Source organism: Neofelis nebulosa, chromosome 1 (genome assembly GCF_028018385.1).
Source record: "Neofelis nebulosa isolate mNeoNeb1 chromosome 1, mNeoNeb1.pri, whole genome shotgun sequence".
Classification (NCBI taxonomy): domain Eukaryota; kingdom Metazoa; phylum Chordata; class Mammalia; order Carnivora; family Felidae; genus Neofelis; species Neofelis nebulosa.
This window is the reverse complement of record NC_080782.1, coordinates 82,686,419-82,830,597: the sequence shown is the minus strand read 5'-3', so window position 1 is coordinate 82,830,597 and position 144,179 is coordinate 82,686,419. Positions and strand designations below refer to the sequence as shown.

At 38.9% G+C, this 144,179-nt stretch overlaps 2 protein-coding genes and 1 long non-coding RNA gene across 24 annotated transcripts in view; 2 read left to right on the top strand and 1 right to left on the bottom strand.

Moving 5' to 3' along the window:
• The window catches only part of MCTP1 (multiple C2 and transmembrane domain containing 1), a 535,749-nt gene extending 532,708 nt beyond the window's left edge, over positions 1-3,041 (bottom strand). For 6 of the 20 annotated variants that reach the window (XM_058723142.1, XM_058715685.1, XM_058717209.1 and 3 more), the window contains exon 1: positions 2,245-3,036. In XM_058723142.1, coding sequence (XP_058579125.1) covers positions 2,245-2,967 — 723 coding nt within the window. In that variant the 5' untranslated portion in view covers positions 2,968-3,036. Of the gene's footprint in view, positions 1-2,244 lie in introns of all 20 variants that reach the window. The other 14 variants (XM_058698881.1, XM_058718884.1, XM_058721566.1 and 11 more) reach the window with 7 other exon arrangements.
• Positions 3,042-49,541: 46,500 nt separating this feature from the next.
• On the top strand, positions 49,542-79,817 carry LOC131510184 (uncharacterized). The gene is made up of 3 exons (XR_009260929.1): positions 49,542-49,770; positions 70,393-70,567; positions 78,057-79,817. It is a non-coding gene; the product is annotated as an uncharacterized LOC131510184 (long non-coding RNA).
• Positions 79,818-88,632: 8,815 nt separating this feature from the next.
• Positions 88,633-143,812, top strand: FAM81B (family with sequence similarity 81 member B). 3 transcript variants are annotated; one of them, XM_058726955.1, is made up of 10 exons: positions 88,633-88,762; positions 89,434-89,531; positions 93,124-93,188; positions 106,185-106,428; positions 112,369-112,487; positions 121,844-121,973; positions 130,801-130,907; positions 139,183-139,318; positions 141,609-141,804; positions 143,513-143,812. In XM_058726955.1, the coding sequence occupies exons 1-10, from the start codon at positions 88,753-88,755 to the stop codon at positions 143,644-143,646; spliced, it is 1,239 nt and encodes a 412-aa protein (XP_058582938.1). In that variant the 5' UTR covers positions 88,633-88,752; the 3' UTR covers positions 143,647-143,812. The 3 variants fall into 3 exon arrangements, with proteins under 3 accessions (XP_058582938.1, XP_058582959.1, XP_058582949.1); XM_058726966.1 differs by having other exon boundaries at positions 88,648-88,762; positions 89,440-89,531; XM_058726976.1 differs by lacking the exon at positions 89,434-89,531 and having other exon boundaries at positions 88,647-88,762.
• Positions 143,813-144,179: the final 367 nt, after the last annotated feature.

The following is a 144,179-nucleotide window of genomic DNA, read 5'->3' as shown; positions in this document are numbered from 1 at the left end:
GTGAAAGGTATTTTAGCTTTGTTATTCATTTTACATCTTCACTGAAATGCTGATTCCTTGTAACAAAAAAGCTTTAGAATCATAGATGGTATGATTAATAATGTCACTTGTAAATGTGATATAATAGTTATACAATAATGTATCACAGAAAAAAATTGACATAGCGAATACATCATAGAACTGATTCTAGGGAGGGGAAAGAAAATCCAGAATGTATGTAAACTTGCAAGCATTAATCTGAGGACTGAAGTCATCCCAGAAACACGACAAGCTCTAAAAGTTGTCAAAGGTAGCTGCAGTAATGTAAAAAATTCTGGAGAATTTCAGTACAACACCTCTGTCATTTATTGACCATGTGACTCTGGAAAGGTTATTAAATTTATCTGAGCACTGGTTTCCTATTCCATAAAATGGCAACAAGAACTTCGGTCATGCAGGACTGCTGGGAGCATTAAATCATGGAAGGCTATAAGTGCCCAGCATATGGTAAAGTTACAATAATGTTGTACATACAATATGTATGTAAAGGTACATACATATGGTAAAGGTACATACAATAATGTTAGTTTAGTACATTCTCCAAAATAGGCTTAGGACTTTCGTATACAAAATTCATGTTTACATAGCAGTTTTCTAAAAGATTGATAGCTTCAGAAAATTTTTTGGTAAAAACTAACAAAGATTAATTCAGAATTCTCTGCTTTTGCTTTGAAAATCTTGGTTCAGTGAACTGCAAAGTAATTTAGTAAGTTAACATTTGCAGTAATATATCTACCTTCAAAATAACTCAAATGTTTGTTGTTTGATTATTCCTGATCATAGAAGTCAACAAAAACAAATGTAAACAGTACCCCAACTCTAAAATTCTTATATGTTCGGATATGTACACATTCAAAAGTAAATTCTTTCAATATGTATATTATTCATCTACACTGAATTTAACACATTCTTTTAAAACCACATTTTGTTTTATTTTAGGAGCCAAAACCAGGAGTTCTATTCAATTCTCTTCCAAGATGAAAGGAAAAGTAGAGTTAGTGAGACTGTCAATGTTACCTTCTGAGAATGACTACAACCTTTTTCTAGAACACGAGATGTTTTCTACAACATCAATAACATCAGGTTACCCACCTATATATTCTGGTTTTCTGAAATTACACTAATTAGCTAATAAACCATAAAAATTTTCAACTGATATCCCATGTATTCCCACATCTTACCGTTCAAAACATGTCGTTATGTTCTTTGTAGTTCAAACTTGCAGCTAATTAAAGATTAACCTTTAAAGATTAACTAACCTAACAATCAGGTTCGAAATAATGAGAATTAAATAAACTATGATGTATTGAAAGAAAAGAGTCCTTTACGTCACTGATGGACTGTAACTTTCAAAATATTTGCTAACATTAACACAACTTCTAAGTATTTACCAAAGGTGCGCATCTCCTCTACAAAACCGAGGCAATGAAAGCAGCTGCTGGGGAAATGCCTTATGGATCCTACGTTCATTTTTACTTGACTCTGGTCGGACCACACTTAACTCTTGCCTAACCAAAGAGGCAACATACTTAAAACGCAACTGCTTCAGGTGAATATTGAAAGTTAGAAAAGGCCACAGGAATCTATTTGAGTAACTCGGATGAGGCGCTCACTCTGTCCACTTGTTGGTCAGCGATCTCTTGGCAGCGGGTACTTTTAAGAAGTGAGTGCAAAAATACGCCCAGACTTGCTTTAAGGGTTTCCCCAATAAAGGACCTCACGTTTGCCAATAATTCACCTCTCCTTATTGCTATTCCTTCCTGCAAGTCCTTATTGTTTCAAGTGCTGGCCCCTCCTTACCGTCATACAGGGTTGTAATTTTTTTTTAATTGCTGGATTTGTTTTTCTTTAGAGAAGGTGAGGCTTCGCTAGACAGCCCTTAGACCTCCAAAAAGTACCCACTTTACGTCTAACTTTATTCCTCTCCTATTTGGCTACTATTAATACTTCCACTTTCATAGCGATTCATAAAGCTACCCGGCTTCTGGCAGTGGGTGTTATTTCTTCCAAAAGTAATGTCAGGGTGCAAGTCAGAGCTGTATCTTTACAAAGCGGGAGCGGGAATGTTTCCTTTTCCCTGTGGATTTACTTGGTAGCACCCCCCCCCCCCCCCCCACGCCGCTGCAACACCAGGGGTAGCTACTGCCCCAAGCCGGAGGCGTGGCCAGGCGCACCTGTCTCGGGCCGCGCGCAACCTTCACTCACCTGGTTGCTGCCGAGCTCCTCGCCCTTCTCCGGGGTCCGCGGCTGCACTGGGCTCTCAGCTGGTTCTGCGGGAGGCGGCGGCGGTTCCAGCAGCTGCTCCAGGCAGGCGGTGCCGGGCAGGGAGGAACTCTTCTGATGGCACAAGTGCGCCTCGGGGCCCCGACGCCGTGCCCCCTCATCTCGGGCGCGGTCTCCCCTCGCGGGAGGCTGGGGCGAGGAGGACAGGGATGATGAAGCGGAGGATGAAGAGGGAGCTGAGTCCGGGGACCGTCCGCCAGGAGGCGTCACTCCCGCTGCTCCCGCGGCGGTTGTCGCCGGTCCCCTTCCCGCTGGGAGCAAATGCTCACGGATCCGGCGGCGCAAGGTGGACCCCTGCTCGGTTCTGACGGCGCCGCCGGGCTCGAGAGGCTCCGGCGAGGAGCAGCACAGGTTGGGCTGGGAGGAGGAGAAGACGCGGTCCAGCACTTGCTTCCGTTTCTTGAAGCCGCTCCACCTGCTGCCCGCGCCACCCACGCCGGCCAGTGCGTCCCGCCTGCCCCCCGGGGGTGGCGGGGAGGGCGACGGGGTGTCCGCAGTGCGGCGCTCTGGGACCCCTGCGCGCCCGCCCCCGCCGCCCTTGCTCTTGCCCACCCCCAGCTGCAGGTTCTTCCAGAGCCGGGCCTGGAAGGAGGAGGACGCCGCCGCAGGCTCGGGCGAGCCCGCCGCGGCTGCCCGGGGCTCCATCCTCCACCCCCTGCTCCTCCTTTCCACTCCTCCTCCACCTCCTCCTTCTTCTCCTCCGCCCTCTCCGGCTGCACCTCCTCCCGGAGCCCCGCGGTGGCGGCGGCGGCGGCGGGCGCAGCAGCAGAAGCCGGGAGTGCCCGGCGGCTTCAGGACAGCTCGGGGAAAAGACGCGGCCGCCGCCAAGGTTCTTTGGCCGCCAGACTCCGGCGCCGCCTCTTCCTCCCGCACCTGCCGGTGTGGGCTGGCGCTGTCACCGAATCCCGGCCGCCGAGCCTGCAAAGTTTCTGGCTCAGAGCTGCGCAGCTCCAGTCCCCTGGACTCCCCCAGGCCGCGCCCTGGCTTCCTCTCCTCGCCGGCTTTGGGCTGGGGAAGCTACACGCACCCGAGCGTGCGCGTCCAGCTGCGCCAGGGACCGCACCCTGCGCCCTCAGGGCAGCACCTGTCAGCGGCGGGGGCGGCTGCTTCCCAACTGGGCGCGCGCGCGACTCGCACAGCAGGGTGTATCGGGCTGAAGACAACTGCGACCAGCAGCCGCACAGGAGCACCCCGGACCATCCTCCAGTTCCTGGGTGGGAGGGTGGGCAGGCGAGAGCCGGGTGGAGCTGAGGAGGGACTGGCGCCAGGTTGCTCCCCAGAATCTGGCCACAGCTCCCCCGCGCAGCTCTCTTTGGGCCGGCGGCTGGACGCGCCCGCCGACTAGTGTCTGGGTCCAATGAAGTGAGCTGGAGAAAAGATTATGCGCCCTGGGTGGGTCGTGTGGGGCACAGAACGCCCTTATCGAGAGTGAACCTGACCGAATTCTGGGCTTGAAGACTGCTGCTTCCGCCCCGTATTGTGACCTGCATCCAACAAGAGTTTGATTTCTTCTGTCTTGACTTCATCCCTTCCATCCCCCTTGCTCTCTATTTGCGTGTACACCGGTAGTTCCTTTTGTGGTTCGGGTCTAGAGGTTTCCGGAGTCTGACCATAAATTAGCCAGCCCTAAAGTTGCAGGGAGTTGTTGGTGGACGAAATGAGAGGATGCCCACTGCCTCTGACACTATTCTAAACCCAGAATATCTTGCTTTCGTTCAAGTGCATTTACTTCACTTGCTTCGTTGCAAGGCAAATGGAAAAGGTTTTGTTTAGCTCATTCAGTCTGAATGAGTCAGTCTGAATCTACTGATCCAAGGGTCTTCTGATTCTGTTAAGTGAGCCTCTTGAAACGCAGGTGACACCTTGTCCCTTCCCTCCTCCATTGTCCTTTGCGCCACTAAACGTGGAAAACATGGAAGAGTTCTCTGAGCTTTGGCACTGTGCTGATTCCAGTCTCCTCTAGCTAGCAATATGCCCTCAAGGTCTTACCAACCCCTCTAAGCTTTTTAGTCTTCTTCTTTATTTTTTTCCCCTTTATAACAAGTACTTAACACATTTACCAAGCACCTACTCTGTTCCAAGCAATGCAGTAGGTTCTGGGGATGAAGCCACGAACAAGGCAGACAAGGCCCCGACCTCATGGAGCCCATCTTCCAGTAGGAGAGTCAAACAGTGAACAGAATTTCTAATAGTGAAAAGTATCACGGAGAAAATAAAACAGGTTACCATAACAGGGTGGCTATGGAGGAAGGGTTACCAAATAAACTGTAGGACATCCAGTTAAAGTTAAATTGCAGAAAATTTTTGAGTATAGATATGTCCCAAATATTGTACAAGACTTGCTAAAATACCTTTAGTTGTTTATCTGAAATTCAGGTTCAACTGGGTATTTTGTATTTTTTATTCCTGAAGCTGACTACCCCCTACAAAGGGTTGTGGGGCTTATTTGTTTTTTTTTAAACTAAAAGTCTATTGAGAAACTAAAATTTGAATTGAGACTTACTGAGGACAAAGAGATAGCCACTGAAAGATCTGACTACAGCAGCTGCAAGGGCCCCAGGCAGGAAGCAGCTTGGCTAGGCAAGTTCAAGGAAGGTGGAGACCAGTGCATATAGAAAGGAGCAAGGTGAGCAGAGTTGGTGAGAGATGGAGTGGAAGAAATGGACAGGATCCTGGTGGGTGGGTCCCATAGCCACAGGAAGAGTCTGAGGTTCCTGTAAGTGAAATGGGGAGCCATTAGAGAGTTTTTAAACAAGAGCCCCATAGGGAGTTTTAGGAATTAAGTGAAAAAGGACTTAGCTCAGTGCCTGAGGCTTTTCCACACATGATAGTGACGCTTAAAGTGCCACAACCACAAAATATTACCTCAGTATAGAGCTACCATAATAGTCCAAAAAGAACTGCAGTATATAGAAGTCTTCTCTATAACACAGGGACATTATTTTGTTACTAATTTTTCTAGGACGCGGTGAACAAAAGCATTCAGAAAGTAAGAAGTACAAAATCATTGGAGAGAATTAAGAAGAAATGACCACCACTTCTTACCAAAACTCTTTATAAATATGCCAACTTGTCATATTTATATGATGACATGGTGTTGTGGACCTATGGAGATAACTCCACACAATTCAACCTTACATAGTCTTTTAATGAGGCACCTAATTGACTTTTATAGTTTAATATTTTCATTTTTCTCCTCTATCTAATTTTCCCTGAAAATACTAACTCTCAGATTTTGGGTTCTGGGCTCTATGGTCCATCCCACATAACACTTATCTGTCAATGTGGATTCATTTATACAGCTTGAATATGTCTATATAATTCACATATGTAACTTTTCCTAATTATCTAGAGTGGATTATAAAATGAGAGGTTGTCCTACAAATTTTGCATTATATAAAGTTGCACTAGATATGTCCAATGAGTTTTTGTGTTTAAGAGAAGATACAAAAACTACAACACAAGGGGAAAGCGAATGGTACAAATTGATCACTGAGGGAATACGGAGGAGTGAAGAATCACTTCTGGCCTGACTGATCAAGGAAGATTTCTTGCTGGAGGCACCATCTGAGCTAAGATCTATTGCAGGCGACAGAGTATACCAGGAAGATAGATGGCCACCCACCAGGGAAAACCAAATTCATCGCACATAGCATAAGTTCAATAAATGTTAGCTGTTCTTTTTATTATAGTTTACTACCCATCTTAAACATTGATAGAGCATCTGTTGCTTGAATTAATATGAAATTAATAGATGCATCACGCATTGATATACAGGAGGTTGGGAAGGTGATGGATAAGGTAATATTTCACCACAAACCGAAAGGAGGGGAGGGAGTGAACCAAGTAGTGAATCTGAAGGAAAATTTTTCCAGGAAGAGGGAACATTAAATATGAAGAGGCAGAGGATGAAATTTGCTCAGCCTGAGATATGGCAAAGAAAACAAAATAGCTAGAACAGAGAAAGCAAGAGGTTAATGAGAGGGGAAGAATTGCCGAGACGGCTAAGGGCCAGATCGTGTACGATTCTGTGGGCAACAGCGAGGACTTTGGATTTGGGTGGGTGGGAAGCCACTAGGAGTCTTTGAGTAGAGTTTCTTTATAGTCCAGTTTGCATTTTAAAAGATTCAATGTGGTCATTTCATTTTGTGGACAGTAAAGTAGAGGAAGGGAATGGGTAGAAACAGAGTTTAGATCAGAGTTGTCACTCACTATAGTACTGGAGGGACGAGGGTGGCTTTGAGCTTTACCTGAGAAGTGATGAGAGTAATTAAATTCTAGATACAAGAAGTTTGGAGGACAGAAGCAACAGGACTAGCCATGGTCTAGACATGGAGTACCCCAGCATTATGCTTAACAGTTTTCATCATTTACTATATGTAATTCTCACAGCAACCCCATTTTGTAGACCAAGGAACCAAGTCTGAAGCATGTGATAGGATTGTGCAAGGTCAGTCACTGAGTAGTTAGCAGATTCCAGGTCTAGGGATTCCAAAGCCACATCCCTTCTTTAATTTCAAAATGTACGCATAAATAAAGAGAATCAAATAATTGAACAAGGCCTCAAAAGATGCACTGATCCATGTCCTTGCCTTGGGTGAGCAACAAGACTCTCTTGGACAGAACCACAACTTCCACTTGATGAGATCAAGGACATAAATGCAAGCATAAAAACAACATTTTGGGGATTAATTGAGTTAAAGACCAATTAAATGGCACTTAAGTAGTCCTCTTGTCAGTGGAGCCCTGGCTGCTGTCCCAGCTCCCAGCATTGGGCCAGATGCCTTCATGCCCTCATGTCTTCTATCAGTCTCTAAAATGGGGATAATAATATCTATTGGCCTGACCCACCACACAAGGACCCAATTGAAAGCCAATGCAGGCAGCATTTTTGATGAGTAAAACCTGTCTACGAGAGAGACGTTATCATCACTTTGTAATCAAAAACAAGAAAAGCTATGAGACTGACTTGTTCCAACTTACATGGAAAAACCCTGCCGGTGTGGAGAGAAGCATTTTAAACCTTTGAAAACCAAGAACCCAGTCATCACAGTTCCACCTATTGAGATGCCTTCTGACTATCCAGTCAGCTCAATGGACCAAACCCCTGTTCAGGTGTCAACTAGTTTTTGCCTTTTTCTTCCCTGAAAGTTTTCTGGACAGTTCTCAAATGCAGTTTAATGTTGAAGTACCTTCAGAGAAGCTATTTCTGTTAACTTTGTTTAACCTAAGTTGCTTCCAATTTCCTCCTAACCAGAGTGGTAAAAAATTCTAGGGTCCTAGACCAAGAGATGCTCTGGAATTTCTATGTTGGAAGAGTGTCATGTGGCTTGAATGGATGAGGGGGTTACTGAAGCTGCCTTTAACATAATTTTTTTTTACATCAATTGTCCTTATAAAAGAAGAGAAGAAGGGGTTAACTGGAGATTTGGAGAGAGAAAAGCCTTCCCTGCCCACTTCCCATTGCCAGTTCTATATGGCACAAAGTCAGAAGACGTGGGCATTTGCCTGGTGTTGCACCTAAGTGCTCTGTAACCACAGGCAGCCCATAGAGCCTCAGTGTTTTCATTAGCAAAAGAAGAAATAGAATTTGTTTCCCTTCAAGGTCCCTTTCAGCTTAAAAATTATGTAAGGTTCTGTAACAATTCTCCAGTGTAGGATATAATCCATCTACTCATTCCTGGTCTGATGTCCTACTTTCAGTGGTATACACAAAGGCAGATACTACTGGACAGGCATGTAAATACCCTCCTTTGAACATAAAGGATGTCACAGAAGCTTTTAGGGCCCTACTCCTATCTCTCGGGTCTCAGCACTTCAGAGTGGGCATCTGATCTCTCTGCCACACCGTCCCCTGGTGCCTGGAATAGCTCTTAACCAATGAATTCAAGGAGATGATGTATAGATATTTTGAGCTCCCTATCCTATCCTATCAGGTAGGATAACTCAGAGGCAGGGATTCTATCTTTTCCCCAGTTTCGGTGCCTTTGGTGCCATTTGGGTTGATAACATACCCTTTCTCAGCTGCCTTTCCTTCCTGTCTCACATGCCTCCTCTCCTAACACTGCTCCCTCCACCACACAAATAAACTGCTTGTATTTGAATCCTTGTCACTAAGTTGGCTTCTGGCGGAACCCAAACTAAAACACATTATGTGCACATTTCAGTCTTTCACTAACGAAATTCCCAATTTGACTACTCAATGAGAATAAAAGTAATGTTCTCTAGCAAGATTCCTTTGGGCCATACAATTAATTCTCTTATAGGGGGCTATAAAGACAAAGTTTATCCCCCAACCTACAATCAATCCTCTAAAAGTGAGATCCCTTGAGAATCAGAGTTTTCACCTATGATTTACCTTCTAGAGTATTCAATAGGGTGGGCTCCTCAGCATCCATTACATTCTAGAAGATTAGTCTCAGCTGGTCATGGTCATTTCATCCCTTTTGTCAGATCTGTAACCAATCCTGGAAACCCTAAGGGTATATTACCTGGGACTGGATTCCACTGCAAGTAACACACACACAAAAGAACTTCAACATGTTCAAGAAGGCTGTCTTAACTATAGAGAACCAACTAATGTTTACCCAAGAGGAGGTAGGCAGGGGGATGCATTAAATAGATGATGGGGGATTAAGAGGGCACTTGTGATGAGCACCTGGTGTTGTACATAAATGTTGAATCACTAAATTCTGTAACTGAAACTAATATTACACTGTATATTAACTAACTGGGTTTTAAATAAAAATTTGGGAAAAGAAAAAAGTCTGAAAGCCGCCACTCAGATTGAGTTTGGCATTCCTACCTCATTGTTCCACCACATATGCCTACATTCCCAAAGTCACTCACACTTCATCATAAGCAGTGGGGCTCCAGTCATTACATTCACCTGCAGGTAAATAGGAGAAAAGGGTAGAGTATGCCCCCACCTTTAAAGTTCCTGACCAACTCTTCTTATATCCCAGGGCTTAGAACTCAGGTATGTGGCCATGCTTCACCACAAAATCTTGATTCTAGGCAGTCATGTGTCCAGCTGAGAAATCTGGGGTTTCATTATTGAAGAAGAGGGGGAAGGTGGAAATTGGGGTGACAACAAGCAGAGTATGACATGGAGGAGTGGTCATTTGAGGGGCTTCTTCACTCATAAAGAGGAGGCACAAACTAACTGATCTCTTTTCTTTATCCACATGTTTTGGTGTTTGGTGAGATGTGTGGAAGTGCTGCCCCATCTCCCTAGGAACCCGAGGAAGAAGGGAACACCATTGTTGGCAGAGAAGAACCGACCTCAGTTCTGGATGTCATTGTGCTACAGAATCAGTCAGTCCTTGAGGCCTTCCTTATTCTGATCCTATTATTATGTAGTTATCCATCTATAATTATTAAGTAGTAAATTAATTTGTCTAGATTTTTAGCCAGTTTTAGCTGAGCTTTAGGTTTTTTGTTGCTGTCATAACAAATTTAACTGCTTAAAACAAATACCCATTTAGGGAGAAGATATTTACAAATGACATATCTGATGAAGGGTTAGTATCCCAAAACAAATAATCCAGTTGAGAAAAGGGCAGAAGACATGAGTAGACACTTTTCCAAAGAAGACATCCAGATGGCTAACAGACACATGAAAAGATGCTCAACATCACTCATCATCAGGAAAACACTAATCAAAACCACGATGAGAAACCACCTCACACCTGTCAGAATGGCTAAAATTAACAACACAAAAAACAACAGTTGTCGGCAAGGATGTGGAGAAAGGGAGCCCTCTTGCACTGCTGGTGGAAATGTAAACTGTTGCAGCCACTCTGGAAAACAGTATGGAGATTCCTCAAAAAGTTAAAAATAGAGCTGTCCTCTGATCCAGCAATTACACTACTAGATATTTATCCAAAAGATACAAAATACAGATTTGGAGGGGTACACGTACCCTGATGTTTATAGAAACATTATCAACAATAGCCAAGCTATGGAAAGAGCCTAAATGTCCATCAACTGATGACTGGATAAAAAAGATATGGTATCCACACATTGGAATATTACTCAGCCATTAAAAAAAAATGGAATCTTGCCATTTGCAATGATGTGGATGGAGCTAGAGGGTAGTATGCTAAGTGAAATAAGTCAGAGAAAGACAAATACCATATGATTTAATTCATATGTGGAGTTTAAGAAACAAAACAGATGAACATATGAGAGGGGGAAAGAGAGAGAAAAACAAACCATAAGAGACTCTTAATGATAGATAACAAACTGAGGGGTGATGGGGGGAGGTGGTGGAGGATGGGTTGGATGGGTGATGGGTATTAAGGAGAGTACTTGTTATGATGAGCGCTGGGTATTATACATGAGTGAGGAATTTTGAAATTCTACTCCTGAAACCACTATTAACTAACGAGAATTTAAATAAAAATTTGAAAAGAAAAACAAAACTAAACTAAAACAAGACAAATATCCATTTATGGTCTCACAGTGTTTGTCATTCGGATATCTGGTCAAAGCATCGCTTCACGGTTCCTCTGCTTCAGGTCTCACAAGACGGAAATCCAAGTGTTGACCAAAATACATAAAGCGCTCCTTTATGAAGGCCCTGGTAAAGAATTTGCTTTTAAGCTCATTCACATTGTTGACTGAATTAAGTTCTATGCCCTTGTAGGGCTGAGATCCCTGTTTTCTTGCTGGCTGTCCACAGGAACAGGGGCAAGGAGGCATACTTAGCTTCTAGAGACTATATGCATTCCTTGGCTCATGGCCCTTTTCTTCATCTTCAAAGCCAACAATGACAGACTAGGTCCTTCTCACATTTCAGATCTCAACCACCTCCACTTCTGCCTAATCTCTCTTATTGACTCTTCTGCTGGTTTGTTGTATCAAGAGCTCAGGTGATCACAGTGGAAAACTTAATTACACCTACAAAGTCCCTTTACACTTATACCAATACTGGCATCTGATTGAATAACAAAAGGACAAGAACCTCTGGGCAGACATCTTTAGAATTCTAGTTACCACAAGTTTCCTAGAACCCAGTGTGTCCTGATTGACACATCCTCATTGTAGACCAGAAGAACAAATACATCTCCCCAGAATGCCTCATTAACAGTAGGACATTAGACCCAGAGGAACTGGCTCAGTGTTACGAAGTAGCAGAATTAAGACACATTGATATTCACTAATAATAAGAACACTGAGGGGTGCCTAGGTGGCTCCCTCAGTTGAGCGTTCAACTTCAGCTCAGGCCATGATCTCCTGGTTTGTGAGTTCAAGCCCTGTTTTGAGCTCTGTGCTGACAGCTCAGAGCCTGGAGCCTGCTTCAGATTTCTGTGTCCCCCAGACTCTCTGCCCCTCCCCGACTCGTGCACGTGCTCTCTTTCTTTCTCTCTCTCTCTCTCTCAAAAATAAACAGTAAAAAAAATTTTTAAAAAATAAGAACACTGAGAGGATGCTAAACAGTGCAGATCTTTACTCTTTGCTGTGTTATTTCAAATCTGGCCATTTTGCTAATTACAATCACAATGCTCCCCTATTTTCCCCTAACATGATGCTTTCCCAGGTTGCAATCAGTTTTTGGTTTGTTTCAAATCCAATCCCCTAACTCACACATTTTTCTCTGAGATAAAGTGGTTATTTAAAAAATACACATTATTGATTTCACACCAGTGCCTAAAACTTCAGCAGCCTTTCTGGCAAGCTTTGTTTTAAAAATGCCTGCATTGGGAATACAAGAGAAAGAACTAGTTAGAAAAAACTTTTGTAGAGTTTTATTCTGAGGTGACCTTCTGTCTGAATCCCATGGGGAGGTAGGAAAACGGAAGGAAAGATGGAGTAGCTACATGTGTATAATCGTCCTTGGAATAATAAAATCAAGTATAATGTATTTTACGAAGAAAATCTTTCAGTGAAACTACCTTGGCTAAAATAGATTTCTCAGATCCTGATTTGTAGCCGTTAAGTCCATCCCCCAGGCTTATTTGTAATCTTTTTTTTTTAGGTTTATTTATTTATTTTGAGGGAGAGAGAGAGAGAGAGCAAGAGCAGGAGAGGGGCAGAGAGAAAGAGGGAGAGAGAGAGAGAATCCCGCATTGACAGTGCGGAGCCCAATGCAGGCCTCAAACCCACAAACCGTGAGATCATGACCTGAGCTGAAACCAAGAGTCAGACATTTAACCAACTGAGACACCCAGGTGCCCTCGTTTATTCTTAATCTTGATGTCTGCTACCATTCACAGTTAAACCTCTAAATTCTGGCCATGTAATTACACAGATAGTATAGGTATTATTTTCCCCCTTTGACAGAACCTAAGAAACTAAGGTATGAGGGGACTTGGCCCAGGTCTCATATAAAATCAGTGGTGGGATCAGTGAGATAATTACAAACGGCAACATCTTTTAGGGTTTGAACCACCCTTCCTCCCCACCATTCCCAGTGTACATGGAACTATTTCTCATTCCATTATATGATTCAGCAGATTGGATCCAAGCACAATTTAACCACTCCAAGATCAAGAAATATTTGTCTTTGTCAGGATACATCACACAATAGCCTCAACTCCAAAGACATCAAGTCTGGCATTGCAAAGCCTTGGCTCAGGCTGGATGGCAACACCTGGGAACTCTGCACATTTCCCCCAGCCTTGGGTTAAGAAATGAATTTGAGGCAGAGAAATTGCTGCCATAAATAAACAAAATGGCACTCACCATTTATGGACGCTGTCATCTATCTATAAATACAACTTCTGTGCTCTAATGAGATTGGATATATGGCAAGAGGGCTAGGGACTATAAGGAGAATTTGACATTGCAAATAGTGTATTGGAATAAAAAATCAGTCCTGTTAACTTCTGTGCAGATGGGCAGAAAAATATAGCTCCTTTAGGTTTCCTGTAACTAATCTGGTTTTCTTCTAGAGTAATGCTATCCAATCAAAAGTAAATGGTGAAAAAAATAATGAAATATCCAACCCAATTTTAACAATCACTAAGATTCCATCATTTAGACAGTCTCTTTAGGAAATGCCTACAGTCTTCTTGGGGAAAATGTTTGTCTCTTAGGTAGGTTTCTCTCCCCTTGTTACTCTTCCTAAGAAGGTATCTGGGTTACTGGGGAAAGGATGCATCTTTTACATATTCATCAAAGGTAGTGTCATCTACCTCTTTGGCTCTGGGAGAGATGTCCTTTGTCTACCTGCTTTGCCTGCTAAAATTGTGAGCAAGTATGCACTCATATCCTAATCAGAGCCCAAAGAAGCCCCCAGATGACTCAATGTCTCCTTGGCTCCTGGCTAGGGTCCCTAACATGTATCTGTCATTTCTCTTTCCAATCCTGGACCCAATTATTCATACTAAGCTTCTACTATGAGGCCACCTCAGCCTACTGGCATTTGACTCCATAACACAGGAAATGAGTCGGACTCAGAGCTGAATGTCAGGGCCACCTCTGGCCTACTATAGAGCGTTACCTAGTCTTTGTTAATGTGGCTGCATCTTAAATTGGTTTGCAACAGCTCTGGCCTCTGGGTGTAAATAGAACTTCTCTCTCTCTCTCTCTCTCTCTCTCTCTCTCTCTCTTTCCTCCCTTCCTTCCTACCTCCTATCTCTATCCCTGTCCCTATCCTCATCCTTCCTTCCCTATTCCTATCCCTAACTCCCCTGCCTTCCCTCCATACCCTCAGACTATCCTTTGGTATCCAGACAGGATAGGTTTATCGTTCAGGGTTACTGCAGGAAATAGCACATTCAAATAAGGAAATTTTGAGGGGTGCCTGTGTAGTTCAGTCAGTTAAGCATCAGACTTCGGCTCATGTCATGATCTCACAGTTTGTATGCTCGGGCCCTGCATTGGGCTCTCTGCTGTCAGCACAGAGCTGGCTTTGGATCCTCTGTCTCCCTCTCCCTGCCCCTCCCCTGCTTGCCATCTTAAAAAAATAAATATTTTTAAAAATAAGGAAATTTCTATATAGACTTAATATATGTAATTATTTTCAAAGCTGTGTCAAGGTTTAGAGCAGTGGTTCTCAGAATTTGATTTGGAGACCTGAGATCCTTTTAGGTCAAAGCTATTTTCCCAGTAATTCCAAGATGTCATGTGTCTTTCTCATAGTCAGTCTCCCACAAGTGTACAGCAGTTTCCCAAAGACTACACAGAATGTAATATTTATAAGAAAGGACATCATAAACAACATAAAAGGTAAAATACAAAATGGGGAAGGGGAAAGAACTGCAAAATATGTAACAGGAAAGAGATAAAAATACAGAAGTTATAAGGAACTCCTCAAACTGATACAAAAAAGACAAACAACCTAATACAAAAATGGGCAAAGAACATGAATGGGAAATTCACAACATAGCACAAAGAAAAAAATGCAGATATAAACCTCATGAAGATATTTTCCAAACAATTTTATTACAGAGATTAATAAAATATAAAATTGCTTGAGGGTATCAGCTTTGTTATGGGTGTGGGGAATGGATATCACAGTTATTACTAATGACTGTGTGAACTGTTATAGCCACTTAAGAAGTCAATTTGGCAATACCTATTTAAATGCACATAATTCATGACTCAGGAATTCTACTCCTAGGCATCATCCTCACCCACACCTCCAAACTCTGCACATAAATTAAAATATACATGTAAGGATTGTATTGGAGCATTGTTAGAAATAGCAATAATGGTTAGTAATAGCCAAATAAAAAAACCAAAAAGAAAATTTGAATGTCCTTCAACACAGGAATGATTATATCAGTGATGATTTATTTGTGCTATGAAATTTTAAGCAACAGACAAAGAGAAAGGGAAAGATCAATGTGTCTACATAAGAAAGATTACCAAAACATTGCTGAGTCAAAAAAAGCAAGTTATAAATAAATATTTATGTTATAATAGCATATTTGCATTTATAAGTAAATAAATAAGTTCACAAATAGAAATTAGTGGTACATTAAAAAAGAATACACCACAACATATTTAGATTAATCTCCACAGGGAAATAATAGTGTAATATTAGGGAATTTACAAAAATAGCACGTCCTATTAATTGGTCAAATGAGATCAAATAATACTTACAAAGCATAAAACAAAATTTGACATTCTTTACTAATTTAAAAATCCTAGGAAAATAGAAAGAGATGGATAATTTCCTAACATGATATTATAATATATGTGTAAATTCCAAAGCCAGCAATAATGTTCATGGCAAAGTAATAGTAAAGGCAATCCTGTATAAGAACCAGGCAAGGGTCCCAAATAATGGCCCAGCTACTGCTAAGCGTTCTGCAGCAGTGAGCCAATGCATTTAAGTAAGAAAATAAAATAAGACGTGTAAATATTTGAAGAATGAGGCAATATTTTCATTATTTAGAGATGATAATCATTGTGTACTTGAAAAACTAAAGAAAAAAAAACGAAGAAAAAACAGTGGAGTAAGTTACAAAATTAATCTCAAAAAACAATAGTTTTCCTTTCTGCAGAGATTATAAAATAAAAAAGAAAAAATAATATTGTTAAAATAGTAACCAAAATATAAAAACCAAGCGAACAAAACAATATAAACACAAGAGCTCTATGAGGAAAGCTTTAAAACGTTATTGTGGGACATGAAAGAAGACTTGAATAGTTAAAAAACACCTAGGAGAGGAGATTCACTACTGAATAGCGATCATTTATACTTAAATGAATCCATAAAGTCAATGTGATCTTAATCAAAACACTAAGAATTTTTAAAACATGACTAAATAGTTAATAATAAAGTTCATTTGGAAAACTATGTTTGTAATGAAGAGTCAGAAAAACAAATCTGTAAAAGAAGAGTTTCAAGGAAGAAATTAGTCCCTTCAGAAATCAAAATTCATTATAAACTACAGTAATTTTAAAATTATAATACTGGTTCAGAAACAGAAACAACTGATTAATGTTCAGAATGGAGTTTAGAAATAAACCTAAGTACCTACAGGTATTCAGTTTTTCATAAGGGTGCTGTTTGAAAATCAATAGTAAAAGATAAAACGTTTAGTTGAGATAAATAGCTAATCTTATAAAGAAAAATAAAACAAAATGTATTCCTACCTCATACCTCTTAGCAAAGTAAATTTCATATAGCTCAACTACTAATCCAATGCTAAGATAATTAATAATATCATAGTAGATTGAATTGAGTATATTAAAAGAATATCTAAGTGAATCGAACATCATTCATGAATGCAGATATTTTTGTCTGTTTTCTTCACTAATGGAAGATGCCTGACACACAGTTGTCATACAATAAATTTGTTTGATGAATGCATGAATTACAGGCCAAAAAATTAATAAAGATAATAACTACCAAAGAAAATATAAATGATTTTTAAAAAATCTTTGAATCTCATTGTAATAGGAAATCCAGAAACCACTGGGGGAAAAAAGATTGATAAGCCCAGTCAAATGAAAATTAAATTTGTCCACTCAACCAAATTCCCACATATAAAAACACATGAGTGGCAGGGTGCCTGAGTGGCTCAGTGGGTTAAGTGTCCAACTTCAGCTTAGGTCATGATCTCAAGGTTCATGGGTTCGAGCCCTGCGACAGGCTCTGTGCTGACAGCTCAGAGCCTGGAGCCTGCTTTAGATACTGTGTCTCCCTCTCTCTCTGCCCCTCCCCTGCTAGCTTTCTCTCTCTCTGTCTCTCTCAAAAATAAATTAACATTAAAAAAAATAAGAAACACATGAGTGGCAAAAGAGACCTTTTTAACATTCAAAAAGAATTTGCTAATTAATATTAAAACAACAACCCAATACAAAACTTAACAGAAATTAGTGGATAAATAAGCTATACACAGAGAAAGGAATATACGTGGTCATCAATAACTTCATCATTATGTAAATAAATGTAAATTTTTTAAATGCCACATTTTCTAACCAGTAATATTGGAAAAGATAAATTAAATGGATTATATCCATTATTCACATGTGTTGCTTTTTAAAAAAAAAAGGAACTCTCGTGCACTATTAGTGGAAATACAAAATGGAACACATTTGTTAAGGAAATTTAGCAATATATATCAAAATGCTGAAAATGTTTACCATTTGACCCGGTAAGTGCTGGTCAACTACTTTGGGGAGTTCCCCAGGTGAAACTCATTATTCAATTTTTTTGTTATTTATAGATAATATCAAATCTGGTCCCCCTACAAGGGTTTAATAAGCAAAGGAACTTATGAGGCTTGTCTTAGATGGCCATGAGACTAATCAATCTCCACACTCACTCACCAGAATCTTAAAAGTTTATATAGCGGCCTTAACTGGGTTCAGACCCATATTCAATCTACTTGGTCTCAACAACACCTTGCTCTCTCAAGGCTTCATCCTTGAAATGGCCGCTAGTATGGGAATCGTAGGCAGAACATACATTTTAGGGACAAGGGAGCAGTCATACAATAGTAGGCAAAACATACATTCTAAAGACAGACCAGATCTCTGGTCAACCAGCAGTCACATCCTCTCTATGGCCTTTTTCAACAGTAAGTTTTTCTAATAATTTACCTGACAGATACACTGTCACAAATGTTCAAAGATGTGTAATAATTACAGCATGTTTAAACAGTGAAATTTTAAAACAATCTTAATATTCATCGGTAGGGGTCTGGTTAAATAGCAATGCATAAAAACAAGGGAATACCACAAAGTCATTAAAGTAAACTGTAAGATATGAAAAATAACTATAATACATATTTAAATTTAAAGGAAACTCACAGAACAATGCGAGAATGCTTTTTTTTTTTTTTTTTTTTTTTTTTTACCTTTAAAAGTGTAGAGGTAATTTAATATATACCCCATGTGTGCACTTAGGGCATCTGGAAGGGAATACATCTCACATTTCTCACATTGCACAATTTTGAACTGTCAGATCTTTATAACCATATGTTGACTTTATAATAAAAACTTTCTAATAACTGGTTAAACTTGTAAGACATAGGAAAGCCTTAACATTTCTAAAATAAAGAATGAATTTAATATAGGACATATAATAAATTAACATTAATTAATATCACATTAATTAATATCAACTATATTATTATAGGACATAATGTAGTGGGCATTAGATGTCTTGGAATGAGAAAATCTGTGTTTGAATTCAGCTTTATCCCTTACTTACTATCAATAATTTATCAAACCCATATTTACTGAGATACTAGTACCTGTGTGCTAGCTATTAGAATTCTAGCAATTAGCAAAACAGAAGAGACCTTTCCTTTATGGAGCCCACAACTACTAGTTATATCATTTAACTTATCTGGAATGCAGTTTTCCCATCTGTAAAATGGGAGTAGCAATGTCTACTTCCCAGGTTACTGTGACAATCAAATGAGTTCATGCATTGAAAGTGTCTAGCTAGTGCCTGGAACATAATAAGCACTCAGAAAATATTTGCTGAATGTAAAGTTTATGCAGTCACAGTTGACTTCACTAGCCTGAGTTTTCAGAGAAAATAAAAAAGGCAACAAAAGTAACTTTGTTTAGAAGACAAATGATAGATGCTATCTTCAGGCTGCTCTAACAAAATATCATAAACTGGGTAGGTTAAATAACAGACATTTCTTTCTCATAGTACTGGAGGCTAGGAAGTCTGAGATCCAAGTGCCTGGGGATTCTGTTTCTTTTTCTTTCTTTCTTTCTTTTCTTTCTTTCTTTCTTTCTTTCTTTCTTTCTTTCTTTCTTTCTTTCTTTCTTTCTTTCTTTCTTTCTTTCTTTCTTTCTTTCTTTCTTTCAAGTTTATTTATTTATTTAGAGAGAGAACATGAGAGAGAGAGGGAGGGAGAAAATTCCAAGCTGGCTCTGCACTGACAGACGTGAGGGCCCGAACTCACAAACCATGAGATCAAGACCTGAGCCAAGATCAAGAGTTGGATGCTCACTCTGGGCTGATGGCTCCGAGCCTGGAGCCTGTTTCCGATTCTGTGTCTCCCTCTCTCTCTGCCCCTCCCCCGTTCATGCTCTGTCTCTCTCTGTCCAAAAATAAATAAAAAACGTTGAAAAAATTTTAAAAGAGTTGGATGCTCAACCGACTGAGCCACCCAGGCACCCAGGAGATTCTGTCTCTGACAAGAGCTCTCTTCCTGATTTGCAGATGATCACCTCTTTGCTGTTCCCCTCATGGTAGAGAAAGAGCTCTGGTCTTGCTTCCTCTTCTTATAAGGACACTAATCCCATCATGAGGGCTTCACAATGAAGACTTACCCAAACTTAATCACTGGCAAAGGCCCACCAGTAAGTACCATTGCAGATGTTACAGTTTCAAGGTATCAATGTGGGGAAGGGCACAAACATCCAATCCATACAGATACCAATATTTATATACTCATTGCATAAGGGGCTATTGCTCCCTCCTCAGAATAAGCCAAGATAGGTAAATATTTCATTTGAGCAAATTTGTCAGTGATCTTATGAACAAAGAATAGTTTTGATATGTCAGACTAATTAATGTCATCACAGAAAAAGTTCTTGGGATATGTTTGGATTTGCTAGTTATTGCCAAACTCACATCCTGACATTCCCAGCTTACATCTGTAAAGGAAAGATGATAGGATTGGTATTACATAATTTTTTTCAAATTATTGACTAATCTGACTTTGGAAATATTTATTTTAAATGTATTTTCAACAATTTTTGTTTATGATACAGTTGCAAACCATTTTGGAGCAACTTTTTTGTTTATTTGTTTGCTTAACTAAATTAAGTTGGCAGTGAAAAGGGATGAAACCAATAATAAGGAGGTAAAGGGTAAAAAGGAATAGATAATACTTATGTTAAACCCACTGAGAACAATAGAGATTAATTGCTTTCATACCAATATTATAATTTTATAAATAATGACTGAAAAGGCATTTCAACTTTGAAGTTACTTGGTTGATTTGAATTAGAATAAAATCTGCTATTTTACTATAGTAGGCAATTAGGGAGATTGCATTAGTTTCAGCAAAAGCATTTTTGTTTTTTATAGTTTGGGATTATTCTTGAGATTTATTCTCCCTGGTAGTAAAATAAACAACTAAGAAGATCGAGTGACGTAAGTAACTTTTAAGACAATAACTTCAATTTTAAAGCCAAAAATGCAATAAAAGGACCCAATAATTCAATTCAACATACACATTATGAGCACTTCCAAAATACAGAGTTTGTCCTAGGTGCTAACTTAACATAAAGATGAAGCATGCCCAATCTTTGTCCTTGCAGAGCATATATTCTAGAAAGGGAGCTATGACACATTCATAAATGATTATTAGACAGTAAAGAATGATTTGTGTTCTTTAAGAGAAATAAAAGATGGTTTAGTGATAGAGGAGAGAGATATTTTTTGGATGGCAGATGGGGTAGGTGATAGGGTCAGGAAGTTTCCATGAGCCAACATGGCATTTGAGCTAAGCCTTGAAAAATGGATAAGGTTTGTTTGACAGGTGGAGATGAGGAGCAGGAATGCCAAATGGAAGAGCATAAGCATAAGCACAGTGTAAGATCATGCACAAGAATGAGCAAATGTTCTGGTTTGCCCAGTTCACTCTGACAAATTCTAGGGTGGGATCTCTACATATTATGCAGGAGCAAAATATTGCCATCATTTATATAGTATGTTGGACTTTATTCTAAGTAAAGTCACTATTTTTTTTTTTTTTTTGTATAAAAGTGACATGGTTTAAGCTGTGGTTTGAAGGGATTACACTGACAATGTATTGGACAAGGGCACAAAAGGAAGCTGGAGGAACCATTATAGACTGCATTGACAAAAGGGTAAGTAATAATGGCCTTGGAGTTTGGGGCTAGGGTTGTGGCAAAAAGGAAGAAATCTTAAAACCCAATGAGTGACACATAGGAGGGAAACAACACATATTGAGCTCTTATTTCATTCTAGATGCTTTCTATATGAGCATATATATTTTTTATATATGAGCAGGGGTGGCTGGGTGGCTCAGTCAGTTAAGCATCTGACTTTCGATTTCAGCTCAGGTCTTGATCTCTTGGTTCGTGAGAGGGAGCCCCACATTGGGCTCTGTGCTGACAGCGTGGGAGCTCCTTGGGATTCTCTCTCTCCCTCTCTGCCACCGTCCTGCTCATGTGCTCTCGCTCTCCCTCAAATAAATAAATAAAATATTTATATATGACTGTGTGTGTGTATGTAATCACCACAAGAATCCTAAGTGTTAAGTAATATTATCCTCCTTCCTTAACTGAGGCTAAGAGATCAAATAACTTGCTAACTAGATGTGCCCAATTTGAAAAGGCAGGGTTTTTCTAGTATATTTTTCTATAAAATTTACTTGCTAGTTGATTAATGTGGGAATGTAAGAGAGAGAAATTAGTAAAAGATGACTCTTTGGCTTTGACCATGAGTGACTAAGAGTATGAAGTTGCCACCAATAAAAATAAAATATCCTAGAGAACGAATAGATTAGATTAGGAAGGAAGAGGATAATAGTCAAGTTTTAGATACTTTGAGTTTGAATCAATTTAAAGGTGCTATCAATAGGCACTGTTTCTAATTCCTGCCACCCTCCTCTCTCTTGTTCACTCACTCAGATCAGGCTTTCATCCCTACCGTTTCACCAAAACTGCTCATGTGAGGCACACCAACAACTGCCTCATTGTTAAATCCAATGGCCAATTCTCTACTGTCCTCATAAATTAACAACAGCATTTGATACAACTGTGCTCTCTCTTCTCCCTGATAACTTTTTTTCACTTTGTCTCTAACTCCTTGTGTTCTCTTGCTTTTCCTTCTACCTCTCAGATAAACCTATTAGTCTCCTTTCTTTGGCTCTTCTCTTCTCAAACTTATAATGTCATAGTGCCTTGGGGATCAGTTCTTGGTCCTTTTGTCTTTCCCATCCATGTTCATCCTTGTGGTGGTCTCATCCGGCCATGACTTTAAATACCATCTATCTGACACCAACAGTCACGTTCATATTTCCAGCCCAATGTCACTCCAGAATCCCAGAATCCTATAATCCAACATCCTGTCCAACATCTCCACGTGAACGTCAAATGGATGCCTCAAATTTATCATGTCCAAATGTGATCTCCTGATCCTCCCCATCAAACCTGTTTTACCTGCCAACTTTCCAATCTCAATTGATCGCAACTCCATTCTTCTAGTTTTTCAGGCTAAACAAATCTAATACATCAGGAAATTCTAATGGCTCTTAATTCAAAATATATCCACAAGCTTTCCGTCTCCCATCAACTCTACTTCCAATGTGGTACACTATAACACTGTGCCCAGATTAGAAAATAGCAGTATAATTGGTCTCTCAGAGCTACCCTTACTACCCTACACTTTGTTCTAAGCACAGTAGCTAGAATAATCCATTAAACCTGTAAAATACTTCATGTCATTCCTCTGATCAAAACTCTCCAATAGTTTCTCATTTCACAAAGGATAAAAGCCAAATTCCTTACAAGGCCTGCCAAGACCCTAAACCTTCTCATTTTCTCTCTGACCTTCCCTCCTACCACCACTATTCTTTGAATATACCAGACACATTTGTGCTTTGCAATGGCTATTCCTTTGCCTAAAATGCATTACCCTTGAATATTTTCAAACTTAACTCCCTCACTTTCTTTGAGACATTTACAAATGTTTTCATCTGAGCCAGGGCAGTGCTGACCACCCTATAGAAGAACACAACCAATACTCCTATCACCACCCCTGCTAACTACACTCCTGATTCTCTTTATCCTGTTTTTTTTCCTCTTCTTTTTCATAATGCTTCTCACATACAATCTACTTTTTATATTTTTTATGCTTAAGGTTTCTTGTCTGTCTTCTGCCACTAAAAAGTAAGCACCATGAGGGAGGGTAACTTTGTTTTATTCACTGATATGTCCCAAGCTTCTAGAATATTACTTGCTACCTAGTAGGCACCAGTAAATGTTTCTTGAATAAATGAGATGGTTAGCAAATGGAAATTTAATTCAAGTACTATTTAGTGAATCTTTACTGTGTTCAATATTCTGAAACTGATCTGGAGCTCAGGGGAAAAGTTAGAGACACATTTGAGAGACATCAGAACAATTCTAATAACTGAAATTGTGGAAGTGTATATATTTCCAACCAGAAATCCATGAAGCCAAAGGAAAGGCAATTACACACAAATCTTGAGTGTAGAAGGATAAAGAGCCAGTGAAGCATAGATGGAGAGCTCAGAATCACGCACATGCCACTTCATAGAAAGAAATTTTCCAGAAGAAAGGGGATGTTCAACAGTGTGAAGTGTTGTGAAGAGGAGAAGGGGACAAGGATAGGGAAATGGTAACTGGATTTAGTAACTATACTTCAAAAGTTACTATGAGCTTCAGGGGTGCCTGGTGGCTCAGTCAGTTGAGTGACCGGCTTTGGCTTAGGTAGTGATCTTGCATTCTGTGAGTTCGAGCCCTGCATCAGGCTCTGTGCTGACAGCTCAGAGCCTGGAGCCTGCTTTGGATTCTGTGTCTCCCTCTCCCTGCCCCTCCACCACTCATTCTCTCTCTCTCTCTCTCTCTCTCTCTCTGTCAAAAATAAATAAACTTTAAAAGTTACTATGAGCTTCAAAACAACAGTTATTAAAACAATTATTTCATAAGAAGTTTTATGATGCTCAGTTACAAAAATAGGACAGTGGAATCAAGAAAAGATTTTATTTGTTACACTAGTGAGAAAGCCAAACATATATAAGAAACATTTTATGATATAAGCATTAATTATTAAATGTTAAGCAATCAAAAACCAAAAATTATTCATACTTCATTGGCACTTCTCTATCTGTTGGTCACTTGAGTAGTAGTAAAACTTAGACAGCAGGCAGCACTTGGACTTGAAAAACCAGAGTTTGAGTCCTGGTTCTGCCACTTTCTAGCTTATGACTTTGGGCAAATTACTTCAACCCTCTGAGTCTCAGCTTGCTCCTCTGCCATTTGCCTTATCTACCTCACAGGTTGATGGGGAGAATAAATGAAATGATGTAAGAGAAGGAGTAAACTATAAATCTCACCATTCCAAGCCAATATTATTCACAGGCAGCATGCTGTGTTAAGAGTTTTTCAGCTCTGCTATGGTTTGACCAAGACATTGGGCATGACAAATATCCATTGTCCCCACTTGTAAAATTAAAATATCAATACCTGCCTTGTTTATCTCATTTGATTCTTTTAGGGATCGAATGAGTGACTGTATAAAAGTGCTTTGCAAACTTGAATGTACCATATGTTTGAAGAAAATATCTACAGGTTCTGTGTTTAAGACTCTTGAAACAGCGGTTCTCATACTTCAGTGTATATAGAATCACTTGGGGAGCTTAGTAAAATTGTAGAATCCAGGGACCCCACCCCAGAAATTCCCAGTCAGTGTTCTTACTGGGACCTGGGATCTACATTTGGTATAAGCCCCCTAGGTAATTCTGTTGTACAGTCTATCTGCAGAAAGTGGCAAGATTGGGAGTACTGAGGAGATATGAAAAGAAGGGTAGAGGGGCGCCTGGGTGGCTCAGTCAGTTAAGTGTCAGACTCAGGTCATGATCTCACGGCTCTTGAGTTCCATCCCCACATCGGGCTCTGTACTGACAGCTTAGAGCCTGGAGTCTGCTTCAGAGTCTGTGTGTGTCTCTCTCTCTGCTCCTACCCTGCTCTCTCTCTGTCTCTCTCTCTCTAAAAAAAGTAAACATTTAAGAAAAAAGAAAAAGAAAAAGAAGGGTAGAAAGGGTGGTAGAAAGAAGGTGAGGCCCCTTCTTCATTCCTCCTGACGGAGGCCTGGAGGTATAGGAAGGGGTGGGCTTATTCTGACATCTGGGTCTCACTCTTGATGCCTACTGAGGAGAGATGGTCTTTCCTCCAAACAGTCAAGAAAGTTCTAGAAGCTCTTTATCTAACTGCAAAGAATTTGATCAGAAAGTGAATAACACCACTGATCATTTTATTAGTTTGAAATTGGAATAGATGTTTGAACATTGAGAACACATTAATATAATGGGATATGGAATATTTTTATACCAAAATGTTAGACTTTGTCATCCTTGATACCAAAACCACTAGGCATGAAAACTGATGATCAGTATGGAAACAAGCACATAATTCTCTCCTACTGGTCACAAAGGTAATCCTCCCAAGTCACCCTGTGATTGCATCTCAGTGTTTTGATTCATAGGATGCCCAATACCTTACTTGAATAGGATCTTAGCCATCCTGGTCCTTCACTGATTTCACACAGCTGAGACTTGCCCTGGAAATAATTGCTATTTTCCCACAAAAATCCCCTTTTTACCATTAAGGGTTATCATTTGTTTAAGTGTGGGATAGTACATTTCCCACAATTAACCTGGAATAATGTTATAGTTCTCCATAGCAACACAAAGATACCATAGATGGTTGCTAAAATAAAAACAGTTAATGAAACAAATCCATGTGTAATTTAAAAAGTAAATCCATACTCCCTTGCGATGAAGTATTTCTCAATGATAAAAATAAAAAGCTTCTGCACAGCAAAGGAAACAATCAATAAAACTAAAAGGCAACCTATGAAATGAGAGAAAATATTTGCAAATAACATATCTAATAAGGGTTAGTATCTAAAACCCATAAAGAACTTGTCAAACTCAACACCTAAAAAATGAATAATCCATTTAAAAATTGGCAGAATACATGAATAGACATTTTTCCAAAAAAGACATATAGATGGCCAACAGACACATAAAATGCTCAGGATCACTCATCATAAGAGAAATACAAATCAAAACCATGATGAGATATCATCTCACACCTGTCAGAATGGCTAAAATTAACACAAAAAACAACAGGTGTTGGCAAGGATGAGAAGAAAGGGGAACCTTCTCACTGTTGGTGGAAATGCAAACTGGTGGGGCCACTCTGGAAAACAGTACAGAGGTTCCTCAAAAAGTTTAAAATAAAACTATATTACAATCTAGCAATTGCACAGCTAGATGTTTACCCAAAGGATACAAAAATACTAATTCAAAGAGATACATGCACCTCAATGTTTATAGCTACATTATAATAGCCAAATTATGGAAGCAGTGCAAGTGTCCATCAATAGGGAAACGGATAAAGAAGAGATGGTGTGTCTATATGTGTATACACACACACATACACACATATACACGATGTAATATTACTTAGCCATAAAAAAAAGATAATGAAATCTTGCCATTTGCAACGATGTGGATGGAGCTAGAGTATTATGCTAATCGAAATCAGCCAATTAGAGAACGACAAATACCATATGATTTCACTCGTAGAATTTAAGAAACAAAACAAATGAGCAAGAGGGGGAAAAGAGAGAGAAAGGAGGTAAACCAAGTCACAGACTCTTACACAGAACAAAGTCATGGTTACCTGAGGGGAGATGGGTGTGGGGATGGGTTAAATAAGTGGTGGGGATTGTTGCGATGAGCACTGGGTGTTGTATGGAGGTGTTGAGTTGTTATGCTGTACACTTGAAACTAATATTGCACTGTGTGTTAACTAGAATTTAAATAAAAAGTTAAAATTTTTTTTCAAATAATTTTCATCTCCTTTAAAACATTTCCTGTGTGTATTTACCATAGATCATCAAGACATTTGAAATAAATTCCAGGGAAGTTAAAAACAAAAATCGTCTGTCTCTGAAGGGTGTATACGTTCCACAAACACTAACTCAGAAACGTTCAGGTTCTCTGGTTCAATTTGACAAGTGTCTGTAGTTCCCCTTGGGAAACAGCCCCAAGAGTCTTATTTTACTTTTATCTTTCACTTTTTTTCCCTGCAATACTATTATGCCACTTCATGTCCAAGTTTTATCATTTGAAACAGTACCTACCCTACCTGAAGGAGCACATACAAGCATTTTATTTTCCCTTGCTGAAGATCTATACACGGTGACTTTGCTTCTAGGACATCATGAAGAAAGTCTTTTAGCACATGATTCGAGATTAAATGTGCCAGATAATATGTTTAACGGTGATGATCATTCTCTTCATTAAACGTGTGTACTACAGCCATGCTTTACAAGGAGATAAAGAAATATGGCTTAAACAAATTATGATATATCTACCAGTACAATATAGTATTTTCATTAAAATTACAAATAGGTAAACTATGTTAATATTACAAATATAAACATGTATGTAAAATGGTGTTCATTTAAATGTATTATAATATTTATAATATTATAAATACAAACATGTATGTAAAATGGTGTTCATTTTAAAAGTAACTACAAAATACAATGTGCATCCTGTTTAAAATTATTACAGTTTATTTATTTAAACTGCCTTATTCAAAAAATATTTGGTCACTTTGAAGGCTTATGGCACACAAGATGATAAAAATTGGAAGAAAATTTAAAAAAGTAAAAAGATATAAAGTACAACTATGTGAACATTTATATCAAAACGAATAAAGTCCTGAAGATAATTTAGTGAAATATAAAGTTTTATGTTCCATGAATTGTTTTTTCTGTAGAGTCAAGTGCATAATAAAATATTTTTCAGCCACAGATCATGGAAAATGCCCAAAACAGCTTCATGAAGGAAGTTGTCTCACTGAGACAGAAGACAGGTTCTGAGTATAAGACTAGTGTTCCTAGGGTATATTATCTGAACATTAGAAAATTAAGGACCTTGGTCTAATTCTTTGGCTTCTAGTTCCTTCTTTTGGAATGTAAATTCCACTAATCTAAATCAACAAACATGAGAGCCCATTATATATAAGACCCTGTTTCAGTCTCCTTCTCTGTAAAAAAAAGTCGTTAGTAATGATTAATGTCTGCTTCACACTTTGAGGGTAATTATTCCCCCTTTGCTGAAACAAGCTTTTCCTGATTCCAACAAAGCACAGCACATTTAGAGGTCAATTACAATCGCCTGAGCAAATCTCATTGCGTGCTACATTTATCTGAATAATATAAAACAACTAACGGGAAATAAACGTTTCTAGCTCTTAAGAACTAGGATTCACAATACCTCAGAAAAGTATTTTAACACAATGAAAGGGTTCCAAAGAAGGGAGACTAAAACACATCACCACAATCTTGGCATTTATTCTATACTAATTACATTTTCGTCAAATTAAGTATGAGAGGAAAATGACTCAAAGCTTCTAATATATTTAACTGTGTACAAGATCACTAAGTGCCCCTGGGTGTGTTTCTTGCCTTTAATAAATTAGCATCATTTTCCTTTGAAGAAGCCAGTTTGGCATGTGGGAAACCTGAGAGGACAAAGTCCTGTGAGAAAGTTCCGCATCTTCCCATATACCTCTGTCTGAATTCTGACGGCAGGGAAGCAACAGAAAAGGAGAGAAAGCAGTGGCTGAGGATCAAAACAAAGACTTCAGACAGGATTCCAGCAGGAGAGACAGGATAGGTTTGGTCCCATTCAGCCAGAGGTCAAGTGGCCTCACTCAAGGTGGTCCAATGTGCCTGATGACACAATCCCCAGGCAGCATCCCTTGTGATTCGTTTCTCGATCACGCACACACTGCAGGGGAACTCCAGGTAGGTCCCTGAATACACACATGTTCACTAGATATATCTGCTTGAATTCCCTGGCCTTTTTCAATTGCTGAATATCCTTTTTTATTTTTATTTTTCCTTGAATTTTGAGTGGTTTTGTTGGTCCTTTGACATCAGGGTTAACATACATCCTTCGAAATACAAAATATACAGCTCCACTATACTTAATATGAAAAATGCTTGCAAGAAATTCATGGTTTAATTTCTAGTCTGTCTTAAAGGGGAGGTCACATTCAATATTATTGCTCTGATTTTTACAGTTTAAAAAACAAACAAAAAAAACATAAAAAACTGTTAGACTTCAAGCTCTGGGAAAGAAGGGACCATGGTATAGACATCAGCATGGTCATAGAACAGTGGTTCCACATTTAGATTCTTGAGTAAGCCTGCCTGGTTCAAATACTAACTTTACGAGCTACACAATCTTTGGAGAAGCTAGATCAGGTCTCTTGGGCTTAGCTATCTCATCAATAAATTGGAATAATAATGATAATAATATCTATCTCAAAGATAGGTTGAATATATTGAATGCAATAATCTATACAAAACATTTATCACAATGCCTGTGACAAATATATAAAAAATGTTTAATAAATGTAATAAATACCCATGACATATTGGCTAGTAACTAAGCATTTTAAAGGATTTGAACAGAGCTACTTGATCTCCTTTGTTGCAAATAAACTAGGTTGATATTGCAGATATACCATAAATATTTTCAAGTCTGCTTCATATTGGGTTTTGGTACATATAGTTCAATTCTCTTTTCACTTATCTTTATTAAATTGAGGAAGTACAAAACATTGACCTGAGATATTCTTCCCTGGTTACTGTTTCACTATTTTCTATGGTTGCATAATGCATGATGTGTCAGAAAGATAAAGTTTATACTCAAGACACTGATTCATGAGTTCTTATTTTTACTTTGAGTAATTTTCTATTTCTTTGGGACTATTTTAAGTGTTTCCTCTGTTAAAGTTGAGTTTCTCCTCTTGAGTAAAATTGAATTCACATTTTAGAGTATTTTTACATCTTAAAATATTGCATCTTATGGTTTTCTTTTTCCTTTTTTTTTTTTTTAATTCACTTCTATGACAAATGATCTTATGGGTGATGGTGAGAAAATTCCTCGTTCTTTGGCCTTTTTCTTACTAGATTTGGTCAGGAGGGCTGGTTTCCTTGTCCTTGTGCTCACAGTGTCCTGGCCTCTTTCTAGCTATTTTCTGATTTTTTTTCTAATGTTTTCTGAGTCACTTCAACATATGTAGTAATAAGGAATAGTCGTCACTATCTCCTCTACATTTGAAAAATTAAAGTATTTTCATGACAGGAAGAACAAATTTGTTAATATTGTTGCCAGCACACTAGATCACAAGGCATTTGGTTCTTCTGGCTTTTCATGATCTTTCCTGTTGTTGTTAATCTTGTTTTTATATTCTTCTCTATATCATATTTTATGCAGAACTTAGAGAACATGCATTAAGTTTCAATAAATTCTTACTTTCAATTTTCTGGAGGAAATAATGATAGGATAAAAGGGACTCTAGCAATCGCACCTACACCAAAATCTAAGTATGTCTTATGTCTTATTTGGGTGTCACAGTCCTAGCACGGATCCCCATTCCGTCTTGATCTCTCCAAGGTTGAGCACATAAATCTCAACCTTCCTGGGCCTTGATTTTCTTTACTGTGTTCTGTTTTGTTTCTGTAAGAAGAGGTTGAATAAATGAGTTGTAAGTTTCCTTGCAGATACAAAATTTGTCCTCAGATGAACACATGCTAAAAAAAATACAACCATTGATACTACTGTGGCTCTTAAAAGGAATTAGAAGAAGCAGCACAGAGTAATACAACAAAATACACTTTAGTAAGTGATCATTCTTTTTTCTGGAAAAAAAAAAGCCAAGTGTAAAATGTACTTCCTTAAAAGAAACATTCCTGTCTCTTCAATATTAGATGGTATTTAAATATACTTTTTTCAGGGGCACCTGGGTGACTCAGTTGGTTAAGCATCTGGCTCTTGATTTCAGCTCAGGTCATGATCTCATGGTTTGTGAGCTCGAGCCCCATGTTAGGCTCTGTGTGGACAGCACGAAGCCTGCTTGGGATTTTCTCTCTCCCTCTCTCACTGCCCCAACCCCACTCGCACTCTAAATCTCTCTCAATATAAATAAATAAACATTTGAAAAAGTAAACTTTTTTTAGACTTGACATTTTAAAACTTAAAGATGTATGAGTGCTTTAATAATAACAACAGTTCTTGACCATTAATGAGGGTTCAGATGTTATAAAACATTAAACTTCAACCGCATATCTGTATCTGTAACAACTCAGAAAATTTTGCTATATAAAACTGCACCTTGGATATGTGTTTGTCGTCATCCTTGCTCCTGGTTCTCTTTTCCCTTTTAGTGCAGAATGATACCTCGTCCAGTACATCTTATTGGAAAGACAAGCACCCAAAGGGGTTGTCTCCAGGAAGAGTTGGCCTTCCCCCTAGCCCTGGGAGGAGGCGGAGGAACTAAAGAATAGAGCCATTTGGTATCACTATCCCAAGGACCAAATCATCCTGCTCACAGCAATGACTGTGAAATGGGCAGTCTCCCATTTCACCTGGAGTGGGAGGATGTCACTCATCTGGGGGGAAAAAAAAGCATTAGCAAGAATAGAATCTCTGTTATTACAGAGGGAGATGGAAATATGTGCATAAATAAACTGACTTTATTATTTCACTCGAACATGAAGGTCTACTGAACTACAGGGTGTGTTCAGCTGTTTTTTTATTTTAATGAGATTCTATACAATGGTTTCTACTTTTATCATCCCCAGAAGAGGCTTCAGAAAAACATTCTCAAATTTTCACTCTTAAAAGCAGTCCCACAGCTTTTGCTTTCAATATTTTACTCCTTATTTTAAGGTCTAAATCAAAATTGAAGTAATTGTGAAATGATCCCTACCCCCTCTTTGAGGATTCAAGTAAGAGCAAAAAGAGAGGAAATTCTATCAGAAAACCTGGGTCTTCACCTTAATCCTCAAAACAACCAACTGTGTGTTTATGGGCAAGTCGCTTGACTTCTCTGTGCCTCAGTTTCCACCTCTGCAAAATGAGAGCATTGGACTTGATCTTTAAGCGCCTCCCCTGTAGCTATAAAAATCCATAGCTCTGAAACAAAAATAATTTTTGAGAGGTGAAACAACCCCATTTGCAGATTCAGTCAAGTCATTCTCTGGTTTTGATGTTAGGAAGAATTTACCTGATCAGCGTTGGGGGAAACAGTATGAGACTGGAGACCTAAGAGAGAAGATGATTTCAGTGAATATGTTGACCTGTAAGCAAGTATGTTAATATTGGGCTCTAGAACTAGTCGAGATGGACAAGATGCACTGATTAGTAGTCCCTCTCTATCACTGATAGTGGGTTTGAATGCTGGGACACTGACCAAGTTTAGATACCATCACTGGCCTCATGATGCTTTAGATGCTTTAGGTTAGAAGGTTAGGCATAAAGCTTCAGTCTAGGAGGCCCCGGTCTTGTCCCCTCAGCCACTGCATCATTTCCTGAGTCTTGCCACTGTTACATTCACTGAACAATGGTTGCAGGTTGTTTCAATAACTTAATACAATCTTTCCTGTCCAAACGTAAACATCCCAATGTGAGACTATATTCAGTTTTTTCTTCACTGCACATAAATTTTTAGACTCTTTCCCCAGATAAGATTTTGATGAGAAAAGATAAAAAAGGAGAGAGTACTGCACCATCAGGGGTTAAAAAGTGAGTAACCAAGAATGTAGAATGCAAAGGCAAACTGGCTGGGAACCCAGACTTTCAGTTTACAACAAATCTGCAAGGGTGCCGTGGTGCTCCCTAGGTCCTGTTTAGCAAGGCTAAGAACAGTTTAAAACCCAGATTGGAGAATGGTGGGAATCTACATTTAAGCAAAGAAAGTTGGTAATGAGTCTGAGCAAGAAAAGTATTGACAAACGAAGATCTTATTATCTGCCATTATCAACGGAGAAGGGGTGGGAGTTTACCAAATAACTCAACTTTCATTTAAATTCCAATACATCTCATGATTTTAACATTTTTTTTAAGTTTATATTATTTATTTTGGGAGGGAGAGAGAGAGACAGAGCGCTTGTGCATGTAAGCAGGGGGAGGATAAAGAGAGAGGGAGAGAATCCCAAAAAGGCTCAGCACTGTCAGCACACAACCCAATAAGGGACTCCATCTCATGAACCATGGGATCATGACCTGAGCCGAAATCAAGAGTCAGACGCTTATCTCACTGAGCCACCCAGGAACCTCTTGATTTTCACAATTTTGGCTGTAATCTTTCCAAGCTATTAATAGAGTACTATATAATTTATCAACCAAATGGGGATACTTTCAAGAATAAAGGAAATACTATTTTTAACTCGATGATATATTTATACCAGGACTGTTCCAGGAAAACCAGATGTATGGTCACCCTTGGTAACTATCGTATCTTCTTGGGTGAGGTATTCTATATAAAAAAACTTTTCCACTATGATCCAAGTCATGAACACTCATGGAATGTTCATGCAGTGGTGCCCTCTGGATTTAGAGAGCTCTGTGCAGTGGACTTCACACCGTACTGGACACCAGAATTACTGGAGGATCTGTTAGATTGCTGAGCTCCACTCTCAAAGTTTCTGACTGGGTAGGTCTGAGGTGGGATTGGAGTATTTGCTTTCTAAACTTCTAAGTGATCCTGATGCTGGTCCAGAGACCACACTTTGAGAAACATGCATCATATACTTAGTGGTGATCTCACGTAGCTGTGCCTTTCTTTGTTCTTGTGTCTTCATTTTGTTGTCCTTCAGTATCGCTGTATCAAACCCACTGTCAGTGACAGAGAAGGACCACTTTCAGTATTCAGGGAACTCAGCTGTCATCCCTCCCCCCACCTTTTTTGTTGAGCTCTCCGTATACCTGTCCCAAACAATTCTAGTTTTCTAATTCTTTCAGTTCCTTCCAAAGTGTTTCTCATTTCCTTCTGACTAGGAAGATCAATATGCAAGCTTATTACAACTCTCTTTAAAATAAGTACACATATATCCTTATTCATGCATTTATTCACTCAGCCAACATGTATTTGTGTTTTCCTTTGGACCATCACTAAGATCTACTTGGAGAATATGTAATTTAAAAGATATCTATTCAATTTTGTTAATTTTGATTTGTTTTGAGAGAGAGAGAGTGAGCAGAGAGGAAGAGAGAGGGAGAGAGAGAGAATACCAAACAGGATCCTCACTGTCAGTGCAGAGCCTGATGGAGGACTTGATCTTGCGAATGATGAGATCACAACCTGAGCTAAAACAAGAGTTGGTTGCTTAACCAACTGAGCCACCCAGATTCCCCAAAATTTATTCGATTTTTGAAAGGACATTGCTATAGAGACATTGCTATATAATACTCCTTTATAGAGAGAATGACTAACATTTTTACCAAGATTTTTTTGTAAAATCTTATAAAAATATTCCACTAATTCATAATGTCCATCCCATATTTGTCGTCAACACTGCTCTTGCAAAATTATTTGTTTCCTTACAATACCATCAGCAGGTTATCCTTATCCTCTTGGCCCATCCATGCATATTGCCAGTGTCACTTCATATTTAACTGAGATATACAGATTCTGCTAGAAGTATAATGGAACAAACTCAGCTTTGAAGGAGGCCTTTCTGGAGCACCGGGGTGGCTCAGTCAGTGAAGCATCTGACTTCGGCTCAGGTCATGATCTCACGGTTTATGAGTTCAAGTCCCGTGTTGGGCTCTGTGCTGACAGCTCAGAGCCTACAGCCTGCTTCAGATTCTGTGTCTCCCTCTCTCTTCCCCTCCCATACTCATGCTCTGTCTCCCTCTGTCTCTAATAAATAAATGTTATAAATAAATAAGTAAATAAATAAAGGAGGCATTTCTCACAGACAGTAAACCCTCATTTAGCCAAGAAATCTACTTTAGCTAACCTCAGAACTTTGTGGCTTGTTAAGCTATGACTATTTCTTTGTTTTTCATTGCCGTCTAATAGATACTCCTTGACACCAGAAAGTTGTTCTAATTAAAATTGGCATTGGAGTGGTGGGTGAAAAAACAAGAACTCTCATGAGCTGAGAGGAAAAAGAGAAGCCCCAGTAGTAGGTCCAATCCAGCGTGGACTTCAGGAGAACGTACGACACTGTGCAACTGAATCGCCTGCATTTCATCCTGTGCTGATGCTGTCCACACAGGGCAGGACAGTGATCAACTAGGAAGGAACTGGGCTTTACCCTCAAGATTCTTCTCCATCATCTACTAATATGATCAAAGAGCCCCAAGACTCCTACTGTCTGGGATTCTCCTTCTTTTTATTATCTAAACAAAATGATTCACACTCTGAGACAGGTTCAGCCACCACCACCCCCCCCCAATATTTCTGAAGATTTTAGAAGGAGAGACCTTCATGTTTCCATTCCTTCTTGCTCCAAGTTTGACTCTCACCCCCACTCATATCTTCTCTCTTGTAAACTACTTTCCTTTCTCCTCCTCACTTCACCCTACATGTGAGCCACACAACCAAAATGCTATCAAAGCAAGACTCCAACGTGTAACAAAGTTTTACTAAGCTTTGACTAGAACTGAGAGTAATTGCACACAGTGTGGAGGTGGGGGGGGGGGGAGGGAAGCTTTGAATTCAATGCAGATCTCACTATCCCCCAAAATACATCCACCATTTCCAGTCAGATGGCCTTTTTCTTTCACAGTTATAGGTTGCTACTTACTAGATGACTGGCCATACTAGGTCTCCATGTACTCTCCATTCTGTTCACTCCTCTGTCTTCCAGAAATCCTGCCCTCCTCTCAGAGCACTAGTGTGTAGTCTAAAAACTTCTGTTACTTTACTATGCAGAGCCATTTCATTTCTCAAACTCCACTCTAGACTGATTGTTGGTTCCTTCACATAACCCAAACAAGCTCTTCTCCCCTGAAACTAACTTTATTGCTATCTTATAATGGTAATCAGTGTCTCTAGTCATCTTTTTGAATTGCATTTTTTCCTGTCCATGACCATGGCTGCATGAATGTGTGTGAGCCAATTAGTCCTTTACCTAAGCCTCAGTTTACTCATCCACTTCATACGGTTGTTACCAAGATTAAATGTAAAAGCCTAGCATAACACTTTCCAAAAGGTAACTGATAACCATGAGGAATTACCACTGGAAAGGATAATTAATAATGGCATCACTTGGGTAATATTAGCTAATACCCACAGCCAGTAGCTCATGTGCCAGGCTCAAGCTCAAGCTGAGGGTGTCACCCTCTGGCACCAGGGACGACATTTCCTGATGCCTTTCATCCTACATTTTTGGCAAATACATAGTTAGAAATATTAGGCAAATCATCCTACCCAAGTGCTAAATATATCACCACTACCCCCCAACAGCAAGGGATGGTGTTCTATCTTGCTTATGTTGTTTACGTCTTTCTCTCAGAGAGGAGAACAGAGCTGGACAGAGGCCCAGCTATGTGCTACACGCTTCTGTGATCCATTGCCTGCCATCATATATCTGCTCTGAGAATAAACTGCACTCACAGTTTTACAGGGATTTAATTTCCCAATGAGATCAAAGTTGGTCTATAGATAATCTGCAAATCATTTAAACTGACAGATGAGTTAATGTCAGTTAATGTCAATGAAATGAGTTAATGCCAATGAAAAAGGAGCCAAGTTTAAGGTGAATACCAGGGGGGAGACTTGAATCAGTCCCACCAGTCTGCATCTTGTTCCCAGGTTCCTTCAAATCAAAATGACCCAAGGCTTTCCCTGAGGAAAGAGACCCTCACCCCCTGTCTCTTATCCTTTTTACATTTCCAAGATGATGCTTCCTATTCCTACAGATCTTTCCCAGAGCTGTAACTCAAGCACTCGTCTAAAAAGGAGGTGCAGCCCGAGTATCTTTGGCTTTTTGTGGTACATGGCCTGTACAACAGCTGTGTGTCAGGCCTCTGCTATGTGGCTTCCATCAGATGATTTCTACTTAGACTCAAAGACTTCTAGAAGTCTTAGCTCAAAAGAACATTTAGGCTCATAGCCTAAAATATTTCCAAATATGTTTATCTCCACCCAACTGGTGACAGTGAGGCATTCCTGTGGGATTCAGGAATAGTCCACCATTTCTAGCTAATCTCATAAAGTACCAGGTGCTGTCTCATAATACATGGGTGATTAATATAGTTAGAGTCTTAGAACCACCTCGACAATGGAGTACTCATTCCCAGCCTTTGTTCTTCCCAGTAAAGCCTATGTCATGATACAATCTACTGTTCTGTTTCCCAGCTCCCATTAAGGCATTTCTTTCCTTAAAAACTACCTTTCACCTTCTGATGTGCCTCTATTTAGTGTTCAAGGCCCTGTTCTTCCTGACTCTAATGTAATGTTTCAGCTTCATCTTTCATTGGCTCTGACATTTAGATGTCCCTCCTGTCAAGTGAAACCACTCAAGGTCCCACTCATATGCCTTGACCCTTTGTTCTACAGTGCAAAATGCCCTAGTTCAGGGTAGAAGTTGAGAGTAAATTCCTCTGCAATAAGAAATAACAGAAACTTACCACAAAGAGATACCACTTCATACTTACTATGGGATTGGCTATGTAGGACAGCTATAATCAAAAAAGTAGAAAATAGCAAGTATTGATGATGATGTGGAAAAATTGGAACCCTCATGCATTGCTAGGGAATGTAAGATGGTACAGCTACTGTGGAAACAGTTTGGTGGTTTCTGAAACAGTTAAACATAGATCTGCCATATTGCCCAGTAATTCCGTGCCTAGGTATATATACCAAAAAATGAAAGAAAGGACTTGAACAGGTATGTGTGCACCAATGTTCATGGCAGCATTATTCACAATAGCCAAAAGGTAGAAACAATCTGAATGTCCATCAATAGATGTGTGCATAAGCAAAATGAGGTGTGTGTGTGTGTGTGTGTGTGTGTGTGTGTGTGTATGCAATGGAATATTACTCAGCTTTAACAAAGAATTAAAATTTGAAATATGTTACATCATAGATGGACTTCGAAATCATTATGTTCAGCAAAGTGGCCAGATATAAAGGCCACATATTGTATGATTTCATCTATATGAAATATCCAGAATAGGTAAATCCATAGAGACAATAGAGAAGTAGAGGTTGCCAAGGGCTGGGATGAGGGGAAATGGAGAGTGACTGCTTAATGGGGATGGAGTTTCTTTTTCGGGTGACAATAATGTTCTGGAACTAGATAGTGCTGATAGTTGCATACTGTAAATGTACTAAATACCACTGAATTTTAAACTTTAAAATAGTTAAAATAATCAATTTTGTTATGTGCATTTTATCAAAATAAAAAGTACAAAGTCTATAGAATTGGCATAAAAACTGTTCTATCATATTTATTCAATAACTCATATCCAAGGATGCTTGCCTTAAGGAGAAATGAGATTCCAATTCTAATGCAATAAATGTTTATTTGGAATTGTTAAAAACAAAAATGTACCTTAAATCAGAGGTCAAAGTGAAAGAACTGGGCCCCCTTTTTTGTTATTAAAGCTCTAGGCATGATGACTGACACAGTATGTGGATATGAACTGGATAGTATTAATATTTTGAAAAGTTTATCAAGTTGGTCAAGGCATACTGGATTCAAGTCAATTCTGAAAATTATCATCCCTGAGAAATAACAAAAAGGATTTTTAAATTTTTATATCTATATTCCTGAGACGCTCCCTGACAGAGAATCTGGAGCCCAATCTAACCACTAAAACTTGCATTTCAGGCATTCATCCATTGGCACCAATTATCTGTTAATCTATTAATCAGCGGTAAAGACTGAAAAACACTTTGCAATCTATGCAAACCCAAAGGGAAGGACAGCCTTGGTAAATCCTCACCTTTCAGGACTGGTAACCAACTAGAAAAATTGTTCAGTGTATCAAACCTAATATAGCAGTTAGGTTCTATAAAAATGCACCTTCCTTCCAGACAACTTAAATGGACAAATACCATTGAAGGAGAAAATGTGCATTCCTCCTACCATTTGGGGCAATGCTTTACATAAAATTTGCAGTAATTTCAACTTTAGCCATTTATTAGGAAATACGATATTATTCCTGGAGTCATTACAATCAGTTGGAACAGAGTTGCCAGGAAAAAACACTGTACAATTTAATATCTGGCACTCTTCCGCCTTTTCTTCTTACAGCTATTGCCTTTGAATAGCAGTTCTGACTCCAGGACCTTTCAAATTTATTGATTCATATATTATTATCTGACGTCCTGGGGCTAGTGAAGATAGAGCATATATTGCATGGGAGAGATAACAATGACTTTTGAAGCTTGAAGGTTTAAATTGAAACCTCTTCTCTGCTTCTTTCTAGTTGAAGGAGTCCCCTAAACTTGGTCTCTCTTGATCTCCGTCTGTAAAATGGGAATGATAATCTGTCCTACCTACTTCACCACGTTGCTCTGAAGATTACAATGGGTTGGTGATTGCGAAAGTCAATTGTAAGGGGCGATGTTGAAAACAGCGATTAGCAATCATAGCTCTTTATAACCTGGTCATTACTTACAACTCATCAACTGCCTGTCCTCTTCATACTCTCTTCTCTTATAGTTGTTGAACTGACCTGCCTGGAGATTGTGAAAGAAAAACTGCACAAGACGAGCAGATTTGTTTTTATTTTGATACTACAGCCAGCAATAGGGGAGAAAGCACAGACCAAGTCGAGATACCTAGCCCCACAGAGAAAAGGGCTGGAGAGACTTATTTAAGAGATAGCATGGTAGATCATAGGCCACGTATGTTTGCTAATTGGCCTCATCCATAGGAAAAGCAAACTTTCTCATATCTTCGGGACAAAAGTAGTTTTACAACTTGGAGCGAGGAGGCAGAGGAAGTGAGTCTCCTCCCTTTCCAAGAACTGGAAGACAGGAGCGCTATCTCCTTAAGTAATTGTATTTCAAAGGGTGGCTTTCAGGTCCTTGAGAAAGACATTTCTAGGTGGCAAAACTGGCAAGAGGTTGACTGAAGGATTTATATCTCGGAACGGCTGGGTGACTCAATCAGTTAAGTGTCTGACTTTGGCTCAGGTCATGATCTCGTGGCTCCTGAGTTTGAGCCCTGTGTTGGGCTCTGTGCTGACAGGTCAGAGCCTGGAGACTGCTTCAGATTCTGTGTCTCCCTCTCATTCTCTCGCTTGCTCGCTTTCACTTTCTCAAAAATAAATAAACGTTTTAAAAGATATTTACATCTCAAAGGAGCAGAGTAAAGGATATACAATAACAGATTTTAGTTTCTATTTTTTTTTTTTTTTACATTTTATTTATTTTTGATAGAGAGAGTCTGAGCACAAGTGAGGGAGAGGCAGAAAGAGACGGAGACACAGAATCTGAAGCAGGCTCCAGGCTCTGAGCTGTCAGCACAGAGCCCGATGCAGGGCTTGAACTCACAGACTGTGAGATCATGACCTGAGCCGAAGTCGGACGCTTAACCGATTGAGCCACCCAGGTGCCCCTAACAGTTTCTAAATGTTTTCTAACATTTTCTAAAAAATGCTCTAGGAAAAGGGAGGTCAGGGGCTTAGAGTCAGGAGAACCCTGTCTAAAGTTAGTCAATCTAAAGGGTACTTTAAAGCCGTTTTGGTTGGGGTGCCTGGGTGGCTCAGGTCATGATCTCAGGGCTTGTGAGCTTGTACTGTTTCAGATCCTCTGCCTCCCTCTGTCTCTGTCCCTTCCCCATTCCCTCTCTCTCTTTCTTTCTGTGTGTGTGTGTCTCTCTCTCAAAAATAATACACATCAAAAAAAAAAAAAAAGCCATCTTGTTCAAGAACTGTGAGATAATGGCAGCAAACTGATTTTTTTTTTACAATTCAGAAAACATGTGCCAAAGTGTTCTGGTTTCACTGGATTTCCTCATCAGAGTGGTCACAATTTTATTCATTCAGGAAAAAGATTGTGAATTAATGTCCAGCAGTAAAACTTGGGTTCCCCTGTGTGATGCCCCCTAGTGTTCTCAGGACACAGTGCGGTCAGTACTAGCAGAGCACAAAGCTTTATCCTACATGATCTGCCACAGAAATTACCCAAGAGTTCACACGCTGGCCACTATAACCTGAATACAATTTTGGGATGTTATCAACAAAGGGGCAAAGAGTCAGTAATGGAAGTCAAAGTCCCTTTACTGCAGCCTTTTAGAAACTTCAAAGGGGAAGGGAATGAAACATAAAAGCCATATCAAAAAGAAGTAGAGTTAAGTTAAAGAAAAATCTCATTCCTCTCAAGCTACCAAATCCCCTCCGGGTTTCCTTCCCTCCCTACCAGGCCCCTTGATCAATCAACTCAATAACATCTACCAGCTTCTTTCATTCACTTACCTCCTTGTCCTTATACCTTAATCCTAGTCTATCAATCCCTCAAAGTATCAATTCAACACTTTACTTTCTCTACCACTGCTGCTATGAAGTCGAGTACTATTGGAGAAATCTTGAAATTTATCTACTGGCAGTGTTACATATATAAAGTTTCTGTAGACAGAATAATGGCCTCCAGCAAAGATGCTCATGTCCCTTCCCCCAGATCTGGGAATATGTGACCTTAGGTGGAAAAAGGAACTTTGCAGATATGATTAAGATAAGGATCTTGATATTGGGAGATTATCCTGGATTATCCAAGTGAGCCCAAAGGTCCGGATCAAAGGCAAAGATGCTAACAACAGAGGTAGAGAGATGGAGCGATGGATGAGCTTTAAAGATGGAAGAAGGAGCGTGAAGTCAAACAATACAGGTGTCTTCTAAAAGCTGGAAATCCTCCCCTGGATCCTCCAGAAGAAGCACAGCTCTGCAGAAACCTTGAATCCAGTCCCACAGGACTCATTTTGGATGTCTGACACCAGAACTGTAAGACAATAAATATGTGGCTTTCCCAGGCGGTTGCCAATAATGATTGGGGGCGGGGGGAGGTGAAAGGCCTAGTGCTCAGTGGCCAATGACGTCTCCTGGTCACCTGCAGACATCATAACCAAGGAGGAACTGTTGGGCTGGAAGGTGGTATTCCTGCACTAAGAGAGCATCAACATTTCTGGCAATTTTTACAGAAACAAGGGCAGACCATTTGAGGTGTGCTGTCCCACAAGACCAATGGAAGCCAAGGCTTCCCTGGACCACCTCCAGGAGTTTGATGAGATCCTGTCACCTCATGACAAGTAAAAGTGGACAGTAGCTTCTGCTGCTCTTGAGGTTGTGTCCCTGAAGCTTATGTGAAAGTGTGCCTACCTATATGGGGCCACAAAGTTGGCTGGACATATCAGGTGGTGATGGCCACACTGGAAGAGGAAGGAGAAAGCCAAGATTCATTACTGGGAGGAAAAAACCCAGCTCATGAGCCTAGAGAAACAGGACAAAACACACACATGCACACACACACACACACACACACACACAGGGAGCACCTGGGTGGCTCAGTCAGTTAAGCACCCAACTCTTGATTTCGCCTTGGGTTGTGATCTCACAGTTTATGAGTTTTAGTCCCAAGTCAGGCTGTGTGCTGACAGTGCAGAGCCTGCTTGGGACTCTCTCTCTCTCTCTCTCTCTCTCTTTTTCTCTCTACTCCTCCCCTGCCCTCACACACTCTATCAAAATAAACAAATAAACTTAAAAAAAAAAAACATGAAGAAGAAAATTGATAAATACATGGAGGTATTTATCAAGACTCATGGACTCTTGGCCTGAGCACAATAAAGATGTTTATTCCCCATGCTTGGCCTGGCTTGCCCTTTCTCCATCACTTCCCTGGATGTGGGTGGATCCAGGGGCAGCCATCCAGGTGCAAGACAGCTTGGGGCCTAGAAAGCTAAAACACAGAAGCGGCTTTGGTCACCACTCCTATTTTAAAAAGAACTGTTTTCTGGGGCACCTGGGTGGCTCAGTCGGTTAAGTGTCTGACTTCGGCTCAGGTCATGATCTCACAGCTCATGCGTTCAAGCCCCACATCGGGATCTGTGCTGACAGCTCAGAGTCTGGAGCCAGCTTCTAATTCTGTGTCTCCCTCTCTCTCCTTGCCCCTCCCGGGCTTGCACTCTGTCTCTCTCTCAAAAAACAAAAAGTAAAAAGAATGTCTTCTAAAAATATGTTTTAAACAGCTCTAACAGTTACGTAACAAAATTTGTCTATAATTTACGAGTTCCTAGAGAATTTTAGAAAATTGACAGTAGGGACGACCAGTTACATATTTCTTTCGATATTTGCACAAGTAAGCTGGAAAACTAATCAGAACAAGGCATCATGAATGAGGCATCTGTTTAAATTTGCTGGGTGTCGTGTACTATACCCTGTAGCCATCAGCATCAGAGTGCTAGTGGGGCAGTGTGAGCCTGGGCTTGCACAAAGGCATTCATAGTTGCAGACCTGGAAGATGTGCAACCCACGTTATAGGCATTGCCCCTGCCGCTTTTCTGTATTTTGTGATCAGAAATGAATACATTATTTCAAAATAAATATACATTGTGTTATGTTAAGCCACCTAAGTTTGTATTCATAAGTCCCAGTGGCAGTAGAAAACTGCTACAGTTTGCAACCTCCCGATGAGTCTTCAAACTCTCAGAAATTCTAGGGGAGAGACTTCAAAGACGACTGTTTTCAGTTCCTCCCTTCCCTGCCTGCGCAGGCTGCACGTTACTTCAACAGGTGCCATCTATTTGCCTTCCTCTTAAATCTGGGCTGGCTTCATCACTTGCTTTGACCAATAGAGCCAGATAGAAGTGACTCTGTGCCAGCTGCTTTCAGCAGCTTCTTGCTTTCCCCCTCTGGGTGACCAGCCGCCATGGAGGAAGTCTGACCGTCCTGAGACCATTATGCAGTGGGGAAGCCCAAGCTGTTCCAAGCATCCCAGCTGAGACACGACATGTGAGTGCAGAAACCATCCTGGATAGTGCAGCTGACACCACGGAAAGAACTGCCCACCTATGCCTAACCCAGATTTCAGAATCATAAATAATAAATGGCTATTTAGTAAGCCACTAAGTTTTGGGTGGTTCATTACCAAGCAATAACTAACTGAAACAGAAATAATTTCTGCTTGCCATTAGTCAACTTCTTCCCCCTTTCCTTGACCTATCCCTCTCTACAGATGATCTTCCCCTTTATTTCAAAGAAATTCTGGTCCCTCCAGCATATTTTCCCTATTTTCAACCTTAATCTCCCCTACCATATCTGTAGCCATATCAATCTTCTGGTCTTTCTTAGAATTACCCTTCTGCTTTAAGCCCTTCCTGCATCTCTAAGTTTCAAACTTTCTGCATACTCCATCACTGTCATTCTCCACTGGCTCCTTTCTTCAGGTGGTACACACACCCAGGCTGACCCCAATCCCTTTAATTATAGCTTCAAGTGGTTGCCCTATCTCCTTTTTCAGTTCGATCTTTCTGAAAAGAGTCTGCACATGTCATGTCCACGTTCAATGTTTAGCCAGGTAGTGAGCTAAACCAGCTGAAGGACCTAAAAGGGTTTATTGGAAAACAAAATGTACCTGGGAGTGGGGCAGGAGATCTATTATTTAAACAGAATCTAGATGCCAAAACCACTAAGGGTAGATGGGTTGGTGGCAAGTAGTGGCAGAGTCAGGAAGAGGACCAGTCTGTGGGGTTAAATGCACCGTGCAGGCTGGGTGCAAGTCCCAGGGAAGATGTAGGGAGGGGACTCTGTCCAGCCAAACCAGGAGAAGGCGCAGGGTTGGAGCCTTTATTATCCAGCTGTGCATGGTTGCTCTCGCTGGGGAGGACAACCAGGCCCCTCCCTTACAGATGAACTTGCCTGCCCAGAGTTTTCTATTCAGTGGTGAGGGCTCCAACCCTATACTTAATGGACGATACTCAGAAAATAATTGGGGTGCCCCAGTAGCTCAGTAGGTTAAGCATCTAACTCTTGATTTTGGTTCCGGTCATGGTCTCACAGTCTGTGAGATCGAGCCCCGTGTTGGGCTCTATGCTGGCAGCACAGAGCCTGCTTGGGATTTTCTCTCCCTCTCCCTCTCTCTCTGCCCCTCTGCCACTTGTTTTCTCTGTTTCAAAATAAATAAACATTAAAATTTTTTTAAAAAAGAAAACAGTTAACACTTAGATGCCTACAATAAATCAACATTTCTTTTTTTTTTTTTAACAAATCAACATTTCTAAATAAAGTAACATTGGGGTGAAATAACCAAATTAATTCTTTCAAGTTATTTTTTCCCTGAAGATATATTCCCTTTGGACTATATATAACTAAAAATCTGCAAACCTACTTTCCAAAAATAATAAATGCCAACACTTTCGCATTCTACTAGGAGGGTGAAACTGTTAAGAGCATGCTCTTGGGAATCAGACTGTGATATACAGAAGAGTACACGCACACCCACAGACATACATCAAAACAAAAGTCTGCATCTTAATGCTGGAAACTGTGACGATCTTATCTTACGTAGGAAGGGGAAATTAAAGTTGCAGATAGAATTAAGATTGCTAATTGGATGGCCTTAAAATGGGGAGAGTATCCTGGTTTATGCAGGGAAGCAATGTTATCAAAGGCCCTTAAAGTATCTGAGAGAAGCAAAGGAGCAGGGGAGAGTGACGCAGTGTGACGACTCAACACCTTTACTGGCTTTGAAGTTGGAGAAAGGTGGCCAGGAGCCAAGAGGCTTCTAGGAAGCCTCTAGAAGCTGGAGAAGGCACAGGAAACATTCTCCCCTAGATCCTCTAGAAAGGAGCTCAGCCCCACTGACACCTTCATTTTAGTCCAGTGAGACCTTCATCAGACTCGCGACCTACAGAAATGTAAGGTAATAAACTTGTGCCGTTTAAGCTGCTAAATTTGTGACAATTTGTGAATGGCAGCAGTAGAAAATTAATAGTGACTACATGATTCGCATCCTGACTGTCATTTACCGCCTGTGGACTTAGGGAACATTCCTTAGTTTTTCTATTCCTGTTTATCTGTAAATAAGACTAATAATACTATCTGCTTGAGGATGAAATGAGATGAGATAATATATAAACTATTTTGAATAATGACAGACACACAGTAAGTGCTCAATGTTAAATGTGGCTATTGTTATTTCATTGTTGCTTTGAATTTACCCTTCTCTTTGATTTTTATCCCAAGATTTTACCCAAGAACCATACTTCAAATATCTTTATCCTATATCCACGTAAACAGCACAAGACAAATACCTACTAAAAGATTAATACCCTCGAAGTTATGAACTGCCTGAAAAACCTTCTTAGAGTGTTTTGTTTCTAACTTTGAACATATAACTCATCTTGCTTGTTCCTAACTTGCTGGAACAAGCCGTGGGAACACCATTTTTTAAAAAGAACTTTGCTACTTCTTGAGGACTTAATTACAGAGCTGCTGGTTGATGAGTTTGCATTTTAAACCAAGACCTTGAAATAAACACAGTCATTTCAGCTCTTGATAAAACCCAGTGAAAGTGCATTCACTGATTAGCCTGTCGCCCTAGGATTCCGCCATGACAGTGGGATAAAATTAGCCACACTTGCCAAAGACCTGATACCCATTACAGATTTTGGCAGTTTCTGAACTCTTAATTCTTTCTGAAGTATACTGCATTTGATATATTTACTGTGTTTACAGGACATCTAGGCATTTTATTTGAAAAGTGTAATAAGTGTTTGCAATATGTGACTTAAATAATTTATATTTTCACAAGACAGAAGTTTTGTTACACACCTAAAACATAAAGTCCTTTTATTTTTACTAAGTCCTGGGATCCACTAAGAGGTCACAATCCTAAACAACATCCTTCTTCATGCCTACAAATCATGAAAAAGATCTGGTCTTGCATTGGTCTGAAGAGTCCCACCCTCCTACTCTTTATGGTTAACAACAGGAGACCCTTTTATTACGATTGACAAAAATATACATAAAAAATATCAAATAACATTGTTCGGACAAAGATCTGATGTACCATACCTTTGGTAATTTCAATGGCTAGTGAAAGAGAATGGATTGAGCTTCCTTGTTTGCCATTAATTCATTCTTTCAACAAGTGTTTATTATGTTTATACAGTGTCTCAGGAATTCTGAAACTCTCTCAAAAGCTAAATCATGTATTGTTTAGGAATATACATATACATGTGATTAAATGGATTTTAAAACCCACAAAATTCAGAATAGTACCGCCTCCAGGGGAGATAAAGAGATGAGAAGGGTGAGGAATATACAGGTAGTCCCCAAGGGTATGGGTGTGTTGGAGTTCTGGAATAGGTGGTGGGTCCTCAGGTGTGCATATATATATATATATATATATATATATATATATATATATCCCAAGTACTTGGGATATATATATATATGTATGTATATGTATATGTATATATATATATATGCTTTACTTATGTTCTTTCGCTGCATCAAATACTCATTTTTAAAAAGAACAACCAATTCCTATTTTAAGGAGCTTATAGTCTTGTATAGTCTCCAGAGCTTGACTGTTTCTCATATCTTACACCATAACCATAGCTTCTCTCAACCCCGCCACCCCATATTTAAAAGTCTGTCACCATTTTTTAGGGGAAAAAAAGCTACACGAACCCACATTTTAAAAAATCCTTAATTAAAAAGCATCATAAATTCACATGTGCTTCCCTATCCTGAGTTCAAAGGCCCCAAATCATCACTGTCTAATGAGAAAAGCAATGGGTGCACTTTTTCCTTTCTTACCTGTTTCCTGCTACTGGAGCTCAAGGCAGGGTCAGCCCCTGACATACCTTGTGTTTAACATAGTGTTAAATAGTCGAAAGACAGGTTTGTAGACCAAGTTCTACCCTTAGCTCAGGGTGTGAACTTATGTAAGTAATTAAATATTCTGTGGGTTTTTAAAAAACTTTATCCCTGTCAAAATGCCCACATATATAACCTATCTCCCTGGGTCTATCCAATATAATTACAAATATGAAAGCATTTTGAAAAGTTAAGTGGTTTATTGAAGTTGAATACTATTATAAGTATTCTTATTACAAATATATGAACTTAATAAACATTTATAAAGAAATTTGTTGCCTGTAATTCAACACAAATAAAAAGATAAAAAGAGCATAGTGGGGCCAAAAGAAGGTAGATTTACAATCAGAGAAGCTTTGGTTCAAACCGTGGCTGTGTTTATTATTAGCTGTGCCATCTTTATCAAGTACATTTATTCTTTTGAACCTCTATTTCTCCACCTGTAAAGTGGGATAATAACACTAGCCTTATGGGGGGGGGGGGACCTTGGTGGCTCAGCCAGTTAAGCATCTGACTCTTGAATTCAGCTCAGGTCATGATCTCATGGTTCCTGAGACCGAGCACCAAGTTCGGCTCTGCATGGACAGCACGAGCCTGCTTGGGATTCTCTGTCTCCCTCTCTCTCTGCCCCTCCCCTTCTTGTGCTCACTCCTCTCTCTCAAAATAAATACATAAACTTAAAAAAAAGATAATAGCCTTAAGGGATTGTTGAAAAGATTATCTAAAATATAACAATAAGGGGCGCCTGGGTGGCTCAGTCGGTTAAGCGTCCGACTTCGGCTCAGGTCATGATCTCATGGTCCGTGAGTTCGAGCCCCACGTCGGGTTCTGTGCTGACAGCTCAGAGCCTGGAGCCTGTTTCAGATTCTGTGTCTCCCTCTCTCTGACCCTCCCCCGTTTATGCTCTGTCTCTCTCTGTCTCAAAAGTAAATAAACGTTAAAAAAATTTTTTTTTAAATAAAATAAAATATAACAGTAAATCCTACTACTCACCCAGTGGAAACGGAAACTGGTACAGCATCTGAAGAGAGATACATGGCAACATCCACCTCATCAAGTTGACATAGCCTTTGAACAAGCACTCCTAATTCAACAAACCTATCGCACAGTCTCACACAACTATGAAATGACAATACATGCAGGGGCGCTTATTATAGGATTATAACAGAGGTTTAGGAATCATCTAAATACACAAGAATAAAACCCATCCATACAATAGGAACTTATAAAACTATTAAAAAACCTGAGGAAGTTCTTTGTATATTTATATGGAATGACCTTCAGGAGAACTTGTTCAGGGAAAACCAAGTCACAAAGGGAAAAGTAGGTAATATACCACAATTTGTGCTTTTTTTAAAAAAAAATAGAAAAAATATAAGCTTAGTATGCATGAAATATTTCTCTGAGGACACACAAGGATGGTATCACTTTGAGGAGGGAGGAGAGAGGTTGGAGGCACCCTGTGTACCCTTCTTGACCTTTCAAATTTGGAACCAAGTTTACCACCTATATGATAAAGTTGAATGGATATATGGATGGATGGATGGATGGATGGATGGATGGATGAATCACAATATCTGGCATAAAGTAAGTGCTCAAAAACTCTTAGCTTTCACTCCCCACTCCTCTCCACCTAAATTATTTTAAAACTAAACGTATAAATTTTAACCCTTTACTAATTTTTGAATATTTTACAAATATTCAATTATTTAAATAAAACAGTAAATCTGTCAGTTTAAAAAAAAATCCATATTTGCCTATGGCATCAGTTGCAGAAAAGGAAATAGAACACTGTATCTTTCGGCAGATTCTGACTCTTTGGCAAAAAGAAAAAAAGCAAAACAAAAGCCCATTTCAAACCCAACGCAAACTCAAGGACTTTGGCAATGAGAGAACAAGCTCAAACATCTCTGTACCTCCCTCCCCAAAGGGAACAAGGCGAACTCTCTTCCTGCAGAGCCTGAGCCAAGTCATCATGTGAATTCAGCCTCCTTTCCCACCTGACCTTTACAGCCACTTTCCAGCAGCAAAATGAAATTTCCTGATTGAAGCGCCAATGAGGAAGGAAATGTTCCAGGAAAGGGAAGAGGCCAACAGAGCTACAAACTCAATAACGCAAGTAGTTGGGAGGACAGACAAAGTAATTTGACTTAATTAACTTTTCCATTCTTCTATGATTAAAGTGATCTCCCTTTACCTACAACCTACTATCCTTCTGCTCTCTATTTCTAGGACCATTTTTAGAATGCTTTTGGAGTCCTAAGATACTAAAACAGGCTGGAGTTCGGTTGGTATTTCCTATTTCAGTTCTCAGACTCCCTGCCTTTTCAGTACCTTCCCTTTCTTTTGATTTCATTTACTATATCCATCATGCTTTTGCAGCTCATTATGTGTTTAATCTTGAAAACATGCTTAAGGATATAGAACTGTACATGATATAGGACAATGAAAAGGTAAATAATAACCCCAGACAAGAACGTTGAAAGTAAAACAGTGCAGCCTGCCATAAAAGTCAAATGCATGAGAACAGTAGATGCTATGGGCCCCTAAAGGAGGAAGTTGCTGTGGTCATAGGGAACTGGAAAGGTTTTATGAAGGAAGAAATACTATTGGGCACCAGAGAACTTGGATAATGGAATGAAGAGGTGAGGACATCCCAGGTGGGAGAAACAGTGTGAGTGGAGGTATGGAGAATGGAAAACCTGAACCACATTAGGCCAGGAGTTTTCAGTTTGGGGTGGTATTTCCCAAAGTGTGTTTACAAAGAAGCACTTTGAAGATCAAAGGGAAAATGAATAATAATCAAGGAGACACAGATTTCAAAAAAAATGGGTTATTATCCATATGAAGATAGATGTAGATGCCAAATTCTTAGACTTAGGCAGGCTCATTAATTTAAAATGAGAGTTTTGTTTTTCATTTGGAGCATAAGAACAAATAAGATAAATTTGGGATAATTAAAAACTTGGTTTTTCCAGCTATCATAATATTTTTATATGCTATTAGTATCATTCCATCTGTGAGAAAAGACTAAAAATAAAGATATCCAGCAATTAGTATTATCAAGGCCACATAATTTCTTTCCTTCCACAATCTAGTGCCCTCCCTCCTTAAGTTGGTGATTCTTAGTATCATCAAATGTGCGTTTACTTTACCCAGATTAGTACAAAGTTTCAGGCTTTCAGTACAAGTCCTTTCTAATTTAATATCTCTCCAAATCCTTTGAAAGACCTGTGCTGTCATTTTGGTTTCTTTTCTTCTAATTATCCACGAATGCTGGATTTATGTTCCTATTTTTCAACAATCTAGAAGATTCTTATAAAATGTAGCCCAGCATATAGCTCCAGAAATAGTTAGACAATGAAGAATTTTCAAACCTAGGGCAGATAAAAACTACAATATTACTCTCCATTCCATGATTTTTTTTTCATCTCTGTTATCATCAATTTAGTCAAGAGTCCTTCAGTATGAATTCTCAACATAGCAGTAAATTTGTTTCTGTTCTTTCTATCCGTACTCATGTCTCTGGGGCAAATGTGAAGGCCAACTTTTGCCTTTATTACTTCAAGGGTGGTTCTGCCCTGAATCACCATGTACCACCGTACTTTCATTTTTTTCCCTCAACAAGAGGAAAAAAATCTATAGCCCCACATAGTTACTCGCTGTTTCTAAGGTATCATAACATGTGAGGTCAACTTCTGTTTTTGAAGTACTGGAAATTTTGGAAACATTCACAATTATAAAGATGAAAATCAAATGTATGGCTAAATTTTAGAGATTTTTTTTAAAGATATTTAATACTTTTAAAGTTTTGTCAAACATCAAGGTGTATCCAGTCGTTTATTCTTTTAACAAATATTTATTGATTCCTTGAATGTGTCAGTCAATATGGACTGGGAGCTGAGGACACAGCACTGAACCAAATACTAGCACCTGTCCTCATGGAAATTATATTCCAAAGAAGAAGCAGGTAATAAATACAAACAACACATGTCATATTGTAAGAAAAACTGAGTCAAAAGGTAGAGAGTGCCTGAGGAGAACACAAGGAAGTTCTCTCTCAGGACATAGCATCTGAGCTGAGACTGGGGGATGAGAAAAAGACATTCATGTTATGGGGTTGGATCAGGACAAACTTCCAGGCAAAAGGAACACAAATGCAAAAGCCTGGAGGCTGGAAAAAGTTCCTCAAAGTCAGGAGTTAGAAAGGAGGCCACTGGGGTTAGATTGCTATTTTCACTCATCTCTATAATCACACATAAGCCCAGTTCAGAGACATTATTTCTTGTTTTCACTTAATGCACCATTTTAGTTTCATGTTAAGTAACTGACTTCTTCACTGTAATTATGACTGTGTTTTTCTTATGCATTTGGGTCTTTGGAATTCTCTGAATGAATCTGTCTTTAACAGTAGAGAAGCCTTCTGAGAGCCAATATATTAAAAAGCATCAGCTACCATTCCAGTGGTCAGGAAGAGTTAATAGACCTCCCAAAATGTCCAGTTCACTGCCAAGAAATCCTGTATACCCTGAGAGAATCTGGCTGGGTATTTGCAGCCAGCTGGTATTGAAAACTAAAACCCATTGTGTAGAACTGGCCAGTATGTTTTAAATATAATACAACTAATCTAGGTTTTAAATGCATACACCCATTGAATTAGACTATGCTAATCTTTGCCTTTGAGTGCCCTGGTTTTAATCACATTTCAAACTAACAAAATGTCATGTAAAAATGGAAGGAGCAGGGCTTGATTGTCTCTTTTGAGCTCAGCAGGATCCTGGTGTCTGCTCCATCTGCTTCCTGTAAGCACTGGGCCAATCAGAAATCAGTCAGTCTGAAGATAACAAAATGCTGACTGCTTCCCCAGCCCCGCTCCAGTTCTCTGGCAAGTGGGAGAAGAGCTTCCTTGGCAAGGAATGGGGTAATCATGGAGAGGAAGGGCTTTGATGCCTGGAAGACTTACGTACAAATTCTAGGCTACCATTCACTGGCATTAAGACCTCAGTTCTAGGTAACTGACCTGACCTCTCCAAGCTTCACTTTTAGTAACTGTAAAAGAAGTATGATAACTATGCACTTGATTCATTGTGAGAATTAAGTATGAGAGTGTGCCACACATTCTTATGTGGCATAATAAAGTATACGTAGCACACAAATACTTGTACGTGGCGTAAGTAAACTATGTGGCACACAGTAGGTGTTCAACAGTAGCAGATATCATCTTTATTAGTCTTAACAATAAATTCCATTCTTCGGGTGAGTAGAGAAACACCTCCTAAGCAATTCCCAATCCATAGAGATGCGGCAGGTACTGAAGGCATATAAGATAAGCAACCTACCAAGGCCATCTTGTACCATCAAGATGGTACAAGATCCAATTTATTCCCCTTATCTATGTAGGGACCTCAGGAAGACCATTGACCTAGGGACCCTCATTCTTTTTTTTTTTAATTTTTTTTAATGTATATTTATTTTTGAGACAGAGAGAGACAGAGCATGAACGGGGGAGGGTCAGAGAGAGGGAGACACAAAATCTGAAACAGGCTCCAGGCTCTGAGCTGTCAGCACAGAGCCTGACGCTGGGCTCGAACTCACGGACCACGAGATCATGACCTGAGCCGAAGTCGGCCGCTTAACCGACTGAGCCACCCAGGTGCCCCCTAGGCACCCTCATTCTTAAGGGAGGTGATTCCAACATGATCTATCTACTGTCCTGTGCTTTCTTTCCAAAGGTATTTTGGTCTTTTTTGGATTCCCATGTGGGAAAAAGAGAAACTGGCAGCAACTTCACTTCCCCTACCAGTTCTAAGACAGCTCTGTTAAACCTCTGTCCCCTGGGTACTTGGTGACCTCAAAATTATAGAGAAACAAAAAAAAAAAATACCTGCTTCTAATACAATAAAAAAGCTTAGAATGTCCTGCCAAGAAACACTACAAACACTTGAAACTTACAAATGATTTCAGGTACTCATCACCTGATGGCGTTATTTGCTGTTTGTAACTTAGTAACAGTCAGCCAATTTTATAAATGCCTCTTACTCTTCCCATCAAAGTAGATTCTGTTAAAATGCCAGATTTTCTACAACAAAATAATACAGGACTTGAAATATTACCTTAAAGCAAGAACATAGAGAAAAACATTCCCTAGGCATTTTGAACATCCCTCTACTCGATGTACACACCTTCTTGAAGCCTTGATGATAGGCTTCTGAAGGCTAGATCTCAGCAGTGGCAACAGTGGGCTCTACCTCTGGATCCAGCTGCCTTAGGCCTGGACATGAGAACAGCAACGGGAAGCCTGGAATAGTTGGCTGTATTCCAACACCTTGTAACCCCTTGTTGGCCTCTGTCCCAAGGCTTTAGCCCCAGTTTGGTGATGGGTTATTTGAAAGTCACCCTCCAGGATAACTTCTCAACAGAGTGGTCCCTGGGCCAGTGGAAACACTTGAGTTTATGGCAGTGGTGGAGTCACTGCCAGAGATTCTGCCTCTCCTTGACCTCACTTCCGGCCATTCAGCTCCTTACTCCTTCTTGGCTTTCTTTCAGTTCTTCTCATACAACTTGCTCTTCCCTGACTTAATTCTTAGCACAGGCAGTCTTTTTCTAATTTGAATGCTTTTCCCCAGATCAGCTACACTCTTTGCAGGGCCCACAGCTAAGTTAAAAAAAAACAGGCATTCTTATTCAAATTTCATTAAGAATTTCAAGATGGTGACAGCAGAGCTTTACATTAAGTATGGACCCTTCTAAGCATGGGGACCTAAGTAAATGCATAGGACTTACGCTCACAAAAACTGGTCCCGTGTTTCTTCTGCTCTTTACATAGTTGGCTCATCATCACTGATGTCATTATCTCTAGTTATTCTTTCTCAGTTTTTTTTTTCTTTAGAGCACTTATCACAATTTTAGATGTTAAATAATTAGCTTACTTTTTTTGGGTTTAGCTCCTGCCCACCCAACCCATTTTAGGCTGTAAGCTGCATAAGGGCAGAGGTGCTATTCAGTCTTAGTCACATGGATCTCCAGTGCCTGGAATATGTCTGGCATAGTAGACACTTAATGAATATATGCTGCATAGATGGATTAATTTATGCGTTGTTGGGTTTTTGTTGTTGTTGTTTTGCTTTCAGCTTCAAATTCTTTTAATAATTGAAATCTTCAGTGCATGAAATAGCTTTAGACTTGTCAGAGAGAAAGCAAGAACCTGTAAAAGTAATCGTGCCTGAGTTGAGTTAGTGTCATAGAGTTCTCTTCTCATCTGAGAAATGGTCTCTTATTTCCCCAGAGATAGCTTGCTTTCTAGAATGACGTCATAGCTTTTATGATTTCTGATCTCCCCAAATTTCCAGATTTTTCTTGTATAAAGAAAACATCCCATTCTATGAGGTATATTTAGAAAAGTAAGAGATGGATATTATGATGTCTCTGTGGGAGAAGTGAATGAGGAATTATTCTGACACCAACTGGTGTGCTGTGGACTGGGGTACAATTCTGACACTAACCACCCAGAATTAGCACAGATCCCACAGATTAAAGAGCCCAGTACCCAAAAAGACACTTCAAATACCAGCTGTAAGTGGAGTCCCCAGGCCACCCACACTTTTGACCAAGTGAGATGGTCGTGAGTTCTCTGTGGGAGAGAAGGACAGGCCTCTCAAGCAGTGGCTTGAGAGAGTAAAGAAAGAAAATTGGCATGGGTTTTTATTGCAGTTAGGGGATTGAATCTCCTGCAAGTGTCAAAGGAGAAAACACAGGACTTTCTTCTCAACTAGTGCAGATGTGGGGCACAATGGGAAGGGGGAAGGTGACACTTAAAAGTGGTTGGCAGTCAAACATCAAAATATGGAGTCAGATTTGTCATTACACACACTAAAGTAGACAGAATGTTCTCTGCGTCCCCATTGACACATCACATAGTTTCAAAATTTGTCATGCAATTTTTTGTTTCTTCTAAACTTCTTCCCACTTCCCCACCCCCATCAGATTATTTTGAGGTAAATCCTGAGCATCAGACCATTTTATTTATAAATATTTCTCCATGAAGTAAAAAATACAGACTTTCCTTTAAAATTATACCTAGAATTCCATCATTAAACCCAAACAAATTGACAATAATTCCTTAACATTATCAAATATTCATTCTGTGTTCATATTTCTACAACTAGCCTATATTTTTTTTAAGTTTCTTTTATCAGAATTTGAATCCAAAGAACATAATTACATTTAGTTAATATGACTCTTAAGTCTTTAATTTAGATTCTTACTATATCTAATTATTTTTTTCCTTGCAATTTTGTTGCTAAAGAAACTAGGTTGTCTTATGGTCTTCTGTCTCTTTTAAACTGATAGTAATGTCTAGAAGCTTGATCACATTCAAGTTTAATTTTTTTTTCCTTTTTTGCAGACCACTTTTCTGAGGTTGCTATAAACTTCTATAAGGAAGTACATGATATCCAAATGTCTTTTTTAAGTGATGCTAAGAACCACTGATGGTTGGTTCACAGATCCATTAATTCATTAAGGGCTGTAAAATGATGAATTCTTAACTCTATCATTTATTTTGCTTACTTAAAATACTTATGTAAGAAGGAACTTCTCTTTGCCAACCACTTGGTTACTTGTGGTATGGTTCTATAGGAAAATTAGAAGAACTTCTTGAGTCTTTCCCTATATTTATCATTATTTATAATGAGTTGGTGACCTTGTGTCCTCAAAAGGCAATCTCTGAGTCTGTTGGAAGATTTATTAATTAATGGTTTTGAATACATGGGTTTAAATATGTTTGCTTTTATTATTCTCATTATCAAATTTTACAACCTTAAACTAGTGAGAATCAGTTCAAGTTGGTTTTTGAGTTCATTTGACATGATCCCAGTGGTCTTTGATAACTCTCTTATTTGTTGTGACAAAGCAAATCTTCAATGTTTCCTTGGACTGGGCATTTCTCTAAGACATTCTTGTGCCTTTAGTTGGAAATGGTACTTAGAGATCAGTATCTGAAAGCTAAAATTACTTGTAGCTATTGGGTTGATATTATAGAATTGTTTACGTTTCTATTTTTGTATTTCCATTCTTATTTCAGATTGATTTTTTAAATTCTGCTCCCACTCACTAATTTGGTAGTTTTACAGTATTTTAATGCTCTTAAAGTGGTTATACCAGAGGTTGCAACAATCACCTTTAACTTACATAAGTTTAACTTAAAAGAATATTTTATCTCCTTTCAGATAATGAAAGGTTTTGATCCCATTCACTTCTTCTGTAAAAATATATACTATTGTTGTCTTATATAACTTTAAAGTATATGTATTTTGATTATATGTTTATATAGTATTATTGTTTCATACTATCAATACTCATTTAGATTTACCTTTTTCAGTGCTTGTCATTTCTGCCTGCATCTTTAAGCTTTCATCTGGGATGTTTTTCTACCTGAAAACCTGGTATTTCCTTTAATGCAGATCTTCTGGTTATGAATTCTGCCAGTTTTTATTTGTCTGAAAAAGCATTTATTTTATCTTCATTTTCTTTAGGCTGGAAATTATTTTATTTCACTAATTTGGAAAATACTGCCCAACTGTGTTCTAGAGTCAATTGTTTTCCTAAACTTTGTCTTTTTACTCTGCTTATTTTATTTTGTTTTGTTTGCAGTTTCAAGTTTTTATTTAAATTCCAATTACTTAATATATAGTATAATATTAATTTCAGGAGTAGAATTTAGTGATTCATCACTTACATATAACACCCAGTGCTCATCACAACAAGTGCCCTCCTTAATCCTCGTCACCTATTTAACCCATCGCCCCAAGAACCACCACCCCCTTAGCAACTCTCAGTTTGTTCTCAGCTAAGGGTCTGTTTTATGGTTTGCCTCTTTTTTCCCCCATGTTCATCTGTTTTGTTTCTTAAATTCCAAATATGGATGAATATGCCATCATCTGTTGTTTCCTGTATTGTTAATTTTAACTATTCTGACAGATGTGAGGTGATATCTTATTGTAGTTTTGATTTGTATTTCCCTCCTGATGAGTGATGTTAAGCATATTCTCATGTACCTGTTAGCCATCTGTATGTCTTCTTTGAAAAAATGTCTATTCATGTCTTCTGCCATTTCTTGACTGGATTATTTGTTTTTTGGGTGTTGAGTTTGGCAAGATCTTTATAGATTTTGGATACTAACCTTTTCTCTGATATGTCATTTGCAAGTATCTTCTCCCATTCCATAAGTTGCCTTTTAGTTTTGCTGATTGTTTCCTTTGCTGTGCAGGAGGTTTTTATCTTGATGAGGTCACAGTAGTTCATTTTTGCTTTTGTTTCCCTTGCCTCTAGAGAGGTGTCTAGTAAGAAGTTGCTACAGCCAAAGTCAAAGAGGTTGCTGCCTGTGATCTCCTACAGAATTTTGATGGTTTCCTATCTCACAGTTAGGTCTTTCATCCATTTTGAGTTTATTTTTGTGTATGGTGTAGGAAAGTGATCCAGTTTCATTCTTCTGCATGTCACCATCCAGTTTTCCCAATACCATTTGTTGAAAAGACCATCTTTTTTCAATTGGATTTTCTATACAGCTTTGTAAAACATTAGTTGGCCATATACTTGTGGGTCCATTTCTGGGTTTTGCATTCTGTTACATTGATCTATGTGTCTATTTTTGTGCTAGTACCATACTGTCTTGACGGCTACAGCTTTGCAACATAGCTTGAAGTCTGAAGTCTGGAATTGTAATGCCTTCAGCCTTGCTTTTCTTTTGGAAGATTGCTTTGGCTATTCAGGGACTTTTGTGGAACCATAGAAATTTTAGGATTTTTTTGTTCTAGTTCTGTGAAAACTGCTGATGGTATTTCGATAGGGATTGTATTAAATCTGCAGATTGCTTTGGGTAGCACAAACATTTTAACAATATTTGTTCTTCCAATCCATGAGCATGGAAGATTTTTCCATTTCTTAGCATCATCTTCAATTTCTTCCATAAGTGTTCTATAGTTTTTCAGAGTACAGATTTTTACCTCTTTGGTTAGGTTTATTCCTAGCTTTGTTATGGATTTTGATGCAATTGTAAATGGGATCGATTCCCTGATTTCTCTTTCTGCTGCTTCATTATTAATGTATAGAAATGCAACAGACTTCTGCATGTTGATTTTTTATCCTGTGATTTTACTGAATTCATGTATCAGTTCCAGCAATTTTTTGGTGGAATCGTTCTGATTCTCTAGAGTGTCGTGTCCTCTGTGAATAGTGAAAGTGACTTCTTTCTTGCCAATTTGGATGTCTTTTATTTCATTTTGTTATCCAATTACTGAGGCTAGGACTTCCAGTACTATGTTAAATAACAATGGTGTAATTGGACACCCCTTTCTTGTTCCTGACTGTAGAGGAAAATCTCTCAGTTTTCCCCCATTAAGAATATTAGCTATGGGTCTTTCATATATGGCCTTTATGTAGTTGAGGTATGTTCCTTCTATCCCTACTTTGTTGAGAGTTTTTATCAAGAATAGGTGCTGTGCTTTGTCAAATGCTTTTTGTGCATCTATTGCAAGGATCATACAGTTCTAATCCTTTCTTTTTATTAATGTGGTGTATCATGTTGATTTGTAAATATTTAACCCCCCATGCAGCCCAAAAATAAATCCCACTTAATGGTGGCGAATGACTCTTTTAATGGACTGTTGGATTCAACTGGCTAGTATTTTGTTGAGAATTTTTGCATCCATGTTCATCAGGGATATTAGTCCCTGGGATATATTCTCTTTTTTAGTCAGGTCTTTGTCTGGTTTTGGAATCAAGGTAATGCTGGTCTTGTAGAATGAGTTTGGAAGTTTTCCTTTCATTTCTGTTTTCTGGAACAGTTTGAGAATAGGTATCAATTCTTTAAATGGCTGGTAGAATTCCTTTGGGAAGCCATCTGTTCCTGGAATTTTGTTTGTTGGAATATTTTTGATTAATGATTCAATTTCTTTGCTGGTTAAGGGTCTGTTCAAATTTTTGATTTCTTCCGATTTCCATTTTGGTAGTTTATGTTTCTAGAAATTAATCAATTTCTTCCATATACATGGAGGTTAAAGAATATCCTACTAAAGAATGAATGGTCAACTAACCATGAAATTAAAGAAGAAATTTTAAAAATACATAGAAACAAATGAAAATGAAAACATGATGGTCCAAAAACCTTTGGAATGCAGCAAAAGTGATCATAAGAGGGAAGTATATAGTAATACAGGTCTACCTCAAGAAGAAAGACAAATTTAAAAAACACAACCTAACCTTACACTGAAAGGAGCTAGAAAAGGAACCACGAATGAAACCTAAATGCGCGGCAGAAGAAGGGAAATAATAAGGATTAGAGCAGAAATAAATGATACAGAAACAAACAAAAACAGAACATAGCAATAAAACCAGGCGCTGGTTTAATAAAATTTATAAACCCCGAGCCAGACCTATCAAGAGAGAGAGAGAGAGAGAGAGAGAGAGAACCCAAATAAATAAAATCATGAATGAGAGAGATTACAACCAACATCTGAGAAATACAAAAAATTATAAGAGAATATTATGAAAAATTATATACCAACAAATTAGGCAATACTCTGCTTTGTAAGAGATTTTTATCTTTGACATTTCTTTTCAGCAGTTTTAGTATCATGTGTCTAGCTGTGATTTTCTTTGAATTTACCTTGCCTGAGGCTTGTATTGCTTGTCAAATCTATGGCTTGATGTCTTTCATCAGTTTGGGAAATTTTTTCAGCCATTATCTCTTCAAATATTTCTTCTGCCCCTTTCAATTTTTCTCCTTCTTCTGAGATTTCAATGAAACATATGTGACTTTTTTCTATATCTTTTTTTACATCTTTCTCTTGTTTTAGAATTCCCAACCTCTTGTCCCTTCATTCTAGATGTTTTCTCTTACCTGCTGCTCTGTTTATTAATTCTCTCCTGGGTAGCACATGATCTTCTAAGTCAAACCCTTGTGTCATTAATTTTAGATACTATATTTCTCATTTCTTTTCATTGAACTTCCCATTCTTTGCAAAAGTTATTGATCTTGCCTTTTATCTCTTTAATCAAATTATACACATAGTTTTGAATTCTATTATATAGATTCTCTGTGAATCTGTTTCTGTTTGTAGTTTTTAATTATACTGTCTAGTTTCCTGATACACCTTTTATTTTTTATTGAGTGCCAGATATTGCACATTAAAAATAATAGATGCAACTTGAGCCCTATAAGAATACAATCTTTTTCCCCAAGAGAATTCACTTTTACTTCTGGTAGGGACCATGAAAACTACAATTTTGGATTTGCTTAACACACAAAGGGATTAAAATTATTTGAATCACCTGGGCTTTAGTACCTGAGAACATTGGTCTAACTTCTATACACTCTTACTTGGGTAATGGATGCATCTACGGGGTGCCAACCCAGTGCCTAGGAGTTTGTCAGGGACCTTGTTTTCATTCTCCCCGCCACCCAGTCACATGATTTTGTTAAAATATTGCTCAGCTTTTCAGGTACTCAACCCATGTTTCTGAACATGGCAGGCAAAGCTGTGGCAAAACAGCTCAAAAATTCTGAGCTCATCCCTCTGGATTTACTATCTTGGATCTTAGTCCCATAATTCTTTGCAGCCTTGGTGGTTCTCTGATACTTTCAAAAAGGTTATTTTCATATTTTTGCACCCATTTTAGTTGTTCTTAATGGCAATATTAGTCCAAATTATCCTTTCAGTCTCTATTGGAAGCCAAGGCTGATGTCTATGCTTTTAGATTGCTAGTACAGCTATGGTAAAAGATAATTAAAGCTGTTCTGTAAACTAAAAGAGTACTCAAAAATCTTAAATCTGAAAAACTGATGGTACATTAAATGATTTGAGGTGATGGACTTTTGTATTTTCACAGTTATATATTAAGTGCTAAAAATTTCTTTGTGGTAAGTTAAAAAATGAGTTGATTTGAAGAAAAACATTAATGAGAGAGAAGTCGGTGCCTTAATGTGGCAAAAATCATTGACATCTTTCACATATAACTGCAGTTTGACAGCCTGAATTTTAAAAATTGATCACTGGCAAATAAAGAAATGGGAGAGAGACTCCTTTCCTGGCTTTATTCAAAATATAAATTAATTATTCATTTTAGTTCCTAGCTTCAAGCCAGCTACATTTTCAAACTACCTTAAATAAACGTTCCAAGACATACAGACAGCAAAAACTTTGCATAGGAAATGAATACTTTAGGAATAGCTAAATCTATAAGTTTATAGAGATTTGCCTTAGAAGTATAGTATAACTGACACTTTCTTGCAAGGGTATGTATTACTGATTCCTCCAAGAAGTCCACTAAAACAATGCAAACCATTCCAGAAGATCCTCCCTCTCAGAGGAAGACAGGAGAAAAATATGGACAAAGACTAGACAGAACAAGCTCTGCAGGAGCTTTAGAAATGCTTTCTATTAATTTTATTTGAAAAGGTCCCAGTTCCTTTTTCTTCTACCAACTATACTTCTGGAATTCTTTCTCCAACTTCCAGATTGCTCAGCATCAAATTTCGCTTGATTAATGTGATATACATGTTGTTTTTGCCCTCCAGTATCCCTCTGGAAAAGTCACCTCTCCCCCACCCTTCATGTGCTCCTAGTTGGGCTATCAATCATTGTGTTCCTGTAACCCTAGTGGGTTGGGCACACACTGGGTATATTAGTTTCCTATTGCTGCTATAACAAATGATTACAAATTTACTGGCTCAAACAATACACATTTATTCTCTTACAGTTCTAGAGAGCAGAAGTTCTAAAGTCAAGGTGTCACCAGGCTGCATTCCTTCCAGAGGCTTCGGGGGAAAAATCCATTTCCCTGCTTTTTCTAACTTCCAGATGCAGCCTGAACTCATTGCCCCATGGCCACATGCTCCACCTTCAAAGCCAGAAGCATAGCCTCTTCCAATCAGGCTCTCTCTGACCTTGGATTCCACTCTGCCATTTCCTTCTCTATGATTCTGCCCCTCTTACCTCCCCTTTATAAGGAACCCTGTGACTACACTGAGCCTATCAAAATAACACAGGGTAATTTCCCCAGCTCAAAATCCTTAATCACATCTGCAAAGTCCCTTTTGCTTAATATGGTAACACATTCATAAATTCCAGGAATTCAGCCTGCCACATTGGGTCAGTTTGGGTCAGTTTGAATACCAATAGCTCAGGCCACAGAGATTTTTGAAGAATGAGCTCACAGCCCAATCAGAAACAATGAGAGAATTTTCAAAGGTTGATATGTGGATGTTGAGAAATTCATCTCTTCCTACTACTGTTGTTTATCAAAACTGCTGTGAATGTCCATCTTGTCTGACACACGGAAAGAGATTAAAGCAGACTCCAGTCAGTCTGGAACAATCAGAAGCAAGGAATGGACAGGTGCAGGGGAGAGATTGGGGAAGGCCACACCCCTAGAAATGTCCTTAAACTTCCCTTACCAAGTAGATTCTGAAATAGTGTCTCCACCCACAAACATCTCAGTACCATGGTTCAATTCATTCTCTTATTGGTTAAGCAAGTTTGAATGTTTTTTTTTCCCCTTACTCATTTAATTGCCTATCTATAAACTGATCTCTAAATTCTAGGTCAAAAACCCCTGGTCAGTATATTACTCTGGCTTAAAAGATCAAACTAATCATGGGGAAGACCTTATTTTGTACTCAAGCTTTTTGTGGTTAGAATTTCTGCTGCTTTTCTCCACATGAGAAAGAAAGGAAGAGAAAAGGATACATGCAGCATCTTTTCAATGGAAATATAACAGCAACTCTCCTCCTATGCTAAAGTTCTCCTCAGTAGCAGACTTCTTTACCAATTACCTTTGTTTTTTTAGCTTTAATTTTCTTTGCAGAAGGACTCATTTGTTTAATTATCCACTAACACTCATTTCTGCATGAGTGGAGATACTGGCTATAAGGAGCCCTAAGTCATTTCCTAAAAGAGATGTATGTATTCTTTGTAGAAAACAGAATTCTAAACAACATTTAAGTATGGTTTTTTGGTGGGGTTTTTTTTTTGTAGAAACATTAAAATTGCTTTCATCATAAGGTGCAATACTGTTTTTCACCATGTAGGGATCTTCTTCATAGACTAGCTTACTCCATGGAGAAATAAATGTATTAAGTTTGGATCAATTATCAGCTACACAGATCTATGCGCCTCTCCCCACTCCAACACACACACACACACACACACACACACACACACACACCTGTAAATTTTCAGCATTCCATATTCTTAGTAACATTTCTAAGTCAAGATTACTTTCCACTTGTGATTTATAAGGTTTATTACATAACCAGCTTCATATATCTACTTCAAAATTTAAACAGCCTGGGACTGCCGAGAGGTCTAGTCTGCTTTCCATGGTGACCCTGGAAACCACTCAGACCAGACAACCAGTCACTGCCACCAATGAATCTGGCTCCATTGCCAGCATGTTTGCTGTTAGTTGACAACATTTTTATCTGACTTCTGCTAAAATTAACCTCACTTGGAATACAGTCTTTCTGTTTCATCAGTATAATTACTGGCCCTCGAGTGCCTTCCCAAAGCTGTTGTTTATAATGAATCATGTAGCAGAAAATATACAACTTTGTTCTTGAGAGCCAAGCAATGACAATTCAATCCTCTGGCAGAGAAAATGCAAAAGCAATCAGTATAAAAACCCAATGGTAAAGGCAATTTCTTCCTCTTTAAGTGAATCATTTTTTGGTGAAGGAAACACACGCACAACACACACACACGAGCCTGCACTTTAAAACATCTCTCATTCTAAAAATCAGTGACCAACATCTATTTGGTAGCTCATCGCATCCAGGTTAATTATAAACTGGGTATATGTCATGGCACCATGACCATGACCATGAAACCATCTGTCAGGGCAAAATGAGGAACTAGAGCTAATACTGTATCAGGAGTCATGAGAAGGGCTGATGCTTCTCCAAATGCTTTCTTTGTACTGGTAAATGACTGACATGTCGCCATTAGTGCTTCATTCTTTCAATATAACAGCTGGATGTGGTTAAAGTGCAACACCCTTGGGGCAGGTTAGCATTCAAACTTCTTCTTCTTCTGTGTGGAGGATGGACAGGTTCTTCCCAGCATCAAGTTTAGTTTGGAGCAGTAGCCTTCAACCGTGCCTGCACATTAAAATCACCTAGGAAGCTTTTACAAAACATGATTGAAAGGGTTCTACTTTAGACAAAGTGGATCAAAATCTCTGGGGGTGGGGCTTGGGCACCAGTACTTTTTAAAGTTAAAGTGCTCCATGTAACTTCCAATGTGGGGCTACGATTGTGAAGCTAGAGGGTTTTGATGAGAAAGGAATGGAGAAGATAGGGGCTAAGCATACAGTGTGAAGGCACAATGTGTGCACACTGACAAACCTCACCCAGGAAGAAAGGAATAAAAGAGGGAAAGACCTGAGAAGGCTGTCCACATGTGAAGGAGGGCTTGTCTGTACTCCAAACATGCCCTCTACCCCCAAATCTGCCCATTTGCACTTTAGGTCTATCTGTTGGTGGGGAAGGGAGATGTGACTTAGGCCTTACCAGCTGTAGCCGTGAAACCCTCTGAAAAAGCGATTGCTTTGAGGAACCCAAAATGGACCAATCTGAACCCAAAATCCTTTAGATACAGAACTTTTACTGGAACTGTTGGAAAAGAAGCTCTTTTTCCAGTGAGAATGCTAAACTGCCAAGATGTGAGTCTAGATCTGCTAAGGCTTGCTGCTATACTGAGGGGAGAAGCTGCCTGAGAAGGAAGCCAACGTGGAAGGCTTTCCGGAAGGAAGAGAACCAATCCTAATGGCATTCTGTGAACACTGGATCTTACCTCACATATTATATAGACCACAGTGGTGGGAACCAATGAACTCTTAATGCCTGAGTCATTTTGAGTTGAATTATCTATAAATTACAACAAAAAGAATTCTGAATAACAGACAAGTGGCAAAGCCCAAATGAGTCAATGAAATTGTCTAGGTTGCACTGTCAGATCTGTTACTGTCCCTACTCTTGGGGGAGACCTGGTTGAGTCAAAAGCAGTAAAGGTTACCATAAGCTATAGAAAAGAAATTGAGATTTTCAGTGTTTCAAAGTAACTATGTTAGACTTTTCCTTTTATTTGCAAATCAAAATATCAAAAAGAAGAATTGGTGCCTTTAACTAGGTTCCTAATTTTAAAAAAATCTAATCTTTTTTTGCTAATTGAGTTAAACTGAGCGAGATTAATTATAGCATCAGTTAATTTTTAGCAACACTTAACCTCCTATGGTGAATCAATCTCTGATAAAAACTTAGTTTACAACTTTAAGTGGAAAAAAAACCCATAGTTTTCTGCAACAAACATTACAATAAATTGGGTTTCTATGTACATTAGTAGTCTAGTCTGGAATTTACGAGTTAACAATCCTTGAACTACTCAAATCAGCATCACAATATTTTAGTAAAGCTGAATGTCCTTCATAGCAAACAGAGACAAATATACAATTTTATGGTAAGATATGGAATAAATTTATATTTAACTTACATTTTACAGTCACTGTTTTGAAAATATTTGTCACCTTCACCTTATCCATTTACCATGTACTGAATGGATGATTCAAGTCTGGTCATCTCAAATCTCATGGGTCAACAGACTCCCTTCTTTCCCAGCTCTTTATAAACAAATTCTAGTTGGAACTAGAAATCCATAACATTCAGTTATACTTTTTAACCAAAACTGATTTAAGTAAGCAATTATAACCATCTAATTTTACAGGTCTGTACTTGAAATGCCCCAATCTTGTGTTTCCCCGTGAAGCAAGTAGATGCTAGTAGACTTTGATAAAGTTTTAGGGACAAGACTCCACAAGGGTGAAGGAATACACTTAGGAACAAACCATGTGAGTCAACAGGTCTCAGGAACAAGGCTAAGCCACCACAGGTAGATGTGGGTGTGACAGGCCAAACAAATCATCTGGCCCCCCTCCTAATTGACACTCCTTACATTTGTTCAACAATTAATGATGTGTGATCTGGCAGCAGGCAGTTTTTGTTTATTTGTTGTTTGGTTCCATGTTGTGAATGCTGCTGTTTTAATTTCCACTTGAGGTCATTGCTTTCTGCAGCAGGAATGGGACTAAATAACGTGTCTGTCAGTAGGTAAGACATTGTATATGGAAACCCGAAGTAACTGGTGGCATAATTCTGACTTATCCCAACTGTATCTTAACATGCCTTAAAAACTAGTGACCTGACTAACCTGCTCTCTGATCCTACCTTTGGCCCATCATTCCCGGTTTGGAGTAGGCTACCGCTTAGACTAAATCCTAATACTGGGATAACTGTTGTCCTTGAGCCTCGAAATGTTTTCTCTGGCATTTCACTTCCTGAGGTATCATTCGGCCACTAATCCAAAGGAAGCTCCCAGAGCTGTACCTCCAGGTCATCTTCACTGCCTCTCATCCTGGCCTGTGCCTTTTATCCCATCCCATAGGCTCAGTAGGACCACAGCACATAGTCAGCGCATCTCTCACTCTGAACATTTCCCAGGTAGGAGTCACACACCTATTCACTGTGTGCTTCTCACTTAAGGGGACACATATCAAATTATCCAAGTGAAGCCCCTTTCTCCCTCTTTTTTTAAGAGTGAAGCAGTCTAGTTTATTAAGTTTTTTTCATGTTTATTTTTCAGAGAGACAGAGAGTGCAAGAGGGGGAGGGGCAGAGAGAGAAGGGGACAGAGGATCCAAAGCAGGCTCTGCAATGATAGCAGAGAGCCTGATGCAGGGCTCGAACCCACGAATGGTGAGATCATGACCCGAGCCAAAGGCAGAAGCTTAACTGACTGAGCCACCCAGGTGCCCCGAAGCCCCTTTCTCTTGAACCTAAGCACATATAACTTTTCTCCCCTTGGGGGGTAGGTCTCTAAGGATATTCTCACACATTCTCCTTGATCCCCCAAAACCTGACTTTTTTATCCTAGAGGTGGATGAGGTATAGAATCCTGTAACTGATATATGTAACTACATTTCAGACACTTAACTTGGAAATCTGTCTCACAGATCATATTGTTATCTATCACCTGAGGGTTCCTCCAAAACTTCCCTTTTAATCTCCTGTTTTGGCAAGGATTGCTCTAGCTGGCCCACAGCAGCTTTAGAAAACCTCGTAAAATCATCCAGATAAAAAATGAAAAGATTCTTTGCCGAGAATATTTAGAACACCTACCCTTCATCATGTCTCACGTGAAGAACAATTGGATGACGACCACCTTGTGCTCTATTTCTCATCTCTGAGGTTCCATGCCATTTTTAGGAAAACTTGGCAAACAGTGTTGCTTTAACTTATAGCGAAGGCAGAACCACCTCGACTGCCTGAAATAACACCCTCCTTGATCTACCTGTAACAGTGTCCGATTCATTCCCTGAAGAGTGTTCGGTGTACTGCAGACTGAAAAGACACACAATTCAGCTCAGCAAGATTTCAAGAGTCAAAACTGCTATAAATAAATACAAATCACCTATCTACTCTGGGGTGTGATAACTTGAGTCAACGAACCTTTACAATTGTGTCTTCTAAGTAACAAGACAGATAAATCCATGGTTGACATTAGAAGAGGCATAGGATCTTCTCAATACTTAGAGAGGCAGAACTTTTTGGGATAGCAATTGTAAAAATAATACATCCTCAGAGTTTTTTTGTTTTTTTCTTTATTTTTTTTAACGTGTATTTATTATTGAGAGACAGAGAGACACAGAGCATGAGCAGGGAAGGGGTAGAGAAAGAGAGGAAGACACAGAATCTGAAGCAGGTTCCAGGCCCTTAGCTGTTGGCACAGAGCCTGACATGGGGCTCGAACTCACGAACTGTGACATCATGACCTGAGCTGAAGTCGGTCACCCAACCAACTGAGCCACCCAGGTGCCCCAACACATCCTCATAGTTTTAAGAATCAGTACTGACCATCAGAGAAAAACAAATATGTGATTTCATTCACATGTGGAATTTAAGAAACAAAACACATGAACATAGGAGAAGGGAAAGAAAAATAAGATAAAAGCAGAGAGGGAGGTAAACCCTGCGAGACTCTTAAATACAGAAAACAAACTGAGGGTTGCTGGAGGGGTGGTGGGTGGGGGGATGGGCTAAATGGGTAATGGGCATTAGGGAGGGCACTTATTGGGACGAGCACTGGGTGTTATATGTAAGTGATGAATCACTGGGTTCTACTATTGAAACCAATACTACACTGAATGTAACTAAACTGAATTTAAGTAAATAATGTACCCCCTCCCCCCCAAAAAAAAATATTTAGTAATGACCAGAATAACGAACAGTGTTTTAAAAGTCACTTAAATTCTTCTATCTAAACTATCGGTGATTAACAACACATAAATACCATGTAAATACTTTTTAAAATAGTTTTCCATACATATATAGAAATATAAGGATAGCTTGCTAGCTTAAATAGCTAGATAGGTAAATGGAGAGTAAGACCTTTTCTTTTAAAAGGAAGCATAAAATCTAACATAGCATCAAATGCCTCCACATTTCTTTCAAAGCACCAAGTATTTTATCTTCCATTTTATTTGTGTGTGAAAATACTGGGGCTCTGTTTTATCGCTAAGAAGGGAGAAAAAACAAACCAAAACAGAAACCCCCTTCAGAGATTGCCAGGGAGAAAGCAGGAGGTAAATGTGGATTCCAAGGTGGATTCCTGGAGCAGACAGAGGCTATGACAGGCTGGGAGCTGAGAGTGCATGGAGAGCAAAGGAAGTGTGCTGGTTTGTTATGTTGAACATGAATAAAATTCAAAGGTATTTGATCTTTCACACTTTGTTTGCTTTCTTTTGAGTTCAGTCTTATTTTATTGATCCTTTTACTTATATTAAAGATAAAAATTTATCTGGGAATATCCATGGATCTATTTTCAACAGAAAACATTTGGCAAATGATCTGATCGGGGCTGGAGATACAGAGACGAACCCAAGGCCAACTGTGTACCCAAGATATTTCCAGTTCCATGGAGAAAGCAGCATTAATGCACGATGACAGTAAGATGTGGTAAATCCGAGAGTGGAGTCACTTACAGAGGGCTATTGGAACAACAACCCCCCCCCCCCTAAGAAGTAGCTGAGTCTAAAGCACTCTAGGCATAGAGAGTGGTGTGTGCAAAAGATACAAGAAGTGACAATACAGGATTTATTTCTGGAATGCAGACTAGTGCCACAGGCAGGGCAGCCTGCCCGGTCAGCGCCTCTGTCTGGTTTGCTGCAGTCTGATGTACACACCTACTGGCTCCCATGGATTTGATAAGCTAAGTAACAAGAAAGGGAAAATGTCTGTGAGGGCTTACCCACGTACCAAGCCAGTAACAGACATCCTGAGATCACCTTGGTATTTAAGTTAAATGTGCTCCACAGGGAAGCCATCTCACTACCTTGTCTAATTTATGAATGAAAATGCATGTGTGCTACGTGCAGTAGACTCTGGTCAACCGAAATAATACACTTTCTCTTCCCTGTCCCACCCTTAGACCCAAGCCTCCCGTTAATCTCCTCATTTGTTCCTACTCAGAGCATCTGGTGGAATAATGTTTTCATTGTTTTTAAATAAATGTATTTTAAAATTAAAAGTGACTTGAAGGTATCCTTCAGTGAGCTTCAGAACACTTTTCTAAGAATTTTGGAAAAGGGGGAAAAAGTAATTCAAAACACTTACAGGTATTGGAAATGCCTTCTCCTAACTGGGATATTTTCTTTAGGTAGGTTTCTTCCAGATGACCAGCAGCACCTGCAACTTGTTAGAAATGCAATTTCTCCAGCCCCAGCCCAGACGTACCCAATCGGAAACATGCTGGGGCCCAGCCGCCTATATTCTAACAAGGCTCCAGGTGATTCTGATGCAGGCTCAAGTTTGAGAACCGTTGTTCTAAAGTAGTAAGTAAGGGCCTGGAAAAGCCCACAAATATTCCTATACAAGGCTGCCAGTTATGTTATAAAAGTGTTTATCATTAAAATGTATTTCTTGCGATCAGTGAACAAACCCCTTAAAGTGATCATATCTTACTTGGGGAAGTCACAGCCACAGACTCACCAGAGGTACCTGAGGCATCTTTCTCCTCCAAACCCCTTCTTTTGTTGATGAAAACACTGAGGCTCAGAAAGGCCAAGGAACTTGTCCAAGATCACAGAGCTGATCAGTGGAGGGCAAGATCTAGTCTTTAGACTTCTTAACACAAATTCAAGATCTGGGCAACAAATACTAACCAACTACACAAATAAATTCAGTTCCTCTAGCGAAAAACAGGGATTAAAAAACATGGACTATAGTGAAAATAGTTGTGTTTCTAAACAGGTTTTTTTGTATTAGGAAACTAATACACATTCATGTAGGGAAACTGGAATTAATAAAACTCCTAAAAAAGACACAAAATACCAAGAAAAGTGTTTTTAAGCTTTAGTGTGTGTACATATATGTGCAAATATGTGCACAAAAAGTATTTTGTAGAATAATATATACATATATTCCACTACATATATATACATATACATATATATGTACATATACATATATGTATATTCCACTACATATATATGTATATATAGCAGAATAATGTTTTCATATACACATATATATGTACATATACATATACATATATACATATACTCAACTATATATATTGTGTGTGTGTGTGTGTGTATATATATATATATATATATATATATATATAGCAGAATAATGTTTTCATTGTTTTCAATGAAAGGGAAGGGAAACAAAAAAAAGGTAAGGGAGACAAGGGAAACAAAAGCAAAAATGAACTATTGGCACTTCATCAAGATAAAAAGCTTCTGCACAACAAAGGAAACAATCAACAGAACTAAAAAGCAACCTACAGAATGGGAGAAGATATTTGCAAATGACATATCCAACAAAGGGTTAGTATCCAAAATCTATAAAGAACTTATCAAACTCAACACGCAAAAAACAAATAATCCTGTTAAGAAATGGGCAGAAGACATGAATAGACATTTTTTTCAAAGAAAACATACAATACAAATGGGTAACAGACACATGAAAAGATGCTTAACATCACTCATCAGCAGGGAAATACGAACCAAAGCCATGATAAGATACCACCTCACACCTGTCAGAATGGGTAAAATTAACACAAGAAACAACAGATGTTGGTGAGAATGAGGAGAAAGGGAAAACTTCTTGCACTGTTGGTGGGAATGCAAACTGGTGCAGCCACTCTGGAGAACACTATGGAGGTTCCTCAAAAAGTTGAAAATAGATCTACCCTACAACCCCAAAATTACACTAATAGGTATTTACCCAAAGGATACAAAAGTACAGATTCAAAGGGGTACATGTACCTGATGTTTATAGCAGTATTATCAACAATAGCCTAACTATAGAAAGACCCCAAATGTCCATTAACTGATGAATGGATAAAGAAGAAGATGTGGTGTGTGATGTGGTGTGTGTGTGTGTGTGTGTGTGTGTGTGTGTGTGTGTAATATTACTCAGCCATCAAAAGGAATGAAATCTTGCCATTTGCAATGACATGGATGGAGATAGAGTGTATTATGCTAAGCAAAGTAGGTCAGGCAGAGAAAGACAATTATCGTGTGATGTCACCCATGTATGGAATTTAAGAAACAAAACAGATGAACATAAGGGATTGGGGGTGAAAAAGAGAGAGAGGGAAACAAACCATTTTAATGATTGATTTGTATTTCATTAGAATCTATTTTTTACATTTTCTTATTTTTTGCATTTACATTGTTTCCAACATTTTGCTCTAGGAATAGGAAAGAAAGTAAGATATGAAATGTCAGTAACATGCAGGAAAGGTGCATTACATAAGCAGGCCACAATTCAGTACCAAAGAAGGGACCCTTGCGAGCTGGAGAATTGAAAGACCAGGCCCCTATGGAGATATTAAGATGGGGATGAGGAATATTTCAGGAAACGTGGAAATCCCCAAGTAAAAATGACCAGTCACAATGTTCCCAGACATGGTACGTGTACAGATGTGGCAACCCCAGAAAGCGCACAAAGGTTCACCCAAGGCTAACACATCCACTCGCCTCTCTGTGTCCCATAACTCATAGAAGTTACTTTTCTAGAAAGACTTCAGTCAAGTGATAATAAACCTCTTCAGTGTTTCATTTATCATAGAAAGGACAATTCATCAAAACAAATCTTCAGAAGAATTCTTGAAAGCTAATATAATACACCTTTTTCTTTCTTAATCAATGCCTGTTGTTTCCTCCCATCAGAATAAAATTCCGTCTTTTTTTTTAAACTCAGTGCAAAAACAATGTTCTCTAATAATGATGGATGACCTATTTATATCATATGAAAGTGAGAGTATATTGCTTCTAACCTAAAAGGCTATGTTTAGGTTGCTCAGCTAAAATGTTCTCTAGTTATAAAATATTTATAAAGTAATTTTCCTATGTTTTGCCCTTTCAACAGGTTTGAGATTATAAGCATAGTGTTTGGGTAGGAACTACATTCATATCTTACCAGTTCAACAATTTTCCCAAACAAATAACAATCTTTTCCCAATTGGGTCCTTACTCAACATAGTCATAGTCTTTATTTTTATTTCTATCTAAATTTTAGAAAGAATTTCAACACCTGTGTTGAGTGATAAATTTTTTAATTGAAATATTCTGATCTTCAAATGGCCACTTACATTTTCACACTTTCCTTTTTAACTCTTTGGCAGCATTTCTAAAGGGCTGGTCTTTTTTGGATTTTAAATGTCTGTTCAAAGAGAAGATTCACAGAGATTTAATCATGCAGAGCTCCAAATGAAATAAAACAAAACTTCTTTTCTGAAAGGCCAGGTATTCCAATGTTGACCTTGAGTTTTAGTGGAAGAACCCATCTCCTGAGCAGTTGGTAGTGACACTGACTCTGTACCATTGTTGGGGGAGGGGACTCCACTATGGAAGTCCACCAAGGAAGATATCATTCACCTCTAAAAGAATTTCAAGGAAATTCCTTCCTGAGCTTTTTATGGGGACTATTCCCAAAAACAAACTTTCTGAGGCAGTATTTCTGAAAGTGTGTTCTGTGGTTCACAATTACCCTAGGATGATAACAACTGTTTCTCAGTTTAAAATAAAACAAGATTACCTAATTATACAGCTTTTGGAGATGGTTAAGCAAAGGTGAGCCGTTCAACATGCTAAAGTACCTGCTGAAGAAGGGAAGGGGTAGAGAGGCAAATGGTGGTTCCCAAAGCTTATCTGACCATGAACTCTTCCTAAAACAAACAAACAAACAAACAAACAAACAAAAACAAAAACAAAAAAAACCAAACTATTAAATGTCCCAGTGAAGAATTTGAAGCCACCAAGGCAGCATCAAAGGTCAATTGTCTCTTCTTTTATGTCCTGCCCTAACATCACCTCCACAGTTTTACTGACAATTCTGTAGATACTTCTACCCTTTCAGCTCTGTTCTTTATGAATTTGCATCAGCCTATATTTACCCCATGTGTTGGAAAGGCTTTTCTGTCATGAAAGCGTGTAATTGCCTTATTTTCTAATTCCTGCAAAGGGACAGGTAGCTGTTCCTAACGTGTGCCATGGCACTACTTTATCTCTTTAGACTTTTCCCCTGGTGTCTTTCCCTCGTGTACACATATTTTGAATTGAAATCAGTGGAATTTTTTTAAACATAATTCAATTGCCTCTCCCATATTTGTTTTCAAAAAGTGATGGCTTCTTCCATCAGGAAATAAGGAATGTGCTTTGCTTCCTGTTAGAAGAAAGTAAACAGCCAGCTTCCTACTGTGGCAGAGGTGGGGGGTAGAAGAAACCTACTCCATAGCCAGGCCTCTATTGCCAACCCCCTGCACCTCATATTTCTAATCCCTTTATCCTTGTCCCTTGAACAAGAATTCAGGTCTGTTGGCCTCCTGATATCTAAGTGTGATTGGGAACCTTAGTAGTAACAGTTCTGTCCTTTCTCTGGATCAAGGAATCCTGGAATCCAAATTGAAATGAGAAAAAAGTAAATCTCTTATATGAAACATGCTTTCCAAACTGGCTTCCACTGCTCTGACTTTGTCCTGCCCTGGTACTAATATTGAGTCCAAGAGAGCACGACTTCCTGCAAGGTCCCTAACCTGTAGCCCCACCTCAAATTCCACAGGATTCTAGGATGACCAACCACTGAGGGGTTTTCCAAAATTCGGGACTTTCAGGATAAAAGCTGGGAAAGTCCTGGACAAATTGGGATTGTTCACTCTGTTCTTTTTTTTTTTTTTTTTAATTTATTTATTTATTTTTGGGACAGAGAGAGACAGAGCATGAACAGGGGAGGGGCAGAGAGAGAGGGAGACACAGACTCGGAAACAGGCTCCAGGCTCCGAGCCGTCAGCCCAGAGCCTGACGCGGGGCTCGAACTCATGGACAGTGAGATCGTGACCTGGCTGAAGTCGGACGCTCAACCGACTGCGCCACCCAGGCGCCCCTGTTCACTCTGTTCTTAAAGCACCTTTGACAGCAGTCCTTCCTGATAGGAGCACAGAGTCAGGGTAGCAGAACCTTCTCTCTAGTGATTCCCACTCTTGTCTCTAGGAAGCTAGTAAGCAGCTGAAGCCAGGATAAGACACAGTGAGGAGTCTGGCTCCTCTCCTCTCCCCCTCCTCCCTTTTAGCACCTCCCAGCAGTTCCCAGAGCCTCCTCTTTCTATCCTTTTGTCCTTCAAGTCTTGGTCACAGAATGTCCTACTTTATTATTTCCTTACTAATAATATGCCTTTTAGTAAGTCATTCTAATAAGGGGAATCACCTGGAGACTTTATCTCCCTTGAGTCTGGGCATAAAGTCAGCACAATCAAATGGCCCCTGGGATGGATGGCAAGTTCATTAAAGGAATACTTATGTTCTTTCTACCTAGTTGTTATTTGTGACCAGTGGGGTTGATAAACTCTTCTGGTCTGATAGGGTTCCTTCTAGAACTATATGGCTGAGTCACAGCTTCCTGACCTAAGACCTAAAGAGTATGATCTACCCATAAGGTAGTAATACTCTTTTTATCACTTATTTTAGTTAGGATGTATCTACTTTAAGTAACAGAAAAACCTATTCCAGCTGATTTATAAAATAAAGGGATTGTATTGTTTCAAAAAACTTGAAAGTTTAAAATAGGGAAGTTTCAAAAGAGGCTTGACAGCACTCTGTGAAGTCATCCAGGATCTAATGTTTTCATTGTCTGCCCTACTTTTCATGGTTTTGCTTCATTGTAAGACTGGATTCATTACCCCCAACAAAGGTTTGTTTCTTGTCACAAATTAGATCAAGTGAAATCTGCAGGCCTTATTTCTCACTTCCAGCTCCAGTGTTAGTGCTTGGATTTCTGTTACACTAGTGTAAACCAGTCACAAATCCCTGACTGATCACTGGTTTCCAAAAACAAACAACCAAAAACACCATTCTCACCCAGCATTTAAAGAATCAGAAAGGGCTGAAGATTTGCAGACAAAGGAGAGGTCACCTCAAGCCCAAAATGGTCCACACCTGGATACTCTCTCAATCTCCCACACGTCCCAGCCATTCTCCTCCCTCAGGAGCAAACCAGCCCTCACTGGCTTTTCCTCTCCTGTCCAAAGCCAGGGCACTGGTAGGCATGCTCCCCAGGAGATGATGGAGGCATTTCCCTTTAAAAACTGGTTTGCTCCACCTAGAGGCATACTCACCACACTCAGCTAATAGGGGAAGGGCCCCCGTGCAGGGACTGAAACATAGTCTGGGGCCATATTGTCCCCTATTCCTCCCACCAAGTGTGGGAGCAGGCTCCAGGTCCTTCCACTTGCGTGTGCCACCTCGAGAGCTGTTAAGGACAAACTCCTATTGGGTATTTGGATGACTTTCTGCAGTTTTCATCATTTATTCAGTTCCATTATTACACATTTATTTATTTATTTACTTTTATTTTGAAAGAGCGCGCGTGCGCACACAAGTGGGGGAGTGGCAGAGAGAGAGAGAGAAAGAGAGAGATTGAATCCCAAGGGGGCTTCATGCTGTCAGCACAGAGCCTGACACAGAGCTCTAACTCATCAACCATGAGATCCTGACCAGAGCCAAAACCAAGAGTTGGATGCTTAACCACCCAAGCCACCCAGGCACTCCATTATTACACGTGTTAATGTTATAATGTGAACATCTTTTGTTCTCCTTCTTTCAATTCGAATACATTCAAACTACCTCATTGAATATGTAGGTTTATTCATAATTCAATACACTTGTATCTATGTATTATTTATTTATTACTTAAACAAACTAGACTAACAAAGAATTATTCAGTAGAATTCCCAAGGACTTTTTGAAGAGATTTTAAAATAAATAAGCAAATACATACATGTACATACATACATACATATATACCAGACATACTTACGTAAATCCATTCTTCTGACTTTCTTCAAAGTAGTGAGGTTTTCCCTCATAAGTATCTTCAATTTCCCTCTTCAACTTTATTTATACCATTAGCATTTAGACTCTTGAGCTTTTTAAAAAGAGTTTACTAAAAAAAGTTATCAAAAACTTCAACCCTCATAAGATATCCCAGATTCTATACAATAAATTTGAATTAGTCCAGTTATACTCAGTGTTATTTGCATAAGTTCACTTATTCAATGTCAGAAACCTAATATTAGATTACATTTGCATTGTTTCTTAAAAGTTGCATTTTTAAACTGAATTTGCAAATACAAAAAGTAAGTACGAAACATGGTTTAAAGGTAGAGACGGAGGTGACTGGAGACATTTTGGTAGATAGCGTGCTTTCGCATACAGGTCACAGGTTCACCCAGACACTTCCGTCCCACTGACTTACCCAGCTGGCTCCCCATCAGACCCTCTCACTGCCACACTTCCACTACCTTCTGCCTTTTCCAGCCCCATATGATCTCCGCGGTGAACACTACTCTGCGCCCGCCTCAGCTGTGGGTGAAGCCAGAATGAATAGACCCTCTGTGGGATTTAGTAATACAAATGAAGAGTGCACATGAACACCAGCTCTGTAGCGTATAATACGAAGCAAGATGCAGATGGAAGGCTGGGTCTCCCCAACAACAGACAACTTCAAGAACAGTGTCCATTATAAGGCCAAATGTTGCTGGGGGGGTGGTGGTGGTAAGGAAATAATCTGCTTTGCCCATTTCATAATCTAAATTTTACTCTTTCTAACCAAGGGTATTTTAGCCATTTCTTATAGTCGAGTTTAGTCATCACCATGATTAAAGTAAACAATAGGATAAAAAACATAATTAAGTTCAGCCCAAAACTGCCTTAAGAGATGCTCCAACAAGCAGTTGGAGAGATACTTTGCTCAGAAATAATACTGTTTGTCTTATTAACTTGTACCCATCACTCTTCCTGAACTGTGTTTGATGCAGTAATGAAAGAGAAAGAAGTACTGACACAGAGAGTTGGACTCTGTCTCCATGACACCAAATCAAGAACTGCCTCCTTCTCCGTCTTTCGCCACCACCTGGGAGACTCTGTTGGCAGAAGACAGAGCAGAACGGTTTCTGTGGCAGACTGAGGTTGTGATGCAAACAGCTCTGATGACATTTCCTTGAGTGGTGCCCTGTCACCTGAAAAGCCACTTCTGCTTCTCGATCACGCCCCAGTCCTAAAATGGTCACAGAGAATTAATCATCTGAAACCCACATGTCAGCACAGATGGGGGAGGGAGGAGGCCTGTAGTGATAAATGACAATGTCTTCAAAGCAAGTTCTAAAACCACAGTTTCAGTGAATGAAATGCTTTTGTCTAATAAACTTTATTTATGTGGAGTTTACCCATAATGGACATTTTAAACATATAGTTCAATAGAGTTTGACAAATGCTACACGCCTCTGTAATCACCACCACAGTCAAGATTATAGAACATTTCTATCACTCCAGAAAGTTCCCTTGTGCCCTTCCCCAGAAATGGCCACAGGAAATATTTTTTATTTTATAAGCCATAGAACATTTATTTGAACATTTTTAAAATTGGAGTAGCATAAAGAAGAATCCGTTCACTTGCCAGAAAAAAACATTTAGATCTTAAATCCTTAACATAAAATCAGATAACACTTCCCTCAGCATAGTTTTAGCATGAACTAACTACTAATGAGAAGACATTGCCATAGTACTTTCAAACATGGCTAACATTTGAAGTGTAACATTCACCCAAAAATCTGAGTGGGAAAGGAATGCTTTAGCTTACTTGATACATCCTGAAGTTATAAAGGTAGTACTAAGTCTACGTGGTAGGTAGCTCACATTGGCGAGAAGACTGGAAGAGGGAGGAAGCAAAAATGGAAAGAAAAAAGACCACGTAAAATACATATCATTCATGTACTTATGTAAAATTATACATATGTATGTACATATGTGGAAGTTGAATTTAAAATACAAAAAAAAAATTACAGAGACCTCAATTCTTGCAAAATTTTAAAAGTCTCCTAGTGAACTCCCTTCAAAACATGTCCAGTTTTATGTCACATCAAATAACTTTCTCGTCCATCTTAAAAAATAAAAACAAACTACAATCTAGAAGAGATTATTGACTGATGGAAATAGAGTCTGAGATTTGGAGTGAAAAGTGCTTTCTCAGCCTGCAGCTGAACATTCTGCTCCGAAAGTGCTTCCCTGCCTGCTTCTCCACAAATCAATAATAGATCAGACAAGAACTTTTGTTGTTGCTACTTTCTAAGAGATGCAGAAAACTGGGCAAGTCGGGAGCCCAACGAGAATTCTTGACTGTAAACCCCATATCCATCTCTGTCAAGTGCAGTCTGTGGAAGCATTTCGGAAGGAGAGCCACTTTCAGCCTGCTCTCTTCAAAGCAGTCTGCAGCTAGGAAGCTCCAGTGATTTCTAGTGTGACTTCTTAAGCAAACCTTAAAATTGGTTCATGCCATTAGAAAATGAAATTATAGCTGAAATTTTATCCAAAAACTGACATTGGTAAGGAAATCTAGGAGGAAAAAAACCCACAATTGCACAACAAAAGATTTACCTTACTTTTTAAAATATAAAAACAATTCACTAATAAAAATATGGTAAGGAAACAAAACAGATGAATGTTGGGGGGAAGGGAAGGAAACATAAGATAAAAACAGAGAGGGAGGCAATGCATAAGGGACTCTTAAATACAGAGAATAAGCTGAGGGTTGCTGGAGGGGAGGTGGGGCGGTGGGGGGAATGGCCTAATGGGTGATTGGTATTAAGGAGGACACTTGGGATGAGCCCTGGGTGTTATACACAAGTGATGAATTACTAAGTTCTACTCCTGAAACCAATACTGTACACTCTCTGTTAAGTAACTTGAATTTAAATAAATAAGTTTAAAGCTATGCCTGGGTGACTCAGTCAGTTGAACATCCGACTCCTCTGATTTCAGCTCAGGTCATAATCTCACTGTGAGTTCAAGCCCCGCATTGGGCTCCACACTGACAGTGCAGAACCTGCTTGGGATTCTCACTCTCTCAAAATAAATAAATAAACTAAAAAAAAAAAAAAAAAAGTTTAAATAAATAAATTTAAAAACAAAATAAAAATATGGTAAACTAGAAAAAAATTATCCATAATTCTTCCTCCCAAAAAGCTTTGATAAAATTTAGTCTCGAATATTTCTTAACATCGTGGAAATCAACCATATATAACATTTTGCATCTCAGTTTTCCACTTAACTATTGTAATGTATATGTTTTACAGATCATAAATAATTGTTAATAAACTTTTTTGTGGTTGTCATAATTAAATCCGACAAAAGTAATACTCTTGCATCCCCAGAGCTGGACAATTCAGCTGGTTCCAATATTTTGTTATCACTATGGCTAATGTATTTATATGTGAGTCTTCTTCTGTATTTTGGAATATTTCCCTAGAATATATTTTAAGATGGGCAGTCTCTGCATTTGGGTGTAAAAACTTTACATCTCTTGTGACATATTTCCAGTTTGCTTTACAAAGCATAATATAGTCTCTTTTTAGGGCAATTTGGCAGTGTGTATCAAGATCCTCACAAATATTCCATTATTTTCCTAGGGAACAATCAGAGATGCATAAAATGGTTTTGTTTACAGTACTATTGCAGTACTACTTCCATTAAAAAAAGTTGGCCACAATCTAAATGTCAAAACTAAAAAAGCAGTTAGAAGAAAATTATGGTAGCCATAGAATATACTTATACACCCTTAAAATCCTTTTTTCAAAAAAAATGTAAAAACATGCAACATGTCAAAATATACATATAATTAAGACAATGAAAAAAACTAGAATATAAAATTATACATATATGCCAATTACATACCTAATTATATACATATACACATATAATTATATGTATGTGTTCACAGAAAAATGTCCAGAAAGAAACACATCAAAATGTATACAAGATTGTTTTCAATGATTATTTCATAAGGGATGATTATAAGTGTTCCTTGTTGTATACCTTAATGTATATTTTTACATATTCAGACTATTAGACATTGCATTTCCATGTTCTATCACATTTATGTAAAAGTATATATGTGTATATTAAAGAATAGATTGAATAGACTGTTTAAAACAAAAAAAATAATTAGAGACACTCCAATTCTTACAAAATAAATTTTTAAGGTTTATTTTTGGTCTATTTTGTATGAATAGAAAAAATGATTAATTTTTCAGGCTGAGTTCTTATATTTAAACACATCCAAAATCCTCAAGTAAATACTATGTGACCACTCAGCTCTCCGTCTACAGGGTACATTCCAAACTCCTCAAATGCCCACACAGATCCAAGATCCCTCAGAATCTGGCTTCTACTCACCTACACAGCCTCCTCTCTGATTACCAACCCTCCCAGTTCACAACACTCTGCCTTCCTGGCCATGGGAATGGGCATTCGCCAAGCAGAAACATACTTCATCCATTCAATAGAGGCAACTCCTACAGGGCCACAAGACTCTCCTGAGATGTCACTTCTGAGAAGTCTTCTGTTCCCTCCTTCCCCGCAGGCTGCTGCGTGTCCTTCCTTTGAACTGTCAGCATGCCTTCACTTTTGCAATTCTTGATAATTGTACTCATCACACTTCATCTTGAATGCTTGTGTACTTACTATACCCTCCCTTTTAAAAAGTCAGCAAGGGCAGATTTTTTTTCTTGTTTTGCTCACTGCTGCATGCCCAGTGTCCAGAAAAGTACTTAGAGGTACCCAATCAATGTTTGAATGTTTCTATGACTGACTTACAGAATCAACGAGTCAATGAATGATTGAATGGATTCAGCAGAAAACTTCAGTGTCTAAAATACAAGGTATCCAGCAAGGGGCAGAAGTAATGCCAAAAAGGAGGCAGAAAAGGAAGAAGATATAGAGAGACTTCAAAGATAAGTAGATTGGCAATGTGGAAAAAGCATGGACTCTCACCAGAAACTGCTATATGACTTTGAGAAAGTTCCTCAATTTGCACTTGTAAAATGGGATATAATACTCATTTGGTTGAGAATTAACTGAACTATATTTATAAATGTACACACAGTGCCTTGCATGTAGTAAGCATTCAGTGAATTTTTTAAAAATTTTCTTAATGTTTCATTTATTTTTGAGAGAGAAAAAGTATGAGCAGGGGAGAGGCAGAGAGAAAGGGAGATACCAAATCCATGAAGCAAGTTCCAGGCTGTGGGTGTCAGCACAGAGCCCACAGCAGCACTCAAACTCATGAACCATGAGATCATGACCTGAGCTAAACTGGGAAGTTTAACCTACTGAGCCACCCAGACGCCCCAGCATTCAGTGAATGTTTGACCTTTTCCCTATCCCCTTCCAGTTTGATCTAGTTGTTTAGATACCTATGAAAAACTGGTCACAAATTCATAAGAAAAAATGCACTGGATAAAATTATGTTTACTATAATTTTTTCAAGATAAGTCATTCTAACAGTAAAGGGAAGATGCCCAAACTCTTACAAGGTTAGGCATCACAACCACAAGGAGATGCTTTTAATGTGACCCGTACTGAAGGAAGGGGCCCCAGAGGTCGCTCAGGGGTGAGTTTTGTACAGAACTCACCTTATATACTTTAATGACAGAGCAAAGAAGTATTCCCAGAACACAGGAAAACTACTCTCTTATGGGTTTCGTTACCCTTTCTGTTGATGAGACAAACACATGCAATATTAAATTCTGTCCTAGAGCCATTTGGCTAAATGTGTGGATGTCTAGAACCAAAAATACATTCATCGATTTTGGGATTTGACTCTATTAATATGCTTTTCAAACAGATATTTCTGTTCACCTTGAAGCACTGGTGCTCATGTGAGGCTGGATGGTTGGGAACACTGGTCTTACTAGACAACAAAAATCAGCTCTTTGAGATCATTAGAGCCACACATGGGAGGGCGGCCCACCACAGCCTGTTCCTGGTGAGCTGGCACCATCAGGGACGTCAAGGTGAGTTTTCTAGAGCAGAATGCTGCATCCACAAGCCTCACTTGGGGCCTCCCTGGCAGAGCAAGAAAATTTGCCACAGCAAAAGAGTTTTTTGCTGAGAAAAAGGGAAAATAAGCCATGGGATTAGAGCAGCAAGAATAAACATTCCTGCTGCCAGTATCATAAAGATTCTTTAATTTAACAATGAGCACAAGCCTTTATTGCTTCCACCAAAATTTATGGCTCCCATATCTGGCAGCAACACGATAAATCTTCACTCACATTGTCATAGCCTTTTTTATTTAGAACTTTTCATGCTTTTATTTTATTGTTTTAGTTTACAGGGAGAGAGTGCAAGAGAGAGAACAGGGGTGGAGCAGAGGGAGAGAGAGAGAATCTTAAGCAGGCTCCATGCTCAGCACAGAGCCCAGCATAGGGCTTGATCCCACAAACTGTGAGATCATGATGTGAGCCGAAATCAAAAGTCAGAATCTTAACCAACTGAGCCGCCCAGGTGCCCTCACTTGTCATTGCCTTTGAAGTATTAGTTTACCTACCTTGGTTCTGCATTATGAGCCACGTGGGATTTTGTCAGTATTCTTAGGTGTTGTGTTTTGCTTCTTTGTTAGTTTGAAACTCTATTTATACGTATGAATATGTGTGCTAGACATACAAAGATGAGTCCCCTTCTCCTGAGTATATATTTTCCCTTGCCATTTTATGTCATTGTAATCCTCAAACTTCCTACATTTGAATGTTGAGCACTTCTTAATTTGACTAGTCAACTCATTTGGCTGATATCAGCCAAAGTCAGACAAAGGGCAGAGGGAACTGTAGGCAGGAAACATAGTTAAGCAAGGTGGGAATTCACCACAGAGCTTGGCTACAATTAGGTGTCTGGGGAGAAGCTGTTTGTTCAGAGGTGGGGGAGACAGAAGGGGTAAGGAGAAACCGAAGAAGGAAGAATGGCGCCTTGCCGGCAAGTGGAAGGAGGAGGAGCAGACGGATATAAACGGCAAGGTAGGAGGGGCGCCTGGGTGGCTCAGTCGGTTAAACGTCTGACTTCGGCTCAGGTCACGATCTTGCGGTCCGTGAGTTCGAGCCCCGCGTCGGGCTCTGGGCTGATGGCTCAGAGCCTGGAGCCTGCTTCCGATTCTGTGTCTCCCTCTCTCTCTGCCCCTCCCCCGTTCATGCTCTGTCTCTCTCTCTGTCTCAAAAATAAATAAAACGTTAAAAAAAAAAAAAAAACCGGCAAGCTAGGAATGAAATGATAGCACATTCATAGGTGGCACCTGAGGAGAGACTTCCTAGTAGGATGTGGTGTGGCCTTGGGGGAGGTGCCGATGGTAATTAGGAGCTGAGGCAATTGTCTCCAGAGGAGAAAGCTCCCCTAGCACTGCTACAGTGCAGGAAAATTCACGTAGACACAAGACCTAAACACAGGTTTCATCCGTTATGAGATGGGAAAACTATTGAAGGACTCTGAGCAGATGAATTCCATGATTGGTCTTAACTTTGAAAACATCACTGGCTACTTCGTTGAGAATAATTAACGGGTGGCAAGTTTGATTGACAGAAGGGAGATTCGTTTTAGAAAGCCATCGGCATAGTCCAAAGGAGAAACAACGATAACTTGGACCAGTGTGGCAGCAGAGGAGGCATACATTTTTAAGGAGAAACAATGATAACTTGGACCAGTGTGGCAGCAGAGGAGGCATATATTTTTAAGGTGCAACAAACATAGGGGATGAAAGAAAAAGAGAAGCAAAGGAGAATTCCAAGGTTTGAGGCCTGAGCAACTAGAAAAAACCTGGTGCCATTTTACTGCAATAGGGACGGCTGTACGGGGAGCAACTTTGGGAGAGGGAAGAGATTTGAGGGATCACCAGCTTACAGCCATGAGACTGGCTGAACACATTAAGGTGGTGAGTGTGGGAGTGCAAGGACTGAACTCTGGGGCACAACACTCACAGGAAGGGTGACCAGCTATTCTGGTTTTCCCAAGGCTGAGGATTCCCAGAACATGGGACCTTCAGGAAGCCTCTGAGAAAACTGAAATCATTGATCACCTGTTCAGAGGTCAGGGAGATGAATGAGAAACCCATGGGAAGGAATAGCAGGGCGATGAGAGACACGTTGCCCGGGGAGCCAAGTAAGGAACACACAGCCCTCAACTCTGTTAAATGCTGCTGATGGGGCAAATGACAGGAAGACTGACAGCTGACCACTGGACAGACAACAGAGAAGTCACAGGGGACCCTGACAAGGGCAGTTTTAGTGGAAGTCACCTGGGACAGAAAGCCTGATTCTGGTGATACGAGAGGGTCTTAATCTGCTTAGGCTGCTATAGAAAAATATCATAATCTGTGTGGCATAAATGACAGAAATTAATTTCTCATAGTTCTGGAAGCTGGGAAGTCTGAGATCAAGGTGTTAACAGATTCAGTTCCCGGTGAGGACCCTCTCTACCTAGCTTGCAGACAGCTACCTTCTCACTGGGTTCTCACCTTCCTGTGTGTGTGTGTGTGTGTGTGTGTGTGTGTGCATGCCCGCAAAGACAGAGACAGAGAGGTTGAGATTCCTTTCTATTCCTATAAGGCCATCAATCCTATTAGGTTAGGACCTCACCCTTATGACTTCATTTAACCTTAAAGTCCTTATCTCCACATAGGGTCACATTTGAGGTTAGGGCATCAACATATGAAGGGGATGGAAGAAGTAGGGGACACACAGTTTAGACCACATCAAAGAGAGAAATTAGAATGAGAAAAATAAAAACACTTTCAGGGAGTTTTCCTGTCCACAAAAGTTAGGGGGAGTGGTAGTTGATATATAGGATTGAAAGAAGGTTGTTTGTTTGTTTTAAGGTGGATAGAAGGGGGGAAAATGTGTTTGTATCCTGATGGAAATGATCTAGCAAAATGGGAAGCCGGTCCTTGAATAGTTGAGAGGGAGTAGGACCTAAGGACAACTGGGGGATAGGCCTGAACAAGGAACACAGATGGCTCATTCCCTGGAAGAGGAGTGAGGGCAAAATTTTTGGACAGAGATGCACGTGGGTCTGTAGATGTAGCATGTGGGCTCATCAAAATTCTGTTCCGATAACTTCTGTTTTCTTGATTACATATAAAGGAAAGGTCATGAGCTGAGAGTGAGGATGGCAGCAGCCGATGGCAGTTTGAGTGCAGAGGGAAGGTAAGAGAGTCATCTAGAAGAGGAGAGTCCTGTGGAGAGGAAATCCAATATAATTGTGAGGGAGCATTAAGGACTCCCTTTGCATTGAGCATCCTTTACAATGGAAGTCCAACACTTACAGCTTAGCAGAATCCAGTGTGATCATCGCAGGAGGGCTGTACACAAGGCTAAGGGTTAGCCGCCCTGGGGTCTGGTCAGTCAGGGTTTCACCATCCGCGTATGTGAGTCAATCTCTCTGAACCTCCTTGCATTTTAATCTGTAAAACTGGGATATTCGTGTCTGCACTGCCTTCCTCAGAGGATTCAAGAGATGGCACCTGAGGAACATCGTCTAAACTGTGAAATGTTCAACACAACAGAGATTACTAGAAAATTGTCCTGATATACTGAGCTTGTTAGAATAAGATATTTTCCTTAAATTTTTTTAATGTTTATTTTTTGAGAAGGAGACAAAGCGTGAGTGGGGGAGGGGCAGAGAGAGAGGGAGACATAGACTCTGAAGCAGGCTCCAGGCTCTGAGCTGTCAGCACAGAACCGAACGCGGGCCTTGAACTCACAAACCGCGAGACCATGACCTCAGCCAAAATCGGACACTTAACTGACTGAGCCACCCAGGTGCCCTGACAAGAAGACATTTTCTTTACATATGTGTGAAAACTTGTAAAAAATAGGAAATCTAGTTTTATCGCGTGAAAGATGCCCCTAGGGTTGCGTCGTGCATAGCACACAGTGGTTGTCTCCACTGACCCTCAACACTCACCAACCCCTTTAACTGCCCACCACATCACAATTATTTCTTTATGCCTATATTTAGAGTTATATCAGAATATAATGTCATTTTTAAGTTTTAAGATCTAAACTGAATGTTATTGGTTTTTGTGCTTTTGGGCTCTACTCTCGGTAGGCCTGGATTAGAATAGATCTTAGAAGATTACTGCCTTCTAGGAAGGATTTTACATACACATTGGTCAGGTGGGAATCCAGTGGTACAAATATCCTATTGCACTGCTATGTTAATAACCAAGCAATCATTTAGAGAACAAACAAATTAGATTCTTATTTCATTGGAGTCCATGTTCCTAGTCAAGTGCTATCGACTAAAAGCTGAATTTAAGGAGGGAGAGAACCACAAAAAGTTTCTTAGCAAGGTCAAATCCAGTTTTCCTTTCTCACACAGAGCCTATATCTATTTCTTGGATAATTGCCACCTTGAGAGATAATCACTAATAATAGCTACCTTTTAGTGAATTCCCAGTCTGGCACTCAGCTGAGTACTTTAAGTGTATCATTGCGTTTAATCCTCAACCACCTTATGAGATCAATATTATTAGCTCACTTCACAGATGAGAAAACTGAGTCTTGAAAAAGTGAAGTCATTTTGCCCAAGTAGCCAGTTGGTTGAGGAGTCAGGGTTCTAACCCACTCTCTTGGTATCCATAGCCATTGACTCTCACTCATGGTGTGCCATTTCCCTTGGTGCTTGATAAAATGATGATTAGGATGGTGTAATGAGCTGTTTGGACAGCTTACAAACCATGAAATACTGTATTTCTAAGTGTTAAGGGCTAAGCACTAGAAGACATACCCCCGAAGCAAAAAATCATAGGCAGTATTTATCTGTGGGATCTAAGTTTGTCATTTGGCATCCTGAACATTATGTGTCCTCAGAGCAAGGCAAATCTGGCACCATAATTTGAAAAGTAACTCAACCAATAATATAATTTCTGTATATGAGGGCCAAGTAGTATTACCAAAATGTACAAATTCCAATTTTAGAACTCAGGAGAATATTTCAGAGCTGAAACAATCAACATCTTGTTGACCAAGTAACCAAGCAAGACTTTCTCTACAGAGCCAAAGTTCAAGATTTTATTTATTAAAAAAACAAAAACAAAAAAACAAAAAGCAAAAAACAAAAAAACTCAAGATTTTAATTTGTTTAAAGCCAGGACCTACCACTCCCGTCATTATTGCTGCATTTTTTTGTGAGACTCCCCCTAGTGACCTACAAGAGTTAGCTTCCTGAATGAGCACACTTGGAGGAAGACTGGGGAGTATGTCAGCAGTTCATTCTCTTTGTCTATCTAATTTGATGGAAACTGGTCTTCCATCAAATGGGAAGGTGAAACAGGGGAAGGTGTGAATGTCAGCCTAAAAATAACCACTTTCCATCCAATGAGACCAAGAGGTGAAGGACCTAGTGATTTTATGACAATGAGCACTTTATGACAATGAAAACCCTTGAAGCTCTGAATCCCTGGGGGCTTGACTTAAAGTGTGGGGGTCAACCCCATTGACATCACAGATCCTTCCTGCAGTCACAATGCTACTGAGCCACACCGGGAAGATGCCCTGGAAACATAAAGACATTAGTCAGATTGTAATCCAGTTTCCTTAGTGCTCTGGCTTTCTGAAAGACAAAACAAAAAGTTCTGCTCCCTTTAAAAAAAAAATCAAATCAGCAAAAAATAAAGCCAGGAAATCAAGCATCATGAGTGCAGGTATTTAACCCACGGATTACCCAAGGTCTCTAAATTCTCATTCTTTACTACCTTACTTATATTTCTTATTACATATAAGCAAGGTAATAAATCCCAAAGAAGATCCTTGGGTGGCTTGGGCACAATAGTGTGAGAAATCTTTTCCCATTATTTCATAACAGTTTGATCTAAATGAGTGTGTCTCAACAAAATTTCCTAAATGTCTAATGGAAGTCCCTGGGATGATAAATTTTTGTAGCTGACTATGGGTGTAATGGGGGCCTGGTGAAGAAATGATGTAGGGGAGGACAGAAGAGGAGGGTGTAAAACCAATTAGAAGCGTCCCTTGGGGCACCTGGGTGGCTCAGTTGGTTAAGCTGCCGACTTCAGTTCAGGTCATGATCTCACCGTTAGTGGGTTTGAGCCCTGTGTCAGGCTGTGTGCTGACAGCTCAGAGCCTAAGCCTATTTCAAATTCTGTGTCTCCCCCTCTCTCTCTGCCCCTCCCTGCCTAGAGCTCTGTCTCTTTGTGTCTCAAAAATAAATAAACATTAAAAAAAAAAAAGAAGAAGCCTCCCTGAACTTTTGCCATAGGTACAGAAACTGCCCTTAATTTTAAAGAGAAGATTAACTACCACTGCAAAAATTCACTTGCCTTCGTTCCTGATCTAATGCAGCATTCTGGTTGCCTAGATACAGATGTAAACATAAATGCCTCTCCGACTGCAGAGGAACAGCGGAATGAACCTGATGGCCACCTTCCTGGCTCAGTCAGTGACCAAGAAAAGAAAGCAAGTACTTTTAGACATTCATAGTAAAAATAGAATATTTTGTTCAGCTTCTTTAAAGCTTAGCGTTATTCAGAGAGTTCTAAGGGGTCCTAGAAGTGTTGTTTTTCTTTTCACTCTACCTACATTTCTTATTTGTTCTGCTTTTACAAAGTGACTGATGACAGCACAAGCTGAAAAGAAAAGGGGCCTCAATTTGTGGATACATTCATTGGACTGACTTTTAATAGGCAGGGCTAGGTATTAACAAAATTTGACAATTATTTTTTATAAAGATTCAAAAGAAACTATGATAAATTTGAGATACAGACTTTATCTCTAACATGAAAAAGAGAAGAGCTAAATAGGTTTCTTTTATTGGTACTTGTCATTAATGAAAAAGAACATTCAAAGAAGCAGTAGTTTTAGCCCTCATCAGTGGATGAAGCCTCTTGTGATAGAAAGAGCACTGGAAAGCTAGCACAATATCAATATCAAACATTGATCTTTGGTATCTGATGTCTGTACCATACCCAGGCTGTGTGACTTTTAGCAGTTACTTAACTTCTCTGTTTCCTCTTCTACAAAATGGGCTAATTAGGCCTAACATACAAAGATGTGAGATTTGAATGAGCCCTAAGAAAAAGGGCTTAGCAAGTAAAAGGGACTCCATCAATAGCTATATATAATTATTATCATCATCTATAGGATCCTGAGCAAGTCCACTACTTCTCTAATCCTCAGATTCCTCACCTATAAAAATAATCATCTTAGGGGTGCCTGGGTAGTTCAGTTGTTCAAGGGTCCGACTCTTGGTTTGGGCTCAGGTCATGATCTCATGGGTTCGTGAGTTTGAGACCTATGTGGGGCTCCTTGTGGAGCCTGCTTGAGATTATCAGTCTCTCCTTCCTTCTCTCCCTGCCCCTCCCCCACTCACACTCTCTCACACTGTCTCTCTCTCTCTCTCTCTCAAAATAAATAAACTTAAAAAAACAATAATCATTGTAAATTTTTCTGTGATGAAGTAGGATCTCAGTAACTACGATTCCCACCTTATAGGACATCATATATGTGAAAGGTTTTTTTTTTAATTTTTTAATCTTTATTTATTTTTGAGAGAGAGACAGAGTGTGAGCAGGGGAGTAGCAGAGAGAGAGGGAGACACAGAATCCGAAGCAGGCTCCAGGCCCTGAGCTGTCGGCACAGAGCCTGACGTGGGGCCTGAACCCACGAACCGTGAGATCATGACCTGAGCCGAAGTTGGATGCTCAACCCACTGAACCACCCAGGCACCCCTATGTGAAAGTATTTTATAGGCCATTAAGCCATAAAGGATCATAGCATTTTAAGGTATTCTTATAAAGCCGATGAAAACTGACACACATAAAAAATCCCATGTTGTTCCTGAGAATTGTTAATATAATTACATTCTTGCTTGTAGAAATAGGGATGAAACAGAGCTGACTCTTATATTCAATTACCAAAGATATATAAATTTACATATTACCTTAGATACATCAAAAATTGCAGAGAAGAAAGAGGAAACAGATATGTCACAATGTTAATGACTTTTGCTCTATGTAAGTAGTACAATTACAATAAGATTTCTTTTTTCTGTAACTTTTACTTTTCTATATTTTCCCAAATTCTTCTCCATTATCAGGTTTAACATTTATTACTTTAAAAGTATGTGAGTTGAGGGGCGCCTGAGTGGCTCAGTCGGTTAAGCGTCCGACTTCGGCTCAGGTCACGATCTCACAGTCCGTGAGTTCGAGCCCCGTGTCGGGCTCTGGGCTGATGGCCCAGAACCTGGAGCCTGCTTCCGATTCTGTGTCTCCCTCTCTCTCTGCCCCTCCCCCGTTCATGCTCTGTCTTTGTCTGTCTCAAAAATAAATAAACGTTAAAAAAAATTAAAAAAAAATAAATAAAAGTATGTGAGTTGTGTTTTTAAGAGGATGCTATTTACAGTTTTCAAAATAAGACTTAAAAATTAATAATATAAAAGTAAAAGATATATATCCAATTGTTTCACTTGAGAAGGGGGAAGGAAACAATAGACCAGTAATTTAGTGTCCTTGGACACAATAGTCACAGACTCTTTCATCCCACAAAAGGGAATGAAAGAACTACCAGGTGCCAAACATGTAAGGCCCAGGACCAGCCAGTTGCTGAGGAAATACCACAGACTCCCTCACACAGGCCAGGACAGCCATGGCAAGGTGAGAAAGGAAGAGCTGGCACAGGTCCGGAGCCCAGGACCCAGCGCTGTTCCAGCTCAAAACTGGAGTCAAAACACCAGGGCAGAAGGCCAGTCATGTTCTCTAGGGAGTTAGGATGGTTTCCATAACATGGATACCTGAGTGCCCTGTGGATCAGTGTATATACATCCTCTAGGGGAAGACTCAGCTTCAGGCCATCAGACCCATTGCAGACTCCATTCAGCAAAGGGGAGGCAGGGCCTACAGCACTATCATGGCGATCACTGGCTCCATTCTGAGCATCCTCGAGCCTGTGCTGGTTGACCAATATCAAGTCAGCAGGGTCAGGAGAGCCTATCGTCAGGATTCTTTATTAGCTTCCTTGATAATACATTTCTTTCTTTTTCTTTTTTCTTTTTTCTTTTTTTTTTAAGTTTTATTGGAGGGGAGAGCTTTCCAATTAAATCTCTTAGGCCCTACATCAAGAAGTAAGACGTGGTAATTCCTTAGGCATTTGCAAAACGAATGATTCCTGTATGTAGGTCTTAAATTTTACTCTGCTCACCATTACAGTATACAATAATATAAACCAAGACAAAATATCCCAGGAAAATATTTTGTTTAAGTTTTAAGCAGAGGTGGAATACTACTCATACTCTCCCTATTGAATCCAGTTCAGTGACGGGCTATTAAAATGAACATAAATCTGTGTCCTGTTTTTAATCTTAAAAATAAAGAACATTAGAGTTTAAAACAGTTTTAGCATATGCCAAACAATGAGTGCATTTGGTGAACTCTCTCTTCCCAGAAATGCTGCAATATTATGAACTTTGATGCAGTGGAACTTTCTTTCTACTAGCACCATGTTATTGAATTAGTTAAGTGTTCATACAGTCAGCTCTATTTAATACTAGTAAGTAATGTACATAACTGTGCTCTACTTTTATTTCTCGTTGACTATAATAATCTGACATCCAGGTTTCCTAGAAAACAAAGTTATCTGGATAGACCAGATTTCTAGTTTTGGAGTTTGTTTTTGAAAATTAGCTGATTCCCCGCAGAAATTGGTATGATGGAATAATTTACTCCGTGAGAACTTCTTTAGTAACTCAGCCAATAATCACTGGATATTTCACTTTAAAAATTTTCTAAGAATAATCCATGGTTTGACTTGTCTAAAAAGTTTTTTTTTGACTGTGATACCAATCTATGAAATGCAGCTCTCTAGTATCTTTCCAGAACTTGACTTTGGTTTTAGTCTCCAGAAACACAGATGGGACATGTGCAAGTTTAACTGGGCTGATAGTCTATGGTATATGTTTTGTTTAAAACTAAAATATTTATATAAAAATAATATGGATAAGACTTCCGTATAAAGTAGATGATGACACATTTTAAACCCGTGACCTTTATTTTAGGTAAGATTATCTCCAGCCACAATGTCAGCTAAGAATTCTACGGATCTAGTTGAATATGTTGACAGGTAAGTTGGTAAATTACAACGTGTTTTAACTACTTACTATATTTAGTGATTCAGCTAGAGATTCAAGTGCCTGAATGAGATGTTTGAGTTCATCTAAACTAGTTCTCTGCTTTCAGAAGAGACGCATTAAATCATGTCAGAAGATGAAACTCTCTATGCTATTCCTTTCTGATTCAGAAAACAAGCCAGTTTTATTTTATTAATTTATTTAAAGCCTCCTCTTTAAATAACTTCCATAGGTTCCTATAGATTATGAATAATGCCACACGAGTGACATGAAAAGATTGATACAGGTACCTATGACTTTCAAAGTAAACCAATAAATCTATTAACAATTTCATGATTAAAACTCAGAGAATTTGTAAGTATGTTAAATTAATCATCAGAAAATTTTGTTTCTGCTGTCCAGTGCCACACCTGGAGCTCATCCAGGGAAGGACTGCAGAAGAGGGTCTACTCTGGGGACTTGGAAATAGGACATATTATTAGTGAAAGTGCAATGTCCAAAAGATCCTAGAACTCTAGTTTGTAAAGGTGGGATCACAGAGGCAACGCATATGTGTTTGAATTGTTTTCTATTTTGTATGTCAGGAGATTTGATCTGATGCAATTAATGCTTTTAGGACACTTGGGATTTAGTCTCGGGACTTGCACTAATTGTCTGTATGACCTCAGTCAGGCCCATCATGTGTCTTGACTTTAGTTCTTTCATTTGCCAAATGAAGAGGTTTGATTAGAAGCTCTTAGGACCCACTATAGTTTTTTAAAAATTCTGGTCATAAAATATACATTATGACAAACAATAAAAATTATCAAACAAAAGAAATGATCAAACAACATGAGAAAAATCTAAATACTGAATTTTCATTTTTTAAAATTACCTTTAACAATGAAGATGATAAACAATTTTTGAAGATGACAAACATTTTAAATTCACTGATTTTTTATCACAGTCTGTTCACATGAAGGATTTCCCTGATCCTTTGCCAATCGAATGAACACACCACACAGAGTTCAACCACAATATTTCAGCCCCTCTTTTCATGCTGCCCATAACTTGTACTTGTTTATGTGACAATAAGGTCATAATCAAGGGAAAATGAAACCAAACAAGGGAAAAGGATTTTTTAATGTTTAAAAATACAGTATTTGGACAGGTGACATTTTTTCTGAGCTAAGGACAATGATTGTGGTGTGCATAAAAATAATTATTTTACAGGGACATATTAGCTACACTTGCCATCCAAGGAGGAATGGGAGACTTATTCTTACTTGAATCTACACATGACAAATAGAAAATAGAAATCATTCTTCTGATCTGTCAAATTCCAGTATGAACCCACGTGGATTTCTTTAGCCCAGGCTGGTGACCTACATACCAGGAGATGACAGAACAAATTCCTGGAAGACAATGACAAACCTACAAAGAAATTCAAGGAAATTTTTGCCTTTTCTTGGATTCCAGAGAAACTAAAATTAAGACAAAAGGGGAGAAATATTATGTAATTCAAAGCAAGAGTATAATGAAGAGTATCTGGTGCCAACATTCATTTCTCCCTTGATCTCCTCCAAAACCCCTCTCTTGCAGTCTAAGCCATATATCTATAACTCCTAGGTACCACCTAAGATGGTTGGGTTTTTTTTGTTTTGTTTTGTTTTGTTTTGATCTTTCCCCTCTAATCTCCCAGAGCAGGCTGCAAGCTCCCGAAACGCAGGGACTATAGGATATTATGCTTTCTGATCTCCCCCCCTACAGTAGTAGCCTATCACAGAGTATTGAATATTGATTCCTGCAGAACCATAGTGGACAGACTGAATGGAGAGTCTAGTGGAACAGCTGAATCTTTAAGACTCTGCTTCATGCAGTAGACTCCTGGGTAGCTGATTAACTGGAAAAGCAAGGTGGCACACAGGCATGTCAATAATCAGTGAAGGTACTTCGAACTGACATGCTGACTCCAAAAACATAAACATAAAAAACAATTTAAAAAATAGCTTCATCCTTCAAGTCATAGTATTCATTGAGTGACAACAGATTTATTGATACGCAGAGAGGGTAATAACAGAAGCAAAAGTCATTATGAACTTAAGCTACCAGAATCTATATTACATATTCTCAGAGGTTCTGCCTTACGAATCTATATGGGAATATTTATAGGAAATACTGACAAAAAAAACCAACAAAACCAATAATAACAGCCCCAAAAAAGTGAGAATGAGCAATAAAATGGGTAATACATACCCTAAGAAAAAGGTTTGTCTAGAGACATGCACATTAAAAGACCTGGCAGACCAAGCACTGACAAGGCTCTTCCCAGCCTCAAGCAGTTGGAACAACACCCACACATTATAGTACTTGTTAAATATTAGGTCATATTAATAATCCATGGAACAGGGGGAGGCGGAATGCTTGCAATCATTTATAGGACAAGTACGGTGACATTATATTAAAGGCAGTAAATAATTCTGATTTCCACAATGTGTTCGTGGATTCACAGTGGCAGTGTGGCCAATGCTCATTTAAGCTTCATTGAACAGGAAAGCACCAAAGCCTTTTTTTTCTTTTTCTTCTTTTTGTCCCTGCTGGTGGAAGGATCACCGCATTGAGGCCAGGCGCCTCAGGTCCGCTCTTGGATCTGCCTCTCATTAATTAGCTATGGGACCTTGAGAAAAAGGAAATGCCTTTTCTTTGTGGGCAATCTCTGCCTCTTCTCTAAAATGGGATGGAGTTTTAAGTGATGATGAGCAGCCTGAGTCCCAAGGGCTGTCTGTGTTCAAAATCAAATCCAGATTTCACTGCCAGGATGCAGCTCAGAAAGCTGCCTCTATGTGCTACTTTCTCAACTCTGGCCATAATTTCTCATAAGCATTCTTTTATGTAATAAGGCAAATGGCTAAGATTTAAGAACATGGATTATTACCCCTTGGGATTTAATTTTGAATAAAAAACAAATTCTGCCTATAAATCTCTTTTTATTTTTCTTCAACTGACTGCTGGAAAAAAATTCTTAACACTGAATCAATAATTTCTAAGGTCTCTTCCATCCCTCAAATTCTTTGGTCTTCTAAAACTGGTTATTACCTTTTATTCACTTAACAAATACTTACTGAGCATTTATTATGTGCTGGGCATTATGTTAGGCACTTAGTCATTAGCAAACAAAACAGACAAAGATCCCTGCCCTCACGGGGATTCCATTCTAGCAGGAGGAAGGGACACACATTGTTAGATAGCCTGTCAGGGCAGGCCTCACTGAGACATCAGATGTGAGCAAAAACTAGGAGATGAGGGAGTTGGCCATGTGGACATGTGTGGGAAAAGTAACGTTTCCAAGGCAGGAATCTTCCCGAGGTGTGGCTGAAAAGGCAAGGGGGCAAAGATGGCTGGAATAAAAAAAAGAGGGAAGTATAGACTTGAACCACCATGCCCCCTGGGCCAGGGAAATGAAGTTGTTTGTTATGGAGGAGTTGTCCAGTACATATCTCAGAAATTCTCTCAGGAGTACAGTTTGGGAAGATGAGGGGTCTGGCTGACAACCAAAGAATGGTATTTAAAATTGGGATACATAAAACTCTAAGTGAAATAGGCAAAAGCATACATGATTGATGATTTCTCCTTGTGAGTAGGATATGGCATTCAGGGACTGTGAAGTATTTATTTTCAAGGTTTATTCAAGTATTTATTTCAAGGTTTTCTCTTACTACCATTTTATTGTATTGTGATGCATTGCTTTTCTTGGTACAAGATGATGATAGATTTTTCACATTACAGTACACGAGAAAGGAAGACAAAACACTGTTGGTTGAGCTTTCTATGGGATAGGTCATGTTAGGTTTGAGGACTTTCTGGTTTTGTTTTGCAACATCATATCCATCATGGAGGGCAACCAGCTCCCAGGTGAGAAAGCTCAAAACAGTCTGGGCAGCTTGGGAAGGAAGGGATACATGGGGCACTCTGGGTTCATTAGCAAGGTTTTTTATGATCTGGCAAACCCTCTTCACCCTGCACAACTCCCTGGTCTCACTGACCATATTTGTTGTTAAAGAGTCCAGTTCTTAGTCCATGTTAATCTTCTCATTTAATCCTCTCAATAACCCTAACAGCAGCATAGTGTCACTATTTTAAATATGAAGACCCTGGGGTTCAAAGGAGTCAAATATTTGTCCAAGTGCACATAATACTATGACAGAACCAAGATTCTAATCCAGAAATCTATGTCTAAGTTATTCCAAAGCCTGTTTTCTTAACCACCCCTCTATCCACATTCCCTGCCAGCTATCCTCTCAAGACACACACACACACACACACACACACACACAGACGTTTCACCTCCAGCCCATCCCTGGACCATAGAAGACGTGATTCAACCATAGATTTCTGATCTTCCTCCACTAGGGCCCCTCTGGGAGGAGTGGCCAACCTGGACTCACAGCATCCTAGCTGTGCCTGGGAGGTGCTGCCATCAGCCACAGTGCAGTCTCTTATTCCTCTCTAGCATCTTCTCACTGCCTGCCCCACAACCTGTGATGGGCAAGACTCTGGCTGTGGGTGGACACAGCTACAGGAATTGGGCACAACCCACAACACCTACATATTGCTCAAGGCAGGGCCTGCCCAGATGAAGTTCAGTCCCTCCCACCCCAGGAGGCCCCCTGGATTCCCGCCACACCTATGAGCTTCTGCTCAAGTCTGAGAAATGCAATGAGGTCAGGTTGAGCCAGACTCAGTTCTCTAGAGCAGAGAGGGAGCCCCTCCAGCCTCTGGGCTTCAGTGAGGATCCTTAGGATTCCACAGTGAGATGTGAGCCAAGCAGAGGAAAGGTAACTGGTAATTACATAATGTATTCTGAGGTAACGCAATATAACAGGAAGAGCTACTAAGTAGTCTAAGCAAAGCTGCTGTGATGTAGCAAAGAGTCAAAGAAGCAAATTAAAATATTTCCCAGCTGAGTGGCTGACAATCTTCAAGTCTCCGTTTCCATCTGAATTGAGAAAAATTTTACCTATGCCATGGGGGTAGTTATGGGGATGAAATGAAATGATGTATATAAAAATGACATGTCAGGGGCACCTGAGTGGCACAGTCTGTTAAGCATCCAACTCTTGATCTCAGCTCAGGTCATGATCTCACAGTTCGTGAGAGCAAGCCCCCCATCGGGCTCTGTGCTGATGGTGCGGAAACTGCTTGGGATTGTGTCTCTCCTTCTCTCTGCCCCTCCCCAACTTGTCCTATCTCTCTCTCAAAAATAAATAAATAAACTTAAAAAAATTGTTTAAATGACATGTACACTATGAGCATTATATAAAAATAAGACTGTGTAATAATAAATTCCTTACATTTCTCCATGGCTAGGAACTCCCCTTAAATAACTTACCATCTGTATTAGTTTCCTAGGGCTTCCATAACACAGTATCATAAACTGGGAAGGTTAAAACAACAGATATTTATTGCCTCACATTTCTAGAGGTTAGAAGTCTAAAACCAAGGTGTCATCAGGGTTGGTTTTTTTCTGAGGACTCTGAGGAAGAATCTTTTTCATTCCTCTCTCTTAGCTTCTGGTGACAGCTGGTGATTGCTGGTGTTCCTTGACTTCTAGATACATCACTTCAATTTCTACCACCATTTCACATGGTATTCTCCATATGTCTCCATTTTTACATAGCCATTTTCTTATAAGGGCATCAGTCATATTGGATTATCCCCCACCCTCCCCTCTATGACCTCATCTTAACTAATTACATCTGCAATGACCTTACTTCCAAATAAGATCACATTTTGAGGTACTAAGAATTAGGTCTTCAACATATCTCCTTGTGGGGATACAATTCAGCCCATAATTCCATCTAATAATTACTAATAATTATAGTAAGAACATTTGTATATGACACTTATAGACGTTGCAAAGCACTTCAAGTACATTAAGTAAATTGATATCCTTCAGTCAATTGGTAGGGCAGGAGTCATGATCTCCACAGGACACAAAGATCTCTCCTCTGGATAACCTAAGAAAGGTTAAAGATAATAGGTGGCAGAGACAGCCCTTGAACCCTGGTCTTCTGACTCCAAATACAGTATTCTTTACCCGGGAGACTGACATAAATAACACGTACATCCCCAAAATAGCAAGGCAATATGGAAAAGTGTCACAAAATAACTACAAAATGCTGTAAGAACTCCAAATATCATCAAAACTACTTGCTAGAGCAGTTTACATACACTTTGCCTATAAGTATAACTCATCATGCCCTCATTCACACAGAGACTCTGGAACACTTGCCAACTGAATGCCTCCCACAAGGAAGCCAATCACAACAGGTGCATCATTAATTCTGTAATTTTAATGAAAATTTTACTAACAAAGTGTTTGCCTCATACAGCATATAACTATTTTGCTAGAAATTATCTACAACCAGTCTCCTTCTCCAGTGTCTCTTGGCCATGTCCTTATTTAGAGTCCTCTCCTCCAGGCTCCTTTAGGCAGACCTCATGCTGGCACAACCCTACTGGCTTTGGTCTGCCTCTTCCCCACCTGTACCCATGAACCTGGAGTTGCCTCCATCTCAATCCTAAAGCATTCAGTCTTGTGTAAAACCCAGCAATGGAGGCTTGTCTAGCTGCCAAAATCCATTCGCCAGGGTGGTTAGAAATAAGCAACAGAGAAACTACGGAAAATATTTTTTTCAATTTCATTGTTCCATAAACTTACAGGTTATTTTTGTGAGGCATCAAAATGTTCTCTAAAGTTTCACTTCACATGTGTGTGTATTGTGTGTGTTGCAGGACTCTATGCCCTGAGAATGGAACTAGGCATAGAAGATCTCCCAAAAATGAAAAATTTTTTTCAGTTATACTCTTCATTGTTCTAGAAAAGAACTCAAATTTTCAAATTTCTGCATCTTGAGTATTACAGGCTGACAAAATAGTTATCAGAATCTCCTAAGTAAATTTAGTGCTCGATTCACAAGAACAGAACAGGCAGAGAAGTGAGAGGCTCTAGGTACAGATGCCTCTGCCAGCAACAGCACAGCTGGTACAAGTCACACCGAATCACAGAGAAACAGAACTCAGAGTTTGTGGAAAATCTGTTCAGATTCAGTTGTCAGCTACATAATCAATGATTTATGTAAAGCCCAAATATCTCTCTGAAAAGGCCCCCTGGGAATTCTTTCTCCTGTGCTTAGTAACTCCATCTGGACTAGTCTGGAATATTCAGTCATTTCTTTCCTTTCACAGTTAAATTTAGATGTAAGTCCCACTGATACAATACACTAATAAAACAGTGCTTTCTTTTTTTTTTTTTTAATTTACTGAAAATTAGAGTGACCACATCTTGTTACTCAGTTTTTAACCATTTGGATGGTCTTTGAAAAATGGTATCAGGAAACTCTCTTAGAAGACTGAGACTGTTCATACGTGTGTCTTTCCAGTTGTTGATTTAGAAAGGTCAATTGCAAAATAACATGCTCTTTCTTTAAGTTATTTTTGAGAGAGAGAGAGAGCACACACACACACACACACACACACATGCGCATGGGAGAGGGGCAGAGAGAGAGAGAGAAAGAGAGACAAAGAGAGAATCCCAAGCAGGCTCCACACCGTGGAGCCCAATGCGGGGCTCAAACTCACAAACTGAGAGATCATGACCTGAGCCAAAATCAAGAGTTGGACACTTAACCGACTGATTCACCCAGGCACCCCCATGATATTCTCTTTAGTTATGGTAATGGAAATAGAAAAATATATAAGCTCTGTGTTTATCTTTCAGGAATCGTGTAAATAGAACTAAACAGCATTATTTTGTGCTTCATTAAGCATCATTAAGCTTCATCTTTAATGCTTCATTAAGCATTTTTTATTAATAAAAAATAATAAAACTCCCAATTTATAGTAAACCTTAGGCACAAAAAGGAATGCTTTCCACTTAAATATAAAATAACTTCTAAAAATAAATTTTACAAACTAAAGGAAACTATATATCATATATATAGTTTATATGTCATATATATGATATATAATCATCAATATATATCAATATATATTGATATATATATCGATATATATATCAATTGATATATATATCGATATATATATCAATATATCAATATATATCAATATATATATATGATATATATCATATATATCATAAGTCACTTAATGTCCCTATTGTTGCAGGAAAATACATTTGCATAACACTAGGTGCTGCCCTCCTTACTGGGTTCCTTCCATGTGCCAAATAGCAACATCATTGAGGCCAATCATGACAAATGGGACCACAGACTGGCATCTGAGCAGAGGTGGCAGCCTTGTTCCACTGGTCCCTCTGCCACCTTAGGTCTGATTCCTCAAGTTCTTTCTGGACACAATCTTGACACCAGCCAATAAATAGCACACCCAAATAGTGAGTGAACGGGGGCTCCCCATAACCCTGGGCTGCATTGGTTTTGCCACCCCTACCACATGCTTCTCACATGTTATCTCTGTATTTACAACCACACAGTGAAGTAGGCCTGTTAGCCCCATTCAAGGATTAATTCAAAGATGAATTAATTGAAACACTTGGTTGGTCAGTGGTGGAACCTGTATTCTACCATCAGTCTATCTTGCCTACCACCTTGCTAAATTGCTTCTGACTCTCCATATAACTTGAGAGCTCATATTCTCTATTTCACACCTCAGCACTTTATATATTCTGCCTTATCACTCACTGATCACAAACTGAGAATCACTCACTGATTCACATGACCAGTTTTAAATAAATAAATGGGTTTCAATATTTAGAAGACATAGAAAAATCTAAGTGCTTACTTAAAATGTTTATTCTTGCTCTGTCCCCCTCAACACCCAAGATTGTGATCTAACAAATCTATGACAGAGCTAAGGAATCTGCATTGTAACAACTTCCCTCCCTTCTCCACCCCCCATGATATTAATTCAATTTTCTTTATGAGAAACCCTGAATTAAACTAAGTTCCTTGAGGGACAGACCATTCATTATCTATTATGCATGGACTAGAGTAGACATTTAGTAAATACTAATATAGTTTTATTTTAACTGACATTTTTATCGGTAGATTGTTAGATATAGATACAGTGCTTTCAGCTACACAGAATAAAGACTACAACCAAAATGATTAGTTCACATTTTAAAAAATCTAGAGTTTAGTTAACTTAGAGGCTTAGCATCATCAAGCAAGTGTTTTCTATCCTTTTTTTCCGCAATCTTCTTTTCCCTCATGGTCACAAGATGGCTTCAGAAGTTCCAGACATCACACACAGGCATGACAACATCCAGCAAACAAGAGAGAAGTTTATTCTTAGGTGTTTTTTCTTGAAAGCAAAGAAACATTATCCAGAAACCCCACAATAGGTTTTTCCTTTCACCTGACTGGCCAGGTCAGTCCTACCTAAACCAGCTTCATCTCAACCCAGAAGAATAAGACCACCATGATTGATTGATTTGCCCCCCTCCCAAATGACATGGGGGGTGGGAGGATGAACCAAATCAGGCAGTGGTGGTGTGGGTTGGGGGGTTAACTATTAGGAAGTTAACCAACAATGCCTGACACACTGGGAACACCTAAGAGAACACAAATACTAAATTTTGAGAAGAATGTAGCATAATTGATAAGTATCTGTATAGGACTGATGACTAAGGACCAACTTCTCTTTCCCTGGCACAACCAGACTGCAGACTGTGGAGAGGTCAGAAAGCAGCACTAGCTCAAGGAAGGTAACAAGTAAATCTGCCGTCTGCCACTAGGCTATGTGTCACCATCAGCAGGGCCTGACATCCTCTTCCCTTCTGCCTGTGACTCATACATCCAATCGACAGAGCACTGTCAGCATGCTGGGGTTTTAGAGAAATGGAATATATATATATATATATATATATATATATATATATATATATCCCCATATCCATTTGGTAATATTCCAGAAGAACATTTTTAAGCCAAATGAGTGGTAGAGGGAATCTAATGAAACCCTTAACAAAGCCTTCTTCGTTCCTAAAATGTGCAGATGACAGGAAAGGGGAACTTCACCCAGGCTGAGGCTATTTTGTACTGCTCAAGAGAAGACACTAAACCTTGAAGCTCAAACAGTAGTCTTCATTGTACCTTCCTCCACCCCCAATTTCCAACAACAGAGCCTTAAGGGAACAAACAGTACAGCCAGAAAAATCAGTCAGTCAATAAACATTTACTGATGACCTACTATGTGGCAGGCACTCTTCTCAGTGTTGGAGGCATTGTGAAGAACAACTTAGATAAAGCACCTGTCCACAGGGAGCTTTCATTCTAGTGATGGAGGGCAGAAAATAAACACAATTAAGATCATTTTAGATAATGACAAATGCTGGGGAGAAGAAGAAATGGGGTATTATGATAGAAAGCCACCTAGGGGAAGACTTGTCTGAGGAGGGGACACTGGATTTAAGACAAAATCAATGAGAAGGAGGCAGCCATGAAGTGACTTCAGGGAAGAGCAGTCTAAGCAGAAAGAACAGCAAGCGCCAAGGCTCTGAACAATGCACTAGTTTTGCATGGGTGAGGGACGGAAAGAAGATGCATGTGGTTAAATGAGAGTAAGCGGATGGAAGGGCAGGAGGAGATGAGGTTGGAAAGGGGAACAAGGCTTTTATTCTCAGAAAATGGATAAGCCATTGGAGGGTCTCAGACTTTGAGAAAGACCACTCTAGCTTCCATGTGGAGGATGCACTTTTTGGTCAGATGCAGAAGTAGAGGAGATAATGGCGGCCAGGACCAAGAAAGGAAGAGATAACTAAGGAAAGAGTGTATATGAAGCCTGGGGACACTTCTGTGTGTCCTTACTGCTGCCACTCTATTAGGTCACGTGAGTAGCATCAAAGTGAGTCCCCTGCTTATTATCTCTTGGAATTCTAGGAATATAGGAGAGTTAAGCTTAACATTGGATTTTGGAGTCACACAGATGAGTTTCAAAGTTTGACCCTGACATAACTAAGTTGTGTGACCCTTCCTTCTGTCTGATTAATTTTTTTCATCCTGGTATTCTAAATCACTAGTTCCTTCTTCAGCTATTTCCTCCTTCATATTATCCCATCTTTTTCTTTATTTCAACCATTATATTTTCACTTGTTTACTTTTTTAACATTTTCTAGTTTTTTGTTTTCATTTTGCTAACATCTTCCCTTTAATGTTTATTAGCCTTTTAAAAAATGTCTTACTGCATATATCTTGGTGTTTATCTTCTGTAGCAATCTATAATCCAGTAGATTATTTGTTGGCTAGTTGGTTTTGGAAGAGACTGTGCTCCTCAAATGTCTTGCTATCTTGGCCTGTGAGTTAATTTTCCCCTGGGGGTTTTGGCCAGACCCAGATCTCCACTGGAGTCCTGTCAGCTCCAATAAACTCAGGGGGCTGGCACGGATAAGCCCCAGGCCCAGTAAAACCTCCCCATCCTACGAAATAACTTGTCCTGTCAGGTTTTCACCTTTGTTCCTCAGAAAGAAGTAGCATTAGGAGACCAGTGGCTTTCCCACCCCTGGAACCTGTGGAGGTAGGAAGGTATAAAAGCAAATGCTGAAGGTCTGTTTTTACCCCAAGCTTTTTGTTACTGTTGTTTGAGGTTCTTACAGGTTTTCTGCCTTGCCTGATCTGACTCTTGAGGACACTTAAACAAGAATCTGAATTTCACACAACTAGAGCAGTTTATCCCAAGGCTATCTAGAAGAAGCAAGAGTAGAAATACAACAGTCCTTCTTCCCCATTTTACCCTCCCACAGCCTTGTTGAATTCTTTCTTGCCCCAGACCAAAGCGGCCACCTGACTATGGTTGGGTTGCCCAGGAAACAGGCTCTGAGACAGAGATTGATGAACAGAAGGCTCATTAAGGAGTGCTCTGGGGTCACTGCCAGGAATGGAAGGAAAAAAAGTATTGTGATACAATTCCACAGGGAGCCCTGAAGCTGGGATGGTCCTTCCAACTTGTTCTGAGATAGAGCAAGTGTGCCAGGCCTTTATAGCCATACATTGACCCATCACTGATTTCACGCTGCCCCAGGAAATGGGCATGGCCTTGAGCAAAGTGACTGTATTCACCAAGGCGGTTCCCAGAGAAGCTATCAGCTGAGGGCTGTCAGCCAGCAGCGCACCCAACACTTAGGAAAATAAGTCCTGCCTTCCTGAAAAGGGAGCTGGAGGGCACATCAGGGCACCCCCTGCACCACCCCACACCCTCACCAGTTTAGAATAGCCCCTGCTGCCCAAGGAGGGCAGTTTTCTAATTTTTCTTTCTAGTCACTCCAAGGTTTTAGGAGGGAGAGAAGATAGAAAACCAGCAGTCATGCTAGCTGAGCATTTTGGTCAAGACCATAGGACACCCAGGAAATTTTACTCCTAAGGAAATGTGTAACTCATTTCTTTCTTCAGAGTCTGGGTCACAGAACCAAGCAAAGTGAATTCAGTGAAGAAAAAGACACAACAAAGTAGCTTGTCCTTCAAGAGGCTTATCAGTGAGGGGAATGAGTAATATACTAATGCCAATAGAGGCTATCAAGATTTTACATGTTACTTTACCCTAATTCTTAAGAGCTCTAGCCTATTTCTTTTTCTCATTTATTGTGTTTACTTTTTCACTGAACTTCTGACTCTTTCATGAATCTCTGCCTTTGAACTATCATTTCTTCCAAGTTAGTAGGCAGCACTCTCCTCAATGTAGAATTCTCAAGTATTAAATGTATGTGGATCCAAGATGGCTTGTTAGAATAGTGGGTAAAATATAAAATGATTCCTGCTTAGAAACATGAAAAATGCATAATGTAAGACCAAGGCAGAAGTCAGATCTTGTGAGATGAGAGACAAACCAGGAATCCAACCTGGCCGATTCCTATAAGGTCCTCCCAAACCTCTCACAGGGGAGATGGTACAGAAGTTAAGTGAAGAGACAAGTTCTGGTTCTGGCTCCTCCAACTCATTCTTGTAACGTCCCTGGTGTTGTTTCCTGTTCCTGACTAGGGGTCATTCTTTTCTTCCTGTGATTCCAAACACCCAGAGAAGGCAGCTAGAAGACAGATTGAACACCCAGGAGCGTACCATCGCTTTCCTCCTTGAACAAGCCTTCCGCATCAAGGAGGAAATCTCTGCTTGTCTTCAAGGGGCCCATGGCTTTCAAAAAGAGGAGTTGCTTGCCAGGAAGCTACTGGAAAGCCACATCCAGACCATCACGAGCATTGTCAAAAAACTGAGCCAAAATATTGAGGTAATTCTTCATTTCCCATATGTTGGCATCATTGCTTGACAACGATGATCAACCACCAATATCATTTTCAACTACAGAAATGACTCACTAGAGCTTAAGTTTAAATGACTACAACATGTAACCCCAGAGGAAAACAGTTCAACTTTTCAACTGTTCATGTATGCTAAAAAAGTAGAAGGAAATTCTATTCAAAAAGCATTTAATATCTATTTTGTGACAGCAGAGAGAATTGTTTAACAGTATGTCAGACATTGTGCTAAGGTGATTATTTTAATCTCAATTTCTGAGATTCTTTTTATGTAATTGTTTCAAATAGAGCTTTTCATGGTGCACTGGCAATGATGGCTCACAGGCCCATCACAGTCTGACCCAAGCCATCTCTCTCCCCATCTCCCACCCCCTCACTTCTTTCATTGTGACCACACTGGCTCCCAGCTCTTCCTAGAACACACCAAACATGTTCTGGCTTCAGGGCCTTGGCACTTAATATTCACTCTGGCTGAATCATCTTCCCCTAGACATTCCTGTGAAATGTTCTCCATTGCCTTGAAGTCTGTGCTCAGTTATCACCCTATCAGAGAGGATTTCCTCAGCATTCTGTAAAAAGGCACCCTTCCCTACCCAGCAGTCACAATCTTCGTTAAATCTTACATTATAGATATTCATAGTATGTATCCATGTGATAAGCAAACTCATAGTGTATATTTGTTAATTGCTTGTTTTCCCCTTCTAAATATATCAATATATATACACATGTGTGTGTATACCTATATATGTATGTATGTATGTGTGTGTGTGTATATATATATATATATATATATATATATATATATTCTAATATATAATGGTAAAGATTCTGTTTTCTTCATTATTAAATAACACAACAGATGACAAAAGCACATGGTAGGTAGTCAGCACTCTACGTATTTCCCAAATGAATGATGTTTAAGATGTTAAAGGGAAAATAGAATTTCTGATCACAAAAGAAAATATCTATCTTGGTTAAACCAAAATAAACAGATTTTCACTACAAGTTTTTCAGCATTTTTAAGGTGCCAATAGGCATGATGAATCTGGGGTAGAAACTTTCAAGCAAGAGTCCCAGAGAATATACTTTGGGAAACTGACTAAAAATTTGCAGAATTATCATTAAAATTCCCACAACAAATGTCCTCTTTTACTGTCAGGGAATATAATATAGTGGATCTGACAAACAGACAAACAAAACTCATGCAATTAACTCAGCAAAGACTTCCTTAGGACTTTGTTTATAAAGCTAAGGATACTTATTAATTTATTTTCCATCTGTAGGGTCTGGCAAACCCCAGGATGCATTAGAGGGAGTATGGAAGTTAAAAAAAAAAAAATCTTAGTGAACTTTTAAAAAGTACTTCATTGGTATTTAGCACATACTGAATTGACCCCAGTGCCTAAAAGTCAGTACCACTTCTCAAAGTGGTCAAAGATGTTTCCAGCATAACAGTGGTAAGAAAATGATGAGGTTAGCGGCTCAGCGCCTTTGACATGATGACCAAACCAAGTATAGCACTCGCACTAAACAAGATACCAATTTAAAAGTCAAAACTTGCTGGTAATTGAAAAGAGAGTAGCATTCTCAGAAATGAGAAATGGTTGTTACATGTTGATTATATTTGTCAAAATCCATTCAGATATATACTTTGATTGGTACCTTTTAATACCTATTAATTATACCTCAGTAAAATAATCTTAATTTTAAGAGGGAAACTATTTCCAGAAGTCTAGAAATCTGTTTTTTTTTAATTTTTTTAACATTTATTCATTTTTGATTGAGAGAGAGAGAGAGAGAGAGAGAGAGAGAGAGAGAGAGAGAGAGATTGCTGCCAGCACAAAGCCTGATGTGGGGCTCAAACTCACTGAGGGCAAGATCATGACCCAAGCTGAAGTTGGATGTTTAACTGACTGAGCCACCCAGGCACCCCATTAGAAATCTTGTTAAGGGCTTTTTCCCTATAATAATTGGTTGTCTTAGATTAGCTCTGAAAAAAAGACAAAATATTTTCCCAAAACTATAAAATCTCAAAATATATGCCATCCTGTTAAGGGGATGAGGAGGACTGGTCTATGAGGAAAATGAATTAGAAAATATTTTAAAGTCTGTAGACAACATAGTTAAACATCATAAAGAAGAAACTATTAGGCTACCTTTAGTAAATAACTAATACTATAACGTGCTCTTTATAGTGAAATAGGTGCTATTCAAGTATTTTTTAAAAGCCTAAACTCATTAACGAGCTCAGTCCATTGCAAACTGACCAGCAAGACAGGTTCAAGTGTGAGCTGAAGCTTGACTTGGGCCTATGAAAGTAATTAAGAAAAAAATGTTTTTAATCAACCATAATGCAGCAGTTGCTTGTTCCTTTTTATATTCAAACTATTTGTTTTTTAAGCTGGCAGCTAATTACAAATTTTAAAATTAATTTATTTTAAACTCAAGGAAAGAGAATTTTATGTATCACATTTATTTTGTTTATTTATTTTGTTTCTTTTTCCCACCAACTTGTAAGAGCAATACTTGTTCATTGTAATTATTTTGAAAGCTTAAGAAAAAAATGTTTAAACCTGGGGAAAAAAATTCTCAATTCCACTACCAAATGGCAATTTCTACAAACACCCAGATTCATTACCTTCAAGTCCTTCCACATATTCCATTAGGAGGCTGGGACTACATTTGTAAGCATAATCTTTAATATAAAATTATATCATACACTCACATGATTAAAGGTTCTTTGTACAGTGCACACACCATGATTTGCTAAGTCATTCTGTTAATATTAAAATACCCTTGCTCATAAGTATAGGTCTGTATTTGGATTATTTCCATAGTATAAATTCTTAGAAGTAGAACTCCAGGGTGTGGACACTGTAAAGGCTCTTGATACATGTTGCCAAATTGGTTTCCAGAAAGTTTATACTTACACTTCCATTAGCATTACACAAGAGTGCTCTTTCATGGGCCTACACCAGCATTGAGATGTATTGTTTTAACTTCACTAATTTAATGGGATAGAGATGAGATCTTTCTCTCGTTTTCACTTTTTAAATTTTTTTTTTTAACGTTTATTTATTTTTGAGACAGAGAGAGACAGAGCATGAACGGGGGAGGGTCAGAGAGAGGGAGACACAATCTGAAACAAGCTCCAGGCTCTGAGCTGTCAGCACAGAGCCCGACGCGGGGTTCGAACTCACGGATGGTGAGATCATGACCTGAGCCGAAGTCGGCCGCTTAACCGACTGAGCCACCCAGGCACCCGTCGTGTTCACTTTTTAAAAGTGACTATAACGCTTTTCATTTTCTCTGTCCATCATCTATTAATGTCGTTTGCCAATTTATCTTTTGGAGTTTTAGTGCTTTTTAATTCTTATTTGATGAGCTTTTTTATTAATTGAGGATAATAGCTGCTGGTAGCTTGGCAAATGGTTAGCAACCAGCAAGCAAATATTTTCTGGAGAATAAAAACTTGGTTGGAGTGTTTGCCTATTTCCATGGTGTTAATAGTCTCACTGTGATTGATTTCAAACATCAAAACACCAAACACAAAGATGGGAAAAGATACGCACAACTGGCTTTCGCCAACAAATGCATGCTGATTGCAGCACTAGACTGAAATCTGTGGCAGTAACATTTGTTATAAATGTTTTTTCAGTTCATTGTTTATATCTCAGTTATATTTACAATGTTTCTGTCAAGTTTTATATAAGGTTGTTAAAGTTTCCATTATTTTGCTCTCGTTAAGCATTCCAATATTTTGCTCTGTGATTCCTCTCATTATTTTTAAGAATAGAAATTTCTTCATTTAGAATTGAAATAATCACCTTTATTATCTGTTATTTTTATGGCTTAACTATTTATATTTTTAAACTACTTTTCTAAAATGTGTCATGAGGTAAGGATCTAAACTGATTGTTTTCTGAATAAACAACCAGAGATCCCAACACCATTCGTGAAATTCCTCCCCCACTAATTTGTGAGCCTCAAGTATAGTACATTCGTTTTTTAAAAAATATTTTAAGGTTTATTTACTTTTGAAAGAGAGAGACAGAGTGTGAGTGAGGGAGGGGCAGAGAGAGAGGGAGACACAGAATCCGAAGTAGGCCCCAGGCTCTGAGCTGTCAGCGCAAAGACCTATCTATGCAGGGCTCAAACTCATAAACAGCGAGATCATGACCTGAGCCAAAGTCGGACACTCAACCAACCGAGCCACACAGGTGCCCCAGCACATTTCTTTCTTATGTTTACCGAGGTCTTCATTACATTACATTGATTTATTTACATATGCAGATCTATTTTGCTACACTTATGTATTTATTATCATCTCATATGTTTTAGTGTTTAGTAGGGCAAATTCCTTTTCTTCACTATACTTTACCAAAACAAAGAAAAGTAACATCTTTTGCTATGGTCTGAATATTGGGTCTCTCCCCGCTCCTCCAAAATGCATATGTTGAAATCTAATGTCCCATGTGATGGTGTTAGGAGGTAGGGTCTCGTGATTAGGACCAGTGCCCTCCCACAAGATACCCCTGACTCCTACCACCACCTGAGGACGCAGTAGGAAGTAGACAGTCTGCAGCCCAGCAGAGGGCTCTCACCAGAAGTGGACCAAGCAGGCACCCTGACCTTGGACTTCCAGCCTCCAGAACTGTGAGAAACATATGTCTGTTGTTTATTAGCTACCCAGTCTGTGGTATTTTGTTAGAGCAACGTGAATGGACTGAGACACTTAGAGTCAGGCAAAAACAAATGAAAACAAAAAAACTCCAGCTAGCATTCTTGATACTTCTAAGTTTTCAATTAAAGGTTTTTTTGTTTGTTTTTGCTCTTGGGTTGTTTCAATCTGCCAGTTTACAAATGAGAAAGATCCTGTATATGGTATTTAAAATTTCTACGATTCATTTGCTACAAAAATCCTTCTTTCCTCAAAAAATCGATAAACATAAATTTAGACATAGTTCAGGCCTTGATCAAATATAGTAACTAAACTTTAATGCTTCCCCAAATCCTGAACTTGCCGTATACTCTCACTTATTTTACAAATAAATATGTTTTTTTTTAAATATATGTCTTCACTTTACTTTGGATTTTGCTTGAGTGTCAACTAAGATAGAAATTTTTGCTATGGACAAGCAGATTTTTTTTTTTTTTTAGTTTTAAATTAATGCTTACATGTTAAGTGTGAAACAATTTTAAGCCGCTGTTCTTGAGACCACCGACCTGGTAGTATAAGATAGCTCTATTTCAGAATACCAAGACCTACCTAAGACATGACTAAGAATACCCAAGGACAAAATCTGAGTATACTTCAAGCCATAAATCTCTCATGTTCTCTAAAAATCTAGAATAAACCTTCTTCACTCCTTTTGAGTGGAACAGTTTGATTCACATTTACTCATGTTAGTTGTATTAGCTTCACTGTGGTTCTGATTCAATCTGCAAAGGGCCTTGACTGATGCCATAGTAAAGATCCCTTTCTAAACTCTGCCACCAATTCTGAGATAGGTTTTCGTGAAAAGCTTTTGTATCAATGATGGCCAAATGGCTACTCGTGGCCATAACAGCGCAGTAAGTATGTTTTATTTGGCCTGTAGTGTTTATGTAAGATTTTGACTAAGATGTCAATATTTAAAAATTGAAAGATTTAACATAAAATCTAGATTTCTGGCTTGTGTTGAAACACTGTTGAGCCATCATTCCTACCTGGCAATAATCAGCTGGAATCAGGCCATCACTACCTTCCTCAGATAAAGTAGGGACTGCCTCTCTCTGACATAGGACTCTCTCACTCATTTACACTGTCAGCCTAATTAGGAAAGGCTTTTGATTTTGAACCTCTGCTTTAAATTATACTTTCTTATCATGTGGGGTAGGAAATTAATGGGAATTTTCACTTAAAATTACAGATTTTAGAACACCAAATAAGAGCGCGAGACCAGGCGGCCACAGGAACTAATTTTGCAGTACAGGAGCTAAACACCAGACACCTTCAAGGAGTTGGAGATCTTCGAGGAAGAGTAGCCAGGTGAGAAGAAGCATATCAATGAATGGCAGTCAGTTCTTGCCCATTGAATTCTCATTCCCAACTAAGTTCCATATAGTAAAAAAGTAGATATTATCTTTACGCTAAACTGATGAGGTGGTGGTTGAGAAAGTCTATGATACACCTTGAAAGCTTCATGCTACCTTGAGAATCAAGGGTTCTCTAAAAGGCCCCTTTTACAGAATGTCCAGTTTTGGTTCTGTCTGCTAGTGACGAGAATCCTATTATATTTGCAGCCCTCAACTGTCTAAATGCCAATATCTATACAAAGACACACCCTCAAGAACACCTACAAATATTTAAAATACTTTAATTTAATTTAATAATTAATTAAAATATTTAAAATATATAAGAATTACATATAAAAGTCTAACAAAAGGAATTTACTTCCAAATCGATAAAATTTTGAAAAATATGGTTCATATGATATTTCTAAATCAAATTTTTTTTTTAATGTTTTTTATTTATTTTTGGGACAGAGAGAGACAGAGCATGAACGGGCGGGAGAGGGGCAGAGAGAGAGGGAGACACAGAATCGGAAACAGGCTCCAGGCTCCGAGCCATCAGCCCAGAGCCTGATGCGGGGCTCGAACTCACGGACCGCGAGATCGTGACCTGGCTGAAGTCGGACGCTTAACCGACTGCGCCACCCAGGCGCCCCGAGATATTTCTAAATCAAAAGAATTAATGCTATACAGTTTAACAAAAACCTGTGGGTATTGACAATGGCAGGACCACTCTAGTAGAAATATCAAAGATCACCTGTGAATGGCTGACTGTAGTCACCTTTGCAACTCAGCATCTTCTGCCAGCACATCTTTACTCTCTCCTGGAATACTCAATCTCCATCTTGTTAATCTGCTCTGTAGTGTTAATGACAAAATAACAATTAGGTGATTAACACCTAAGACGAACTCCTTTTAGAGCATCTATCCATTCAATTCAACAACAACAAAAAGGTATTAAGCTTCATGCCATATAAGCACATGCCAGGCAGTGTATGGGATTTGGGGATTCAGCAACATGGTCCACTTCCAATTCCTCATGACCCCAGATTTGTGGTCTACCTGGGAAAACAAGCTCCAAATGTAAGTGATTAGATAAACAATGTAATGAAAGTTTGAGGTGCTATGGAAATATCCAAATCAGACTGAGGCATAGGGAAGTCTTCTGGAGGAGGTGACACTGAAATTAGTTTTGAAGGATCCATAGCAGATATCTAGACAAGGAAGGACAACAGGAAATGCACTTTACATAGGAGGGATAATAAGTGCAAACAAACTGAGGGATGAATTACTGAGACATGTTCAAAGAGCTACCTGTAAGAAGAGTGTTTTAGTTTTGGTATTTGGGGGTTTGCTTTTAGGGAGAGATGGGAGATTGGGAGATGAAGCTTACAAGTGGTCCAAATTGGATGCTGAGAGATCTTGTGGGTCAAGGTAAGAAGTTTGAACTTTATATAGAAAGTTATAAGTAAGCATGGGAAGATTGATTATAAGTAAGAGGGATGACATATATAGGAACATTCTAGTATTAGCTAAGTTGGTGGGGTACAAAAAGGAAAAATGAAAATGAAAGGAAGCCTACTGCAGCAGTCAAGGTGGGAAATGTCAAGGGCCTAAACTAACACACTAGCCATGAAAGTCCAGACCAGGTGGCAAACATTAGGAAAACAGAATCTTCAGGAATAGTACCTATGTGTACACACACACACACACACACACACACACACACACACAGAGATAGATATGTAACTATGCTATGTATAAGTACATGTTTATTCATCCAAAATATACAAAATTATATATTTCCTTATATAATATCTGATACACACAAAAGAATGTTTATAGTATTTGGGTAAGTTTGAAGCAAGGTAATAAAACAAACACGAACAGACCCACCATCCTATTTAGATGTGCCATGATTTCTCAAAGACAAATACCAAACATCTGTCTTGAATAAAACTTGGAATTTGGTTCCACTTGGTGGTGTGCTGATGACACGTGAACTATTTATTTTTTCTGCAAACCATTACAAACCCAGTATTCTATTTTTCTAAATCCTGCCTTACATGTAAGACACAATAACAGATTTCAATGAAACCAAGATATGAATGGAATAATATCTAGAACAAGATGGATCAGCTTCAATTTCTTTTTTTCTTTTTTGTTTCCTTTTTTAAAAACAAAAAAATGTTTCTGTTTAAAGTCTACAACATGATTTGATATATACAAGCATAGTAAAATGATTACTACAGTCAAGCTAATTAACATATCTTCTCACATGGTTACCATTTTATGTGTGTGATAAGAGCAACTGAAATCTACTTTCTTAGCATATTTCCATTCTTCAGTACATTATTAACTATGGTCATCACACTGTATATTAGGTCTCTAGGCATATTCTTCCTATTTAACTGCGACTTTGTACTCTTTGACCAACATTTCCCCATCTCCCCTACCTCTGCACCCTGGGTAACCACCATTCTACTCTCTGCTTCTGAGTATTTGACTTTTTCAGGTACCATATGAGATCATGCAGGTTTTTTTTTTTTCTGTGTCTATCTTAATTAACTTAGCATAATGTCCTCCAATTTTATCTGTGTATTCACAAATGGCAATATCTCTTTTTTTGAGTCTGGATAATACTCAGAATGTGTGTGTGTGTGTGTGTGTGTGTGTGTGTGTGTGTGTGTGTGTGTCACAATTTATTTTTCCATTCGTCTGTCAACAGACGCTTAGGTTGTTTCCATATCTTGGCTATTGTGAATATTGCTACAGTGAACATGGGAGTGTGGGAGTGCAGATATTCCTTCCAAGTACTGATTTCACTTCCTTTGGATATACATCCAGAACAGGGATTGCTGAATGATGTAATAGTTCTATTTTTAGTTTTTTGAAGAACCTTCATACTGTTTTCTATAATTGCTGCACCAATTTACATTCTTACCAATAATATACAAGGGTTTTCTTTTCTCTACCTACTAGTCGACATTTGTTGTGTTTTTATTATTTTGATAATAACCACTCTAACAGGTGAAGGGTAATATCTCATTGTGCTTTTGATTTGCAGTTTCCTGATGATCGGTGACACTGAGCACCTCTTCATGTACTTGCTGGTCACCTGTATGTCATCTGTGGATAAATATCTATTCAGATGCTTTGCCCATTTTTTAAAAATATGTATTTATTTTTGAGAGAGAGAGAGAGAGAAAGAGAAAGAGAGAGAGATTGAGATGGGAGAAGGGCAGAGAGAGACAGGGACAGATTATCCGAAGCAGGCTCTGCACCAACAGCAGAGAGCCGATGTGGGGCTCCAAGTCACGAACTGTGAGATCATCACCTGAGCCAAAGTCAGGGGCTGCTTAACCGACTAAGCCACCCAGGCACCCCCACATTTGTCCATTTTTTAATCTGTGGTCATTTACAGCTACTTCTTTTTTCTGTGGTCCTAGGGGACTTGCAAATGAGTCCCATCAGCTCTCAGAGCTAGGTGATTTGGAAGCCAGTCTCTCAGGTGGCAGCTGTAAAAGTTGAAGTGCTCGATGTACAGTCCAAACCTTTCACTCCTCAGGAGGAAGCTAAGATTTGGGGGTCCCCTCCCAACTGTAAGGAAGGCACTGTGCCAAGAATGGGGTTTACAGCATGAATGTGTCTCAGCTTTCCTGCCCATTTCAATGTGGGTATATTCTTAGATGCCTGATAAGCAAGAGTCTTTAAATTAGTTTCTGGGTTTTTCTCAGAGGAAACTGATCTGTGTGTAGCTGTTTATTTGGTACATCCAGAGAAGGGGAAACCAAGAGCCTCCCTTCCCTCCATTTTATTCTTCAATTGCTTACCTTCCCCTTGAATCTTAGGTAGTGATTTTAGGACGAGGTCTTATTTTTCCTTGAAATATCTTCTTATTATGAAAATTTCTTTATTGTATTTGCTAATCCGAGACAGAATCTGGCTAAAAGCCATGAGACTTAAATTCACCCTTCCTCTCCCGTTCTGTGTATTTTTGCCAGGCAAGGGACTAATAGACAAGCTGAGACAGATTAATTACTGTCTTTCCACATATATTGACCTTAATTCCAATGAGTATTTTGGCATAACTGAGATTAAGTTGATTATTTTAACCTAATTCCTAGGAAACATTTTACTGCTGCATAAATCAAACTCAATATTTAATAATGGCAACGTGCTTTCAATTTTACACCGTATTTCCTACTCCAAAACAGGGGCAGTGTAAAAGCAAGTAACTCCAATGAGACGAGGTTCTCAAAGGCGTCTCGTCTGCTTTTGATACCCTCTCCTCTATTCAGTAGATGATAATCTCAGGTGCAAATGAGGAAAAGCAAGTATGTAAAGAACATCCATAGAGATGGCCATGATTTACAGTCTGCAGCAGCAGTCAGAAGACGCAGGACTTCCAGCTACATTTGGCTATTTGGGACCCAAAGGCAGATTTTTCTTATCAAAAAAATTACAAATTGTGTTGATATGAAAAGCAAAAATCATATTATTTGGAAGAATGATATCATGGATATTGTCAACTTTTGAAAAGTTAAGAGTAGAAACTTCTGGTTAAAGATAATTGAATAAAGATATTTTTATGCCACTCCTCTCACTTGCGACGTCTTAAAGCCAGTTAAAAATAGAAGGGAAGCAAAAATTCCACCTTTTTTAAAAAAATGTTTATTTATTTTTGACAAAGAGAGATAGAGCATGAGCGGGGTAGGGGCAAAGGGAGAAGGAGACACAGAATCCGAAGCAGGCTCCAGGCTCTGTCAACAGAGTCCCAAGCGGGGCTGAACTCAGACTGCGAGATCATGACCTGAGCGGAAGTCGGATGCTCAACTGACTCAGCCACCCAGGCGCCCCTAAAAATTCCATCTTTAATAGAACTTGGAAGTTGCCACAACTGCTAACCACAACCACAAACAGAGTACACTTACAAATACTGTCATGTCTGTCTTCCTCGGACCTTAGATATAATGACTGGCGCCAAAACAAGAGTCGTAATCCTAAATAATTTGAATGGAGTAATATTACTCCATTACTCAGGGCTCAGGCGGGTCACAGGACACACAGGAAATGTCCCTTCAGGGAATCAGGTCAGTAACACAGAGCAGCTGAGGAGTGTAGCTGAGGATGCATTTGTGTTATTTATCATCTAGAAGCTCTGTGCTTGCAAATTCATACCCGAGAGAAATGCTGACATGCTACAGGCAGAGGAAGTAGAGGCGGGCCTATAGCGTCACTACAGAAAATCTAGGATTCAGTGATTGGCTGTAAAATACACCAATCCCGTTTTTGAGGAGGAAAGCGGGGGATGTGCCCTCCTACAGCCCATAGGGCTTAAGAAAAGAACAGATTTGATACTGCAAGCCTGAGTGGAGGATGTGGTCTACTCCTCCCCCCACACACACTTGGTGATCTTCTGTAGGTAGTCAGAATCAGCCAAAGATGTAAGCATGATAGGTAGAATCTAGCCTGTGCGTAAAAATCGGCACCACCAATATCGATAGTCAGACAGAGAAAACTATGAGGCTGATGTGCAAACCTCAATGAGAGGAATTACCCAGAAAAACACACGAGGTTCAAATCAGAGGTTCTCTTGGTTTCAAAGAAGTTAAGAACAAAGGAAAAAAATTAAAGCAGATTGCTGATTGAACAGCAATCAGCTGTAATTTTGCTCCTTCCCAAAGTCCCACTAAATCTACTGCAAAAAAAAAAAAAAAAAAAAAAAAAGTTTCTCTTTAAAACAGAGCCACCAAAACAGAGGATATCAGCATAGAAATGTTGGGACCAAGAAAATAGACATGTGGAAACTGACTTAGCAGATGTAATAAAACCAGTTTTAAACCTGTGGGATAAACTGAGAATGATCTGGTTTTGCACCACACAACTCTCAAAAGGCTTAGGTGTTGGCAGCACTAGGAAACTCTGAAACTAGATAAAGACAGGCTCTTGTCTCTAGGGAGAACTGGGAAAAGCAGGAAGAGGGAGAGCAAAGAGCCACTGTAGTTTGTTGTCGTAGACTCTGGGTCTGGAGTTCTCTTGTCCAGCAAGAGAGCGGACATAGGATTAATATGCAAGTCAGAGGATTAATATTCCAAGTCCGAGAGGAGACAAGAGCTCCCAGTAAGTGTCCTTGCTCCGTTTTTATTAGGATCAGAAGGTTTATCAGCATGATAGACATGCACAAAGAGACAATGAAATTGTGAACATTAATTCATGGGCGTGATGGAAAGGGGGTTTTGAAGATATGTGGTGTTAGGGGTTTGGGTCAATACAAAACAAAATCCAGGTGCTGAGCAGATGGTTGTTTACAGCAGACATGAGGCACCTTGTCTGTTTACCTAAACTTGCCTAGGGGGGCAAGAAGGACTGAACATGCTACCTCAGAGTCAACAAGGCACCTTTCTTTTGCTGATTAGCTCCACTCCGGGCAACTTTGCCCAGGGTGGTCTCTAGCCCCTTTTAACTGTTTACCTATTTTGATCCTTCCTTCCCGTGAAAGCAGTTTTCTGCTATTGTACTAAATTGGGGGGCACTGCTGCCCTGAATACCTAATCTCTACCCATTCTTGGATACTTTCATCCTGTGGCTTTCTATTTCTTCATGCCTTGTTAACCCTTCAGCGCAAGCTCAGGGAATTCTTAAGCTTAATTCCCACAGTTTATTTTTAGCCTTTTAGTTTTTATTGACTTCTAAACTATAGGCATGTTTTACTTTGATAAAATAAAAATATTGAATAAATACGAAATAAAAGGCCTTCCCCAAAACAGAGATCATCACCTAACAGAACGAGATGGATATACTGGAATTGCTCAGGGATAAGGTGGGGAAAAAAAATTAAAATATCACAGAGATCAAATCTGTTTTGGAAGGCGCCCCCGCCCCATGTAATAAATACAACTAAAAATAATTATTTTTTAAATGCTAACATGAGAAAACCACAAAAAATGAAAAGAAAATGTTTTTTTAACATAAAAATTGTTGTAGAAAAATGATGTGTATAGCAGACAAGTAAAACTCATTCAACATAGACTCTGTAGGACCGCCTGAAGAAGAAAGAGAAAAAATTCTTTAGGAAAAAAGAATGGGTATAAGAGAAGAGAACTTCCTTGAAACGGAGATTTGAATCCATAAATCAAAACTAGAATTCAAGAAAAATTGCTATAAGAACAATTGAATCAAAATATACCAGTTGAGGGGCCCCTGGGCAGATCAGTTGGCTAATCATCCTGTCCAACTCTTGATTTTGGCTCAGGTAATGATCTCACTGTTCATGAGATCAAGCTGGTGTGCTGTCAGCATGGAACTTGCTTGGGATTCTCTCTCCCTCTCTCTCTGCCCTTCCTCCACTCGTGCTCAAGGGTGTGCTCTCTCTCTCTCTCTCTCAAAACAGACAAACAAAAAATCCTGGTTGAAGTTACTGAACATCAGGAATAAAGAATCCTTAGACAACCAGGTGGACCAAACAAATCAGCATGTGGTGTTAGGCTGGCAGTCTGTGTTTTTGCATGGGGAGATAGGAATTAATAAATAATAGCTACTGATCTTGTAGGGGTGCTTCCTCAGTGCTAGGTGCTGGCTAAATCATTTGATTCATTACCTCCTTTCATCTTAAAATAACCCTATCAAGTGACATTTTTTTCAGGATAGCCACTTACGGTTTTGAAGGTTGAGCGTAAAGCATTCCAGGAGATACTATCTATGGCTCCTGTGTTCATGCTGCCCATGTAGCTGGCAAGTCTGGTGTTGTGTGGTAGACAAATCGTGCAGCTATGTTCAGTGGCTTGGGGTCATTACTCCCTTTTCTCAGTTAAGGAGAACTGAAGATCATAGACCGTTAAGAAATTTTTCCCAGATCACAAAGCTAGGAAACGGCAGAAGCCAGATTCAAAGCCTGGTCAATGTGACATCAGAGACAAATTCTTAACCGTTAGCCTACAATGTACAGGCCAGCTGTCTCTGAAGGTCGAACAAGGAGGGAGTTGGGTGACAAGTGGCTGGGAGCAGGGATAGCAGCAACTGTTTCTATGTAATCTTTGGGGATCTTGATGTGGATTCACATAGTAGCCTAATTAACTGACAACAGAGCTTGTTTTGACAACAAGTTTTATGTACAAATGTGTGAAATGGCTTTTGCCTGTGACTTTGCTGCATTACAAGCCAGCTCCCATTTTTGATCAGATTAATTCCTAATTTTTCCTCCCAGCAGTCTCCCCTCCCCTACCACAGTCCCCTGGTTTCTCTTCTAAGGATTTCTCAGGTAAAATTACCACCATACTCATTTTGGGCTCAACTTTGGTACCAAAAATCTTAAGAAAAAAAAATTCATTTCTAGATCCTAAAAAAATATTGACAGCCATAAAATAAACTATATTTATAGCACTTTGCATAATAGCATGAAAATGTAGTTCCTAACAAATATTATTTGAGGACAAAGAATTGTTTTATAAAATTATAAACTTAACAGTGATCTCTGATAACTTTACACAAACAACACAGTCCTTCAGCATTCTCCATATCTTCCATGCATTTATGAGTGCATATATTTCATGCATATATGAGTGTATTGAAACTGATAACAAAGTACGTAACCTGCCGTCTCCCAAGAGAAGCCTTGAGTAGTGATATGGGGTGGGCTTCCCTGACATGCTGGAAAGATGGTTAATCTTCAACTCCAACCCCGTTTCACTAGAATTACTTCTTAAAATACCATGTGCAACTTTATGAGCCAAAACTTCATTCACATGTTACTGTGAATTGTTTTTGTCCTAATATAACACTTGACTGAGCCCACTCCAGGAGCAGGAGTTGTGACTGGGGCTAAGAGGAGGGAAATTGGTTTTTGAAGATGGGTTGGAAGATGATGGTGAGCTAAGACTCTTTGTAGCCAGAGGAGAATTGACAATCTTGGATCCAACAAAGAGACTAGAGGAAAGTGGATTCAGAATGCAATATAGAACAGGATAAAGTTGCAATTTTACCTAACCACAGGCAGTAGGGAGTACTCCCCCAATATCAAAACCTGTTGGAACTCCTATGACCGTATTAATATATCAGACTGAATATCAAAAATTCCCCCCATTTTCTCCCAATGTCTTCATCTACCCCAACCCAGTTGTGTGATTTTGACTGATGTATCATTATCCAACCTGGTTTCTCTCCCATCAGAAAAAAGAGAGAAAAGTGAAGATTTCTGTTTATGTTCCTACGTCTACTAACTCGTTATTCAAAGAACTTTAGAACTTTTGCCATGAATGAATGCACACATCCTACTGTACTATTAAAAATGTTTGAGCCTATTGATCTCACAACCAATTTTCATCTTGCCACTAGATGTGACTCCAGCATTGTGAAGCTTTCTGGAGACATTCAGTTCATCAGGCATGAGCACCAGAAAATTGAGAAAACAATTCAAAATTTCATGTCTGCCCTAGAAACTGTTTCTAAGAACTTGGATATGAAGGTAACCGAAAATATTTGGAACTCTTACATTATGTGTTATTGCCAGAAGATCATTATAGCTTATCAAAATGCCTAGTCGGGTGGAAATTTTTCAAAAGAACTCTTTACTTCCAAAGTGTTTAAATATGACAGGCATGCATATATACCATGAGCACTGTCAGTTGAATTAACAAAACTTTAATGAGTACCTCCTATGTTCCAATGTAGCCACCCATTATACGCCTGTGCTACTTGATTCCACTGTTGCTATTCTTTTACTCTCTGGGATTTCCTCAAAGACTGTAGAACCAAAGATTATACGCAAAACATTTTTTCATGGACTATTATTATTAAATAGCCAACCTAAATGTGAGTTGATTATGTTATATCCCTACAATAGGTTACATCTCTCACAAAATAATGTACAAATCCATTGCCCTGGTTTTAAAGGCCATCTCTACACTGGCCCCCTGCTTATCTTTTCAGCTCACCCCATTTTTCCTGGCTCACCCCTCATACCCAGTGGTACTGAACAATCTGGAGGTAGGTCTGTACTCATTCTAAGACATTACACAGGCTCCATTTGTTTGTGCTTTTTTTCTGCCTGAAATGCCTTTCCTTTTTCACCCTCCCAATGGCTTAACTAAAAGAGCCAATGCAAAGTATTCTGTGCCTTACTTTGTCATGTACCTTATGTGACAATAAGCACTTCTCTGAAGTCATTTAGGCAGAACAAAGTGGAAATCCTTTGAGAATAGGGGGACATGTAAGTTTGGTGTATGATTATTTGTTCATAGGACCAAATAATCAAGAGCAGAAGGTTCAAAGGGGCACATAGATTACTCCAATCCCATTGGGCTCACCTTGCCCACACCTATGCGCCCATCTAATTAAGTCCTAATAGTTTTTTGGTTGAGTCTCTTTGTTTTCCAAAATACCTAGTCATATCAAAAATAAATCATAACCATGTTACCTCTGGTTTTCTGATGTAACACCTCAGTACTTTTTTTTTTTTAAGTACTTTAAAGCCATGACCAGATCTTCCAGATGATTGTTAAATAGAAGTGGTCATAGAAGGCAATTTATCTAGTTTCTTATTATACTGGAGATGTCTTTGTTGTTTTCTTTTGGATGTTGGTGTGATATATTTTTAACCATCTTAAAGTAACCTTCAATTCCTACTTACTTCCAGTAGTTTTAATTAGTGCTCAGTTTTTATTAGGACTGAACATTTCACCTTAAAAAATGCCTTGTAGACATCAAAAAATGCTTGCATCATCATATTAGGGGTTTTTTTAATTTGGGTTTTTATTTGTTCACTCGTTTATTTCTTTGGACTTCTAATGTGCTATGTCAATACATTTCCCAATACTGAAACATTTCTGCATTTCTGCCATACAGTCATTGTGTAATCATTCAGCATTTGACTTTGCACCTAGGTTCAAAATTTGATTTGGGGTGCCTGGATGGCTCAGTCAGTTTAGCCTCCAACTCTTGATTTCAGCTCAGGTCATATCTCATGGTCATGAGTTCGAGCCCTGAATTGGGGTTCGTGCTGAGAGTGGGGAGCCTGCTTGGGATTCTCTGTCTCCCTGTCTCCCTCCCCTTCCCCCGCTCTCTCTCTCTCTAAATAAATAAACTTAAAAACTTTCTCAAAAAAGTGACACTGACTGAAGTTTATTCTTAGTTTTTTTTTTTTAAGGTAATACAGATGATATGTATGGTTCACAAATCAAACTACATAAGAAAATATACACTGAGAATTTTCGTGCCCACCTCTGTCACCATTATCACATTCTTTCATTTCCTCACTGAAAACCATTTTTATTATTCTGTTGTGGATTCTTCAGTATGCCTTTATGCAGATACAAACAAATGCAAATATATTCTTATTTTCTCCTTTTTACAAATAAGGTTGCATATTACACACAGACACACACACACACACACACACACTAATATGTACCTATTTTTTTTTTTTAACTAAACAAATACATCCTGGAGATCAGTCATACTAATACATGGAAAGCTTCCTCATTCTTTTTTTACAACTGCATATTCTCCTCTGTGTTCAATAGCTCACTCATTTAACCAATCTCTCACAGATGGACATTTGGACATTTTTAGTATTTTTTTCTTTCAAACAATGCTGCAAGGTGTAACTTGCACCTATGTCATTGTGTGTATGTCCATAGGTATGTTTGTAGGATCAATTACCAGAAGTGTGATTGCTGGGTCAAAATACATGTTTGTTATTTTCAGGTATCTTGCTGTCTGTAGGGTTTTGATCATATTACATAGCCATCGGCGATATGTAAAATGTAAAAATGAGGACATTTTACATATTGCCTCACCAATGGTGTTGACTTTTGAATTTTGCCACTCTTATAGGAAAAAGAAAGCTAAAATCTCTGTGTTTCACTTAGCCTTTCCTTTCTGTTTTTTTAATTTTATTTATTTATTTAATTATTTATTTTTGAGAGAGAGCGTGTACACAGCAGAAGAGGGAGAGAGCAGATCCTCAGTAGGATCCGAGCTGTCAGTGCAGAGGTCAACATGGGGCTCAAACTGATAAACAACCATGAGATTATGACCTTAGCTGAAATCAAGAATCGGATACTTAACCAACTGAGCCACACAGGCACCCCTTCACTTAGCCTTTCTCTTTGTGAATGAGGTTCACATCTTCAAGAGCTATTTTCATTTCTTTTTCAGCGAGTTATCTGTTCATCTCTTTTATCCATTTCCTTATTGGTCTGTTTTTCTTTTTCTTCTCAATTTTTAGGAGCTCTTTATATGTTCTTTTGACTTTTGTCATGCTTATGTTCTATATTTATAGCTAAATTTATCAGCTTTTTTTTTTTTTTGTAGCTTCTTTTAAGTCACACTTAAAAAGAAATTCCCTAGGGGTGCTGGGTGGCCAAGTTGATTTTGGCTCAAGTCATGATCTCAGTCATGAGATTGAGCCCCATGTTGGACTGCATACTAACAACATGGAGATGCTTGGGATTCTCTCCCTCTCTCTCTGCCTTTCTCCCACTTGCACTGTCTCCCCCTCTCAAAATAATTACTCATATTTTCTTCTAGCACTTTCATGGCTTTACTGTTTATATTTAAATTCTTGATCCATTTGGAGTTTTTCTAATATAGAATGTGCCTTAATTATTATTTTAATCATTGAGACCTTATAGTACTTTTAGTATCTGGTACAGCAAGTACCTTTCATTGCTTTCTTTTCTCCCTTTCCCTGGTGATAATTGTTTGTTTTTGCATATGATTTTAAAATCAGTCTGTCTGGGGCGCCTGGGTGGCGCAGTCGGTTAAGCGTCCGACTTCAGCCAGGTCACGATCTCGCGGTCCGTGAGTTCGAGCCCCGCGTCAGGCTCTGGGCTGATGGCTCGGAGCCTGGAGCCTGTTTCCGATTCTGTGTCTCCCTCTCTCTCTGCCCCTCCCCCGTTCATGCTCCGTCTCTCTCTGTCCCAAAAATAAATTAAAAACGTTGAAAAAAAAATTTTAAATCAGTCTGTCTATTCCCAGCAAATAATAACTCATTTTTAATTTTTATTGAAATCACATTAAATCATAAATTAACTTTTGAATTTACTGAATCATAATGCTGAGTGTTTTATCCAAGAACATGGTGTGCTTCCTATTTGTCAGGTTTGCTTTTCTATCATTCAAGAATAGTTTGAAATTTTCCTCATGTTCACATCATCTTCAATATATTTTGGGATTTTGTTATCTTTTTTCTTTTTAGTTTATTGTAGTGGGGTCTCATTATATCTTCTGATGAGTTGTTAGTTGTATATAATGAAAGCTATATTAATTTCATCTCTATTAGTGAATTCTCCTCTTGATTATAGAAATTTTCCAGTTTGTTATTCTTTTTCCAGGCACACAATCATATGATTTTTAAATAATAATTTTACTCATTTTTTTTCACTTTCATACACACAATTTCTCTCCCTGCTATAATTGCCTTAATAACTCCAGTATGGTATTAAATAGTGTGGGAATAGTGGTCATCCTGCTCTTATTCCTGACGTTAATGGAAATTCCCCCAGGGTTTCCCTTATGGTGAGGGAAGTTAGTTTCCTCAGTGAACATGTTTGATGCACTATTGCTATTATATTGAGTTTTTGTTTGTAATCCAGAATGATTGCGAATTTGTCAAATGCCTTTCAACATTATTTGTGGAGATAATCATGTGAATTTTCTCCTCAACTATGCTGGCATAATTATTTGTATTAATATATTTCTTATTAAATGATTATTGTTTTAAAAATTAAATTGTGCTTGATTATGATGTTTTTAAAACTGTGCTGATACTGTTTGCTGATATTTTATTTAAGAAGTTTGCATCAATATTTATAAACAAGATTAGTCTTTTTGTGCAACCTTTTTCAGATTTTAGAATCGATGTTTTGCTGACTTCATGAAAATAATTTGGAAGTTTCCCTTCTTTTTCTATGCTCTGAAACAGTTTTAAAAACATTGCAATGACCTATTCTTTAAAGATTCAGTAGTTTGCCTCCGAAGCCATTTAGGCCTAATGATTTAGTGGAAAGAAGAGTTCTTTGATATCTTTGCTCAGTTTTTTCCATGGAAAATCTTTTCAAGGGTCAGCTTTAGTAAATTACTTCTGCTTGGAAAAAAGTACCTTTTTCATCCAGATTTTGAAATTAATTTGCATAAGTTGTGCAAAATACTATGAAGATTATTTTCATTCCTTCTGCTTTTATATTTTTCCCCTCACCATTTTATTTGTGCTTTTTTGACCTTTTGATTAATTAGGTGTTTGTGCTTTAATAATTATATTGATTCCTCCCCATTGAGCCACTCTTTTTATGTATTTTTAAGTTCTTCTATTTTGTTCTCCATGTGTTCTCAGCAATTCAAGTTTTTGTCTTTTTTTCCCTTTTCCTGTGATTTGTTTTGCTGTTAATTTTCTAACTTTTTGAACCAAAAATATTTGTAATCTTTTGCTGACAGAATCATTTTTGACTATGAATTTTCCCTGAGCATTTATTTACTTCCCTGTATCCCCTAGGGTTGATATAGTGTTCTCATGGTTTCCTAGAAATTCTGCAGTTGTATATTGTATTTTTCCCTTTGATTGAACAGATTAAGAGGGGTTGTTGTTTTTCCTGAGTTAAGGATTTTTTTGTTATCCTAGTATTCATTTTTAGTTTTATCTCCCTGTAATTGAAATTTTTATGTATATACCCGTTTGAGTTTTTGGAATACTTTGAGGGATTTATTTTGGCATCTGGATAGAAAAATTTTCTACACGTTCTAAAAGAATATATTCTGTATTTTTAGGGCACAAAGTTCAGTCGCTATGTAAAACATTGCTTATTGTTTAGGTCTATTGTATCCTTATGTATTTTTTTGATTTTTTCTTCTGTCTTGGATTGAGAAAAGTGAATTAAAATCTATAATTATTTGGCTTCCATTTCGTCTATCACTTCAGCTTTGTGAATGTTCTCACTACATTATTTGGATCGTATTTATATCTACTCTATTTTTCCTTTTTCTTAATTTTAGTATTTATTTGTTTTCTTTACGTTTAGACCAAGAAAAATGTTGTCTACTACCTTTTCAAAGAAACAACCCTGGGATTTACCTATCAATCCTATAATTTTTTTACTTCTCAATTTTTTTAATGTTTGTATATTAGTTTGCTATTGCTGCCATAACAAATGACCACACACTCAGTAGTTTATAGCAACATAAATATATTATCTCATAGTTGCTGCAAGTCAAAAGCCTGGTGGGCTAGAGTAAATCCCCTGCTTAGGGTCTCACAAGACAGAAATCAAGATATCAGCAGGGCTATGTTTCTTTGAGGTAGCTCTGGGAATTAGTTCTCTTCCAGACTCATTCAAGTTTTGGCCAAATTCAGTTTCTTGAAGTTGTGTGACTGAGGTTCTTGCTGGAGTTGGAGACATGTTCCCCCAGATGCCAGGCTTCTTTCTCATGTTTTCCATGTGGCCTCTCTCCAGGAACAGGCCAAGTCCTTGTCATGCTTCAAATCTCTCTGACTCTGGCTGGAGAAAGTTCTCTGCTTTTAAAGGCTCATGTGATTTAATTGGACCCACTTGGATAAGACAGGATAATCTCTCTATTTCAAGGTCTGTAACCTTAATACAGCTACAAATGCCATTGGCCATCTAACATATCATATACACAGGTTCTAGGAATTAGAGAATGGACATCTTAAAGGAGCCAGTCCACCTATCACAATTTGTCAGTTTCTTCATTCTGCTTTCCCTTGGTTAGGTTTGTTATTCTTTTTAATGGTTGGTTTACATAGCTTTATTCTCTTTAGTTGTTGGTTTACATAGCTTTATTCTGCCTTTTATGTAATTATGGAAACATTTAATGCCACAAATTTACCACTGATTATAGATGTGGCCATGTCCTGTTGATATATAATGTCTTATTATCCTTTCCTAAGTAAATTGTAATTGCAGAGTTGAGTTATTCTTTGACACTTGTGTTAGTCCTGTGAGAAGCAAATGCCATAAAAGAGCTGATGAGCAAGAGATTTACTAAGGGAAAAAAAAAAAAAAAACAACTGTGAAGGAAAATGGGGAGAGAGCTGGAAGAGATGGAAAGAGCCATCAGACTACAAAATAGTTCTGACTCCAGTGAAAAAGAGAGAAGGTCTTAGACAGCCATTCTAATAGTTTCATTAAGTTCTTTGAACCAAAGTCCCTCATCATAGGAATACTATTCAGACACTCACTGGAAGCAGCCAATGGGAAGTATGATATCCACACATGGTAATATGTATGAAACATAGCAGTCGGGCCCTTGGCCAATTATGCTCCTCCTAGTAGGGGATCTCAGAGGCACATTTCCATGTGAAACACTGGAATTACACAATAGAATTAAAAGAGGTTTGTTTTTTTTTTAATACAGATTGTCAGATTTTTGTTTCTTTATACTTTTCTTATTAATTTCTACTTTCTGGGCAGTATAGAGTCATGATCTGTACTTTTCCCACTTTGTGGAATAATGTGAGCTCTTTATAGTCACATATCTACTTAGTTGTTGCAAAGGCTGACTGGGCACTGGGAAAGAATGAGTGTTTCTTGCTGTTTGCAAGTTGGATTGCTTGGTATATAAATTGACTAAATAAGTTATACTTTTCATATTTTCCTATACCTTTATTTATATTTTACTTATTTGGCCTTTGTTGGTGACAGAGAAATCATTTAAAATCATTAATATATCATCTCCGTTTATCCTTGTAATTCTATAGCTGTTACTTTTTAGTCAATATATAATGTAAATAAAGGTTCAAACTTCTTCACTGTGCAGTCTACTCTTCATCTGTAAAAATGACCACCTTTGTCTCATTTAACATATTTTGCCTCAAATAACATTTTATCTAACAATATTGTTCTGCTGGCTTTCCTTTTTAAGACTCTTTTACATTTATTTATTTATTCATTTATTTTGAAAGAGAGAGAGTGAAAGAGAGAGCAAAGGAGGGGCAGAGAGAGAGGGAGGGAGGGAGGGAGGGAGGGAGAAAGAGAGAGAGAGAGAGAGAGAGAGAGACCCAAGCAGGTTCCATGCTGACAGCACAGACATGGGGCTTGAACTCAAAATGTGAGATCGTGACCTGAGCCAAAATCAAGAGTCAGATGCTTAACCAACTGAGCCACCCAGACGCCCCTGGCTTTCTTTTCCTTTGCTTTTGCCAGTGATATATTTGCCTGATATCTTATTGTTAAGAATTCTGCCTTTAAGTATACCTCCTATAAGGAGCCTGTTTTAAGTGAATCTTCTATAAATAGCCATTCATGTGCTATTGGTTGCCCACCCAACATTTATCTATTCAAACCCTTCTGTTATCCATCTCTTTCTTTTCTAAGAGAACTTAGATTTTGGTGGGTTGGGGAACTGACTCAATGGGTAATAGGCATTAAAGAGGGCACTTGTTGGGATGAGCATTGGGTGTTACATCTAACTGATGAATCACTACATTCTACTCCTGAAACCAGTACTACACTGTATGTTAAGTAACTTGAATTTAAGTTAAAAAAACAAAAACAAAAAAACAAAACTTAGATTTTGTTAACTGCCCGTTTTCCTCCATGCGACTGTTTCAGGAGCTGAATTCTGTTTGGCCAAAGCCCATCATGTAGTTTCATTCCCCTAGACAGTGATTAGTTTACGTGTGATTATGTGCTACAATTCTGTGTCTATTTTCCAAACCAGTCCTTTTACCTACAGGAACTTCCTCAGTGTTTCTGGATGTGTAGAAGACCCTCTTATCCTAACTTCCAGACCTGGAACTTGTTGTTTCCTATCTTTCTATGCTCTAAAGTCATTTCACCTAAGGAAATTCCTAAGGCCTAATCTTAGGCCACTCATGTGTTTTCCTCAGAGCCCAATTAATTGTACATTTAAACATGTATTCAATAAGTATTTGGTGGATATTTATCATTGGTCAACTGATGTGCACTAAGGTTGTAGTGGTGATCGAGGATACATACCGGCTTACACAGTAATTGGGGGAAAAGTAAAGAAGGAATAAAATTAAACAATTGATAAACCAATATCAATAGCAGGCTTTTGTTATATCATTAGGTAGCCTATTATCAAGATGAATATTATAGACAGCAGAATGGAACACTTCCCTATAAATCTTTCCTTGAAGATAGTTCTGTAACTATTGAATCATTCCTTTAGAAAAGATCATTTTCAAATGCAAATATGCTTTAATTTAGGCTCAAGTCTGTTTCTTGGCTCTTTTAGGAATAAAGTATAATTAATTTAAGTGCTAGTGATTTTGTTCACACACACACACAAGCTCCCTTTTGTACTTTCATTAGGTAATGCAGCTCTTAGGAAAGATTGAGGCTTCCAGTTCTGAGCAAACCTCAAATTTAAAGATGGTCCAGGGGGATTATCGCCATGAAATGAACCTTTTGGAGTTCAAGTAAGTGAATGGAAGATTTTTAATTCTGTTAAGTACATTCCAAAAGGTTTTGCCTAATGAAAGCATTGGCTTTAAATGAAAATCTATCCCAGGAATTTGAAACTGGCCAAGATATAAAGCAACAAACTGTTAGAGAGAATACTCTACACTAAAGTAATTCATACAATATTCATAATAAAGGAAATATGAGGGGAGGTGGGTGGGGGGATGTGTGAAAGAGGTGACGGGGATTAAGAAGGGCACTTGTAATGAGCACTGGGCATTATATGTAAGCACTGAATCATCAATTTGTACACATGAAACTAATTACACTGTACGTTAGCTAATTGGAATTTAAATAAAATTTTTTTTTCAACGTTTTTTTTTTTTTTTTTTTTTTTTTTTTGGGACAGAGAGAGACAGAGCATGAACGGGGGAGGGGCAGAGAGAGAGGGAGACACAGAATCGGAAACAGGCTCCAGGCTCCGAGCCATCAGCCCAGAGCCTGACGCGGGGCTCGAACTCACGGACCGCGAGATCGTGACCTGGCTGAAGTCGGACGCTTAACCGACTGCGCCACCCAGGCGCCCCTAAATAAAAATTTTTTTAAAGAATGGATATTGTCATTCTCTTTGTTTATGTATTGCAACTGAATTGATATACATCCTGACCTTTTCCAAAGAAAAAGGATGATGATAATTTGAACTTATCATCAACTATATGTCTCAGTGTAACACACTTCATTGAATATACATCAATTCCCCAAGACTACCAAATAATTATTAAAACAACTTTGATTTACAAGCTTTCTTTTTAGAATTTCTTCTAAGATTCTCTACCTTCTTTACATTATCCTTTTTTTAAGACCGGTCTCTGTCCTATCTTCACTGAGTTCTCCCCTACGCACAGTAAAAGAGACAAGACTCCACAAACATTCAAATTATTGGCCTCCTTATTTCCTAATCCTCCTTTCTTGTATAAAAGACCACCATTTCCTGGAATCCTGGCACAGGCAAAGGAAAATTCTAGTCTCTTGGATGATACTACCTTACTGCCTCTTCTCTCCTTGTTCTTTTTCCTCTTGGATTTTCCACTTGGGTTTAATGACTTGGTCAAATCCAGTGTTCTGAATATACTCTGCTTGCTCCATTTTCCCCCATCCTTACAGTATTTCATCAAATCTAATTTTTAAGATACCTCCTGATTTCAGAGATGTTAAATTGGGAAATACGTGTGTCCTAGAAACTGATGAAAAACTATACTCATCTCTAAAATTCAAAGAAGTAAATGTCTTGTGTAAAGAGAATATAGCCACTTACTTCATACAATAAAAAAGCATGTCTAGGTACTTAAATTCCAGTACAATGAGGATGCCCAGTAAATATCTGCGTGGTGCTTGGTCTAATCCCATTAGCTTAGAATTAAATAAAGTGTTCCAAGTAGAAGAGTAAACTGTTTCTAGAGGTACACTTTAAGAAATTATTTTCCTGGGGGAGAAAAGGGACTTATAATCTGGAATGGAATACTGGCTTAAATGGCTGAAGTACGTTAACAAATAGAAAATCAGGGCACCTAAGTGGCTCAGTTGGTTAAGCATCCAACTTTGGCTCAGGTCATGATCTCACGGATTTGTGAGTTCGAGCCCCGCATGGGGCTCTATGCTGACAGCTCAGAGCCTGAAGCTTGCTTCAGATTCTGTGTCTCCCTCTCTTTCTGCCCTCCCCCACTTGCACCCTCTCTCTCTCTCTTTCTGTCTCAAGAATAAACATTAAAAATAAATTTAGAAAAAGGGCGCCTGGGTGGCTCAGTTGGTTAAGCGTCCAACTCTTGGTTTCAGCTCAGGTCATGATCTCGTGGTTCATGAGTCTGAGCTCCGCATCAGGCTCTGCACTTACAGCTCAGAGCCTGCTTGGGATTCTCTCTCTCTCTCCCTCTCTCTCTGCCCCTCCCTTGTTCACGCTCTCTCTCGCTCAAAATAAATAAACGTAAAAAAAACAATTTTTAATGAAATAAAAAGTAACAAAATAAAACAAAGATGAAAAAAAGTTCTCCATCTCAGCTTCCTTAAAGTAACCAATGCTAACACCAGAGATATGTCCTCCCACACTGTCCTCCTTGTTAATATAAATATCTAACAGAAAAAGGATGTTTATGTATATTTTATGTATCATACACTATTTGTATAGAAAGAACATGGCTTTTTAAAATACACCCTATACACATTATTCAATAATTTGCTTTTTTATAGTGCATTGTAATCATCTCTCTAGATCAGTGAGTATTATTCTAACATTAGTTTAATAGTTGTGTAATATTTTAACTTACAGATGTGCTATAGCTAATTCAATCACTTATTATATTGATTCTTTCCAGTTTACAGCTATCCCAAACAAACCCCAAAATTATTGTGTGTATATATCTTTAAATATCCTTAAATTTAGATGTTATTTCTAACGGCAAGATTCCTAGGTCAAAGAGTTCATTTATTAATTTTTATAAATTTATTATTATTTTTTTTTAATGTAGCAACGCCCACTTCCACCAGCAATATATGAGAAGACCTTTCTCTACACTCTTATCAACACTGGATGTTCTTTTTAATATGTGCCAATTCAAGGATGAAGATTGAATGTTTTGTTTCTATTTGCTTTCCCTTCACCATTTGAATTTCCTTTTCTGTGAATTACCCATTCTTATCATTTGTCAAAGTTTATATCATGACTTTCCTCATATTCTTATCAATTTGTAGGATTCCTTCACATTAGAGATATTAACCCTTTGACTGAGATATTTATTACAAATATATTTTCTTCAAAGAGAAAGTAAGGCAAATAGGGCTCTCTTTTTTTTCTTTTCCATTCAGAGCATTTCTCCAATTAAAATAGATGGGGTATAGTATTTGCTTTTCCTTTTTTAAGAAACTACTGTCTCTGAGAAAAGGGATCTAAAAAAAATTTAATAGCATTCAAAAATGTGTTTAATTGGACAGTTTTACCATTTAGAAACTTTAACAATTTCAAGTTTAATGGCCAATTAAATTTATGTCTTATATACAACTTAAAAGCCCCAATACTGTCTGTGGTTTTCTAGTGAATTCCTAGGACTTTGGCATTCAACACTAGACCTAACAAAGGAGATGCATAGGCTCTTCATCTGAACACCAATATGGAGACTCCTTTTTCCAGAAAGGTCTTAGTCACATGTTCAGCTAAATAACTTCCTAAGCTAACTAACCACTTAGTGCTTATAGAGCAAGAGCCTTAGTCATCATAAAATATGGCTGTCTTTTTAGGAAGGGTTTAGCAGGGGAAGTACCTATTAGTCACTCCCTAGATAGTTCTTGCTGCTGACAATGTTTAATTGATAGTGATTTATTAGAAAAGAAAAAGTATATGGTCAATGAAGTAAATGCATAGACTCAAATCTTGCCATACAGCTTTGAAAATGCTACCACAGTATTATGTTACAAACTATTCAAGTCGAGGATACGTCTCATCCATCTTCGTATTCTCAGCACCCAGCACATTCAGATGCAAATAGCCAATGAATATTTTGAAAACCAATAATGTGTAAGTTGTGTTTTGGAATACTCAAAGACAACATCATAGCCATATACAGTTGGGGGGAAATATACAAATAAGTGAAAAGCTAAACACGAAGTAAAAGTTAAGACAGTGTTAGAGGAAATAGATCAGTAGACAGAAATAAGAAATGTACTAATTGTTATTTCTGAATGTCTACCAATCCCTAAGTGACCAAGATATTCAGGTGCGTCCATCTCTGCAGTGTAAGTCTTCTCCCCATTTTAATGATGAGGAAACACAATCATAGAAATTAAATACTTTGCCCAAAGTCACATCGCTAGAAAATATCTGACTCCAAACCCCAGGTTGTTTTGTCAATCTATGACACCTCCATCTCACAACTCCAGCCATTAGTAAGCTAATTGTACTACAGAAATTTAGGGAATGGGAAGATCACATCTGCTTGAAACTATGAAGGTAAGAAGCTATGAAGGTATTGGGATTTAAGCTCAAGTACAATATGTAACAACAAGCAAAAAGCTTCCTATCAGAATGCAGTTGGAGTTGCTCTTTACTTGCGTCATTAGGACATAAAGAAGAAGTTGAAGTAGATAGGCACAAACTTAGTAGAAATAATTTTCTTAGAATTAATTTCTTTCTTCTGACATGAAATTTAAAATCTTAGGTTCAGTCTCCAAAACTGACTTGGTTAAAGCCATTATCTGAATTCTTGAGAGCCTATTAAGAGTAACATTTTTCAAGAAATCAAACTTTTCATGTCTTCTGGAAAAGTTCAATTGATTATTAAATGCAAGACAATGAGTTTGAGACTTAAGAGAACTGGTTAAAAAAAAAAAAAAGCCCCAGATTGGAGCTATGTCCTCATTTACATATGTCAACCATAACCACAGCGGTCACTAGGATGACTGTTGCAAGCCCTACACTCTGTCCTCACCATTCATGTTCATCACAGCCATCTGCTGTGTCTATGACTCCCCATTAAATTTTATTTTATGCTTTTGTGACTTTCTCCCTTATAATTGCCCTTGGTGTGTATATTAAGTTGATTCCACCAATATAAAAAATTTTTTTAACTGTATCCCACATTATTCTAGTAAGATCTGTGGCCATAATTTAAAAGTCTGACTTTTGTGTTTTTTGAAAAAGAAAATCAGCTATCTATGCTACCTACTTACTTACCTATCTACCTACCTATCTATATCTAACTACATATTTTTAAAAATATTCATTTTTGAGAGAGAGAGAGAAAGTGTGCAAGTGGGGGAGGGGCAGAGAGAGACGGAGACAGAATCTGAAGCAGGCTCCAAGCTGTCAGCACAGAGCCTAATGTGGGGCTGGAACCCACGAACTATGAGATCATGAGCTGAGTCGATAAGTCGATAAGTTGGACGCTTAACTGACTGAGCCACCCAGGCACCCTATATCTATCTACATCTGATAGAAATACTACCATAATTATTGGAATAGAGGATTTGGGAACTAAAATGTGAATGTCATATTTCATCCTGTTGAAATTTTAATTATAAATACTGTAATTCACAGAAAAGTCATTCTTTCATGGAAAGCCATGCCCATTATGTTAGGAGAAAGTCTAAGTAAAGGAGACGTATATAAACCTTTATTTTAGCTTCTCTTTTTTTATCTTTCAAGGAGAATGCTTTTTAAAAAATGCTTTCATATTTTCATAAACTACCAGTTCTGACTTTTCATGGTAACCAGTAAAGTCAGTCTCTAATTGCAGGCAAAACCTTATAATAAAATGATCACAGGTTATAAGTCATTCTTTATGACTATTTTAATTTCAGAATTCTAATTACTGATATGCACTTCTGGAGATATTACTTGGTCACATTTAATGGTTCCCTGGTTTTCAGAGGGATGTTAATATCACATCAGTAGTAAATGCTCCTATTTACACACACAGTAAAAGCGCACACTGAAGGCTGGATTTCCAATTGCAAAGCTACCTCTTGATTATCTGGGGATTTACTGTCCTTCTTAACAATCACTATTAATTAATATTTCCACCACAGATAGGAAAGACAAGATGAAAACTGAAGATTAGATATCTAAATATCTAAGCAAATGTACAATTTGTTATTTGTGAACAGCTCTAGTAAAGGGTATTAAATGAGAAACAATGAATCATTTATTCAACAACTATTCATCGAGCGCTTTCTAAATTCCAGCTACTGTTCACAGCCATGAACAAAGCAAATTCCTTGCTTTCATGGAACTTAGATTCTAGTGAAGTAGACAGCACACAAATTGTATATATCACATGGTGATCAGCATTTTGGAAAAAATAAAGTAGGGTAAAGGAATAAGGGAGGGTCAGATGGGGAAAAAGAAATTTTTTTTAAAGTGTGGTTTTAAAAAAGTCCTGGGGCGCCTGGGCGGCTCAGTCAGTTAAACATCAGACTCTTGATTTCTGCTCAGGTCACGATTTTACAGTCGTGAGATCAAGCCCTGAGTCGGGCTCCTTGCTGGGTATGGAGCCTGCTTAAGATTCTCCCTTTGCCCCTCCCCCACTTGTGTGCTTGCATGCTCTCTCTCAAATAAAAATAAAAATAAACCAACAAACAAAGTCAGTCCTATGTTAAGGAGGGAAATGGTGCTTGAAAAGATATCTGAATGAAATGAGGGCAGGAGCCACTGGGTATTCTAAGAAAGAGTGTTCCAGACATAGAAAACAGTTGGCTAAAATGAGGCTGTCCATGTGTCAGTTGGGAACTTATTTGAGATCCATCAGCTGTTAGTCAGTAGCACAGGTGTTTGGAAATCATGATTAGATTAGCAGGAACTGTGGCCGATGGTACCTTCTCAATGTGGAAATACTCACCTGAATCAAGATACGCTTTCTATGTGAAAAGTATCTCTCTCCGTATCAAAACATGTGATAATTTAAAGCTGAAGATTAGAATTCAGGTATTATACCACAGCTAATACAGCTACTGGAAAATTAACTTTTCCCATTCCTTGATTTCATCATCTAAATCCTGGTTTCTCAACGTGGGCACTATTGGCGTTTGGGATGGGTAATTCTTTTCTGTGAGGCTGTTCTGTGCATTGTAGGATGTTTAGCAATATTTCTGGCGTCTACACACTCCACGTGTCAGTAGCACCTCCAAGTTGTGACAACCAAAAATGTCTCCGTACGTTGTTAGAGGGCCACTGCTCTAAATAAAAACTGGAAATGGTCTCATATAATTTGTCTTTTCCAAATACTAGTCCAAACACTTTTTCAAGGAAGCTAGAGACACATACATGCAATATATGTCCAGCATTTCTTAAGCAATTTCCAGTGATAAATACCGCAAAATTATCGAAATATAATTTTTCCTGAAAAATTACAGTATTATAGCAATGATTACTTCAAGCCATCCACATGTTGTAAGTTAGTCTGAATATTTTCAATAACAAACAACATGCAGTACTCCTGCCTGTCTAATATAGTGCCTATTCTAGAAGGGAATTTGAAATTGACATTTTACTACAAGCTAGTCACATGCAGAAAACATACAGAGACCGCTTGCCAGTCCCCATCCTCATCCTTCCTCTTCTCAGACCATATTTCTCAGTCATTCCAGCTATGGATTCTCCTTTTTACTCAAACCTCAGCCATTCTAGAGTGACTTTTCATATTGAAGCTATATGATTCCAATCTTTTCAATCTCTGTAATAACATCCACTTCCATTTAAAAAAATCATTCATTCTCTGTTATTTAATATTCCTGTGGTGCATCATTTTTATGCCAGCGGTCGTTTCCTGCACCTTAGCGTATTATATATCTGTTTTTGCCCCACATGAGTAACTCAGTACCTCTTTAAGCCCTCCCTGAACCCTACTCCCTAAAGAATCCACAGAGACCCACTGGAGGCAAAGGGGACTTTACTGAGGATCTCACCTGAGACAGAAAAGACAACCAAGGACTGTCTCCCATGGGCACTCTGCTTTCCCAAAGTCCTTCTGGGTCTTTCTTCCTGCTCCCTTCCCTACATCCTACCTATGATTTTCTCTGGCCCAGCTCCTCCCCCAGCTGGGTAGTGACCTTTGCAGGACAGAGATTCCACCAACTTCCACCCTTAGCCAAATCTGCCCACTGCTAAGAATGATTTGCATACTTTCTACTAATTTTTTACATTAGAAAATGTATTTCATGATGTGATTATCTGTTGCTTAAATTTCAGTGTATGTAAAGTTAGATTAGACAACCAAGTTCTTTTTTCATTTGTTTGTATTGTATGTGGCTGCTTTCCCACTGCAATGGCAGCACTGAGTGGTTAAAGAATTGATTGGTTGCAATGGAGACCATATGGCACACAAAGCCTAAAACATTTACTATCGACCTTTCATAAAAGAAGTTTGTGGACCCCTACGTACCCAGGGGTGATATCACCATCCAAGTGGCTTGTCAAGGTGTTTCTTCCACATATACAATGTACCCCAGGCCCTAAGAGGAAACCTGCATGGATGGATGATACATGTGTTTCTGTGTGTCCATGTGTCTGTCTTTGTGTATATGTGTATTTTAAGGTATGCAGAGGGGTGTTGTCAGCAGCCAGGTCGAATGCAAGCTTGGGGCAGGGACCCAAAATATGCTCCCTTGCTCCCTACCTCCCACATCAACCCATAAGTACTTGTTAGACATCTTGAACCTCATCATCTGAAAAACTGCAGTTTGTCAATACTAAATTTTGGTTTTATGTTTAAATTTACTTTATTAAAATATAACTATTTTCCCCCTTAGATTTAATTCAGTTTCAAACAACCTATATGAGGCAGTTGAGAACCATCAAAAATGGACAGAGAAACAGTTCCTCAACTATGAAAAAGACCACCTTGGCCATGTAAATCAATGTCTGAAGCTCCTACAGGAGAAGCTGGTAAGTAAACAGCTGCATAGTCATTGTCTGGATGTTGAAAGTTTCACTGGGACATTCACAGTAACCTTCACTGTGTCAGCAATTAACCTTTTCTGGCACCAGAATGGGAATCCAGAGGCCTGCCTTTTGGTTCTGTGTGCTACTCTCCAACTCCGGGAACCCACACTTCTCAGTGTGCTCTACCCATAATAACCTAAAGAGAGGTGGTTTTTTTTTTTTTTTTTTAAATACATATTCTCGGTTCCAACCCAGAGCTGAGGTCCCTGGGGCCTCTCCTGGAGATCTGTGCGCCTAGGCAAGCCTCCTGGAGGACACTTAGACACAGTAAAGCCTGAAAACTTCTGCCATAGACAAGTCAGTTTACCTCTCTGAAGATCCATCCGTCAATCAAAGGTTTTCAAAACTTCTTTTCCAGAGGCAACCTCATAGAGAAACTCCCAGCTTTGGGGCAAGACTACCAGGATGGAGGGGAAATCTGTTGATTGCAGGTACCCCTCACTCCTAGCAGTGCATCCAACCAGCTGCTAGCCCCAATGGGAGAGCAACACAGGGCCATCCGCGTCATCAGTGACTGCCAGCCTTGCTGGTGATTCAAATAAGATGTTTCTGGAATTTCGGTAGAGGGGCTTTGGGCAGCTAGGTTTGTAGACAGCTGACAGAGGCAGGAGTCCAAGAGATGTAGATAACCATTCCAGCTTTATCACTGATAAGGCTATTGAAGTCTGTGTGGTCCAACATGCAGCCAACAGGGCCTGCTAGTTCTCTAGGATTTAGACAGACTCATCCACCAGTTATAGGCAGCACTAGGTGACCACAGGGTGACCTGCAGGCAGAAGCTTTCCACCACAAGAAAGAGGCTGGAATCCACTTCCCCGATGCAGGCAGGGCCAAAAATAGGAGGGGGGCGCCTGGGTGGATCGGTCGGTTGGGCCTCCGACTTTGGCCTAGGTCATGGTCTGGTGATTCATGAGTTCCAGCCCCGCGTGGGGCTCGGCGCTGACAGCTCAGAACCAGGAGCCTGCTTCTAGATTCTGTGTCTCCTCCTCTCTCTGCCCCTCCCCTGCTCATGCTCTGTCTCTCTCTGTCTCTCAAAAATAAATAAATGTTAAAAAAATAATAATAAAAAATAGGAGGAACAATGGGGCCAAGTCACTGTCACCCAGTTCCTGCTGGCAAGTTCCCTGTGAGAAGGGTAAGAAGGAGCAGAGAAGCTCCTGAGCCTGGGGCATCCATGAAGTCCCCACCTCACTGCAATTAGAATCGTCTGGAGAGTTTTTCAACTAGATAAATTCCTGAGTTCCACTGTGGACCAATTAAATCAGTTTCGTGAGGGGCGGGGTGGTGGTAGTGGTTGTGTGATGGTCCAGGTGATATCAATAGACAACAGAGGTCAAGAATCACTATTCTAGCTGAACTCTGTCCACGTGGAGATACAAAGCTCGAGGGAATAGGAATGTGTAACAGGAACATGACCCAGGAGCTTAAAGCAGTGTCTAAAATGCCTCCCTTCAGGCGCCTGGGTGGTTCAGTCAGTTGAGCGTCTGACTTCGGCTCACGTCATGATCTCACAGTTTGTGAGTTCGAGCCCCGTATAGGGCTCTGTGCTGACAGCTCAGGGCCTGGAGCCTGCTTCGGATTCTGTGTCTCCCTCTCTCTCTGCCCCTCCCCTGCTTCCACTCTGTCTCTCTCTCTCTCTCAAAAATAAAGATTAAAAAAATTAAAAAATAAAATGCCTTCCTTGACCACAATTCTTTAAACACTAGACTGTAATTCCAACTCCTCAAGGCATTTCAGCAAAACCACAGTCCTTTCTTTTCTTTTTCCTATCACATGCAGAATTCTAGAAACTGCAAACAAGGTCAAGCAAAGGGATGAACTCTCACACGTGTGAACACAGTTTTAGATACAAAGGAACCTGGTCGGAATTTTCATGTTTAATATGGAAAAGTGAACTTGTTGGGGCGCCTGGGTGGCTCAGCTGGTTAAGTGGCTGACTTTGTCTCAGGTCATGATCTCACGGGTGATGAGTTCGAGCCCTGAGTCAGGCTGTGTGCTGACAGCTCAGAACCTGGAGCCTGTTTCAGATTCTGTGTCTCCTTTTCTCTCTGCCCCTTCACTGCTTATGCTCTCTCTCTCACTCTCAAAAAAAAAAAAAAATAATAATAATAATAAATATTTAAAAAAATAAAATAAATAAAAGTGAACTTGTTAAAAACATTCCTTAAGCTGAAGTACATATCCACCTAAGTTTTCTTTTCTGCAGAATTTTATCTCATGATATCTTTTATAGGAAAAGTCTGAAAATAAAATGGAAGAGAAATTACTGAAGCTTTCAAGCAAATTAGAGAATTTCGTTAACACAGAGAAACAGGAAGCAGAACTAAGTCCAGTAAAGCATATAGAAAATAAACTGTCCAAAAAGATGAACCAACTGGAAAAGCACATCTGGGGTGAATTAGAGAAAATTCAGACTGAATATCAATCAGGTGAGCAGACACCTTTAAGAACACTAGTTCTTGCTTATCCAATTCCTCAGAGTTGTCTACTTGGAGCTCATGGCCATGGATCAGTCTTGTCATTATTGATATCCTTCCGTATTTAATCTCACTTTTCTAACTATCCCATAGAATGTCAGCATGCCATTGGAAGGTAGATAAACAAGTTCACATTCTTCATTCAGACTGGGCAGTGTCACAAGCTTGCCAACACTGTGAGGTTGTTTTTGTTTGTTTGTTTTGTTTTTTGTTTTTTTACGGAGATCATAGAATCATAGAATTGTTAGACTTGGAACGTCCTTGAGATCAAGACCTGACTTGTGGTATGTCATGAAATCAGGACTTGAAATCGAATGCCCCTCATTGAACTGCAGGTAATGAGCCTGGACGGATGTCAGACTGGAGACCTGACCTTTACAAGTGAGAGAGAGAGATGAATTAACAGAGTCCGGTATAATGACTGCTTTTCTTCTTAAGGAGGCTAATGGCAGCAGTGTCAAGCTGAGCTAACATCAAAGAGGATTAATTTGAAAGGCTCATCTAATTTGTCAAAGGGAAGGACATGGGATAGGAGCTGGGGAGCAGCCATCTGCCTCCAGTCACAATTCTGAGCAAATTACCAGAACCAGAGGTTCCTTTATTAAAGAAAGTCCCAATTCATTTTCCGTCTTCTAGTTCTCAGAAAAATGCCTGCAAATTCTCTCAAATGTTGATCCTGTACAGAGATGCCTTGAAGGTGTCTTGGGAAGATATTATGGTCTCATTCTCCCCGATGCTTGATGCTCGTAGCATATAAGTAAAATTTGCTGCCTGGAAATCTGACCCACACTGCCCCTATCCCCATCTCCCATTGTCAAACCAAAATAATGAATTATCTGGTCAGGAATCACATTCCAAACTTAACTCGCCCTTGTTTTAGGTCCCTGCTTTCTACTTAAATACCAGAGGTTTCATTATATTCATCCCATTAGTATAACCCCAGGATGAGCCAAAGAGGAATTTGCACTCTGCTTTTTTTCTGCATTTTACTAACTGGAAGTTCTAGGAAAGGGGAATTTCAAATTAATGGTGTGCTCTTTTATGCCTTTAATAAAAATGTGTTGAGAAATGACTATTTGAAAGGCCCAGTGAATAAGAAATGGGCTGTACCCTAAGAAGCTTGCAGTCTGGTGGGTCTGTGGTCATGAGTGACTAGACCTGCATAAAAGAGAAGGTGCTGGCGGTGGGGGGTGCAGGGGGAACAGCTGGTGGCCACTCCTTAGGTCCCTCAACAGGTCACTTTCTGAGAAGTTTTAAAATCTCACCTGTGTTCTTTATCTTCAATTTGGTAAACAAGGATTAAAAAAGAGATCATCCAAATCTCTTATTAAAGCATACAGAGAGAAGAAAATATTTTAAATTTCTCTCTTGAAATATAGAATTATTTAGTTATGCAATATATTTGGGCAAGGAGAAGGAGAGGAATTGAATTAAATTTTCCCGATGAAGCCAGATACAAGCGGAAACACTATTGCTAATATATCTTCATGACATAGAAGAAATGGGTTATTGTACATTTTTACACTGGTCTTAATGGAATTTAATATGCTTTAAATGATGATCGATTATGGCATAAGCGCTGATTAGCAACTTTTGTTTAAAAAAAAAATTCCAATGCATTGTTTCATTTCAGTATACCTTTTCTCATATCCTCTTCCAGGATTTAAATCAATTCATGACTCTCTCAGCTCCCTCCAACAAATACAGAAAACAAAGATGGATTTAGAGAAATATAAAGTACAGAAAGACCTAAAGAAATTACAGCGTAAGATAGTGGAACTCCAGGAAGTATAAAACTTTTCTGTCATCTTTTTCACCAGCCAATATAGTGGTTTGCTGGCAAAAGTCGGGAAGAAGTTAATATCTCTGGGATGTTGACTGCTTCTTATACCTCTGTATTTCTTACCACCTTTTTCAGGAAATGAATGTGCCAGAAAACCCAATAAAGCAGAGAAGTTTATGATGTCTTCACTAATTTATTAATGAAAAAGTTAAGGAATTTTTTACATATATGCCTTTTCATATTTTTATTTGCCTATAGAAAAGAGCATTCAAATAATGTACATATACAAGTGAAATGGGACTGGTGTAAACATAAAACGAGGGCAGGAACTGTGGCAAATTGGACCACTTACCCTGTCTACAAAGGAATAGCCACCATGCAGTCCTGGTTCATCATTAATATGCATATAATCCATTGGTGCCAAGATTTCATTTTTCAAGAGAAACTAGAAATCTGGTTTAATTTATTTTTTTAACATTTTATTTATTTTTGAGACAGGGAGAGACAGAGCATGAACGGGGAAGGGTCAGAGAGAGGGAGACAC

Coding starts and splice junctions, on each gene's coding strand:
- FAM81B (XM_058726955.1), top strand. Junction 89,532..93,123: donor TCAGTGACCAAGAAAAGAAA/GCAAGTACTTTT, acceptor CCTTTATTTTAG/GTAAGATTATCTCCAGCCAC. Junction 130,908..139,182: donor ATGAACCTTTTGGAGTTCAA/GTAAGTGAATGG, acceptor TTTCCCCCTTAG/ATTTAATTCAGTTTCAAACA.